The sequence below is a fragment of the Adelges cooleyi genome, unplaced genomic scaffold, assembly GCF_023614345.1.
Source record: "Adelges cooleyi isolate 19-005CV unplaced genomic scaffold, UGA_ACOO_1.1 ACOO_flye_CR_arks_rails_tigmint_CR_PRNA_9, whole genome shotgun sequence".
NCBI lineage: Eukaryota > Metazoa > Arthropoda > Insecta > Hemiptera > Adelgidae > Adelges > Adelges cooleyi.
The window spans coordinates 11,231,765-11,353,110 of record NW_026096579.1 but is presented as its reverse complement, the minus strand read 5'-3'; the positions used below and the strand labels follow the sequence as shown (position 1 = coordinate 11,353,110).

The following is a 121,346-nucleotide window of genomic DNA, read 5'->3' as shown; positions in this document are numbered from 1 at the left end:
ATACATAGTTAGCCCAACTAAATGTATAGTTGAAGCAACTATACATTTAGTTCGGATAGTATTACTTAGATTTGTATAAGTTTAATTAAAATTGGCGTTGTTACGATTTATAGAGTGAGACGTGGTTTTAGAATTTACAAAAGGCCTGTCGTAATATCTAAGGTAAATTTCAACTTAATGTACCAAAATATTTTATCAACGATGTGATGATAACAATAAAATTATGATAATAATATATATATATATATATTAATAATAACAATAATAAAGAGGGTTAAATATCATTAGTGCACCCCCCCGGTTTTGTGTCCGGCAGAGGTATTGTGATGTTCAAGTATTTTCAAATTTGGCTGTTCTCATCAGTTCGACTTTATATTTAACTAAAGTTTAACCTATATAATAGTCTATCTACAAATTGTCCTAAAGTTGTAATTCTGTTAAATTTTACTCAAATTTTATCTTTTAAGCAAAACTGTAGAAAAAAGTCGGCGTTAATTTAATTAAAAAAATGTTTTCGATTGTCTCAGGCTGTTTAATGAACTCATTGGTGACTACATAAATATTTCTTATTTGTAATCTTTTGGTATTTTGATTTGTTGCTTCAGCAAATGATTTTGTCTTTTGTCTACGCTTTTGACGTATTGACAAGCAAGTAGGCCAAAAGTGGTTAATCGGTAAGACTCTGCGTAATGAATCTATAAAATAACATATTAGCTAGCAAAGTTTGAAATCGGGCCTTAAGGCAGGTGGAGTTAAAATTAATTATAGTCCTACAGCAGAAATATCCCGAATGCGCCAAATCCGAGTCATTAACGATTGAGCGAGAAAAGCTTTTGTCCGACTTTTTTTAAATAGAGTTTGATGGCACTCGGGTACTGCCGTCGTCGATATAGTGCCTTTTTTAGGTATATAAATATAATACAGTAAAGTGTTTTCTTCGAATCGCTTTTCCACTACTCTTTTTTTATTAGTTTTGTTAAAAGGTTTGGGCCGTGAAAGTAATTTGTCTGATCAGCAAAAAAATGTTTATTTCATCATGTGAAATCCTAAAACATGAACCGTTTATAGGTTCGGTCGAACCGTCATGAAGTGATACAGACTGACGCACGAATAAAAAAAATCACTGCTAGTAAGTACCTCTATACTTGAATTGAAAGTTAAATGGATGGACGTGAACGATCCGCGACTATCAACCAACCTTTGCAAAAAAATAAACGCACGTATAAAACCACACAGTAAGCTAAACCGCAAACAAAAGTAACCACAAGAGATATAACATAATATGTTAAGTAATCATACAATTTGATAACTACTAGTTTGGTCGCTTTGGCATCGTCAGGTTACTTTACGTTTAAAATGTGGCATACTAATACTATCATAGAAAATAATTAAAAATGTAAAATTAACATGTAAAAAGTAACAAAACTTAACTCGAATCATTATATTTCTTTAGTTAATTCACATGTATCATAGTGATAATAAAGAAGAGATTTGAGTTACCTTTTACACACGAATTTTAAATTTTATATGGTTACTTGTTAATTATTTTGTTATGTGGGATTTTAGTTTGTATACATTTTATAGTAACCTGGCGATGCCCAAGCTGCGAAACTAGTAGTTAGTAGTAGTGCATTTTATAATATTCCTGCTCAGCTGTCATTTTTTTTGATAAGTACCTAATTAGTTATTTAATAAGAGTGTAAAAATTTATATTATATCAAATATGTGCTTAAAAAAAGATTGTCGTTTTCTTGAAGATTCAATAAGTAGATTTTTTGTACATTTTGTAAAGTATAACATTATATAATACTTTTCTAGTTTATATCACATATTACATATGTTAACAAAGATTTAAACATTTTTGTACATAATATGAGGACCATCGTATAAGGAGCCCAGATTATTTAAGCTTCCTCTAACTCTATTACATCTCATGAGGTTTCATTAATTTAAACTATCAATGTTACTCTAGTAAAATTAAAAATATATCTTACCTTTCCAACCTGTACTCTACAAAAAATATTTTCATTAGATCATAAGGGAGTATTATGTTAACTTTTTCGTTTTGTTCACGGCTCGAAGTGCATAAAATGTATCAATTAGATAATACGAATAGTAAAAATAACCAGAATGGGACAATTGGAGGGTGATTGAGAATAAAAGTGACAAATATAAAAGTAATTGTTTTGTTAAGAAATCCATTCGAATATTACTCTTATTCTTAATATGCATGGGTTAAGGTAAAGTTTGCTTATTACATGACTAGTTAAAATAAACTTTGACGGTTAAGAGTTTTTTTAGAGAATCACAGTACATCTTGTGACACAAGGCACATGATTAATTGTGTACTATTAGATAAAACAAACGATACTCAAATATTGGTCTATTGAGTAAAATAATTATAATAGTAAGAAGTTGTTTGAGTCTGTTATGATGATATTCCATGTGTTAAAAAACAAAACCAGGAAGAAACAGTTGATCATTGCAAATTAACCCAAGTTGCTGAACTTGGGTTAATTTGCTATAACTGAGAAAAGTCTCTTGCAATTTTCGAGTATTCTGGAATTCAATTTTAATTGTCTTTCTCGTTTGGAATACCCATAACCACTTATTATGAGAACTCAGAAGTGGTAAAGTGAGTTTTATTGGGCATTTTTTTTTTTTGCAAGTACGTGTATTTGCATAAAACACTTAACGTTCCAGAGGCGAAAACGATGCCGGGGGACAGGTGATCGCCGGTGGTGTCCACTACCCACGGCCGACAAGAGGCATTTCCTGTTGTTCAGTGGTGTGTTTTCGGAGCACGGTAAAATTAAGATAAAAAGTCGTGATATAGGGTGAAAAACAATGACAACATAAAAGGTAAATCGAGAGGATGTGTTCCAAAGAACATTTTAAGATTATTACCTGTCCCGTGTTACATGGTTCCCTTTGTCGGTCCCCGTCCGACGTGCAGTTGTCCAAGACACACACATCCCATCCATTGGTAGTTCTCATAAAATAAATAACCCGATGACGACACTACTCCCGCTGAGAGAAAAGAGGCGGCCTTTTTGGAAATGAAAGGACGATTACACGATTATCATCTCTTGGTATTATTATTATTATTATTATTTATATTATTATTGTTAGTAATAGTAGTAGTAGTAGTAGTATAGTAGGAGGTATATTGTTATTGTAATATGGCCATATTGCTGCACGTTGTACGCATTATAGTGAGAGTAAGGCTCTCAACTTAAGGAGTCGTACCGCATTGAAAGGTGTAATAAGTAAAACTAAGTAATCATTTGCCTGAATATATAAGAATCGTCTCAAAACATATCGAATTATTTTTAGGCCTAGATCGGCAACCAAACACTTTTATGCGTCGACTGCGGTGTCCGTTATAATAAATATGTTACACGAGAAAACCAACCGACAATGTACTTAAGAACAGTGCTCTGCGGCCGTTACACTAGTCTTTGTGTGCATTATTTAACGCACTACACTATGTAGTGTGTGCAAGGGCTGCTCCGCGTATCCATTGAACGCCATCGAGACATTCTTCGGGGAGAAATGATTATTGTTATTATTATTATCATCGTCAACATCGTGTTTAAGTACATTATATTGTAAACCGTGGGCGGCGGCATCTTGTGCAACGATTATGGGACCTAACCTGGCCACGACGACAAGGATATTTATTTACCGTTTATACGGCGGCGGCTAGAATTTCCAGATTTATGCTTTGAGATTTTTCCGAGTATATTCGTTTCCTTGAACCACTGTGATCGAGAACCCAGAGCCGCCCAGAAAGGATGAAACAATGCGCTCCAACACGTCGCAGTCCGATATCAAAGGACAAGCCGCAGGATAGTATAAAGCATTCGACCTCTTGCGTTTTTTATTTTGTCTTCGTATTAGCCTATTATCCGTAGTATAAAAAATTACATGTATAATATATATTGTTATTATATGAAGATATATATATTTATACAATCGCAAACGTTGCGCAATGGCTCTGTTTTGTTCGCGAAAACCGTTTTTAATTAATATCCGCTTACACAATAATAATGTCGTCTATTATTCATTAAAATTGTCCCCGAATTTTCCAAAAACATAATTGTCATACCGGTTTCTTCTAGTATACCGGCCGCGGTATATTATGATAACGAATTCGATGAATTTCCTAATTTTTCTAGCGAAGTTCGGTCATTATTTATTTTGCACAATTATTAAGAGATCTAGTACATGTTGTCGTTTTCTGGCAAAAGTACAGGTCAAATATAAAATCTAATGCCACAATTATATAATTGTGCAATAACACGTTGGTTTGAACTTCGATGAAAAGGACAACAATTCGACTTGCGATTCTTTACTAATCAAAACCATATTGGTTTTGATTAATTACACTATTATAAGGGGAATATGCTGTGTTTTATGTATGTATAGAGGTAATATGGTAAAAAACAATTTTTAGTGCGATATCTGTAGTATTGTACATAAGTATATTTTTATTTCTAATTATTTAAGTGCTGCGTACTTAATATATTTTAGTTCACGAATAAAGCAGAGAACTAAAATAAAATCATTCTAAATATTTGTGTTTATAATAGTATACTTATTGAAATAAATGCAAAAATATATATAATATGGAGGTAAGTTTTGTGCATTGAACTTATATTATTCTGTATTTTATAATAAACATTTCAAAAGTTATATACTCGTTTGTATGACAAAGGACCCACACAATTCTGCACTTGACGTGAAGAAGGCGTATAAAAAAATATTATTTTTAAAAAGTTACGGGCAGCGCTTTAATGACTGTCATGTATCCTATACTTTGTTTTTTTTAGAGTGAAAGACCAATATTTGAACGTACTTTGTTCGAAAAATAACGGTATATTCAATAAAAATGTAGCTTAATTTAATAAATATTTTATTATGCTATTGACCCCATAAATGTTTTATCGGCATAATAAATAAATAAAATAATAATACACTGTTGTTACAACAAACATTTTATTACGGCAATCGAAAAAAATATCAATAAATTTATCAAAAATTTGTTTGTTTATCAGTTTAATAAAACTGATATTAAAGTAATAATTTATTTTATCGTATTGTCTGTATTTTTTTCACACAAATGAAGGATTTTATTAAGGGTTGATAAATAATGTTTATTTAAACTGATTGTTATTTTTCGTTGAGTGTATAAGTGCCAAATATAGTAAGCTGCGTGCGTTGTTGGCTTAGAGAAAACAGTCGACAAAAATATGTTATGAAAATACATTTGAGCTTTTGTATATTTTTTGTCCATAATTCAATTCAACTTGTGTTCAATAAACGTGAACAGTATTATATCATTGTTGTTGAAAACTGAAAATAAGCGAAGCGACGGTGGTTTTGATTTATTAACGCGTCTCTAGATTTCCGTAGAATTGTAATGGAACGGTTTGTAGTTCTTGCGTTATTCAATAACCACTCGAGCACTTCGCATTTTCGGTAAAATATACAGTCTGTCCACTATTATCGCACTACCTTCTAAAAGCACTAAGGGAAAACATCCGAATATATCTACTCGGTGGTACATTATACGGTTCTCGATGATGAATGAATTCGTTGAACGCTTTTAAATTCCTATTTGTTTATTTCTCAAGAACTCTCAAGAGTAAATACATTTAAATAAATAATAAGAAACCGAGGACCTTTGTCCAAGTTCATCGATACTTCAACGTTCATTTCATTTAACCGAAGAATTTATTAATTAACAGCTTGAAATTACTTCTATACATTTGTAGTCAATATAGTTTAATTTGATGATATCAAATAAAAATAATACAATGTTCACTAGTAATTTATTCTTAGTATTATACATTGCATTTTACAATATAAACAACAAAACTTGCTTTTAAAGCCCGTTTTAAACTTTACATAATTCTAAAACTTCAAAACCACTACGAATACATATTAATAGTTTGGAACCGTTTTTGGGATTGCTACAAATAACGAGTCATAACATACATGCTTTTTGATTAATGACCAGTGCGGTGTTTTCAGAAATAAAAAAGTAGGTTATCGCGGAGACAAGAATTCAAAATGAAAAAAAGTACAAATATTAAAGACATTTGCCGCTATCATACATTTAAAAAATAATATTGTTCAGCCTGTCGTTAGCGCTAAAGATGTCAACATTGTTGCCGAAATGGTTAAGGGTGTTTTAAATATTATTTTATTAATATTGTAGAATTATTATTTTGTCAACGTTGTACGAATAATATTTGTTTAATTTAAGAAAATAATATGTTACATTGTTGGCTTTAAATATTGTACAGTTCATTGCCGAATTGTCCAAGTTATAGCTCAAACTATGATCATTTTGAAATTCGAATTAATTTTTGTTTTTACCACAAAAATAAATATATTATAGTGGTTATAATATAACATCACTTTATAAATTCTATTATAGCGTATTTTAAAAATGTATAACGGGTAATTATCATAAATACACATAACACACATATTTCTTATATAGACTTGGTAATAAAATAAAAATGCAGTTGTCAGTTGTCACCGTGTCCCTATAAATAATAATAGAAACCATTGCATTTTGTGTTTGCCGCGCTCTCGAACCTTTTGATCGTCGATTGATGGCCTAAATCCTAACGTCAAGTTCTGGGTGGTCCAATCGTTTACTCTATTATGTGTTTGTGCAACGCGATTTTCCAAGGAGAGAAAAAACAAGTAGGTATTGTGTTTGGCGGGTGGTAGCAAACGTACAAGGTATTTTTATTTGTTGTACAACGTCTAATCCGAAAATGCATTTTAGCGCGCTCAAAGGTATCCGGGAAGCCGCCAGAGTGTATTATATGGTTTAATAATAATAGTGTATAATATTGATGTGTTCCGGGGATCCGCGGGAGACATTTTTCTCCTCGTTCCGGTCCGGCCCGCGCGTCCGAAGGCTATTATCACACCATCTTCGCCGTCGTCATTATCATCATTGTTATTATTATTTTTTTTTTTTACTGAGAAACAGGAGGGCGGCTTAGCGAGTGCGTCGGTATACGCACCACCGCCGTTTAACTTCGGCAATAGGCCCTTCGGTAAAATATACAATATTCGTCATCCGGTCGGCCGCTTGCACGGTGAACCGTCTCGTTTGTGTGTTTAGTTCGGTTAAACGTCCCTTTGAAGTGAAATTTAGCGCAAATATTTGCACAAGTGTCACTTATGTACGCACAATGTCGATAATAACAAACGGTATTGACGACGACCAGACGTGTCCCCTGCTGCCGCCCTCAGACACCTCCTGGTAGGCTGCGGCACTCGTGTATTATGTTATTTTTTCTTTCTTGAAAAAACCACCCACGTCATCGTTGTGGCTTTTGTCACCTAACCGACAATAGAGAGAACAACGATGGCGCAGGGTTAAAGCGAACATTTCAGGTATGTTCCTTTTGGCTGGCAGGGTCGCATAATACAATTATTTAAACGAAACCGGAGAGTGTCGCGCGTCAGTGTGTGAGCAGTAGTAGGTATAGATAGGTATCCGGTAAATAGTATTATTCGACATGGATATTATGCCTATTGAAATAGTCTTTTTAATACACATCGTATGTTACTGGTTTTTTTTTGGCATTGTTGTGTCTATGCGTTATATTATCTCGAGACCGATTTGCTCGAGTAGCATATCAATCGATTAGAAATCATGTTCGGCAGATACTTAATTGCTTAAAAGTAGGAGGACAGATAATAATCACTTTTTCGATTTTAACGTAACTTTGGCAAATGTGGTCGAATCAAGTTAAAAACGTTATCGAATCTTAATTAAGCGTAACCCTGTCTTAAAATAACCAAACGAATGTTTTCTTCACAGGGAGAAAATTTTTTCCGCAATTTTAAAACTCCATGGAGATGAACATATGGTAATTTATTTTTCTTGGACTTCTGAAGTTTACAGATTTCGGGATTGGCGGATTATTAGGATTTTTGAATTAAATTTTCATTGTTTTGAATTCGAGTTAAGGATGTGCCTTTTTCGGGTTTAGGGGTGAAAGAGTGGACTTTTTAAACTTTCGACCCACCAAAATACCAATTGCATACGATTTCGGATCAATATTACAAAATAAACATGCTACTCGAAGAAATCAGTTCACGGGAAAAAAGTTATCAGTTACACACAGAAAGAGAAAAAAACATTATTATAAAACTAACAACTTCTCAGCTCCGCATCGAAGCTAAATATTAAAACTCCGGATAATTTATCAGGATAAATCGTCAAAACAGGATAACAGTCCTGTTTTGCTTATCTGGATTTCCTATCCAAAACTCATATAAAAAAGTATTGAACTGTGATCTAGTCACTCTACAATGGCTGGTTTCGCAAGCACGCGAAATGTATTTAAATGTAAAATGGAGAAGGGTTAGGGCACTGAACATTACGGATAGCATTGTTTACTAGTTCTATTTTTGAAAACATGAAATTTACTAAGTTGCCAGTATGCTAATCATACATTTGTTTTTATGTGTATTGTTTTTTTCTTGTTCTGACAAAAAATTGTGTTGACAATTTATAGCTTTATGAATTAATAACTTGATTTAGGGGCGAGTTCCTATATTGGAACGATTATCTCCACTACAGTAATGGGGCTGCCCTCCACCCTGCCAACTCCCTACTGTAGGTACTGCTTTAAAGTATACTTGTTTTTTTTATGTCACTATTTTAACGTTTTCGGTTTTTAATTATAACGATTGTACATAGTTTTTTATGTAAATTTTTAAAAAAATTTGGATTTATTATTCTGCTGTGAAGTTGCTACACAGTAGTATCCAATGAAACACCCCTTTTTTTTATCGGCTATTGTACCACCACAGACTCCCGATTGATTGCGTGTTAAGTAATCTCAAGTATTAATAATAATAATACCTTAATATCAAGGCGAGAAGGAGAATAAAGAATACCATAAAAGCGACACATGTGGATGGAAGAAGATAGCGTGACAACAATAAATACTAGCCGCCAACAACAAAGGCGCAAACCAACGGCCGCACCGTGTCGTGTGATCTGAAAATTTTTTTCTATTTTTTGTTTACATACAAAAAGATAAAAAAAAAAATAATAATTCGTACTCGATATGTTTCTCGCGTGTTCGCGTTTCGCCTCTCGTATCCACCTGGTTACCTAAGTATATTATAATATATCTGTGTACAAGAGTGACAGAATAACAATTTATTCATTTCAGACTTCAGTTCCTCCCAAAAAAAAAATTGTTATGCCCGTAGACCTACACAATAGTTATTATATTACTTCGACCGACGACCGCGTGATAACGGTTCCAACATTTGTATACCAAATAGTCACGTTGAAAATAAATTATTAAAAAACCGTACTACTTATTACGATCTCGAAGACACTCTTAATAGCGTTGTTGTTCGCCCTCGGGTGTTAAGATTTCAAAATACATAATTCAAATTTGTATTTTTAAAGAAGTTATGATAAAGAGCTGTGTAACGATAGGGATTCGAACTTCCCTGTACACCTTTAGTTACGCCATTGTCTACACAATGGTTTGGGGTGGTTTAGCCAAACCAAAACTCCATTATTTTTTAACTCTGAGGATAAATAGTGAACATTTTCAGTTTTCTACCTTATAAGTATCATCTGACTACGTCATCTAATTAATTGATGCGCATTCCAATAAATGGTTCCAGCGATTTTAGAAATGTTGCGGTTTGTATTCGTGGAAGAATTACAAACTTTTTACAGTACAAAGAAAATAGCTTGTGTAGGTAATAGCTTTTATTTTTATTTTCTGATAAGACATTCGTAAAAATTAATTTTTTTTCTTTTTTTAAAAATGGTTTTTATTAAAAATTAGTAATTATTGAATATTGATATAAAAAATAAATAAAAACGCTACTACATGGATAAAATCCTCTTCTGAGTGTCTATTGTAGAAATTTGGTAAATCAACTGCGAATCTGTGTCTAGCGCAAAGCAGGGTTGAGAAATTAAATCAATTGTAAATTTTTTTGTATAAAATACTGCGATAGTCTGATAGAAAACATCATATTACACAATCAGAGGTAATAACCAACAAATAATCCTGATTACTATAAGTACAGTAATGTTAATCAAACGCTATAGTTTAAAGCACTTAATTAAGATATTACGAAAAAATTGCCTATACCTTACTCCTTAATCAATGAGTCCATGACACTCATTCATCCATAAAACATAAAACTAAAATACATTATATCATTAATACAGTATTATATAAAAGAAATTAAATCAAATTAAAAACTTCTTAACTGTGCGTTGAAGTTAAAAACTTATATTGTTTCGTTTATACATTAAGAGTATATTGCCGCCCTATTTAGAGTTTGAAACTACTACAATTGATAGTAAGTCAGTAATGTAGTCTACTTCTACAAACAGTTGGGCGTTAAACATATTTAATCGGTACATGTACAATAGTTTTTACAAAGTTATTAATAATTCACTAAAATGATTATATATATTGCAAATATTCTTCCTTTTAAGAAATACAATACATTCCATATTATATTTATATTTCATTTAACTTTTGTGCTTTTGAAATGTCACGGTTACTACTAAGAAAATGTATATTTAACCATAGATGTTATAGTTTCAGATATTTTGATAGCATTGTTGTATTAAATTTAGAGTATTTTACATAACTCATAAGACATAGACGACCGACCTAAAATTTAATTATTATTCTAAAGCACCCTGCAAATTGCTCGCATTCAATTTTAAATTATTTTTCTTTTTTGTAATCCCACATTGGAGCATCTATTATGCATTTTTCTTTCTATAAAACATTATAGTATATACTCTCTGCTTATAATTTAAACTGTACAACAATATTTGAAGTTTTGTTTGCAAAGAGAACCAAATTAGATCTACATTATATGATTTGCTCACAAAATCCAATACCAAACATTAAGAGCTAATAACGAAGTATGAAAGAAAAAAACATAACTAAAATAATAGTTCTGCATTTTTATTATACAAACAATAGAATATTTTAACGGTAGTCGATAAAATTATATTAGGTTTATACCTATAATAGTATACTAACATTACAATAATAATATTGAATATTCTTAGCGAACGAAATTAATGCAAAATGCAATTACATTTTTTCGAGAAAAAAAAATAACAATCATTTTAGAAGCTATAACATTTTTCAATAATTATCATTATACATTTATACTAAAAATAATAAACTAAATACACTTATTTTTTTATAATAATAGATACCTACTTAACATATTCTCTTTGTTTTTACATAATACATATTTTCCATAAAATATTATACATTTTGCCATCTAACATTGAGTTAAAATTTGATTTTTCGTTTTACAGTACACAATATTTATAGCAATTTATAAATATTTAATAATAAATCCTATGCGATTTCGAATGACAATAAAAAGGCTGAGAGCCTTAAGGATCTGTTTAGAAATAAAAAGGGTTCATCGTGATTTATTTGTATCCGTCCTAGTAGTGTAGTGACTGCAATAGTAATATTAATAATAATAATAATAATATTTTACTTTCGCATTCATATATTATATTATACATTCAAATCCAAGACAATTTACAAGAATATCATATAATATTATTTATAATAATATATGTATATAATATATTATATAAAGTAAGTGTTGCAACGCTCGATGTTTTAATTTAAATTACTTAACAACACGCCTAAGTACGCAATTTTAATCCGATATCCTTCGTCGACATAATATTATTATAGTTATTGTTGTTAAAGTACAATTATTCTAATAAAACAAACGACCGAAACGATAAACCCCTCAGTATTTGTATGCTAAGGAAGACTGGTTTGCTCAAAAAATAAATAACACACAAAAGAGCATTCTAAAAATATGGCTTTCTCATATACTCCTGTTTTTATTGTCTTTTTTTTTTTTATACAACATTTTAGTATACCAAAAAGCCAGGGAGCGTTTTTTAAAGAAAATTCCCAAAATAACGTCGTGGAGGGGAAGAGGCGGTCGGCAGTATCACTTAGGCGTGCAAAAAAGAAATGTATATAACTTTACAGACAAATGATGAATTTAATGAAAGAGATATCGAACACCTAAAATGTTCGTGATTCTCCGTTGGGTTAATCCTAATATTATGCTTAATTGGTATATTGTGTATACCTAAATATTGTTAACCTAAACGCGATAATCGCACTATAATTAATAAGAATATTTATTAACCCCAACGATGTCATCAGTTATAACACAATTATAATAATAATAATAATAATAATAATAATTACAAAAAAAGTGTCAACATAACGATGCATAACCAGTGGATCTCATACTATATAATATCGTATATATATTCTTATAATACATTAAAATATTAATAATTTCATATCACATTATTTGGTAAGCAATTCATTGTCCCCGTTCGTTATTGTTTATGCTCGTTTCGCGCACAAAGCATAATTCTTAGTACCAGGGGCATAAAATGAGGGGGCTTGAACACCGAAAACATTTATAAAGCCCACATCCCGTGTAACTTAATATAAAAAATGTTAACCATTTTGGAGGGCTAGTTTTAAAAAGGGTGGTACTAGCCCACCTAAGCCCCCCGCAAATTGTGCATATACACATAATATGCTTACAACCGTTTCACACCAGACAAGATGGCTTTTGAAAAGGGTTGTCTGCCATTGTCGTTTATTTTGAAAAAGCAAATTTGTATTTTAACGTTTGGAACAAGCGCGAAAACAACAATAGACGAACGCGTACAATAACTTACCTTGTACACATAAGTTTTGTTAAAATTAAAAATTATAATTTTAAGAATCACTATAGGTATAACGTAAAACGATAGCAACTTAATAATACAACATGTATGTGAGTTTTGTTTGTTTGTATAGGTCAATGCGTTTAGAACAACAGTGAACAGTCCATATAATACAAATAATAATAATTAATTAATTAAGGCCTAAGAAGAAGTTTTAGTATGTAAAATTGTTAATGCGTATTGGATATTAGTGTTCGTAAAAATGTACATACATCCTAAGCTATACATAACGCCTATTATAAGCACAGGACGTCTCGATTGAAACAACAATTTATACACACATACATAAAAAAATATAATTGTAGACAAAACAAAACAAAAAATCATATTACTTAATGAAATATACTTATTATTTTGTATAATATTCAAGCAAGTTTCCTCCTCCTCCTCCTCTTCCTCTTCAAAAAACTATTTTTTTTAACAGTGTATCCTGTTTAATTTTAAAGGTAGTTTAGTACTACTTGAATATACAGAGAGAAGGGATGGGTATTTTTTTTGGCGAATTCATCTCGGAAAAGAGTTTGGTAGTGAGACGTGTAAAGCCAACGAACAACATTTATTGTTATTTTTTAGGCTTTGGACCATCAAAAAGGGTCCTACTAATATTCTTCAGTTTCCAAGCGTATAATATTATACATAATGTGTATAGTTTTATCGTTTATAATACTATTATAATAAGTAGAAGAAGAATTAATAAAATAAAATAAAAACTAGAAACAAGTCAAAAACATATTTTTTTTCAATATACGTTAAGGTTTGGTTATATATTCTATACTAGAATCTGTATTATTAGAATTAAAATTATCACATAATACAGTACTGCAAACTATCTTATATACTTTAAGGCACAAATCGCATCATACTTGATGAGTTTACTCCTCTACTCACACAAACACATTAATTATATTTTCAGTTTTTTAAAATTTCTTAAGACAGTAATTTTGTTTTTAAACGGTTTGTTTTTTTTTTTTTAGTTGAACCCGTGCCAAAGATTATCTTTAATATAATAATTGACTAAAATTAAACTTCGGCGATCAATTAAAAAAAATAACAACAAGCGACAGTTTTGGAGAGTAACTTCCTAAAAATACTTGAGTATTTACTTGATTCGCATATTAATTTAAAAGGTAGATCGTTAAACACTGTTTAACTTGAAAAATTTACCATCTAAAAAAATTAAACTAGTTTTGATCATATTATTTAACAATGATTTTATGCTCTTTAAATTCAATTAATTTACAGAAAAAAATTACTGATTCGTGATCATTTTAAATACTCTGTAAGTGATTGTAAAATTATATAAATTGCGCTCGAATACGCTCGCCAGGTTATTAATTTTATAGCATCTATTTTTTTTTTTTGTGAAAGAGAGACAGTGATGTACGTTAATTTTGTTTTATAATTATTTTAGATTATTTTACACATAATATTAATACAACCGTGTCTAGTTCTAACATGAGTTAATTTATACTAATTACCACGATAATAATTAGATATAATATAATAATACTACCTTATTCCTAAAACCACAGCCCGTTTTATGAATTTTCTTTATTTGTTATTATTATGTGTAACTTAACGTTATACACTTTCCGAGTACTACTTATCGTTTTAACCTACCTATAATTGTATAATAGTTTAAAAAGTATTGTTTTAAATATAACAGAAAAATATTCCTACTCAATAACGAACAACAAATATAAATATGTGTTTATATATATATATATAAATATTTTATAAGTACTAAATGTATCAATTTTCCCCTTTTTAACGGGAATAATTTAACGATAATAGGCGTCTATATTATATTATATTGTGGTATCTATACAATATTTACCAAAATACCAAAGGGAATTGTGTTCTGAAACCATGGCACCGGTATTCTGATATCATTTCAATATATTATAACTTAGGTAAAAGAAGAAAAAAAGACGTTGACCGCAAATTTAGTAATTTTTTGAAAAGCCAAATACCAACTGATCGTAGTTAGAAAATTATATTATTGTTATTATTAATATATTTTGGAAGAACGTTAAAGTTAGTTTTTTTTATGTACACAAATGACGTGTATGTGTATAATAATACGATAATAAGAGTGAGAAAACTGAGAAACGGCGGAAACCTCCTACAGCTGATACCAGCGTTTGTCCTTGTTCTTTAGCAGCAGCTCCCTGGCGTTACTAGAGAACTGATCTGCTTCAGTCATCATTCTGGCAGTCCTGTCTTCTAGATTGCTAAGTTTCTCTCCACGCTCTAAGGCCAACTGATGGGCTCGAGATATCTCGCTGGCCGCCGTGCTAGCTCGGCTTCCCATAGCGTCTAACTGCGCCGAAGGACCCGGAATGTGCTTGGCCACCAATTTCGGTGCTTTACCGCTGCTGGATTCACCAACTGTAAACGATGAAATAAGAAAAATATGCAATTAAATACAGAATAGAAAATATCAAATCGCTTTTTTTTTTAAGTTTAAACTGTAGAGTTTAGTTTTTTTTTTAACGGAAATAATCCCCAAGGTAAATATCATCATTAAGATAAATAGACCACATATTAAATACAATAGATTAATCATTTGATTGTCAATATGTATGTGTATATTCAATTACGTTTTCAGTAAATAATGAACCTTTCACTAATGAAAATCGTCACTACGGGCAGAATGGTGAAGTATCTACGCCAAAAATGAAAAAGCTGAATCGATGTAGAACGCAAGTATATGCGCTGGTCAAATGGTGCTGCTGCAATATTTGACAGAAGAGCAAACGAAAGGCCTAACCTAACCTAACAAAACACGGCTAAGCATATTAAAGCTCTAGGTTATCAAATAGCTTTCTCCCGGTATCATGGTTATTTTTAAAAATAAACAAAAGCCGTCTAATAAAATCTGCTGGCCTAAAAACTACAATAAGCCCGAGAAGTACCACCTAGTACACCCAACTATGGACAAATTTCTGGTTCCTGAATCAGGATTTGATAGATGTTACTGTGAAAAGACTGTTCAGTAGTTTTTAATAGGTTCAAGCGACTGCATTCAATTGACCCACGGTAAGAATATTACTAAATAACGTGTTTAAAACCATAAGTGTGCGTACATAGTTCTTCGCGGTCGATAGATCTTGATCCGCCGCCGAAGAGGCCGATAAAGAAACTTTGTTTCGGCGGTTCCGGCATCTCGTGCGGTTGGAAAAGTTCACCCATCATTTCCGGTAGACTTTGACTAGAACACACATACACCGCACACGTGAGTTCATTTAACTAGAACTTAAACGGTCTGGCACGTCATGTACTTACCAAAACTCTGCGGAAACCGAAAACCTTTGTAATTCCGACGGCGTGTTCAGGAACAACCCGTGTCCTCTGTTGCTAAAGCAAAACGTCTTGGCGATTCTATACGAAAACAAAAGTGTTAGGAATGTCACGATTGAGCAAAATATCGAGTAAAACAATCCAATAAATAATAACATGACATGACATGACAAAAAATAATAAATAAATAAAACTAAAAAGGGAAAACATAAAAAAATAAAAAATGTTGGGCGTATTCACACTATACATTTGTCAGTTGTGTATACAACGTACCTAATATAATATATATATATGTATAATATAATACGAATATTAAAACGGAAATCTACGGACGCTATATAGACTATAATCGATGTACAACTTAGTTTATAGACAATATACAGTCGTAAGCCCGTAGGCTATGGCCTTTGTATACGAACGTAGTGTTATAATATAATAACAACACAGTTAAACACGTTTAATGATACAACAACAATATACAACGGTATTAATCTAGTGTGTTAATTGCGACCAATCTCTAACACTCATACAACTTGTATCGTACACTATGTGACAGACCGGCCATTCTTATTTAGCACAATTTTGTATTACTTGTGCTTGATTTCGTCAGGAACTGGAAGGGAAGGAAAACAACTCCGTACACACATAGGAACGCTTCGACAATATTAGTCTGTATTGATATGTACATTTTTTTTGTGCTTTTTCTATAAGAAATTTCAAAAAAACATAGTTCGTGCGAATGACAGAGTGTCTCCGTCTGATTTCCAAGAACTCGTACGAATTTGGATTACAACCGAAGATTATTATTTATTTGACCGGTCAAAGTAGTAATTATGTAATAGTAACGAGTTTCCAGACGACGGAGACGTGCGTGACGTGGTTATAATCAAATAAAACACGCCGAAGGTATATTGTAGAGACAAAAACATAGTATAGATGGAAACAAAACACAAATATAAGGGTGTGTGTCGGACAGACGAAAGAAGAAGATCGCACTATGATCGGGGTTGTGAGTGAGATAAAAACAAAGTGTGAAATTATGGTAAAAAAAAAAATTGAAGGGTGTAAGGGTAATAATGGATTGCGTTGGAATGGCAACGCGATAACGTTCCCGTGTATTATATCAAACATTTTTTATCAAATTTACGTTTACTTATTTTACGGTGTAGGTACTGTTACAAAAACGAAATATCTATTATTTCTCACAGCCGTTGGATAACAACATAAAACGGTTAGGTTGGAAGGGCATGCAAAAAATAAAAATAAAAATAAATATTGAAAGCTCGGGGTAAGTAAACCACTCGCTGCACCGCGGTCATAGAACAACAAATAAAGAATAAAGCAAAATTGTATTGAAAAATGACACCGGTATCTGACATTTAAATTTTCTACTACCGGTTGATCTTTTGCATAATAATAAAAACTGTATATATATATTATTTTTTTTTCTTCTTTAAATAATTTAAATATTTCTGGAGACCGATGTGCAGCGTACGACGTGGTGCATTCAATAAACGTAGTGATAGGGTAAGGGGTACGGACGAGGAATAACACACAGGCAAGGGTGTAAAAGCTAAGCGTGTCATCACAATACAATAACACAATTATAGCGCGTTTACCACGAAGCAGGGTTTTCGTTACTGGGTAAGGTTTTCATGCCGAAGGATATAGGTAGGGCTAGGGTATATAATATACATACTTATATTAAAGTGTCCTTATTTAAACTTGTATTTTTATTTGTTTTGTACCGGAGACTCTCTCAATTTCTTTATTATCTTTAAAAACGCGAGTATGCCAAGTTTCCACGAAATTGAACGACGAGAACGCGTGCCCCAAAGTACTCGATATATACCTATATGTTTTATTCATAGTACTCCATTAGCTTAAGACCGAAAATATTAAAATCGATGAGTTTTATTAAAGTTTTGCCGAATACAATTTTATTGGAACCTAAATAAAAGTTGAATAAATTATTTCGCCGATGTCATTTAAACAAAAAATAATACGGTTATTAAAAAGTCTCATAAACATGAAAAATATACATTTATAAAAATATCTTTTATTATAAATGGAAATACAAATTGAGCAATTCTAACTAATAGTTCTTAATCGGGTAATACCATGATAATACTGTAGCAAATTCACCCTTAAATTGCATCTCTTGCACAAGATTTCCCCGAAAATTCAATGTCATTTATGACATTTATGTCGAAAACCTAGACGAACAACAGAATTCCCAATAGAATTATTATTCCTGTTTAACTCTCTTTGAGCTAACTAAGAATTATTAATTCCGTGGAAATTTGGCGTATTCGCGTTTTTGAAAAATAATAAAGAAACTGTACAAACAAAAATAAATAAAGAAAGGATCACCCTAACATATTATATACTATACGAATAAAGAAGATTAATCAAAACCGATTTAAGTGCAAATGTGTGACTGTACAGTTTGTGTTGTGTGTGTGTGTGTGTGTCGAGCGCCAACTGTTAGACAACCATCGTCGGATTACTTTAACACATACTATATGGTTTTAAGGGGATACGACGCGACCCAGATAAGGAGGATACGATTTAAAACTTTTGCGCTTGGCTGTCGGACGATCACACGCGACTTAATATCCGCGTACCCTGCACTTAAACTACCACTTGTCGGTGTATATGCAGTTTCTACCATACGCTGTTATATATTAGCTGAGGCGTACAGGCCGGGTTTGACATAAAACGTCAGAAAAGTTTTAACTCACAAAATTTCCCGCGATATTAATGAACAGGCGAAACAATAAGTATTAACAACGGGTTTTTTTTTATAATTTATTCATAAACAATATAATATAATATAATAGTACTCAATAGTAGTTCAAAATTGAAGATATAGATACCGAGTAGGTACGTCTGTCAATAAACGAAACAAAGCGGTAAGTCCACAAGATGGCGACAACACCAACAGGTCCGCCGAGTGGAAAATTTGAGGTTTACCGTCCTCGAGGGAAGAAAATAAAAATGCCGTGCTATTTTTGGCCAAATCGATTGAAAAGGAAATCCGATGTTCGGATGGAATACAATTTCCACCAGGTCTAACAGTTCACTCTCGTCGACAACTGTGTACACGGTATGTATATTATGTTTAGTGTGTGTGTTGTGTGTAGCGTTCCTTCGATTCGGTTCATGACTTACTGGTCAGTGTCTTCATTGACAAACATCTGTTGGCCCCATATGGATAACATTGGGTCAACTATGCCCTGTTTCTGGGTCTGAAAACTGGCCACAATACAAACCATAGAGATATTAAAAAACCAATAAACCTCGTCGTCTTCGCTGATAAGCTTCCGATATTTTATAAAATGTTATTTTGGCACCTAAACGGGTTTTTTTTAGGAGTTCAAAATAACAATAATGTATATTTTTTAATACTGAGTGTATACAAAACGTGTCGGCACAAGGAAAACACGTTTGGTATAATAATTGCAGTCGTTGACACAACAAAGCTTTGAACTGTGTCACTATTGGTCAAACTAAATCTGATTTCGGTAGTAGCCTCGACTGTAGATGGAATAACCAGCTGCATACCCAAAGATTTAGTAATGTCCTCTGTTTTTTTTTATGGAATTTGTCAATTATATTAGTTTAACTATTATTAACGCTATCTAACTGATGTGGTCTAGAACCGTAAGTTTTTTTTTAAACAACCAATACTTTATCTGAGTTCTTAACGTAATCGTTCAATCTACAGCCTTCCTTGACGTTGACCAATAAAACAAACACATTAAGTGTAGTTAACAAAGACAATAGATCATTGAAAATTATCTACTAACTGATTGTTGCAAACAACTTACACTCAACATAATAATTGTAATTTATGCAATATTTGCCTAATATACTTTGATAATCGAGTAGTTCGAAAAAACCGATTGACCTATATGGGTCGACTCAAAATTGCTTCAGAGGTCTGTTTGTCGACCAGGGAAAATTAAAAAAAATCTGATGCGTCGTATGTACACAATGTGTTCACCGTGTAAGTAATATGAAGGGATATTATTTCCAGTCGACTACGGTGTTATCTATGCACATTTGGCCGTATACAGTCGGGTGTGAAACAAGTAAGGTCGTTTTCATCGCGGTTGACATGGCGTAAAGCCATTTTAACGTGAACCGATAGAACCTCTATGTATACTACTATAACACAAGATGAAAAAAATATACTCATATCGATTGTTGTAAATTTTTCGCCCCGATTCCTATAGAGCGTGTTTCTTTCACGCTCCGACGACAATGTGAGGCTCATCTTCTTAACATTATCTTTATTTAATATTTATTGCCATACATCCGCCATAGGCCGTTGCCAATATTTTACATTTAAATGGAACTCACAAGCGTTGACAAAATACTAGGTAATTACCATTGTCCGAAAATATAATGTTAATTGATATTATGCATTTTCACTAAAATAATCATCGTCGTATTTGTCAAGTATAAACGAGTAAGGAGGAATGGGTGTACACAAAATATAAAAGTATAATAAGTAGAACACATAAAGCATACCTTAAGTCGGATAGAGCCAGGAAATCCACGTCTACTAGAAGCCTGAGACTAGGCAAACTGAAGATGTTTATATGGCCGTTAGATATGTAACACGCCAGGCACACACTATCTGTGAACATAATATTATTGCAATTTAAATAATTTATTACAAAAACGGATAGAGTATCGAGTTACAAGGGTAGTGTGATTTTGTGGCAAATATCTAGGTGCTAACATACCACATACTTAATACTACTATATTATACTTTGGCGTATAGCAAAAAAATATATCAGAGCGTGATGCTAAGATGTAAAGTGAAACTATTAACATTTTTTTTTCTTTATTAGTTTCTCCCGATGCGAATAATATGTTTTTTTATTAAATCATTTAAATAGGGGTTTATAAAAAGTATAATTTTTAGATTATGTTTACTCACGGTGTAGTACTTTAAAAAACGTAAGACTCTTTGTGATTAATAGTGTCAATTACTGTTGAATTCAGAACATCTCTTTCAGATGACGTTACACAAATTTATTTGGTAAAATAGAAATCAACATAAATTATTCAAGTATTAATAATACCAAACAGATCGAATACCTAGTAAAAGCGAAACAGCGAGGCATTTTTATTCACTCTTACCGTAGATGCAGTGCTAGTATGACAGTATTAATACCAATAAAGTTAACGTTGATTTTTCTTGCGAAACGGATAATAAAAATCCGTTTCGCTGTATTTATTATTAGTATTTACTTAAATTAACGTTCAACATTTTAAAGATGGCAAAAACTTAAAGCAAAATACACGAGCCAGCCTATACATTATTTCCAACGCATATTTACATTATGTATTTTGATAAAAAAAAAACCTCTTTGATTTTTGATCTTTTATTCAAATGGAACGGTATTGTATTTGTACAAAACACGCAGACGGGTGCAAGATGGATTACTGTACATAAAGAGTACATATACAAGTGTAACATGAAAGCAACGAAGGATGATTTAAAAAGTAACAAAGGAGCAAAACGTATATGAAGCTGTGGAAAACATGACAATTAAAATAAAAAGCTTTCGGCGCTATTACTATTCGTGTGCATATATGTATATACTATGTATACAAACAGTATTACTAATGACACTGGTTTCGACAAACTACGATCAGCTACGAAATAGGTTAGAGCCATTTTCACACGCTTACAGTTATTATGGTATCCCTAGCTCGGTAGCTTGTATACTAGCCTCGAGGTTTGTGTGAATTACAAAAAGTATACTAGTTTAAGGAATGGCACTGGCGAGCACACGGTTTTTGTTGATAGAACAAGTCCTATTTTTGGCACCATTCAACAAACGATATCAATGTTACCGTGACCAACTACCGAGTGGTCTGTAATTCATATTTGTTAAAAAAAAAAATGTTTTTTTTATTCAGTTTCTTTTTATAGTTATACGTCTTAGTGCAAGGAAAGAATCTAGTTAGTTGACAAAAGTTAAAAAATACGTTGGGGGTACTAATTTCAAAAGTAAGGGTGCTAAACACAATTAAGTCCCCCTCAAATTGCCCCCCCCCCTACGGTCGTGCCACGGCTATATCCGTATTGGAGCATATTACCTTTGACGGATACGACTTCGGACTTGACCACAAAGTCGGCGTCGGCTATTTGATGTTTGTAAACGCAGTTCTGTGAAGGTAAAGCCACGACTCTGGCCTGTTTCTCGCTGACAATGGTGACGAACTGCCGGTCGCACGACACTTGCGACTGTTGCTGTTGAGGCAAGCCGGCAGCAGCAGCTCCAGGGTTGCTGGACACGCTCTCCGAACTACCGGTGAGCGCGGGCGACATGCGACTGAGTCCGCCGGGGTTTTTCGTAGGCGTCTCTGATGGAGCGTTACACAAAAAAGGTTTTTCTTATTGTTATAAAATAATATCAAACAATGATAATCGGTTCGTTTTTAAACATCAAATTACACTATCGTTATTGATTCGTGTTCAAATTCAATTTAACAACTTGACTGCCAAGATACTCTTATTTGGGATCTCGCGAACTTTTACTTCCCGCCATGACATTTTTATACACCTAAACTTCCAAAAAAATGATAAGGTTTATTTTGTTGTTGTTTGATTCTAATGTTTTACACATATATCGATAGAATCCAAATGAAGAGTTTCCACATAGATTTTTCGATTTTTAAAAAGTGAGATCCCATTTTGGATCTCATGGGCAGGCAATTGAAGTTTAAAAAAATGCTTCGTAGTCAAGTTGTTAAAAACGAAATCGACGCAAAAGATATTTTTTACATGCATTCTTCTTATGTTTACTTTGTTTATCTCGGCCTTCGTCTCTCCACGCTTCGTACGCGTACGGTATCAAAGCGCCATTGCAGTCCAAGAACGACGTGGTAAGCACTCCGCCTTTTAGTCTGAAAATTGTACCTGCACACCACATACGAATACGGTAAACAGAATATAAATCATTTGAATGAATAATTAAAACCCCGTTGGTCACGGGTGAAAAGTTCAACTAGGCCCCAGACACTGATGAAAGTTAACACGGTGAAGATACTTATCACACAATAACACAGCGGCCATCTTCTTAAGGCTACACTACTATAATGTAACCGTGTTATATGCTATACATTATTATTAATTGTTGTTTACATTGAAAGTAACCCTTCTGCTTCCATTTACTCTGTGGTTCCTCGATATGAAAGAAGAAGGAAGAGGGCGCGCGTTTTTCGGTTTACGAAAAATACTTTTTGATTTTGTTCAAATAAAAGTGGACCCGCTTTTTAAATAATATTATAAATGAAGGTAAATCTACGGATTCAAAACGTTTCGCCGGTTATACATTTTAGTCATCGTCCGGTCACCGAGTTTAAAGTCGAATCGACAAATTATAACCCTAACGAGAATCGAGTGACCTAAATCGTTGCACGACCGCACAAAAAAATATATATTTAAAAAAAAAACCGGGAAGGACGTTTTCGACAGAACAAAAAAAGGTTAGCGTTTTTGTGAGCACGGAGTAATTTCGTACACGTATCAAACCAAAAAAAAAAAAGAAGAAATGTGTGTGTGTGTATATATATATATAAATATACTTATACTAACCACAAGGGGCAACGCTTACAGATTGCGGGGTTCTGGGCTCTCCGGAGGGTGGTAGATTGATCATTATTGTGAGCACTGAACCCACACTAGTGCCTATCCAAAGGGTCGGGAAGGTAGACGGATCTATAAAAAAAAAATAGTAAGTTAGTAAAACAAAAAACAACGAATGCTTTGGGGAAAATATTAAAAAGGAGGTAAAGAAAGAATGAAAAAAAAAAACTGACGGACGGCAAACTTGGATGTATAATGGGGTTTAGTACAGGTAAAATTAAAAAAAGGAGAAAATTCGTAAAACACATTAGATACCGGATTTCTTCGTGTAGGAATCGCCAAACGTCAAACACTGTATTGTCTCCGTGGTAATATTATCTAAACTCGACATACTTGAACTTCGAGATCTAGAAAACGAGCTGTCCAACTTGTCTGAAAACGCGTGAAAAAAATAGAAAAAAAAAAACAACCGTAAGTATACGTGAAAATATGTATTTTTATTTTGTTAATGAAAAAGAAATAGGTGATGTAGTATAAAATATATATTTGAAAGAAAAAAATTGATGTGATTTCATTATGCCAGTTAGAAATAAAAAGACGAGATAATAATATCTAATGTGCGACCCAGTAATGTATTTCAAGTATTTAATAGTAACATGCATGCACGTGCACAACGCCATATTAGATTATGTGATCAGTATTATTTAGATAAATTTACTACATTTTATATTATACATGTAACATGCGGTGCAAAGCATTAGAGAAAATATAGACAGCGAAAAAGGATTTGCATGCATATAAAAGAGTGTATGCATTCCAAGCATTATGTACATGTGACGGTAAAAAAATATATATTCGTTTTATTTCTCTTCGAGAATAATGCGAAAAAACGCAATATTCAACTATTTGTTTTTTACTTCTTATTATCTTATTAACGTTATTTGTACAGCGTTTGCAAAACGGATTTCATTTGCTTTTCTTTTATGAGTTATGTAATTCGAAAAGGTATCGATAATTTAAATTATAATATAGGTATATTGTTTTTGTACACTGTATATAATATGATACACATTGTTCAACGGATGATAAAAATATCGTATTACGCGGATAAAGGGTATTGATCGTTTTACAACAATATCGAGTTGTATAATGGACAGTATTTTACAGTAGTGTTCGGATAAAAAAAAAATCCTAGGCAAGCGCCTTTTATTATTATTATTATTACTAACGCATAGAGGTACATAAATGGGAATCTTCAAAGACGGACGTAGCTGGCACGACAGCGAGTCGGATCTTCTGCGACTTCTGATAGGTTTGTATTATTATTATTATTATTGTTAATATCGTAGAATGTAATATAAATACATGGAGCGCACACACGCGACAAAGAAGGAACTCGTGAGTACACATAATATAATAGAGTCTACGGTTACAGACGTATATAACACACTAGAAAGATTGATAGTGTAAAACATGTTATAGATAGAGATGGTCTGCGGCAAAGACATATAATAGTATAATATAATACATAGTGGTAAACAGTGATAGTGACGATGATGCTGATGCTGCTGATGATGATAATGGTTATGATGGCGATGGTAATTGTGTTTAACTCAAAGGGTGTGTAACACAATACTGTAGGTATACGGATGGACGTCCAGACGAAAGAAAGCAGTAAACGGTGTACACACAATTATTATTATAAGAAGAAGTCAAGAGGCGATAGTGTTGTGACCATAAAACTATAAAAATAATATGTTTCACATAGATAAGACAGCACAATTCTTGAGTTTTGGTAGTTACACATCACCGCGGCTATACTTAAAACACGGATATAGATAACAAAATAGGTTGCTAACTTGGTGTTGTCCATCAAGTTGATCGAATCCGCTTTTTCCACCAAAATAAGCTGTGGGCTTTTGGCGAGCTATCATTTGTTTTTTATGATAATATAGTTTCAACAGAAACATTTGAGTTAATTAACGATCCAGTATGATAACCCTATCGTGCATAAAGTGCCCGATACCCGACAGCTAAGATATGGCGTATTTCAGCTTCACCTGTTATCACTAGTTAGCAATCTAGTATGTTATCTGTACCCGTGACAGCAATCCTACTTAGTGTAATTATTGTTTAAAACTCGAGCAAGGATGTAACAATCGCCTTGTTCATTAAGTAACTTGTAAAAACGGTGGAAGTGAATGTGGGAGCAGCGCGGGGCCTGAGCAATGAGCATGAAGAAAGTTTTCAATTCATTCAACTTAACAATAATGACGATTATTGTCACACGACAAAATGATGGATACTTCGTCAAAAATAATAATATATGTTAATAAGATTAAGAGGAAAATACAAAATGTAATAAATTAATAAAACAGATTTGTTTAGTCGTGGGTTAGCCTTTAGCCAATATTAAACTTATCAAGTTTTATTTAATCCAACTCCCGCGTTACAATATTATAAATGGAGGACAATGTATTTATCGTGTAAGGTCGATGCGAAATGTATATATACTTTATAAGTTACATTAGGTATCGATAAATAGCGACACCACACAATTGTATTATAAATTACTATGTTATACCCCAGGTGGGCACAGTGCTTGGCAATAATACCGTTGTATTATGCGGAACGGTCGCACCGAGATGAGGATATACGCGATAACCATGTGCCCGTAAATTTCATTACCCAATGAATTCATTAATTAACGTTTAACCGAAATGGGCCATTAAAGCACCAGTGATTTCAAAAGAGGCGAAACATATATAAACAGTTAACGATTCCATCAGGAAAGTTTATACTGAAAAATACGAATCGGAGACATTTCAACCCTATTTAACATATTACTATACTTTGTTACGCACATGTAATTGAACACACTTTTAAAATAATTAATCATCGTAACGTGCGTTAGACAGCACAAGAAAAACATTTAAACACCCCCTTTCTTTATCAATCTAACCCGCCACGAGTTGTCTTAGTTGACAAATAAATAACTATCGTTTTGTTGTTTGGAATTTTAATATTGGTCTGTGCGAGGCCCTTTAGTCTCGAAATAACTCGCAAAGGACTTCAAAGCAGCGAAATTCGAGAATTTACTAGTAATATGTGTGTATGTGTGGTATTTGAGTACTATAATTAAAGCAAAAAGGGATTTGTGTGTACAGGCTAAGTTAACGACTATACAAAACTTTGGTCGAATAGTTTGCCCAACGGATGGACGCGATTCGAATTTGAAATGATTACTTCAATAACCCCCGTTGTAGTCCGGCTGCCTACATACAGTAATGTATACGTGTCCAGTAGTACCGTTGTGCATTGCGCTTTTTGGAAAACACAATTATTATTTATTGTCGTTGGGTAAACAACACACTAATAATACCGTGTGGCTACTCGACTGGTTGCTTTCAGGTAGTATAATTTAATTGTAATACTGGTAGAGAAAATTAGAGGTTCTATGAAATTGGTATAGGGTGTTCGTTAAAGCACAGCGACACGACGAAGGATGTACAATAGGGGGCAATGGAAACTGTCCTGACCGAGGGAGCTTTCTCTGGGATTGAGGGATCCACGGTTGCGTTACTGCTAAAGCGCGCGGCGAGTGAACGACTTCGGGTTTAAACCTAACGGGTCGACTATGGTGATAATAATATTATTAGGCGAGGGTACTAATAACAAAAAAAAAAAAAAATTATCAAAAATCAAAACAACAACAATTTTGAGATAAAATGAACAAAATATGTTGTTCTAATTAATAGTGTTCTATGATGTATACGCATATGATATTATTATTTAGAGAAGAAGTACATAAGTGTATATAAGTAGGTAGTATAATTACTCAACGTAACCAAGGATGACGTATAACGACAAAACACAAAAAATGGTTAAATACTAATAATATATTGGTGTCGGGTGGTGGTAGTGATGATAGTATAGGTTCAACAACATAGTACAGCAAAAAAAAAAAAAAAAAATAAGTTCAAAAAACCAATAAATTGAAAAATCGTGAAGTAGGTAGGTCACGTAACATACTTTTTTTTTGTCTTTAAAAAAATATAATATTATACTTTTTTCAGATATGGAAAATAAAATAAAGATAAAAAACAATCGGAAGACAAGATATTTTAAAAGTACACATATTATATTATATTTATAGGCGATTTGTACTACCAAAACTGCAATACTGTCTGGTGGCAAGTAGGTTGTGTCGGTGGTCGACAGCCGTGTAGAACGACCGCGGGTTGGACACGGCCAGACCGTCGTCCGAATAGGACACGGTGCTCAGGCACTTCTGCAGCTTGTTGCGTTGGCCGCCCTGCGACCGGGACCGCCTCACTGGCTCCGTGGTACGACCGCCGCCGCACCTTGCGCCACCACCGTAACCGCCACCGCCACCGCCGCTGCCGATGCCGCCGCCGCCGCCTCCACCGACGCCACCGTATGCCGCCGCCGACGTCGACGGCCCGAACGAGAAATGACTGGTCGACGACGTTTTGGTAACGAATGTCGGCGACAGACACATGCCGTTTATCTGAACCAACGGTTTTATTTGTTTTTGGTTTTTTTAATTTTTTGTATACTTTTCGTTCCATTCATATTCACACATTACGCAACCCCCTAACTGCAGGTCTGAGACGCTAAGACAATAAGTCACCGAGGATGGCGCGCGCGAAACGAGCTGATCTCAAAAAAATGTATACTGCACACAATTATTGTTAAATTATGATTTCGTTAATTTCTATTTTCGGTCGGTGGAATCCGATTTATAATATCTCTTTCGAGTTCCCCCCGATATCGTTTATTTATGACCTTTCCTCTCCCCCCAACCCGTCCCCCATCATGACACAATCGTCATATTATTATATAATACAATTCGGCTGTCGGCGTTGATTTTACGACGAATGCCGGAGGGTAGTTTAGCTGTCGTTTTATTGAAATAAAAAAATGATTTTTTTTTTATCGTCAATGGTATTGCCGTTGGTCGAAATTATTATATTTCATTTCAAAATGAAATTAACCCTGTCGACTTTCGATCCGTAAGTTAATGCCATTAAGGCACGAGGTCGACTGTTTGAGCGAGTATAAAGCAAATTGAAAGGTTCTGCACAAGAAGCCCGTAACGAGATTTTTACTTTTTATTCGTTTTTCTTTTCCGTGTAAAAAAATGTTTGGCGAAATGCCAGTTTACACTTTAACCAATATAAAACGGTTAATAAGGAATCGTCTACAGGGAACACGCCAAAGACTGAATGAAAAGTCTTTGAACATACTATGGAAAGCACGGATAAGCCATAACGCGACCCCCGACGGAAAAGGTCGTACCTCACTTTTTTTAAGATTCAGAGTGAATAAAATGAACATTCTAATATATATTCTTATTCGGTTTGTTAACATAAATCATCATACCCAACAAAAAAAGGCTGAATGTTAAAAGCTGAGAATAAAAGATAAGATTTTTTTATAGAAGGGTGTCGATAAAAGCTTTTTAAGCGTTCTAAATTAAAGAAAATTATTTTGCTATACAAAGATAACAGGTACTTGTTTGTAATACATTATATGGGCTCTCTAGGATTGCGGTTTTTTAATGTTAATACTAAATGGGCGACATATCTATTGTGATGGTAGACGGGAAATTTGAAAGCATTTTCTATATTGTTTTAACATATCTATTAGTTCATACGCGGCCCTGTCTACATATCAAACGAACATCATCATAACAAAATACTATAAGAAAAAACATAAGGATTTTCATGAATGAAAAAATTCTTTAAGAATCAAAACTCAAAAGGGATAAAATTTTGTTTTATACTGAAGAATAAAATGAAAATTATACCATGTACATATTATTATAGCGGTGTTAATTATTTTAAATGCCTAACAAATTTACGAAATAGTAATATTGCTAATATAGATAGAAAACTGTTTTATTGACAAAAACTTGTTTGAATACAGTCACTATTATGAGTTTTAGGCGTTCGTTACTTCAACTCAAATAGTAACAAATGCAGAATATTATTATTCTTTTCATCTAATACACCACCCACGAGTTTGTCAAATTTAGTAGTATCTGAAAAGTTTAAGAAAATCCTGTTGTCTGGTTTAAGCCATTTTCGAACAGGTGGTCTTAATATAATTATGTACGACACCGGCCGACATTTAAATAGACAATGTCAAAAGTATATTAAAAAAAAAACGATTATTTTTTTTTTCTATAGCAGTTCAATAGACGGAAAAAACATTCTCAATATTATATTCTAAACGGTGGTGCAATCCGGACAAATAACGCCAAACCATCCTATTATTGTTGTGATGGAGTTATAAAATAAACGGTACACGTATGTTTTTATTATTGATCAACTGTCGGTATCGCGTGTATGGATCTCCGCCATCTTGTTTAGTTATAATTTATTCACTGTTTTCTCATGTTTGTTTGTCTCGTTTAGGCTACAAAAGCGGCGATTCTTTGCCTACGTTACGGTTTAAGACTTATGTAAAAAAAAACTACTATTATTGTTATTGTTAAATTTCGAAACGCGAACTCTAAAATTCAAAACGATTCTGCACAAAACCCTACAATTTAACGTTATGCAGATTATTAAAAATAGTGAAATTTTTTATACTAGATATAAAAATATCCCACACAACAATAATAATTGGTTGATTATAAATGCTTTTGAATATATTATTTTATTTGAGCAATGCCATTTTAATATCATTAGTTTCTTATTGAAATATTTCAATAAACACAACATATTTGATAAAAAGAAACAAAAATAGTTATGAAATTATTAAAAACAATTTTTAAAAACTTATGGACAACATTTATTTTTATTTTTTATTTTTGTAACTCAATTTTAACGAGACGATTTATTTTGTTATTATGCCTTTTAAGCGACCAGCAAGTTTAACAGAAGGGCTAATTTCATTTTTTTGGGGAGTGGTCATATGGGGAATTATGGGGAATTTTAATGGGTGTACGCTTCTCTTCGACATCCGGTAAAGTAGTCTAGGGGTCAAGTTTTTTTACCTATATTGTTTTTTAACTACCGACAAAACGGGTGGGAATGAAGAAGCTATGATCAATATTTATGTTTGGCGTGTGTGGTAGTTAAATTATGATCGAAAACTATTTCTCGTCGTTTTGTGTGCATATTATGTAATTTTTTTGTTTTGAACATATTTATATTTTGTAGTATAATTTTGACCACACGATACTGGCACCAATACTCGTTCAGAAGACTTTTTTTTTTGGTGTGCTTTTTATAAAGTATACCGTAGCGTTTTTCTAGCGTTTTGTTTGCAACCGTTCTTTGCATGGTAAGGGTAAACTCTCTAAACTTACGTTTGCACGAAGAAAAACTTTTAAAACGCTTAGGATTCACCGAGTTTAAGTATATAAATTACTATAAAGGAAAAATGACTATATTTTAGATGGAAAACTTACATTATTCGCGTGTCAGGATATTTGAGAATGTCGGAAACAATAAACCTAAATTATACATTTTCTTTAAACGATATTTAAAATAATTAAATTTATTAAACGTATCCCTATGTAGAAAAATAATTTAATTATGTTAATTGTTAATACTGGCATTTGGGCGATCACCTGATTCGATAATTTTTTTACATTAACTTATTAATATAAACTTTTATATTATTTACACAAATCAATAACTGAACTAAAAACCAAGCTTAAAAACAAAATTAATTTTTTGCTGTTTTTGTTTTGTTTCGTACGTTAAGCCCAGCTTATAATATTATGTACATTCATTTTTAGTGAATTCAGGCAAATTTGAATAAAAAAAAACAGCTTTACAATATTCATTTGTATGGTTAGCAAGTGTTTGTACTGAATTTCTGAACTCTTGATGTTTTTAAAGCGATCAAATTTATACAGCGTGTAAACAAAATACTCTATTGTTAGTTCGATTAGTATCGATTGGAGAGTATTCAGAAATTCATCAAAACAAATTAAGTTAGTTAATATTATATTACATACATGAGTCAATCAAGTTTCCATTGTCATAGAACTTGTCATGTTGTTTATTAAAGCTGGCATACTTAATAGTTTTACGCTAACCAACAAATAAGTATATAAAACAACTTTCCATAACCCATGCGATTAATAATAATAATACATAAAAATTGTCATTGTATATGTATATATGTATTTAACGCATAAACGACAATCATTTTCCATAATGAATATTGTTAGTGGTTAAAAAAATGTTAAGGAAAAAAAAATTTCGTGATCCAAACACAGCAGAAAAATAAAAAATAAAAATGACATGAAATTTTAAAGACATATATACCAATTTTATGGTCGGGGCAGCTCTCTCGCGTCTCATTTATTTCCTTGAAACATTTACAGAGCACAATAATGTTATTTACAATGAAAACTACTTAGATAATAGTATAGATATTGTTCATATTATGTTATAAAAGAACATGGAAATTTAATTATTAAACATTTATTATTATAGTATATTATTATTATTATTCTTTCAAACCAATTTATTCAATTATTTATTGTTTTGTAAGAAAAACTAATTTTGAACACACCACACAGTAACATTTATCGTTAAAAATACAAAAGCGCATTATTTGCCAATTAAATAAAAATTGTATTATATCGAATACACAATGAATGTATTCGACACTAAAACGATAAATAAAATCAAAGAGTATCAAACATGAAAATATATACGGCCACGTCACGGAAAAGTATTGACAACCTTCTATACCCGTGTACCTATATTTGTATTATTCAATGTGTATAAAATAAATACTCTAAAATGGCAAAAAAAAAAAAATATATTAAAACGCACATTATTATAACATAGTATTTACAGTCATATCAATTATTTTGTTTAATTGAAATACACATTTGAAAACTGGGGTAGTGTACCATTTTTCATTCAACAAGTCATTACATAAAAATATTGTTTTATTTTATTTTAAACGACATCAATGCATCAATGTCTACTGGAGTTTTAAATGGAAGCGAATCTGAACAATGTATTTTTTGTTTGTTCAATTCCTACCCCTTTTTATTGCGGTTATTTGCCATTCTTTTTCAATCGATGTTTCATAAAAAATCAACGAAACAAAATTTCAAATATTTATTGATGGTGAAAAATGTTATTAATATTAATAAAACGAAACTTAATCCTTCGACTAATATAAAAATTTAAAAGCGTAACATAAAGTATATATATATTATATATTCAAAATACTAAGATGTTTAATTGAACAAAATAAAAATATAACAAAAAACTTTTTTCTAATTATTATTCTACTCAAGACCTAAAATAAAACAATATAAAACTTGCCGAATAAAGAAATATTATTTATATATTTTATAACAGACAAATTTCAATTGTACATGCTATATATGTTTACTCTAATTTTTGCAGGCCATCAAGTCCAATTGAATTATTGAAAAATATATAACTAAAACTAGGTATACACAGTATAATATTTGTTCGCAGTTACCCAAATATAATAATTTTTTGCTTTTAAAACCAATAAAAATATAAAACACTATGGTATGCATGTATGCAAAATAATACAGTTAAAACTACAGCGGATTTCCAACTGACTCCTAATATGCCTACTACTATTAAATATGATACATAAAAATCTGTTTATGTTTATTGTTTATCCTTAATAGAATACTCTTATATTCAGTTACATGTGTGTGTATATTAAATTATGCATTTTTAAATGATTTTGTTATTTAATATCGTCGGTATATATTATAAAACTAAGCGTAAACAAATATGCACAATAACGGGTTTACTCGAATGGTGGCAGTTGTAAACAACGCATAGCGATCTACTCTAACCCTTTTTTTAAAAAACATTAATTATTTAGAAATAATGAAAACCGAAATCCGAATGAAAGTTTGAATTAAATTTGATTCAAAACGATCAATATGAACAATTAATTTTAGTAATGCAATGGGATCAACTAGTTCATATTGGGATTACTTTTTTATAGAAAAACGGAAAGATGCACACGAATTTCACAAATGATATTATTGTTTAAAGATGTTTACGTTTTATAAAACAAGTGTGTGGATATAAACAATGTATTAGTATAGACGATATATAAAATGATGAAAGTATTAAATGTGAAATTATGCGTGTTAGTTTGATGATTATATAGGCACTTTTACCACCCAGCTATTATGATAATAAATAATTATAACGGTCAATAATACTATATAGAACAACATGGAATAATAATATTATGTTAAAATACAAAAAAATACATGCAGGGCTCTGTATTCCACCTCGATAAAGTACATTGCATAATATATTATAATGTTTATCATATTCTTGTGTGTGTACATTTATCACTGTCCGTTACTTTTGTTAATTGGATAATTTTGTACATTTGTTGTAGTCCGGTTTGGCAACAATGCTTTAATAGTGTTATTATTTTGGGAGACGACGATGAGTTTATGTGATGTATGTGTGTGTGTGTGTGTGTGTGTGTGTGTGTGTGTAACGAGTATATTAATGAGGAAGCTTAGTCAATCGACTAGTAAGCGTAAAAAATAACTTATCCTGTTATTTTTTTAGTACAAAACAAGTATCGACGTCTCCGCGGTGTGTATTATGTCATCGTTGTTATATTGTGTGGTTTTGACTGTTATTATCATTGACTTACTTAATCGTCTAAGGAGGTTGATGAAGGCTTGGTTATTGGACCGGTTGTGTCTTAGATCCCTGTGGCTGTACTTGATGTTCGGCACGGACAGCAAACGGGCGTCCCTGGCCGCCGTGGCGATGGCACACGCGCCCGCCTGTTTGTCGAGCGACGTCCGCTTCCGGTGCTCTTTGACCGGTCTCGGCGGTTTGATCGGCTTGCCGTCCCGGTCGAACAGCTTCAGCTCCGTCGGCCTGGTCACCGTGGCGGCCGTGGCCGACTCGGCCGAGGGCTCCGGTCCGGTTCCGTCAGCCCGGGGGGACGACATCTCTTGGACCTCGGACTCGGTTATTATTTGCGGTACCGCGGTCACGCCGGGCCCGGGTTCGTCGGTCGCGTCCGCCTGCTGCTCGGTCGTGTAAAACGTGGACGCTTTTTTGGCGGGAGCCGAGGCCGCGGTGAACGTGTTCTTCAGCTTGAGATCGACCCGGCTCAGTTGTTTCTTGAGTCCCCGCCACGAGTGACTGGTCCGCCGGCCGTTAGCCTTGGCCGCGGCGGTCGCCCCGGACGCGACCGGTGGCACAGCCAGTTGTTCTTCCGCTGGCGCTTCCGAGTCCGCCTGTTGTTCCTGGGGTTCCGGTATCAACACGAGCGCCTCTTCCGCCTTTTCAGTGGCGTCGTCCGGACATTCCGACGGGTTCGGCGATACCTGAGTCGAGTACACGCCCACCGGACTCAGCGCCAGTTTGCTCAACTCTTCCAATTCGTCCACTTCGTCTTCTAGACCCTTGAAACGCGCAACGTTCATGCGACTGCAACGCCGACCACGCCAACGCGATGGTCCGAGCGACAGTCATTAGAAGTAACCTAACCTTCGCTTGGCTAAAACTACAATGGCAAATCGTACACACGCCAGTTGGCCAGACAGTTGTCGGTGTAACATATTTTGTAATTATCGAAGCTGTGCATAATAACGTTATGTGATAAATAAAAAAAACAACGGCCACCAAAGTGCACCGAAAAAGCACGACGACAACAGCTATACAGTTACGTCGTCGCGTCGTCATAAAGTAAAAGTCTGCCCTAAAAACTTGCTGGTAAAAATGTGTAGTCACCGAAAGTGTCTTGAATGTTGTGTGAATAAATCATAAACCTATAGTCGAACGACAACGCAAAGCTCTGAGAAATACGCTGTAATGTAGTACACAGCAAGAGAGAAATACTGGTTTATATGTCTATTAATCATCCACAGTAACAGACTCACGGTACGACGAGCAAGCCGGACATAATAAAGTTTTTAAACCCAATTCGTACCGGCCGTAGACCCAATGACAAATCGGTCAGAGATTAACGGTTTGTAACGTCCCGGTCCCAGTATTATTTGTCCGGATATTGCGGGGTAACAGTGTTTTTGTAGTCGAAAAGTTGTATCGTTCCGTTCGAATGGATACGTTGCGTTCGTTTTCGCCACAACAACATAGTATATGATAAGCAAATTACTTTTGTCCCTGTCAAACAATTGCATCTTCTTTTCGCTCTACAGTTTGGTCGGGCGGGACTCGTCATTTTTCGCTCGAATCAAAACAACGGGGTGAAACGATTAACTAAAAAACTGTCGGCTGTCAGTATCGCTGTATATCAGCTGAATAGACAACCCCGCGAATAGAGAGCGTTTGAAAAAAAAAATAATAATAACCCCCCGTGTATTAATCAAAAGCGGTTGGTATCGACAAATTTCTTATCGTTATAATCTTAGTGCGTCTCGTCATCGTGTATTAAGTATATTATAATATAGGTAATAACCGCTGTAACCGCTCTCAAACGAATTGTTTTTATTTAAAAATTAATAGTCGTATGCGGATAATCGAAAATGTTCAATCATAATATTGACAGTTTTGACGCTAATGATGATGGATTAAAATACAAAAATTCGACAAAATTAAAACCAATAACAAAATAAAAGACTGTGTGTTGTGTTCATTATCAATATTATTATTATTATTATTATTCATAATTTTTATTATAAAAAAAAAAAAAAAAAATTGACCCTGCCTATAAGTAATTATAATAGGGCGTAAGACTGATATTGTCTATAGAAATATTACTGAAAACAAGAAATATTTCTCGATCCGTTTCCGCTATTGACATGTAGACAAATTATGTAATTGCATTATATAGTAACTTTTTATAGCTTGGAAAAAACCACCCAATACTGCAGTATTTGCAACCGTTTTACAGCTGACGAATGAAAATTATCTACAAAAAAAGTACGCGGCCTATTATGTATTAGGAGTTATTTTTGTAGTAATTAATAGAGTATACGGTAGAGAATATGAGAATAGTTGTAATGCTATGATGACCTTTTTGTATTCTTAGTATGGAATGGGGAAAAATGTATCGATGGTTTTTTTGTGTGCTAATATTTTTGATAGTTTTTATGTTTGTATAAAAATATGTATGTGCGAAGTAAACAATTATCATTGGTAAAATATGTATTATTTCATTTATAGGATATATAGAAATATGTTTGAAATATTTGTATTACCTGATCAATGCTGGGAGACCGGCATCGTTCGCCGTCACTGGTCTCGCTGAAAGCGGTCGTTCTTTTCGGCGACCTGGGAGCCCTTTGGTTTGGATCCGCACTACCGTACAGCTCAGCCGTGTTGATGTTTAAGAGAACATGTTTTTGTATAAAGTCTACTATCACAATACCGTTGTCTAGACCGTAGGCCAGCCTGCAAATGAGTGGGTCAGAAACAAAAACAAAATTTCTGTTGAAACCATGATACAAAAATAAAACGGGAACAAAAGAAGCTAAGTCACGTTTCGTTTTGAAAATGTTCAGCATTTGACAAAAGAAAATTGTATGAAGCATAGCAAGTCGGGGAGTTGAACAAGTGTGGAGATCGAAGTACCAATTATTAACAGGTTACAAAATGGAAACCAAGCACAAAAAGACCAAGAGGGACGTCCCATACAAGAGACTGTTGCAACTGTCTCTCAACGCGTTGCAAATGGGATTGCTAAAGTAAAGGAGCTAATTCATCTCGAATAATAGTTGAAAAAAGGAACGAATAACAACAAAATCAACGATTCAAGCTGACCGCACACTCGGTCGAAGGAAGATAACCGTTTCAGACTACAGCATTTTATATGAAACAGTTTTTATTTTTGAACTATAACACCGTAAGTGGTTATGGCCCTCGTTATACCTACGTGTGAAACAATTATTCGATGCTTAATGCGACCACCACTTTCAGGGAGTGTAAAAATATAGACATTATGAATAATGATAGGGTTTTCGTTCGTTTCAGAAGTCATACTTACAATCCGTACGAGGAGTTAATTGTTAGTGCGGTTATTTGGCCAGGCGGTTCGCCGTTCACCGATGGGGTGACACATGCCAGACAAGCCTGGAAACCGGGCGGCTTTTTCTGGGGACCGGTTCGCACTTTGACCGGAATGGTGCTGTCATCGGTAGTGGCTGGCTTTGAAGGCGTCTCTTCTGGTGAGCTTTCGGCTGCTTCGTCTAGACTCTCCGTATATATCGGTATTTCCAACGTCTGCAAAATTCCCAAATGTTTGATGTATCCTCTAGTGGTAATACGTCGTTATCAATCGCTTTTGTTACATATCTTAGACAATCTACAATCGATAAGATCGTTCTCTACCACACCCACACAAAAAAAAAAGTAGAAACTAACGTATCTGTAAAGTTTGTATTAAACGTATGCCAAACGACCGATTGTTGTTTTGAATTAAACGGGTTGTACAAAGCGGTATGTTTCAATATTTGTTTCTATTAACAAATTTTCCTACCGGATCTGACGTCCGATGCGACTAATGGAACTAAATGGATTTATTTTTGCCGTGGAAAATCAATTAGGGCAGAGGACACATAATATGGATTTATCCGTTAACAGGAGGGCTGCAGGTATTATTATAGCCGAGAGTGACGAATCACTCTCAAGTAAGAAGCTTCGATGCGAATCTGTAGATGGTACAAATATTAAATATTAATAATAATCATTGTAAAGACAATAATGTGCTTAAAGTTGTTATTTTAGTATAAGAGTGAATACGGTGGTATAAGTTCGTCATTTGTCTATCATAATTTGTTGTTGTTGTAATACCTATATATAGTAATTATCAATATAATTAAATATATTTTTGTTACTTGTTGACTGTTGATTCATTCAAACATAGCAACCTGGAAATGAAATATGGTCAAAGTATAATTTTCGTCTTTTTGTGGAATTTTGGTTAATCCAAAAAATAAAAAAGTCTGGGTACGGATTTTGAGAAAATGGTGTATGTTATAGCCTCACTCTAGATCTACCTTCAGTCTAATTTTCAGACTTTAAATCCCAAAATATTACTTCTTCCGGGGAATGTATTTTTGATATTTTTATGGTTTGTCAGCGTATACCGATAGTAAAGTACATTTTAGGAACATTTTCTGATTTATAGACTTGCTACATGATGAAATCTGTCTAAAAAGTATCGCTCAGCCACAAAAAAAAAACAAAAAATAAAACACATCATTGTACACAACACTTACTCAGTTCCGCATCGAAGCCAAAAGAGAAGCGCAGTTTGCAACCAGACAATTATATAAGTAGAGCTAATTTGTTTATATAAATTTCCAAACAAAGAAATACAGACATTTACACGCTTCCGTATTATGTCTTACGGATTTATCATTATTCTATATTCTAGGGTCGGAATAAAAATCGAGCGAAATTCAAGCTAACCTCCAACAACGGCGGTTTTTATTGAAATAATATTTTAGTATTGTTCACTAATCCTCCTCAAACTCGCCGAAATTGAAAATTGTCCATAGTTGGTTTACTACTAACAACTAATGTTTTTTGTTTAGTATAGTAAGCATCAATACAGTGCAGTTGTGTATGTTAATGTGCTGTGGGCGTTTATATTATTTCAAGCAAAACAAAATATGTTACCGTTGTCTCAAAAGTTGACTCCAGTTTACGAAACTTGAATAGCACCACGTACGACGATGAACCAGCCACGGCCAATTTTCTGCTCTCCGGGCAAAACGACAGCAGTTGCACCGAAAACTGATCATCTTCGGCTCCGTCGGGAGATTTTGAACGAGACTTTTCGAACACCTTGGCGGTTTTCAATTTGTACAGCACTTGCAGACTACCAGCGCTAGCGTCCCAAAACCTAACACTGCCGTCTGTGTGGCTGTTGGAGCAAAACAAAAAAGACACATCTTATATTATACTTCATAAGTGGGTCCATAAACAATTCGATGGTTCTACAAAATTCCCTACTTTATGTTAATTTTTTAAAAAGCCATCATATTGAATAAATACACATTTATATTAAACGTAATCGTGACATTAACTTGTAGTCTATATATGTAGGTAGGTATCTACTTTTAACATTAAGCTCTCAATAAATTAATATCAGAACGAGTATTATAAAAAAAAAAATTACAAATACAACCGCATGATGCATATTTTCATAAAACTACAAAAGTCAAATTTTGTAAAAAAGTATTACGTTTTTCTAATTTTATCAATGCGGTCATAAACATTTGTATTGGTTTTAAGAACACTTAATGTCAAATTATACTAATAATTATATCTTATAATTTTTGTTACTTAGTACGAAAAATGTTTTAATTTAATTTGGGTTGCTCTTGGAAATAGAAGTTTTTAAACTTAATTACCTAACTAATTATATGTCAATCACTTCGTGTTTTTTAGTGTCTTTTCTATGATTCAATCACTAAATAGTATTATTATATCTTATTAACCGAAATGAGCTTTACGCGGATTACGTTTGTGATTAAGATACATTAAAAGAAAATAAATGAAAGGCCCGATTCATATTATGATGCTATCAGTTTTAAGAATCTCAAGTATGCGTCTGCTTTTGAATGAGTAAACATAGGCGATAACGTCTACAAATTAAAATTAGTTTTGTTTGCGAATTGGCTTTAACATATATTCATCGATAATGCACTTGCATAAAATAACTACCCACGAAAGCTGCTCGTCAAAACCTTCATCAGCGCATATTATGTCAATAACGCATTCATTGGGATTACAATAGGAAAGTCTTAAATTAATTACCATTCTCAGTTAAGGCGATATTTTTTTCTTAAAGGAGGAAGTCTCATGGACCAAAACCACCCCACAAGTAGTACTTACCCGGTCAGGATGATTTCATTATAGCTGCACGACGTGGGGCTCCATTCGCCACCAGCAATAGGCCACTTGTTCTCGCTGTAGCCGGTCCGTTTGGAAGCTGACCTCGATCCGACCGAGTAGAACGCGGGTATCAAGTCGGACGGACAGTCGGCTATGTAATGCACGCAAGACACTGGCGACTCGTGTATGTCCATGGGGTGAGGGTTTTCGAAGCACGGGTATCCGGGACTGAGCAAGTCGACTAGCACAAGATCGTTTTGCATGAGCACTGCTATGGCGTAAGGCTCTTGCACGTCTAGAAAACACATTTCCAAAAAAAAAAAAAAAAAAAACAATACCAATTGTAATTATTATTATAAACCTCAATTGGAAAATCCGTTAGGGAATTAGAAAAATCATTGGGCTCTGAAATATTATAATATGATGATAGCTGATAAAATGATCAAGTGATTCATTGCCATGTACTGCAATGTGCGAATTACAACACTATGTATTAGACTGTTTGGTTGGTGCAAAATCTCAACAAAAAAAAAAAAAACCGTTCGCCATTACGGCCGTGTACTTACCGCTGTTGTAAGGGCTTTCGCATAGCGTAACAAAATCGACGATGTTGTGATCCATTTCGAGGACAGTAGTCGTTTTCCCGTGCATGATAGTTATGCTGGGCACGCGGCCAGCGGTATCGGCAGTCAGTCCTCCGGAAAATATTAAATAGGACTCGCTGGCAATAAAAAGCATAAAATAGAAAACCGCGAGAACGACACAGTAATATAGTAGTATAGGAATAATTTTCGTTAAGAAAGATATTATATACATATATATATATATATGTTATTATCGTACATGCGATCAAAAGTAAGGGATAAATTGTTATACGCATAGTGTATATAATATACACTATGCGTACACTGTATATTATTATTATTATTATTATAGGAACGGAGGAGGAATCCGATAATAATATCGAGTAAGAGTCAGCACTTTAACTTTATCGGAACACGAAGACGGCGAGGAAACGCCTACCGAAGGGTATTATTATTGTTTGCTCAAACCTCTAGAGAACTTACCCGGATTTCGAAGATTTCCATTCAACTTTCTGTATGGGTTTGCAAGTTTCCGTTTTGGTTTTAGCTAACAAAAAATAAATAAAACAACAAGATTAACTCGAGAGAATTTTGGTCTCGGTTGGGATGATTCAGTTGAGAAAAATATGTAATGTGTGTTTCAGACCAGACCGCAGTGGAAATTCCCCCATTATATCAATTAGGGAAGTATTCGATCGGAACAATTTTTTCCTAGCCGTAATAATCGTTAACTTCGTTGTACAACCAATATAAATCTCTATTGGTACCTATACATACACACACATAAAATGAAAAAATATTGTCAACGTGACTTCATTGCAGTAGACTATACTATAATGGTCAGTGGCCGTAAATTTATGAAACGAGGATGGATCTTTGATAAAAATAGCTCGAAAGAAAACCATTCTTTAGAAATGATTATTGTTATTTACCTGGGAAACATTACTAAAACGGGTCATTTGTATGAAAACACATTTAAGTAGGCTTTAAATGTACTAATTAATCAATAAATGTACTAAGTAACTGTTAAAAATTGAATTTGACTGCGGTATCACACATAAGTACTGGTACCATATTTGATATCATACATTCGGATCACGCTGGTATTTTTGACAAATAAAAGATCCATTAACTATCGGATCGCATCAATTAACAAAACTTAATTCCCATCGGAAACGACATTTAATCAATAACGATTAACATTGATCCCTTTCTTAACACCGAAATCTCTGGATTTGATCAAAACCCATCTATCCAGATTGAACAATGTGGATAAGCCGTTCGATATAAATTAACCCTCAATATAAACATTAACCTAATTAATATTCACCGTGGGGGTATATTATGTTTGCCGGTTTCGATGAAGGTTTGACATTCCAAGTCGTCAAACTTCCGTCGCTGTGGCTGCACGTGAACTGTTTCCCTTCAAAATGCCAATCAATGGACTTCAAGGAGTCGCCCCACTGCCAGCGGCATTCCGGTTTCTTAGTCTTTAAGTCCCACAACACCATCAGTCCGGTTTCAAATCCAATCAGCAACTAGTAAACATAAATTGTACTTTTTTAATTATTTTTTTAAACTTGCATCTAGACAAAATCCTAATGCTGTTAATTGTTGTACTGTTTTTAGGTCCAGAATAATTGCCTGGTGTCAGATACATTATGCACATCTAAGTTCTAAAAAATATTCACAAATAAATACTACAGTCAACTGGACAAAATAATAATTTTAGAATATGGTATTTTCATTTCATTACATAATCCGCCCATTGGCCGGACCCACAACTAATATTAAGCTTTTATGTTTAAAGCTTTTATGGATAATTGTATAACGGTATTGTACACATTTTTTAAAAACAATTTTGGATAAAACGCATAATAAAAAAACATGATTATGATAAACTTATTTATAAAGCGTCCTACTTAAACGAATTGTATAAAAATAATTTAATTTATTTCACTGCGTATAATAAAATAGTTATAAATTGAAGAAACAGATTACACAAACGTTTATACGCTCAGTAAATAAGAATTTTAAAAAAAACTAAGTGTCAAACTTTTTTTTTATATTCAGAAGAATATAAAATCTGTAAAGTTTAATAGCACAATAAGTGTATGTGAAGATATAATATGTGTACAATAACACTGTAGTACATTAATTGATAAATAAGTCCCCATTAGTGATACTTAAATTTTATTAAAGCGTCAAATTTAAAATAATTATAATTTTACATACATTGTTACGGTTACAATGTAAGTCATTTTCCGTTAGACAGATTAAAACGGAAAGCCTGGTTCAAAAACAAAACCAAAAATTGTGAATGATATTTTCAATTTGATCGAATACGATTCATAGTTTCTGACAACTTTTTGGGAGTTTATGTGTACTTACTAAGCATAAACTAGTGCTCGAAATAGCTAAGATAATTAATAAAACGATAATTTAGAGTTAGCACAGTTAGGTTGGGGCAAAGAGAAGAATAATATGGAGCATAATAGTCGGGCAAGTCACAGGTCTTAGCAGTATTAGAACTGAAAGTGGCAATAACATTTTTTAAACTTTATAATTACACACTAGATCTAGCATTATTCTAATTTTTAGACCTTAAGTCTAAAAACTACCCTAAAAAAAAAAGCTAAATAAAGAAAAACCTTCCACCCATTCATGGAGACACGGCGTCTAGTATTATTTTAGTTAAGACTGATATTATTTAGTGGATTATCTAAAAAAATACCCCAAAGTTGGAAATTATAGTCCAGCTATTAGCTAAGAAATATACAATGCTTGTAGATGTATCCAATTATTTTTTATTGTTTGCACTAAGGGCAAATACTAATCTTACAGAGCGTATGATATTAGCCATGCATCATCTGACTAGAGCTTTACATTTCTGAAGATTAAATTTTCAATTAGTACAAACAACTGGACAAGTTATACTGGAGATAATTTTTTAATCCACGAAAACTTTTAACATTCACATAAAAATACTTAGTTATACATCATAAAGTAAAATATCACAAGTGTCTTACTTTGAAATACCGTGCTGCCACTGTCAATTTATTATTTAAAAAAACTATTCTTTTATAAATAAAAAACATTGCTCCTATTTTTCATACTTAATGAACAAAAATAGTGGTGTTTGTATACTTTTAACAAAAATAACAAAACATTATAATATTATGTATTTCATAGTTGTAACGTTACATGCCTTTTTGAGTTAAATTGTATAAAATATAATTTTAAAAGTCGGCATGGTCTTTTTTTAACAAAATAAACTGGAAGAGTAAAGTATTATTTAAATTAAAACAAAATGAAATGCTGATATTTTGGTTCGGAACGAAGTCGAGAATACTGTTGTCCTATGACAGCGTTAATCTTACCCGACTGTCAAATGCACTACATTTTTCGGAAGGCGCATTATGTGCTCATTGTCTGAACCATATTAATGGTTTATTCGGAACAATACAATAATGTGGCATACTTATTATACAGTTATACAGTTATAATAGGTCTGTTATTGAAAGCCCATTAAAAACCGTGCGGCAGCTCTGTCTATCGCCGGAATATACCCGGAGCTGTTAGACATTCGCCACCGAGCCAATTATTACAGTGATTACGATTTTGGATACCGAAGTTAATAATCGCACGATCCATAGGTGATCTAATTAGTGCTGTTAATTTTATAATTAAGACTAAACTATATTATAACATTAGGTATTTACCTTGCTGGAATCCGCAGGATTATCGCTCAGGTGCACAATGGGTCCGGGATGGGTTGGTCTGGTCCTAAAACAACACAAATAAAATAAATGAGTCTTAAACGAACACAACCTTGAACTGGGAAGTCCCGGGTGTATACAACTTATTGTAGTATCGGTGGAGAGCAATGAGATGTGTGGGGGGGGGGGTGGCACGGGATCGAAATTAATTTTAAACATTCGGACTGCCGCGAAATTTATTGCCGGTGCACTTAAATCCGGGACATAATGGGATTATGCTCAGCCCTCGTTTTCCGGTCCTCGCGAATACCTACATTTTCGGGTCTAATACCAATATTATGAACGAGGAAAATTATTACCGAGGTACAAAAAAAAAAGTGGTAATAATAAAATATCCCGTCACCGTTAATGGTAAAGAATAGACAACGACGGGCGGTAGGCAGGACACCGTTAAGGCGCAGGGTAGGGTTTTTTGTTAACAAATACTTTATGTCTCGACGCGACACCGCCGTGTATGAAAAACAGTTTATCATTTCTACCGTCACAAATCACAGTCATATGAATCTCTTCACCTTCCCCTTAAAACAGCTGTTACAAAATCCTACGACTGTATTAATCGCCATCGTTTCGTACACACCCATCCGGACGCACTTTAAAGGAAAACTGTCTCGGCATCATTTCGCATCGCGATTCTCGTAGAAATCTTACTTAAGCGCCACAACATTTAATCAGACTTCTTCCTGTGGATTTTAGTAGGTACTTGGCACCACATGTTAGACACTAAGGCTATTCGTATCGGACCCTTGAGCTTTAATTATAATGTACAACTCAAAGACATCACTGACATTATCTTAAGCTGGGTTAACACGGTTCACTCTGGACGATCGTTTAGAATAAATCGTCATAGCAGATGTAAATAAACCCATAAAAGTCAGGAAACTAACGTCGGTGGTAAACATATACATATAACATATTATTATATTACACAATTTTTTTTTAGATCATAATTTATTCTGCCACTCTGTTTGCACGCATACATTAAATCCTAAGATTCAGTTCAGTATGGATCTCACTCTTTGTCTATTGCTATTAAAACCCGAACTTTAAGTAAATAAATACTCTAGATAGGATAAATACATGTATTGGCTTGTATAATGCCCGTATCGGAAGGTCGGATTGCTGTTTAAACATGCCAGTTAGTTTCAAACAAACTAAATGGTGTTTTAACAGTTTAAACCCTTGCATTATTTTCCGACATTCGGTGAACGAATAAAAAATAATTTCACGATAAACTTCAACACCACAAACAAGATTTAATTTATGATAGTTTACATTATGGCCAACGACAGATATTGCTTGGGGTGATGTTCATCAACGACTTTATGTTTTGCATACATTTTTCAACTATAAGATAAAATATTATTATTATATTTAAAATAAAAAAACTATATAATAGTCGTACGATTTTTCATATCAAATGTCGTTAACCCATTGTATTTTTTAGTAGATATTATACAGCTAAGCATGTGCTCGAGGGTGAAGTTTCCATTAGAGTGTATTAATTATTTCTCGCTGGAGTATCGTTCTGAAAAGTCTACTGTCCCGGTGAGTATTTAAAACGCTTGCCAAAGCGTTTGCCTAGCTATGTTAGCTAGTAGACTTCTTTATTACTATAATTTGTACTGTTATTCACTTATAACATTTAAACTTAAATCTCAAATATTATTAGCTATAGCCTATATACCTCCTAATAACAACTACTAAATAATCTTTCAATATTTTCTTACATTAAAATCATGGTAACGGCATCATATAATTATTATTAGTACCACTACACGTGTAATGTATAGAAGGTATTTAAATTTTAAAACCCTTAGCGATTTGATAGTAACTAAAGACAATTCCAGGTTCGCGCTGGGCCAGTATGTTTACTGTGCTACAAGTACAGTTTGCCGTGGATGGGAGATAGACCCACCTGTGAGTAATTCAAATTTGCAATGGTAAATTGCTATATATCTCCTTAGAGTTGTGTAATATCCGGATGTCAAGAATTTTGAAAATTTTGAACCAAAACGATTTTAAATATAATTAATTTTTAAGTTAAAAAAAAGTTGTTTATACGTATACTATTTTAAAAATTTTAAGTTGTAGGATTATTTAATTACGGATTTTGTCTAACCTGTAGATTTTCTAAAGTACACAATATTATGTGACTCATGCTGACCTAGAACAATAGACTAGAACCTTCCCAGTCCAGGTCTGGGCAGTACGCTATCAACATCTTACTGATAAAATACTCTGTTGGCAACACTCATCAACGACATCTTGAATGATAAAAACTGCTGATCGTATTAAATTGTACAGGAAAATGTGTTTGATGCGTACAAAACTTCTTAGATAATATATATGATATTGTTAAGCAGCGCGCCTCGGTAAACTCAATATCCGGAGGTTTGACGGTAGCTGGCACGAGATATCATTTATACATCATTATAATGTTAAATTCATTATAATAATAACTGTACTGCAGAGGGGAGGGATGCGGCATAAAAAACGAATTCCGAAAAAAAAAGGTCTTCGGTGTTAACAATGTACGCGTATACAGGTGATGTCGTACTCAAAATATTCAATTACATTGTAACGTTACGGGTGTTCGGCTCAATGGGGGAACGTCGCACGACGAGCACAATATTAAATTCCACGGTCTTGGATCGTTAGTAATTAGTCCTGCCTTTACACGAGACAAAATGTGCACGACACCGACGTCGGGTACGGGGGCTATACGGTAATAGCGGGAAATTATTTATGAAAAATAAGAAAATAAATTATAAACATGGCCCCGCTTTCATCCACCGTGAAATTGGGAAACGTGACGTCATATGATATTTTCCACGGAACAGAGCGCAGTCGACTGGTAACAAAAGAGAAGCAAGTTTTTTTTTTAATGTGAACATTTCAATTAAGCATCATTACAACGGCCATTACTGCGTCTCTGCCGGGTTAGCCTATCAAAAAACATACACTGCACATTTCATACTGCGGTAGAAAAAACCACTGCGGTGAAAACTTTTAATCATCGTGTTGTGTGCGAACCGGAAACGAGCGGACTCGGGTGGTTTGCGGGCGACGACAACGACAAAGACTTAGGTAATCTCGAATTGCACACACGTACTTAGCACGCGGGCGCCCATAAATTGTTATCAAACATCAAATAAACACAAAACGGCTACGGAAGCAAAACCCCGTAGCTGTTAGAACAGTAACGCGTGTACACCACCACCGTAATTGCTACTAACCAGCACACATCCCAAAGCAAGAGTACAAATTAATTATTAATTAAACGCAAAGCCTCGGCTTTGATCAAGGTCGACAAAGGTTTTTTTTTTATCTAGCTCATTCTCAAACGCAGTTGCAGAGAAATAATATGTAAGCAAATTTCTCAACAATACATTTAAAAAATAAACGATAAAAATATATAATTATACAGATTCGCTCGACCGTTTGCCAATCTACTATAAACTCTCTTCGTCTCAAACCTGGGCTTGAAAGATCCTTTGAATCCGCGTCCCGATAAGGGCCTATAAAAATATTTTAACGACTTTTCGCCAAGTTCTAACGTATTAACGTTAAACATTGAAAAATGTGTTATTTTTTTTACTTAAAGTTTTCCATAGTTTAAGAGAGAAGAAAATTACTTTTCAAATTTTGGCCTAACAAATTACCAATACTTAAAACAAAGAAATTAGTTAAACACAAACGAACAAATAAAAACTATTCTTTTGTATAACTTTTCAGTTCCGCATTGAAGTTAAAATTTTTTTTTTTCCAACAAAGGTATCATTTATATATATTGTATTGTTTTTTAAACGCGTAAACTACATGCAATTACGGCATCACTGTTATTCTTAACTTATATTTTAGAACAGCCTTAGCAGCAAATAAATTATATATTCTTTCTTCAAGAAAAACCAAACGTCTATTAGTACGAGTGTTATAAATAATAAGTAAATAGTGCTATAGTATATTAAATATTTCTTCCTTAATGTACCCGACTGGATTTCTGTTTCAACTTAAGCTGACGTACACACACTATTTGTAAAATAGTTACACAAAAATAATTAATTACCCCGAGCTGTAAACGGAAAAGAGACGCCGAATTCAATTGGCCTTTTACCAAAACAACGAACAATGAACACGGATTTAATTAGTTTTGCCTCGATTAGAATTTATGGAGTACCACCACCCTCGTTATTTTTCTTTGCATATCTATCGAACAAGATTTATAGCTTGTTGGATAAGAACTGACTGTTTCGATTTGGGGTGCATTCGATTTGATCGTTTCAAAAATCCCCGTATTTTTCCTAAAAAGATAAATCAACACGTTTGATTAGTAAGATGTAAAATCTAAAAATTCTAAAACAATTAGCACTGTTCAGAGTGATTTTTATATCGTGTAACACTTGTTTCCTGGAAAATCGTTTTTTTTAAGTTTATGCCTCCATAATACTACTTGTTTTATTTTTTTTAATTTTAAATCCTTCTTTTGTACAAATATACAATTTTTTATTTAGATTCTTAAATAGCAACATCAATATCCTTTACATTTTCAGGTAGCTTATAAAATTCCAAAAAAAAAAGTCATGTTAAAAGTGAAAATCGAACAGTGTAATAGTAATAACATTTAAAACTGTAGACTGGAGGAAAAGGATAGTGAAGTAGCATTTCGATTTATAAAAATTTTAGTGGAGTTGCTAAACTTACTAAGTTGACCTTAAGTAAGATGGCCTTTTGCTGTCAGCCGACGGGTGACTAAAACATAATGCTTTCAACTTCTTGTTACTTTGGACGATTTACCCCTACATTTATTTTGAATATAATCTTTACTTTATACTAAGTTGTTTTTAATTTGAAAACATCATCGACTCATTTAGACATTTAATGTGATCATTGGTTTGAAAATAACTTGAAGTTGAAATATATGACGGAAGTCATAATGAAGATACTAACGTTAGAAATGTATACAAAGGTCTTTGCGCAAAGACTTTGGGAAACTTTAACTAACACGAGGGATGTTATGAGTTACGTTGGCATATATATTGCAATTCAAATCCATTATTATACTTACCATTATAGAGTGGTTCTGAAATCTAAGAGAGTTCAAAGCCTACACAATTTCCAACATAGTAGGTACTTCAAGAGCAAGCTTTAACAATATCATACGGGTTAGCAATTGGTTCCGACTACATACATGTAACGTTCTAATGACAATCTGCACTCGAAGACCTATACAATTACGGTGATAATACATGAAAGTATTATATTAACAATGTAGGCATAAACTGCTTAATATAATATTCGGTATTTCATTATTAGTAATAATTTGATACCAATATTAGATAACAGCCGATGATGCGGTTAATGGTGATGATAATGATGAACGACGAATTTCACATAGTATTATTAAGATCATATTACACCGTCGTGACGGTTTTAATGCAGACTATAAGGTTGAAAATGAAAAAATACTTTACAGTTTGCAATAATTAATTATTATTAGCAGTCAAGAACGGGCGTGCTTCTTTTTTTTTAACGAAAACAACATTGCGTGACGTCAGCCCGGTGCAAAGTAATTACTAACGTTCAAGTTAATTTTCAATCATCCACACTGGTATCAATATAAATACAATATTTCTTTCTTTTTTTTTTGTTTTTATTCTATACCAAACTTTCTACAAAGCAGTAAAAAAAAAGTTGTTTTTTTTTCAAGTAAACAAGGCGAAGGAAACAAGATTATTCTAACAGACATAATGAAAGTTATAGAATTTCGTTAATTCACGATAAATGAATTGAACCGTTACTTTTATAAAAATTACTTCGAAAAGCTATATTTTGTTATGCAGTACGTAACGTTAATTATTATTCTGCTTGTAAACTTAAAAATAATTCACAAACGGCGTATCAATTACACGTTAAAACTTTTTATATATTTTCGACTTTAATTAAAGAAACAAATTTAACGCAAAGAAACTTTTCAAGCTATTTTAAGTTTTTTTTTTACACACATACAAAAAGGGGAATCAAGTCCGCTGGTATATATGTCAATATATATTATAAAACCAATGGCTTAATTAACAAATTACAATGAACAAAATTAATTTTAAAGGAGAACATTTGTTTAAAATATTTAACGCTTCCTTAGCGGTAAAAATATGAACTATTTTATTTAGCATCTTGTAAAAAAAAACCTTCTATTCTTTATCAGATTATTCAGAAAACACATATTGGCCAAAAATGTACTTATATAACATTTTTTAATTAAGCCATCGATAATAATATACTTAATTACTTGATTAATGCAGAGAAAATTCACTATAAACACGAATATGTTCCAAGGAGGAGTTTTGAAGAAATTTTTGGGGCTAAGTAAGTCGCTCTAAACCCTTTCCCTATCAACGTCACTGGTAGCCGCTGAATACCTATCCAGTTTTCAATACGTGTCGAATATACATGTATGAAAATCTATAAGGATCTGAGATGTATAACAGCATGTATCGACAATGAAATGCAAGTAAAAGCTATTACCTATTGTAATGTAATAATAGAACACCCTTCTGAAGTATCACAAATCGAGTTTTGTGTATAAAATGAACCACGCCGAAGAGAATAATACATATTTCGTCCAATTGTCATGGTTGGGTTAACCTATATATTTAACTGTAATTTATTGTTATAACATTCTCATCCCTCCGACTAGTTACAAATTTTATTTGGTGTGTATACACTAAAAATAATTTTACAAGTTATTTTTATTTGAATACATAAATATGAACATAAGTGATTGTCTTAGTAGCTAACTTCTCAGCATTTTTACCCTCAGTGTTACTCAGTATAACTTGGAAAATAGTTATATAAAACTAGTTAACGACAGTCATTGATTTATTAAGACATACTTTAAGTAATACGGTCGTACAACATGGATAAGTTTTAATTTGAAAATCAAACAATTATAGCGATATAATGAGTAAAAGTAATGAAATTAAAATGCTAATTATAAATAAAAACAAATACCAATTGGGTGGGTGATATTTAGCTAATCACTATGCGTTATGTGTGTACACGCACTTTGTATTTATCTTAATTTAATTCAGAAATTGTTATCGAGCGTACTTTAAACCAAACGGTTTAATTTCGACTTTCTAAGTTCAGGGCTCAACGACTCGTTATTTAACTAGCCTAACCCGAAAAGTGACTTTATATTTATACCAAAATTAGGAGTATTCAAAAGGCGCGAGAATTTCTGCCAAATTTGGCGGATTTATTCAATCGCCATGTCACATGAAACCGAATAAATTCGACTGTTATTTTCTTTAACTATAATATGCCCCATCCGTTATGGGTGTACACCGTTGGGGTTGATAGGTATTTTTTTTTTTTTTTACGAAAATCGTCTTGGTCTTTTATAATATTAAAATAATTAAAGGACGGATAAAACTAGAGCAAGAACAAACGAATAACGTTTCCATTCTTGGAAAAAATAATGTGACCGATTAAATAGAGAGAGAGAGAGTCAACTTAAATCGAACGGGTTATACGGTCACGCGAGAACGCACAAGAGAAAATATTATGGTGTGTGTTGGCTTAAAAGGTTTTAGGTTAGGAGGAACCGTATACGGTTTTTAATAACATTTGCCGATAAGTTTTGTCCGGTATGATGTAGTATTATACATCCCCGGCATTGCGACCTCCGATAAATTACACTTGGATGGACTTTTATTTATCTTACACGAGGAGTTTTTGCGCAAACGCCATTAACACAACCGTTTGCTATTTCCCGAACGTGCATGCCCTTTGAGGACGGTCCAACTATAGGCTCACGTCAGGCTTATGGGCTCTTCGCATCTTTCGGCTTAACTCGATCATTTCGGGGTTCTGTATGCGTGTCGCGAACGACCGTTGAAATTTCATTAAGAAAAACGCTACCATCCTTTGTTCGGTGTAAAAAATGCGATATATCCTTTCGGCTATTTTTTTACGGATTCGGTGGCAATATATTATACTGCTGACCAAAAGCGAATATAAATATAACTTATAATAAGACGAGCCACCGAACCATAATAAATTTTCCTTAAAAAAACTATAAGTACAATAAGAAACGGAAGAAAACCCTTTATATTAATATTTCCACAAACCGCAATGAGGCAAAGAATATAGCTCGAGTTTTAAAATAAAAAAAAAACTAAACAATCAGGGAGAAAAAATATTATAGTTCAATAACAAACAACAGAAAAAAAAAGATCGAATAGACTTTGCCGTGACAACTGACAGCAGTTTAATGAAATAATTGGATATTAAGGCGAAAACGAAAAAAAATTGATTTATTGCCAAGAAAAAGGCCGTAAAAATATTAAACGTCTAAAAATGATCAAAAACAAATCAGATTTAAGCTTTAATTGTTTAATATTTAAAATAAAATTACTTGGATTTATTACAGTTTACTTAAATATTTAAAAAAAAAACAAGAACTATGAAATTAATGTTTTTGTCAAATTATGCTTAATAAGACCCTGAGCTATGTAAGCTCATATTTTTTTTTATTAACAACTGATTTGTCTTATCTAATTTGGAACAATATTGTTTTTGGCGTGTTATTTAAAAATAATGTACTAATACATTTTGGAAACAAACTGCTTTTTAACTGCCAACTATATTATGTTTACTCTCTTACCATTATCAAAGTTATTATCAAAGTGATACTTAATTAAAAACAATTTCTGTTGGTACTATCGATTACCGAAAAACATATCAAAACTTCATAAAAACTGTCAGTATCATATTATTATTGTCCCAAGCTCGACGGTAATGCGAGCATCAAAGCACAATCACTTTATTAATTAAAATAGTAAGCGGCTACCAACTGAAACTTATTCACACTCTTATCGCAGTTTCGAATTATATTATACTTGCACTCATGTGAAACAAGATGTTTGTACTGTGCCAAAATACAGTTTGTCGTGATATCATTTTATGTGTATGAAAACACCCAAAAATGTACCGTATATTATATTTTATTGATAAAAACTATTTCCTAGTCATACATAAGTTTAATTATAAAAGCTTTCAACAGATGGAATAAGTTTTCAAGAATTTATTCGATTAGCTGTTGGCCATTTTGCGTACAAGAATGTCGTTCTTCGGGAAGCGCGCCAAAAAATGGCGTAATAGTTCCACATATCATTTAAATTTTCAACGGTCAATGTTATTTTAATTTTAAATTGTAGGTGCCGTGTGCGGTGTTAGACATTCCGGTAGCAACTAAAAAAGGATAATATAGCGATATTTCTAAAGTACAAACAGAGGAATCATAGAGTGACGCGATGTGAAGCCAAGACTAAGAAATGAGATGCGAAATTATTTAAATGAGTTTGACTTCAAACGAAGCATGCCATGTAGTGGAATAACTAAAATAGTTCGATCAACTAGTGGAACTACTCAAGACACCGTCAATCGAATACTTCTGTGTTGGCCTTAAGGGTAAAATACCGACCATCGTTACTAATTTTGCACGCAGATTCTTTGAAGTGGGTTTTTTTTTTGCAAAACTACCATTATTCATATAAATTTAAGAACTGTCAATTTGTTTTCTTAAAAAATACAAAGTCAGACTTCAAAAACATCTTTTTTATTTACTTACATACTTTTTTGTAGTGCATCAAATAAATGTCTCGGTTGATAAAAAAAAAATACTATATAGTGTAAAAGCAACTATACTACATATTAATTATCGTTAACAAGATATTATCTCTCTACTTTTTAGTTTTTCAGTTGACGCCAAAATTAAATTAGATAAGTTTAAAAGTGGTTCGCTAACGGTTTAACAATAATAATAAGGCTGATATCGCAGAAAGTTCCACCGGCCATTTGATAAATATTTCCTCTTGCATAGTTTCCGTATTCAGTTTTGGTAAAATATATCAAACTATTATCAAAACATGGTGCATATTACTCAAATATCATTAAAAACATTTAAGATAAATAATTATGCATATTGCAAAAAGAAGATTAAAAAGCTATAATATTAAAGGAACTAAATTAAAGGAAATACAATGATTTGTAGCTAAAAGTCAGACACTACAAATATTAGCATTTTCCTAATAATTATTATGAGTTTTATTATGCTGCCGAATTAATTAAATTAATGTACAAAATATACTTTTCGCTTTGTTTATAATTCCAACAAATGGTAAAAATGATAATATATTATTGTATTTGCTGGCTTACGAAAAGTTTTTATTAATAATATTCATATAATTATAAATATTTGTCTGTATGATCTATTCCTATTTTGCACTTAAGTTTTTTCCACAAAACAAAAATTACACATTCTTTATTAACCTGTGACAATTTTGCTTTTTCGTAAAATACCGAGATAAAAAAAACACATTTAGTATTGATGTATCTATTAAATCTCTGTATTATAACGCTATATCTATGGCTGTCACGCCGGAAATCGTTAAGGACAAACAAACAACCAAAATGACAGAACTAAAAAACGATAAAAACGTTTTCTCTTCGAAATAATAGATATGAGATACAAAATCAAGGAGCGACAACAAAAAAGAAACTAAGAGCCTATAAAAAAAATCTCTTTTTCCAGAAAACACGCCGAGGAAGGAGGGTAAAAAAAAGTAGATGGAAGTCCATCCCCGAGTACAAAACGACCATACGGTTTTTTTTCTTTTATTTATTTCTTTATTTTTTTTTTTTTTTGCACATACATGACAGAATAAATAATGAAATCCATCCGTCCCGCTGCGTTATCAAACCGCCATTTCTTACAAGTCTAAAATGAAGAAAAAGCTGGGTAGACATGACGTGTACTCTAGGATAGAGGAGTGAGAGAAATGGGAAGTTTTCGTGGAAGACAAATGATATCGTGAGAAATTTAACGCGTCGAGCGGGACCGTACAAAATTATGGTGACAGAAAAGGCTGCCAAAAAGGTGTCAAACGTTAAGTTGGGCCTACGATAGGCGCATATCATACATTTTTAAAAATATAAATATAATAAAATTGAGAACCTGTTTCTGGATGACATTTTTAATTGATGATTAATAATTGCAGCGCAGAACATCAATATTTAATAGAACACTTACATTTCAAATGACCCTTTTAAAAAAAAGGTAATTAACTTTGATTTTTTGCTGCACGTCTTTAAAAGTAATTAGGTTGGATCATAAAGAGACCGCATAATATAACAGCAATAAATATTATCAAAATAGAGAGATCCGTAAAATCGTACTAAAAATAACAATAACAATTTGTTTTAAGTGCATACAACGATTAAGAGCAAACAATTAATTTATTATAAACACTTAGAGCGAATGTACCGTAGTAAAAAACGGCTTACCTATTAACCCACATTAATTTCACCACAGTTGAAGTGGTACATTTTAGAGTGCCAAACAAGTTCAGAAAATGCTTTTAAAATCTAGCTATATTGTTTACAGATGCAAGTCGCACCTCGAGACTTATTTAATATAAAATGCGATTGTCGAATTCAATTTTATTAAATACCGCAAAATCGTGTATTATTATTATATTATTATTTATCGGTGAGTCCGTGCGCCAAATGCACTATTGTTGGCACGTCAATAAGAGTTATTGGGTACATGTCTATGACACTCAACCATGATAAACGCCGTTTCGTGGCGTTTTCAATGCGACCCCACCTAAGCGCTCTGTTCACCGTGCCAGAAAACTGATGACGTTTCAAATCCCCAAGAAAAGTCTATTATTTCTCCAAGACGAAAATTCGGCCATACCTTTTTACACGTTAATAAAACGCTTCGGTAGTTAAATATTTGTTTGAAATGTGGTCTGCGTGTAGGAGGAATGAAAATGGTCGGCGCTGCGAATCAATATTTCATCAAATGGCGCAGGATTCATATTTTTGTAGATTTAACATTAGATTCAGTTTCATTTTGGTTGCGCATAGGTCTGTTTAGGTCCGCGCTTTACCAAACCATTTTCAATGTGGTCGACGCTAATCGAGACTGGACCAATAACTGTCATAAACTATAATCAACGACTTGCGTACCGCAAAAATCAATTTCAAAAGCAAACGGTACAAAGCCAAGTGCAACTCGGATTCAGACTGAAGTAAACTACTATACACTTTTAGAGATAGAATGAGACCCGGCAATTTTTGAAAACCCTGCAATTTTTATATCAATTGAAACTAGAATCAATATATATTTGTTTTTTTGCTCGCCAAGAGCGGTAAAGAATACAGTTGAAGAAGAAGCCCAATTGATATAATACATGAAAGAGAACCTCGGATATTTCGCACTCTGGAAATAAGATATTGGGAAACTAGAAAAGGGGACGCCTTTGGGTTCTGCGGAATAAAAGGTTTCGTCCCTTGAGATGTACATAGAATGAAACAAGCGTGTAAAAATCATCGGTCCAACGGTTGACGGCAAAATCAAAATAAGCTTTTTGGACGGATCTCATACGAACCTTTCCGAATGTCTTATTCTGAACAAATGGCATCCGTATCGCTACTTGACGTTCAAGACGTACGAAAGTAGTATCGGCAAGTTTAGTACAACACTGTTTGAAAGAAAATCAGTGATTTTATACAAAGAGGTGACGAAAATATGAAAAAGAATAAGCTATCACTAATGTATCCCACGCTAATGATTTCTCTGGGGTCAAACATGGTTATATTATCACATTGTTGTTGTTCGGCCGATAAACACAGATGAAGAAAAAGAAAAAGAAATTACATTATAAAGTAGCCGCCCGGTCTAAAACTTAACTATAACGTGTACAGCACAAATAATTTAGAAACCGTGAAGATGTTGGTAAACTCGAATTATGCTGGGAGACGAAAAGCATTGCAACATTGCATAGTTAAAGCAACTATACATTTAGTTCGACCAACTAAATGTTTGATCAAAGCAACTGTTTATTGAGTTATTCCAACATTTGTGTCCCTATATTAACCATAATTTTTGTTTGTCCGACTATGTATTTTTTTCACGTATCATTAATAAGACCCATCGTCTCTGGAACTTGGGCTTTCTCGTTAATTTCAAAATACTTTGAATGCATTCGTTTCCAGCGCTAAACAATATGATTATAAAATTGAAAGCTACATCCAGAAAGACAATTTGCAACTTTAAGTTGCCGGACAATGGATCAGAATAAATAGAATGACTAAAAAAGTTTAAACATTAGTTTTATAATATGTTATTAAAATTTACCTTAATATACATTGGTTTACCTGCGATGGTCGCGTTCATTTTTTTTTTTAACAAGGTTGCTCTATTATATTTTTTTGACCCCGGTACCTATTAAAATACTTGGTTAAAATAGTTCACGGTTGCAATAGGTGCATATAATAATTTATATTTCTGTAAAATTACCAAGACAATGCTACGCAAAGGTCTATTATCTCTTTCGGCGACAGTAATTCCAACGACCCAACGATTTTACGGCATATCGGTTGATGATGGTGGTGTTCATCTCGACATGACGAGCAAATAAAATCCGACCATTCAGCCGTCGGCGATGACGACCATGCTAATAACGCAGATCCCGTAAAATGTCTTAAGTACGCCGCCTCGTGACGTAAACAAATTGATTGAGACTCACAGTTATTATATTTAAACACCGACCTAACCGTCTTCGGTATCAACAGATTTGGCGCGGTAAAATTTTTAGGGCGGCCAATAAAACACCGACAGCATAATGCGCACTAGCAACTACTCATGTTGTTAGACTCGAGGTACGAGGAAATTACATTAATTAGCGGACAGCGATAATGAAGATTGATTAACGTATATTGTGCTGCGGTAAGACCACCACGCTGTCCCGTCAACGTTACAATGAACCAGTAACAACTTTAAGCCGGCCAGGATTTTTTTTTTTCGATGAGACCCCGTCGCACAGCTACATTATTATTTCTGAGGGTGTTTTGAAGACACGGGATACAGACGGGATGGGCATACGCCATACGGGTTTAATGAATTACTTCTGCTAAGCAAGTAAACAGTATACACTATATAGGGCTCCGACTAATCCGGACTCTGCGGTAACTCTTTTTAAACGACTATTCAAAAAAATCACGTCCTCGTGAACTACGTTTCTACAACCAAATGTCGTTTGTTACGCGTTTGCCGGTGTTTGTGTGGCAATCGAAACAAAAAATTAATCACAAGCAAACGATGAAAATATATGTATTTACAATATTGTGATTTTTTAAAACTCTAAGCTCGGTTTTTGCTGCCAGCGCGCACGACAATTTATCTGTATGGATTCCGTCAACGTATCAAATAGGAACGCTTTTAGTAATACACACCAAAAGCATAGCGCGTTCGTTGTAAAAAAAAAAAAAAAATAACAACCCTATACAGCGATGTTAACATACAACTGCAAAATGTATATTCAACGGAAAAGCGTTGGCAAAATGTTCCAATAAAGGCTGCTGGATGCGAGTGTAACAGGCATCAATATAACGAACAACAGTGTGGTGTTTTTGGCGAGCGCATTTACTTTTCCAAAATTTGTTTATTCTAAAGAACCGAAAGTTCTCGTGTCAGCAGTATTACTGTCATGTTGTGCCACACGCGATGTGCAAACTGTCAGCTACGCCGCGGTTGAACAAAAATGGTGCATTATGTTTTTTTTTACAATCCATCCGACATAGAAAAACGAAACAAAACCGTAAAAGTGTTTACAGTTCAATAACAAAATTATTATATTACATTTCTACTTGTATTTTACGTTGCCATTTGTTGCTAGACTGTCAGTGTTAGCATAGTCTAAACACTCGACACGAATATAATTGGACTTGCAGAAAATGTCCATTGAAACATAAAGAATAAATCACTATTTTAAAAATATTTAAAAACAAATTAATCTTTTGACGTCATTCGTTCAAATTCATTTTTTTTTTTTTTTGATAAACTTTCCGGAAGCATCACGCGGTATAGAAGAAACAAAAAGTGGAACTCGTCCTTTTTGTATTTAACTATTTTTTAATTATAAAAGCGTTAATTATATTTTTTTTAAAGAGTTCTTTGCATATTTTTCATATAGAATAATATTATTCAAATTTCGAGCACAGATAAAGTAAGTATATTTTAACGTAATATCGTTGAGTACTAACAGTAAGTATTTTTCTCGAAAAACGAGATGGAAAAATAATAATGACTTTTGACCTGGTTTACCCCGGTGACATCTCACAGCAACCCAATAACACACAAAAAGTATTATACTTTTCGTGTAGTAAATATAAATGCAATGTGAGTAATTTTAGTCTTTGGGTCATTAGTTAAAGCATTGGATAAATTAATTTAAGTACTTTAAGTGAGAGGTAACATTATAGAGTAAATATTTGGCTTAAGTGTAAATTGAATTAAATAAAAGATTATTAAAGAAATTACAGCATGTTTATACTGTAAGTGACCTTAGAGTAATTTTTTTCATCCGATTTGAACTTTTGGCGCACATGTTAATGAAGTTTATGGTAGATCTATCAGAACTATGGGATGCATTAAGATATAACTTCGGAGCGTACTCTGTCATGCCTAGCGATGATATCATACATCATTCTTGAAAAATAGAAAATTTAATTTGGTTGAATTGTATGAAACCTTTGACAACTTGGCTTAATTAAAAAGTTCCTAGTCCGAAGTGCTACAACTGAGACTTTGTAAGTAATAAAATTATTTTGATTAAAATTAATTTCAATTATTTTTTAATTGTATATTTAATATCTTTGTATTTTTTATCCCTATAGGCTGTCACTATTTTACATCGATAACATTATTGTTTATTATGAAATTTAAATCGGTATCCGGGCATTAAATATACATTTATTAATAGGCATACATTATACCTTTTAATAATAGTATACCAAAATATGTTTGCACTTTATAGCTAAATGTTGAATCAAGTTACAAAGTTAAATTATTAACTGAGTTAACATAAGCTAAATGGTGTGGAGCTTGCGTATTCCTGGAAAAATTATTACATATTTATAAAGCACATTAAAATATTAATGGGGAAAATTTTCGCCACGCCGGGAATACATCTAAAAACACCTCTAAAACTTTGTCAGTAAAGATAATGCAAACCATCAAAGTTTGGTTACAGTATACAAAGACTATAGTCTATAGTCGAGGGCACATAAAATAAATAGAGGTATATGCCACGTCGGAGCGACATAGAGTGAGGCTATAGTTATTTTAAAGTGAAAACAATCAAAATACCATACCAAATACTTAATACATCAATTTAATGCGCCAAATCTAAATGTAGATTTATATGTACTGCAGTGCGTTTAATTTTTTTAAATAGTCTTCTTAAAATGAAAAAAAACATAGTTTTTTCCAATTGTTACTGAAATAAGGTTATTTTCATTTTCTTGCGATAAAATTCAACTTAATATGTTTTACAAACACAGAGAACGATTCAGTAAGTAACGCAAAAACTTTTAAAAAACCACTACCTCGTCCAAGTCAAGATTTAAATACAGTGAGAAAAAATCATTAACAGTAGTTTAGTACATTAAATGTATTTTGTTTCTTGCTGTAATTTTGTTTTGTATAGCGCAATTCACTTTACAGATTGTTTTAAATCAAAAACACTGATTAAAATTCCCGAGTGTTTTTACTTCCAAGGTCGTACTACAGGATATTAAATTATTGTGTTTTATAAAACATTTATTTAGATGCTAACTGCTCAATCATAAACGCTATATTATATTTGTATTGTGCTCAGACACAATATATTTTGTTCGTTCAGTCCCTTCATTGCGCAAGATGGTTCTTCTCTTTAATATTATTCGTCCTATTAAATCGTATCACGTCATTTTTGGCGGACCAAATCCAACGATATGACCTAAATACTACTAGAAGGTATATTGTTGTGTAATATAAACAACGGGGTCTAACTTTAAATCCTTAGAAGGTATGTGCGCCACGCCGATCATTTGAATACAAATTTATATTATATATATATATATATATACGCATTCGACTCGGCTCGTTGAAGACAATACAGCTTCGTTACCCTACTACTGTTAAACGTGTACTACTACTTACACTTCAATGGCTTTGTTCCAATTTATTATGTAACCAGAGAGGGTAAACAATTCGACGTTGACGAAATGCACGTTTCCTCTTTCCGAGCCCACGTACAGCCACTTGCTCCGGAGCGGTAGGTGCACCACAGTGATCCTGTATTGAAAACAAACAACGATTAGCTCTATTAGTGGATAACCTAAACAAAATTAATCATTTAAGCCCAAGGAAATTAGTTTCAAAACTGACAGTAACTATAAATAAGTAAGAAATATTGTTATATAATTGGATCTATAATCCGGTAAGGGTTTTCAAAAATAACTTTAAGACCTATATTTTATTTTTGGATAACCAGCAGAATAGTAATCGTGTTGAGGGTAAATTTTATGAACACCGTTTAAAACCATGTTGAAATCTTAAAAAAAAGATAAAAGGGAAAACTTTCACATGTAATTTAATTTAAAATCGTTTTACCACGATATACATTTTCATAGACCTCTGCTAGATTTAATGTCAAGCCAAAAAAAATAAGTAAATGTTTTAGTAAATGCTGAACCCTGGTCATGAGGCAATCTACTGGAGAAGGTTTTTAAGACTAACAGAACAGTTAGAAATTTGAATAACGCAGATATTAAAAAATAATTGTTTCGTCCTTCGTTTATATGCAAATATTTAAAAATAATAATAATAAAAAAAGAAATAACCGTACTTGTTACAGTATTTTTTATTTCTAGTACCGCCCAAGCATTTACTAAATTGTAACGGGATTCGCCAAATTAAACTGTGCCACGAGATTGCAATTATAATTTAGGATTATTACACAACCATTACCCTTTATTGTTGTTCTTTATTTTGGGTTCGCATTCGAGTTGGGTTCAATAAAATTGATGAAACACCGAGGCAACAAAAACGCATTTCCAAATGAGATGCCGCATTTATTATGCCGGCAAATCTGCCGCCATCGACGTATAATAAATGATTTTGTATTGTGTGATAAATTTAGGTCATCGAATATTTTACAGTGTAGTGAAGTCAAACAAATATCGCATAAATGTTTGTGTGTATTGCTTACCTTTCTCTTTGAAATTTTAGACTGTGGACGACGTCGGCTCGTTTCTGTCTGAAATTCCACAGGTGTAAACTATCATCAGCTGTTACAGTGATCAAAGCGCCTTCGTTCATCAAGAACTCCACTTGAACGACGGCGGCTTCCAATTCGTGTCTGACCTGTGCGTCCACTCCAGGTCGTCCAATACTGAATAACGTGCTCGTTAAAGAAAATTAACTAATATTTTGACATCATTGTTCACAATAACATATACATTAATAAAGATACATAATAATAAATAAGATACATCGTCATAAAATGATATACACACACACTACACGATGATTCTCAAAGTAGTTAAAATGTTTAGAATTATAGATATTTATTTAAAACGTCAAGGTGTTAAAAAAAGTATGCGTATTTGTATTATTAAAATTAGAATTGATTTATGAAGAAGTCTGGTGAGACGGGCTATGTTGGGCGGTAGACAGGAAAATAATCAGTATATTAAGAACGGTAACGAAAATAAACGTAGGAGAAAAGTTGGGAAGAGAATAATTATTTTGCCTAGAAACAATATCCTTTCCCTTAAATGTTTGAATACTAATTATAGGGTTGGTATTTATTATGTAATGCTACTTACCAATTTTTCCATATTTTTAGAAAATCGTTATTTTTATTTAGAACTAATTAAGGTAAAGAAAACAAGTTTCTACCAAACTAACAAAATTTACCTTCGTAAGATATTCTTGAAAATAATTATTTTGACTAAATAATGTTGAAATTAATTCTATAATTACCTTGTTTTGATTAATATTATAAAGTAGTTAAGATAATTTTAAAACAAAATGATAAAGTAGAGGATTTTTTTTTACCAAAAACAAACATTTAAGTCGAGTAATTAATATGTTGCGATACTAATTAGTTAATAAATTTAACGAAGTAGAGAATATTATACTGGTATAATTTTAATCGTAACACAACTTAAAAATAAAGTATGAATAGGATTAACAATAGTACCTATTACGTTCCATAATATATTGTTATACATTTGGCAGTAAAATTTAACTTAAAAAAAAAAATGTATACCATTTGAACAGCTAAACCAGCCTAACGTAATCTCGGCGATTACGATATATATATTTTATGAACGTCATTATTCGGATCGGCATCCCTCCCAAAGCTTGTTTAAGCACCACTTTTGGTTCGCATACAATTTATAATATTATACACTGTTGTTGATGAATGGCATATATAGTGTGTTTTTGCCATAGTGATATTTTCTCTCTCTCTCTCTCTCTCCCTGTTTCTCTCACAAAATAATAAACTATATACGCAATACGTATAACATAGTACAATAAGTGCTTTTTCGATTTAGAAGCACCTGAGCGCAAATCAAGAGCCCTTCAAAACGTATACATAAAATACATTCGTTCGTATCATTCTACTTATATAATGTAATATATACCATATTGTTATTGCTAAGTGCGAATACTTCTTTTTTCAGTATTTTCCCACCAAAAGTGAACACATCCACTATAGTAGCGGAAACATTTAAATCCAAAAACGTTCGTTTTCCCGCATACAACTCGGTTCTCGCGTAACCACTCAAAAACACCATCACATCAACCATCGCATATACATATAACTTGGGATCTCTCAGTACATCTCAGTGTACATTATTCATAAATAATGCCGTTTCGTTCCTAGAAAATTTTGTTGTAAGGGATTTGTATCGGTAGAACCTTATGTTGAAGATTCCAGGTTGTGCGGTTCAAAGTTGTAAGCTGTGTATAAAGCCATCTTAAGAGTCATTCCAATTATAATTCTTATCGCAATAGCGCAATCGAAGGGAAGCCTAAAGTCTAAGTTTCCTCTAAATCACCCAAAACTTCTTACAAAATTAAAAATACTTAAGCAACAAACAACATATAAACTTGGACTTTTTATGAGCTTGGCGAACTTTAAATCTAACGTTTAAATTATACTGGATGGACCATTTTTCGTACGAGTTTAATTTTCTCGGAAAATAATTACAATGTTGTAATTTTTCTTTTTGAAAACATTGTTACTTATGTTATTGTAGAATATTATAAAATTACCAAATATTTTTTTACATCTTTTTAGTATTTTCCATATAGTGCTATTAACTTTTTAAAACTTTGGGCTCGCACATACTTAATACATTTTTTTAAATAAGAATAATTTGCTGAAAATGTTGAATGGACGATAACGAGTTTTAAATATTTACTTTTGAAGTCATTTAATTTTATTGTTTTTACCTACGAGCATTAACCAACCGCATTCTACCTCCTGTCCTAAATATTAAACTCTAATAACTTTAAGAGTTACTATTCAAAACTGGTCATTGACCAGCCAATATTTTCAAAAGTGTCACATATAAATTTACACACAATAAAATATAAAAACTTACAAAATGATCAATGAAAATCTATAAGATATTTTCTGCGGGGGTACGTTATACTATCAATGTTTTAGTATAAAACCTGGACTATACAGAATGTGTTCAACGTATGTATATGGTCGTCAACGCGACGGCGAATAATTTTAATACATCCAGCGAGTTTTAGCAACCGCTCTGTATAGTATACAAATACATTAGAGCTGCTAGAAATCTAGGTATTTGTGTGATGTGTAAGTGTACGACCGAGTGTTCAAGAGTGGAACAAAAAAAGAAAAAATGCAAGTGGAAGGGCATGGGTGTAGTGGGGAGGATGGGAAATAAGGTTTGCTAGAAATTCGGTAGAAGCTTTTCAACGAAGGTTTTTAATGGATTTGTTGAATCGACAACCTCTTGTCCTTCGCCTATACAGTTGCTGTTGTTGTTATTACTCCGACGATTGCAATTTTTGCTTTCATATTTTAAAAAATAAAATATTCTCTCGTCATTATGTACAATAATAACTACCGTGTACTGGAAAAAGCCCGCTTGAGCCCAGTAAAAAATATAAATATTATATTAATGTTCCATACGATGGCCCCGGGGGGTTGGAAAAAAAATAACGCCAGGGAAACGAGTAATATAATTTAACTGCGCATATATTTGACCCGAACCGTCATGTTTCTTCCAACTATAAGTTTTGATTAGGCGAGCGACCCTGAATAATTTTACTTTTCAAACGAAAACCCAGCAGCTCATCTAATCATTAAACGGAGTACACAGACTCACAGACCTCGTGGTCAAAGCTTACACAATTATAACCCTTTTACAAACGAGATAAGACAATATATCAAGTGCACAACCATTGTACGCGAACCGCGGGTAACAATGCGTTCCGAACTTTAACGTCGTTTAATATTAATAAAGTCAATTTCTATACCAACTCTCATGAAAGCAATTCATTTAAGCAGATTAAAAAATTATTTAATTTTAAAAAACTGACCTCTTAACGGGGAATAATTTCATAACCAAAATAGTTTAATTTCAAAAATGACAACATAATTACTTATTTTGCAAAAACATTTTTAAAAACAATTTACATAAGTGTGAGCTGACGTTGTAAACACTTCCGAAATCTCCATTGAATTTGTACAGCGACAACTGCTATTGTTTAAAACTATATGTATACAACCGATCAAACTTTTCTACTCAGCTAACAACTAACAACCAAAATCGGTCATCGAATCTTATCATTCTGATTATATAATTATAACGACAGTTTTTAACAAAAGTTGCTCTGCTAAACTACACAGATTTAATAAATTACAAAATATTTTTGATTACAAAGTTTTAAGTTTTGATTACTAAGTTGTTTTAAAAACAACTTAGCTATATACAACGTTTAACATTTAACCAAAAATTGCATGATCTTAATTATATTTATATTAAATATTTATATTGAGTACTATGATACATTTTTGGACCCCTGTACGCGACCAGTCGCACTCCAAGCGGTTGCGATTCGCTTCGATTTGTCATTCTCAGCGGTTTCTTGTCTGTCTGTTGCTTAATTGGGTCACGCTTTACACAACGACTATATTTACTTTAAAAACGTGTAAACGCATATATGTAATATATGTATATATTTATGTCGCGTAACCAGATTTTGTAAGTATCAAAACAAATCGTTAGCGAAGTACTCGTTTATTCAAACGGCAACAATACGAATTTGTAGGGCACGAAGGCAATGAAAAACCCTTCACCATGTTTGCATAAAACCTTACAGATACAGAAGCCGGTATTGAACCGGGCTTATGCCACTTTACTCAAGTCAAAACTTTTGAAGATAAAGAGCACAGGACTAATACCGTTGGGCGAAAGACGTCAGTTGAACTCTAACGGACGAGAAGTATACTTCTCGTTATTCCAATAAGAGAAGTTAACTCTACAGGTTTTGGAAAACGCTTTTGCCGCTTGCCGACGGCGGCGCTATTGATTTTTGCCAACTGTTTGACCTCGAAATTATATTTTGTATAGTCTAAAGCCGATTCCTCCCAAATGAATCGCGGGAACTTAGACCCTGCCGGCTAAGAAGTCGATGACGTCCGTGCGATAGGATTCGTATGTAACTTTATATCTGTTAGAAACCCTCCTTCTCCTCTTATAACCGATAAAGCAGTTTAGATAAAACAATTTCTAAGACACGTTTTTTTATAATAAAAAAAAAAACTGAATGAATGTAAATCTTCTTATTCAACAGATCAATAGAAAAAAACGACAGCCCCGCACTACATAATAATGCGTTTGATATGAGAAAACACATATCACAGTCTCGCGCTCTATGTAAACACAAGCCGCTGATCAAACTATATGAAGACATAAATAAATATACAAACGTAATTAAAATAGGTCAGAGCGTTGTATTCAATGTGAGTATGTGTGCGTTAGAGATTCAGAGGGTAAGTGAGCGTAAAAGGTTCAACCGTGGTAGTCGTTGTCAACAAGCACCCGGTCAAGTAGTCGAGGGTCAATTGGGTATAGTTTTGAAGTCACTTCTGAATTTTTAATAACCCCTTATACTTAAGTTGGTCGACTGAACTTTTTTACCGATGACAACAAAAATATATTTTTTGTATTACCCGTTATATAAATACCCGTTAGTTAAAATATATTTAATTTAATTGCTACTCGTTGCAATATAATACCATCTAATCTTACCACTAAATCTAAAAATACTAAAAAACAAATTATAATGACTTTCAATACTTATTCACAGGTCAATGAATAAATCCAAAACCATAACAATTTTGTGATATTTAAACGAACTTACTTCAGACAATATCATAATACACAACCCCCCTTTTTTAATCCTTAAATGTTTTGATTACCTAATTTCTCTAGTGCGCGTATTTGAGATTAATTAATTAAATGTTAATTTACCGTTTAATCGTTTAAAATAACAACGCTATAAATAGCGGACTTAAGTCATAATACTTAAATAATAAGCATGCACTTTTACGTCCCTTTTAGTTAACTTAACTTTGCTAAGACTCATTAAGTGTCGGGTCAACGTCAAACTACGTTTATTTTGTAAGAGTGACTGAAAATAATTGTAATAGCTCTACTCAACTCTGAGAATATGACATGTGATTTTTAACTTAATTTTTTGCTTTGGTTTTTTTGAAACAATCCAAGATAATTATTTTAAAAAATAGGTCCTATATCTTTATAGTGCGTTTAATATTTCAGTAAAACATTTTGAAAATTTTGAGGTCTTTTTGGTGTGACCCATAAGCCAGAACCCAGAACTTATTATTTATTGCTTCAATTAGTAAACGCGTCAGCTCTTTAATTAAATATAAGTGCTCGATTTAAAGAATATGAAAATTAATAACACCATGTCTCGCGAGACATTTAAATTAATAAATCATACACGTGCGTTGCATAATGACCATTATACATTTTTACATTATATTAACGCATTTATATCAGATTGACTTGTTCAGAGAGTTAGTTGTCTTTAAAAACTAAATTTTCCCTCAACAATTGTAGTCTATACAGTAATTTACTAAACAAATTACACGCAAAACTTTCGCAGCAAATATACGCACGAAAAATACATTTAGTTACATTATCAAGAGCATCCTTAACAGCCAGTCTTTGTAGTTTTATTTATTGAAATATAATAACCATAAAATTGTGCAACGAAGTTAAAAAGGTTTCAACTAAATGTTTTTTTGATAGATATATTAATTGGTGAATATAATTACAAAATCTAGTCATCACGGGTGCAACTAAACTTTTTTTAATGCACCAATATTTTTTCCGTGTAAAACTAGAAATACTCTAATAAAAAGTTTGATCAACACCTGTGATCTGAAGCGAAGAAAGAAATACCCGCAAGAAGTCTAGCGTTGAAAAACACTATTATAATATATATAAAAGTTTATATGAGTTCGCAACAGAGAAGTGTAAGGTAAAACAAAATCCAACTATGCGAGAACAAACTTCATGAAAAACTTTAACATTGAATACTAATGTCTGGTATGTATAATGTGTGTTTATAATTTATGGTAATAATAATGTTAATTCACGTGGTACCCATAACCTTTTAACTCTCAACTTAGGAACAACACCTACTATGTAATAAGCTGTAATTATCATAAACATTTCATATTTAAGGGATGTAATTGATTTTAGGCTTATCTGTGATCAATATATCAGAATAACTTAACATAGCAAACAAGAGTGTAACTTAATTTCCATATAGCTTTTAGGTAAAATTGTACTAACTACCTGTATTTTATATTATTGTGTGACTAACAACGTTATTGGTTTATTAGTATTTTGTACAGCATTTCAAAATATAGTTTGCCTTTGTCTAAAACAAACCTAACCTAACCTAACCTAGAAAATATTTAGAATAGTTATATGATACTCATAATTCTGTGGTGCTCAAGTAAAAGGTCTTAAGTTCAAAAATTGCGAAAATGGGGTTAAATATATTATAAGAGATGATTTTTTTTTTTTTTTAATAAAAGTATTTTATACAACTATATAGTTACACATTTTTATGTTTATTATAAAAGTCATTTAAACACAAACATTTTTCTCAAGTTTTATTCAAAGTTAAAATTTTATTTTACCAAAATAAGTTATTTTGAACAAAAGCCCTTTTAACCGAATTTATTCAATATGTATTATTTGAATTAATTGTTTTATGATGTATACTTTTGGATGTTTTAACAGCAGTAACATTATCAATTTGAGGAATGTACGTAAATTATAACAAAAAGTATCCAACGTTTTGATTGATTTAAGAGAATAAGTTACAAAGATACTAGCACTGTAATTAAGGATTAATAAAAATCTAAAAAAAACTACTGAACGGATTATTTGGTCTAGGTAATACAGCGCACGAAGGAGAAAATATTGGTTAGTTAATAATTACATGTTTGAATATTTAATGGAAGCACACATCGATAATCAAGTAGCATATTAAGAACAAAAAAAAATATATTCTTATACCCGAATAAGGCTTTTAAAGGTTGTCGGAAAAACAATAATGGCGCTTAGCGCTATGACAACAATCGATACGGCCTGTCAGACTACACCGTCGGCGCACGCTATTATTTATATAAAATATAAGCTCCCCGTGACAAGTGTTGGCAATTTCATCTTTTAAGTGATCCCTGACAAGCGTGTACTCTCTTTGACAGTAAATTATAATAAGAATCAACCGGTTGAAACTTGAGTGTTAAAGAGTCGCCCATAAATAATTATAATTAATGATAACATCACAACAGACACCGGCAACATTATCAAAACTATGGTTTGATTCAATAATGAAATAACTTTTTTTTTCTTTGTTAAAATTACAAATAAGTGGCAAGTTTTATAAATGATTTGTGCCTTTTACTGTAACATTGCTGGAATTGACCGAATCCTTTAAAGGCCATCGTGTTCCGTCGACAAAAGCGATAGTCAACACGGAAAATTTAGTGTCACGACGGTTTGTTGTTAAAAGTTTTAAGCAAAAAAGTTAGAATATCATATTACACAATACACACATATATATTTACATATGTCATAAATGCACACCAATTCAAATAAGTTGCAATGTAAGCCCTTTTCAATGACGACGACAATTAATTACACCGTCACTTATATTTGACCTTGTTAGCTAAACCTAACTGCTAAAGGGTAATTAAAAACTCAACATTTAATAACACTGTAAAATATTATACGCGCGATCGCTAAACAATTAAACTTATTTTAAATAAAAACATTTGCCCAAAGATTAGCATGGACATTAGAAGATTAGCAAAGATTGTACATCAAGAATGTGTGCGAAATGTTATCCTACTCAAGTAGCCGCAACACGTGTAGACATCGAAATTGCCTACTCGGAGCGCCGTGTAACGCAAACAGTTGACGACGTTCTTGTGGAAAAAGAACAATTCGAGACGTTCGTTATTATTATACGGCAAAATCGAGATGTTAAATGGAGATTGCTTCACTGTTGAGACTTGACAATAGCTGTGTTGTGGTGGCGGCCAATTGTTTCCATCGCACAGAATTGCCTTGGCCGGAATGGCATTTACAAATTATATCCCAAGGGCTTTTGATTCATCTCCGACATTTTGCAAATAGCTTTTCCAGGGGTGAACATGCTATTTATCAAGAGTATGTAATGCCGCGAGAGACAACAAATATTTATTTTATTTTAAAAACAAAAACCCATGTAAAACTATTATTTTAGCCGTCCGTAAAATATCTGAGATAACAATAATTTAAAAACTCGTCAAATATTCATCGGCAACGGGGGGTGGTTAGGGCGTTTGTAAATTTTGCACAGCTCGAATAATTGATGCTCAAAGTCAACTCGACACACCTGCACACCAGTTGAACGCGGTTGTTCGCTTGGCGAGAAAAAAATGAACGATGCTGTGCGTGAACTCGATTCAGTTAAGTGTAATATATTGTTCGTCTTACGCAAAACGTGCGTGGCATAAAACGTTTTATTTTCGGTTAAACCTCCGGTTTTGGCTACGAACAAAAAGTTTCTTCTGAAAATTTAACTTTAACGCTCGCTTCCGGTTTGACAAAATGCATTTTTTTATTCAATAACCATATTAGGTAAACGACATTTTAGAAAGTTTACAAGTAACATAAACGCGCGTTTCCGGCAGATGAGCGAAGCCCGGTCCCGCTGTCCGACAGCAGTGGAGAGTGTCCCGGTATTTAGGGGGGGAAAAATCAATGTCCCGAAGGATATAATATTGAAAAGTCTTATTATACTCTGCGATCCCTCCAAAATCCATCCTCGCTAATTTCCTTTATTGTAAACATTTTTAAATGTAAAAACTCGTTATCCTCAATAACAATAAAAACCAATCAACAGACAAAACATAAGCTGTTGCAGGAGACGACCACGATAATACCCAAAGAACCTACCTACTATATCGTATTAAATGTTTTAATTTATTATTCCATACAAAATATTTTTAAATGATCCGTTTCGCTCAAAAGACAATTTCCTTACTAAATTAAAAAAGGTATGTTTTTTACATACAAATGAAATGATATTCAGAAGAAGTTTAAAAGACAAGACACTATCATTCTTTTATGTGCACAAGCGTAATCTACTTGTACTTCAAACCATAAAAAAAACCCTATAATTAAATAAAAATAAGTATAAAACAAATTAAAAAAACCGCTGTTAAATCATTGGCGCATAAATTCCTCAAAACCAAATTTATCACATTTAACTATATATTTCTATGAGTTAATATCCCAGAGTAACCTGGAAAAAATGTCGTCAAAATGACAAAATGTGGCTTCCTTTTTGAGGAAGCAAACCGTTTAAAATCATTAATTAGCCAAATTTATAGTTAATAATTGTACAGTTGAATATTGGCCCTGTGTAACGCACTATTATTTAAGGCCTTTTATTTGACGGAAAATCGAAATTGTCATAGAATGCACTAAAACGTGCATACAAATTGTTGTTTATGCAACTAAGTGATTCCGACGAGAATTAGTTCTGGGCAAACTAGACATTCAATGTACGTTTAGCGTAGTGTTTGTGGAGTTGATTCGCGAGCAAGTATTTTAAACAAATGTTGATTTAACGCCCTAGGCACTAGTAGATATTTTAACATGAATACGAACTGCAGTCCGTAGCCGTAAATTCACTTCCATTGGGTTCGACAATAAATCACCGACAAAAATAATATTATGTGTGTAGCATTTAGAAACACTGGTGCGCCCACTAATTTTGTTTTTTTGTTTTTTTTTGGCTTTTGTATTGTTGTCCCTTTGCGCATCTGCGGCTCGTTCGCTCGGGGTGTGTCTAAAATGTTAATTTCAAAGTTCTATAATCAATTGATTTGTTGCAATTTTGTTACTGGCGGCAGCGAGATAGGCGAGGCCGTCAAGCGAACCATTAATTCATACATTTCAATCAGGCCTTTTTTTTTTATTATTCTAATATCAACTTTCACACTCGGGCGACCCGAATAATTAAAAAAACGAAATACTTTGTTTTCGTTAGGATAAGCTTTGGCAGCAAAGCCATTACAGTATACATATTTTGTTTAAATTGAAAATATTAATTATGTTATTATAAAGTTATTGGACCATGTTTTAATTAAATATTTCATATACATGATTACATTTTTAAGTCTTGAGTAATCGCTAATTATTTTAAACAATTTTATACATAGTACTACTGTTATGTTTCAGCTGTAAGAAATATACAATTGTTTTTTTTAATTTACACATCCGCACAAAACGCGATAATACTAAACACATAATAATCATATTGTATCCAGTCAGAATTTTCATTTAAACGCCTTCATATTAGTTTTTACTAGACACAATTAGCCCACGTTAACGCCACCGTGTCGTTTCGGTTGTGCTAAAATGTAACCCACGCCGAATTATTATTCGCAAAAACTAGCTTGAACCGTTAAGGCAGCTTGAATGTATACATCTGGAATGTAATGTGTTTATTTATATTCGATTTACGCTGTATAAACGTACCAAAACCTATTTACTTCGAGGTCATTAACTCGGCAACAAACGTTTGCTGATAAAACGTGAAAGAAGCTGAAATAATCGTCGAGACACTTTTATTTTTTGGACTTTCTGCGTGTGTGTGTAAATGAAATCTTAGACAATTTTAAAGCGATGGTAGGCGAATGGTAACCTAAGAAAAAATAAAAGGCGACTAAGTTTATCTATGATGCGGCTAGTACTAATTAGTTTTTAATAACATTACATGTTGTTGCGAACCCAACGACTTTACCATATAGATAAAATATTTCAAACGAACGACCTATAGCCGACTAACTCCACACAAGATCCAACATGCAAACATGTGTATCCACGTATGGCTAACAAAACCGACAACGCGACATGTCGGTGAGTCGGGGGCGGTAATAGCCGCATAAACGAACGCATTCCACCTAAAGCGTTGTACATAATATGTGTAGAGTTTACACACAGTAACGTTATTCCCTCGATGCAAAATACCGGCGGATGTTAAATTGAGCGTAATTTAATGACGACCGAGCGGAGTCGACCGAAAAGTAGGGGACGGTAAGTATACGGTGCCGTTTAATCATATGCCGTCGCACGGTTTAGACTGTGCCATAACACAGTGACGGCCAATTAATGCGATTATATTAAAACGGGTACAAACTACATATGTATCGACGGCGGGATTTAATCGGGCGGGGATGGAGGTGCGGGCAGAGAGACCGAGAGATAAAAAGATAAAGGATCTAGATGTGCACGGAGGTGAGACATACGCAAAATTTACCATAATACGACCTAACACGTGTGTATATGTGTACGGTTAATTAAACAAGCACACGACATATGCATAGTATACACACGCTTATGCACTGTATACTTTGTGTGTTGCATGTAGAGTACACAAAAGCGGTTTAAACGTGGCAAGTTCTCCGCCGTGACTGTGGTCAAGATAGTAACTAATTTAGTTTAAATAACAATTAGACAGTTGTAGGTTAATCTCAAACTCATTTAAAATACCAAATCAAACATTTATTTTTTCTATTTTTCAATCGAAACGCAACTAGGACGCGAGCATCTTAGAAGATTGTATTTGGCAATCGACCGTCGATTCGCAGAGGTTAGCAAAATAAAATGTATTATTTTTTAACCTAACACTGCCTATACAAATAATATAAATATTTTTTAAATGTTTTTAAATATTTGTTTTAACTGAAAACAGTTAAATTCCATTTTCACTATACATATTGTACTGTATTGCTCGCGGAAAATTTGCAGATCGTTCTGGGTTTCCCGTCGGTCATAAACGGGGTGGAATAATTTCCAAGGTGATCTGTGATGAGACGAAAACTAAATCAACGATCGAGCAGCGCTAATATAAACGACACCGAAGAAACCCGTTTATCGGGTATCGTGCTATCGTTATGAGTTTATACGCGCCAGCAGAGACTTTATATTTTCTTTGCCTTGGTAAATTGTCAAGAACAAATTCTATCGACAAAATTATGTAATCCAGGCGACAATCAGACGGCAAAGGGCAATCATTTTAATTCCGTGCTGCCCTTTAATGAGTCGTGGTACAACATTGTTATGTGTTAAGACACGGTACGATAAACATTTTCCACAAAAACCGAGAAACATTTGTTGGCCTACATAATATTTCCGTTTGTCGTTGGTTATCGGACCCGGACAAAAGAATGGACGTCACGGGTTCAGTGGCATGAGCACCGAAAATGGCGGACGACCGCGTCGGTGACAATCTCTTGGGATTTATCTTCATCACATCTCGCCAATTCCCACTGTCAGCGGGACGCGAATAACATCTATACCGTCGACCCCTTCCGGCACAAACCGAGTTACAAACATTATTATATTTCGTAGTCGGCGTATAATAATAATTAAACCCCGCCCGAAAGGGTCGGCAAAAAAAAAATTAAAAATAACTATGGTCGAGGCACGAAGACAAAAGAGCTGGCGGACATACAGAACATTTCAATGCAAACCCGTGGCGAACCGAGATTCCGAGATTCGTAAAAGATTATAATTTTCTCACTTAATACTCGTTGCCGTTTTATCCTCGACGTGTAGCTGAGAAAACAATTGTTTTTACAATGATGTATTTATATTTGTTTGTTTATCTCCTAAACCGCTGTAACTTAAACCTCAAGTAGCAAGTCTATAAATCAGAAACAGCACCTGAATGTTGCTATAATGGGCCAAACATTTAAAAAGTTCATCCCTTTCTCTTTAAAAACGAAAAAGACACACAACAAATTTACATATTTTTCCACTTTACATAACGCAAGCTACATAACTTTTTTTTTTTTAACGATTTCTGTTTGTAAATCAAAATAATATTACATCCGAATTCGTATAGAATATTTTTTGGATAAACAACTCTCGATAAACTTTGGCAAAAACCAAAAATATAAAATAAACCTTTTTCGGCTGTTGTTTTGGAACTTAAGATCTAAATAAACGTAACATAAACTAGATCCCTCAACTAAATACGTACTATGTTTTACTTTACTGTTAAGCGGAAAAAATGGTTTAATTGAAAAATAATTGGAGTGCTGTCACTTTAAAATTCACAATGATATTTTGCTCCTAAAAATAGTATAACCTTAATTAGTATGCCGTCCTATGAAGCCATATTTACACTTTTAATTAAATAAATTATATAATAAGAAGACTTACAATAATAAGTTACAAGGATATGGGCTTCGATGAGTAGCTAAACAGAGATCAGTTAAACTTTCATAATGAAATTCTAGAACGCAACAAAAACCGGGTATCTCACGTCAAAATATAATATACAAGTAAACAACTTTGAGGTGACGAACAAAAACTATACCCAACGGTTTTGCCCTAGAGTAACATATACGTGTCACGCGTGTATTTGTTTGCTCTCTCGAAGACAATTTCCGTTAATGTACATTAAAAAAAAAACTCAAAGGGTAAAATATTATATTTAACCGCGTGATCCGGAACCAAGCCGACAACGAGAGAATCCCGTTTCAGGAAGAGGACAAGATAATAGTCACAAAGAAAACACGGTGGTGGAACAAAAAGTAAATAAAATAATGGAAGTGATAATTACTATACACTCTAACGCAGCCGGTATGTAATAAATCACGGCGCGGTACCTACACCGAGTATTGATGACCCAGTGGCAATCGGATGACAGTGTAACAGACAACGACGAAGCAGCCGATGACGGTGTCCTCTTCTCTCTTCCCTCTCCCGGAATGCTGACCATTATGAAAGTGCAACTAGGCTGTTGTGTATTCCGAAAATGTTTTTGACAGCTTTTGAAACGCATAATAACTATAACCCGCTGTCACCACCCCGTCAAAGACCTTGGAAATTAATTGTTTTGGCGACGAATAATACTGACAGCCACGTCTCTCCACCGTAACGCCGACACGAAGAGTATTAATTTTTTTTTAATTTCCGTATTCATACATAAACCGCTTCCGCAAAACGCTTTCGTATTTATAAGTAACGGTATTGATTGGGTTCGATAAAAAATAATAGTTATATCATCCGTTTATATTCACGAAGTAAACACTACAACACGATCGCCGTTTTTACAGTCGTTTCCAATGCTCTATTACAACGTGGCATTCATAAATCAATAGCATCAATAACGCGATTGTTCACAATAGAAAATGACCATATTACAAACAAAATCTAAGATATTAATTATTGCACGTAGGCTGACTAGTTTGAAAAAACAATCGCCGACGATATGTCAAATAAAAGGTCATCGTCTGATTAAAAGCAGTAGTATAAAATGTCTTGACGGTATAAAATAAATTGTAAAAGGTAAGCTAGACTGAACAAAAATTATACACTTTTCCATTATAAATAAAATACTCTATTGGCTGTACTATACTTAATGACTAATGTTCACGGAAACTGGGAACACTTGCTATAAACACTTTTTCTTTTTAAATTGTAAGTCTAGTACATTCCGTTTTATGAAAAGACAAATCATTTGTCACAAATGGTTATAGATTTCCTTATTCTTAAGACAACACAAAATTATGGAGATATTATAGTTTTTAAGGTGGCCATAATTGTATATTTTATTTTATTTTGTTTTAGAGATATGACATTAGACCACTAGGGCCCTAGATGTTATTTTTACTACACGCGCGCTTTACAGCCACTAGTATCCAATTTTTTAATTACCATAAAAAAACATAAATACACCGTGTCCATTTCCTAAAAATTGTAAACTTCTAAGCTTAACCTAACAAGGTAAAGTAAAACAATTCTTTGATACTATAGGAAAGAGAAAATTAAACATTAAACTCGTTACAATAGCTCGAAAAGTTAGTAGAGTATCATTTAAGTTCTAGCGCTATTATTGTGTAGCATTTCTGAAGTTCCCGTCGGATATGGTTTTATAGGATAATAACACTACTGGGTTGAACATTTAAGAATGGAAAACCTGAGAGAAGATACACGCACTAAGACTATATCGTCGAGGTTATCTCAAGGTACACCCTCGAGATAGTCTCGTTCGAAACGAAATATTATGAGAATAATATTAATAAACGCTTCCGTGTAAAGTTAAAATGCCGGGAAAAACGGCCAACACCCGTAAATTCTAAACAGTGGTAGCGTTAAATCGCCAACGCTAAAATATAGGTACATCGTAAAAAAAATAAAAACCCCACCTTTCCGCATGAAATTATGACCGTAGGATCAAATCTGTGACCTGAATTCTTCCTATTGTTTACCACTATTAAGGTTAAACACGAGAAAAGGGTCGTAAAAAATGCCGTGTATGACACTGCGACGAGGCCGTCCTTTCTTTCTTCCCGCCCACATGTTTTTCCTTCTATTATCCCGACGGTTGCCCCCGCTGCCGTTCCTATCGCACCAGTACGTTGCGTTTGGGTATTGCTAGTAATATGTTTAACGCGTTTAAAATTGTTTTTTTTATCGCACATGCTGACACTGATAAATGTGTGTCTTTACCTATCTTGATTTTTGTCTTAACTTATCCTATCCGCAGCTTACCACGCCCTGAATTCAAAAAAAGTGTCACGACACATAAAAAAATGTTTCTTATAATTTTGTCTTACTTGTGCAAAGTCTTCTTAGCTATTTTAGCTTCTACTATAAACTACATCATTTTTTTTTATTAAAATAATAATAGAAAATTAAAGAAATTTAATTTAAATAACCTTTAGTATTGAATTTGAAAGGTATAAAATATTAGAAAGTAAGAACTGTAGAAGCCTTCATTCTTTAGAGTACATACCCTATCGAAAGAGTAATGACGAGTCCCTATGGAACTGTGCATGTTTTGAGATTAAATTTCATCTTTAGGAGGGTATTATAGAGCTATAACCCTATTTATAGAAACAACGCTATTATATCCGTCAACTTCATAAAACATTTTTGATTAAAAATGAATTGGCTTATAGAAAAATTGCCTAGTAATTTTTTCAGTAAATCATATAAAATAATTTTGCTCTATTTATAACTTATTAACTTACAAAAATTAAATTTGAAATGGGTGCTGATAAAAATATTTATGATATTTATTATTTTTGAACATAACTGTATAAAAAAATGACACATTTACTTTATAGTATTAATTAAGTTGTCAAAAAACTTAAACTAGTATCGTGTGGTATGTATAGTGTTTATTATGAACTTATCAATTACGTTTGTCAATAAATTTTAAGTACATATATGATCAACTGATATTGTATTTGAAAAAAATTGAAAATGTCCCTAAAATTATTTAGCAGGTTCAATGTAGGGCAATATTTAAGGTTTTCACTCAGGTCTTAGAATGAATAGTGTAGGGTTCACATTGTAAACATGCTATAGAGCGTAGTATCTTCTTTCAAGACACTATTGTTCTGGTTGTTTCATCGACTGTATTAAATAACAGAAACGCAATAATATTCAATACAACAATATAGAATGAAATGAGTAAAATAACAAAAAAACATTTCATGCTAGACGTCGACACCATATGAAGTAATGTTCACGAAAAATGTATTACATACTTTATAGTTGGTTGAATACTTGGATTTTACCAGATTTGACTAAACCAGGTAAACACATTAGTACTTATTAACAAAATTTCCACACAAATTACCTTTATAACGTAACCTTCTCGTTTGCTCACTAAACAACAAAAATAATACACGGCCAGAATTGATGCTACGAAAAACCGAGAAGAATATTAGGAAAAATATGGAAACATATTTTAATGTATGCTAATATTGGAATATTCTTATGTATACAAGACAAAAACGTTCATTTTACAGAGCATAACCTCGTATCCGCGAGTTAAATGAACAATTTTGATCGAGCCAATAAACTCAGAATTAAGTTTCCGTAACAGGCTAAACGAAATTGGCTTGGAAGTAAAGTGGCAATAAATGGCTATACTGGATATTCGACCAATCGCCTTACACTCGAGCCTCAGCGACTCGGCACCTGATGGTGAATGTTGCTGTGCAATTTGTGCAAAACGGAAGACGCTTACATCCAATTTACACCTTTTGATAGTTTGGGTAAATTGAAAAAAAATAATAATAACACACGTATCAGTGAATATACCGAATAAACCTTCGCCCACCGAATCGTATACTTTTATATATATATTGTGTTCTTTCTGACTCGCTTGAATAGCACAACTGTTTATCGTTGTCGACAACTTATTTAGAATAATATCCGAAAGGATTACAAAATATAAAACAGTATTATTACGAGGAACGCCATTAATAAGAGCGACAAAAATCCTATCCGGTTACAAAGGCGCTGCTGCTGCTGTAGGTCTACGCGAAAAGTTTTTCATGGGACGACGAATAGGCAAATATCATAATCGCACAGCAGAGGCGGTTGAGCTACAACTATTGCCGGCAGGGTGTACCGAAATTTATCACAAGACCCCCGGCCGGCCGTTTTCTTGCTCGGGCATAATAATCTCGTAAATAAAGGCCCTTCGCTTGTTCTCCTCCGGCTATTCTGCGCCGTTCACCTCCCTTCGCTCCCCGAAAATAATACAACACGCGCATAACCCTACCACTTATCTTTATTATACAACTGATGTAGTAGAATAATAATATACAACATACCGCACCGACATAAATCTATTAATCACATTACACTGCACGCATATAATCAATCGTTCGTAGGGTAGCACCAGAGCTCCGTCGATAGGCTAAGATCAGTTATAATATATGGTTTGCGGTTGGCACAAAAGTCGTTTGACTTTTGAATCCATTAAGGTCGAAAATATAAAAACCATAGGGGATATTATGCTAAGTACTCTATCGGCAGTTCTGTGTGCGGATTAAATTAGCTGTGTAACGGCGTTGAAGTACAAAATATTGTGTTTAATGCTTCCAAGTAAGAATAGTTTAACAACATATTAATGTACCTACGATTAAACGCAAAGTATTCCGCATTATTTTTTATGTACTATGGTCGAGTTGCCAAGTCGTTGTGTACAATAGACTTGGCGAATCATAGTTTTATGATGGGCTCACCGAGTAGTACATTATAACGTGACATTCATTTTTTTTTTTTTGTAAATCTGGATTTTAAAAAGTTCCACCTCCAATAAATATACATTATACCCATATAATAAAGTACAAAAGAACAAATGGAATCAACGAGTAAAAATGACCGTTTGAGTTTAAAATGTAATTAACTTCTATGAACATGTAGGCTTTACTTTAGAGTTGTTCGTAGTATATGTGTAGTTGAGTACTTCATATAGAACTATTGTTATTTTAATGTAGATAATGAAAAAAAACATTGTTATTGTTTTAATAATATAACTCCACAGCGTGTCCTGTCAAAAAAACTGGAGCGAATAAATATATATATATATATTAGTATTGAATGATAATGATTTTGTAACACGATCGTTTAATACAGTTTGATCATCGTTATTTTTTTTTGCGGTGACCAGGTCTTCATAAAAATAGGTAAAACTAATTTCGTAATTTAATTTATAAAACTTGAAAACGGGACTGTTTAAATAACTATCTGCGAAGTTGTTGTGCTATTGAAAATCCTCGACCTAAGCAAGGGTCTCGATTGTATGGACTATAAGATTTCCATGAAACGACCGGCCATTTATAAACGTCTCATTAATTTTTTTCCTTTCATCACTTTTTGCGCGCATATTTTTTTTAAGAATTTCTCGTTTAGTTATTCGGTTACGCGATAATGGTTTTTTAAACTCGGGTGGGGGTTTTGGACCATGCATTAAACCGTAAAACTTAACGCGACCAGCTTGTAATATATAGAAACTCGTTATTTAAAATTATCATTTTAACCGCATATGCGTAACACGATAAACTAATTTGAATAAATTTCACTAAAAAAAAAAAACAAATACTCTTGACACGTATTCGGCAACTAGTATGAGAAAAAAACTGTTCCAGCAAATTACTTTATAAAGTTTAGAGGAATCCTATATGAATAGACCATAAGTGTACATAATGCGTATATGATGCTGGTAGTGACATATTGCAGTAAAATCTAGGGCGACATACATTTTGTACGAAATGAACTTGGCTATTTGTTAGGTATAGAGAAAAATATACATCATTTGATTTGATGTATTCAAAATATATTCAACCTAATAATGCAATTTAATTCACGTTTGAGCAGGCTATTCGACGCAATAGGTTCGGATAAGACGGCCAAAGTCTTCGTGATTTAAATTCCAAGTACAGCCTATAAGGCGAAAGAGGAAAAACCGAACAGTCTCTGTGCATATAATATTATGTAATATGGGGTTTACGTGAACGACAAAGGAAAAAAAACAGAAAAAAACGACCGTTTCTCAGCCGATGCATTCGAAATAGATTTGTTATTCAAGATGTAAGGCTTCGAGATAAATGATTCGCGTGCATGATACTTGCAAAAATACAAATTCTAAAGAAATACATAGCGAGCTATAAGTCACCTAAAATATTACAAACGGTACACAAGAAATACTACAGGGCATGATTAACACCTGAAGTTAAACATACAAATTAATGTACATTTCTGGTTAGCTTCCAACAAAGCTATGATAGTTATGTTAGACGTGTGTGACTTGAAAAAATCATTTATTCCGCTTATGAAATTAATAACCAGTCATTTCAGCGTGGCCATTTAGGCATGTCGTTTTAACATAGTATATGTATAGATAAATTGTCAAAAGTGAACAAATTGTTTTTGCGCTTATTTATCTACTATTTTTTTAAACCTTTACTAAAAAAAAAAATAACAACGGACAATCTCTGAATCATATCGTTAAAAACTTAATTCATCTAGTTTACCAACAAATGTGTGAAAATGACAGCGCCTAAAAAGTCCCATTCCTTTCTGACACAGGCGCTTCTTTACGCCGTATTTAGGCAAACAAAGGACTATACCATTCCCTTTAATTCCATTGTTTTAATTCTGGGTTAAATATCGATCTAATTCTAACGAAATTCGGAGAGAACACAAGCCTTTAATTCTCTAAACCTCGAGCATCGCCCCTGACAACTCGCAGACTATTAAGTATTAACAATAGTAATTAATGTCGTTTCTAAGTTTGATAAGTTAAGACTATTAACTACTAAAGTGCCAAGAGGATTTCAGTGTTTTGAGGACAGCAAATCTTATATTTATCTTATAATAGAACTACTTTTTAATAATATTATATGGTATAAAAAACATATACAATAGCAGTTGTTTATTTATTATTTAAAGCTCAGAAGAAATTATTAAAGTTTTTACGATATTTATCATTGTGTACTTTTATTGTTTATTCTGTTTAGCAGTCTCGTTAAAAGTTGAACCGATCGTTCTGACATCATAGATCACAAAATGTAAAGGTACATAAAAATAAAAAATCTCCTCCTAATCAAATAAAAACAAATCAATAAGAATCATGCCTATTATAAGATCACAAACTTAAATTCACCGTATGTATAGTGTAAATATAAAAAAAATTACAAACATACCTATGCATGCATATGATAATCGGTGAACAATTTTATATTTTAACACTAACCACCTAGTCAAAAAGTATTATTGACTATGTACCTAATGCAATACGTGTTCACTTTAAATTTCCAAATTGATATTATTTCTCGCTTTAAACCTATCACCAGCCTGACCCTGCTGAGCTGACATTCTTAGATGGTTTTGAGCATCGATTAATACTGACTAATATTTACAACACGGCCAAGGTAGTAAACATGTTTGACCTGCGATGAGCGTAGACTGCTTCTATCGATACAGAGACTAGCGACATCCGGCTAGGCTGCTTCCGGAGAATGTTTTTTCTAAGGAAACGGAAATTAAAACCTAATCGAACCCAACGAGGCGATTTGTTGTTTTATACACAAACCTTGAAATGCAACGTATAGTATAAAATCAAAATCAATTCTGCTATATTACAATGTTATATTTACGATCATGGTAGCCGGCCCTTATATGGATATTGCTGTTTTATTTATACCGTTTCGTGAACCTATAGTTGATTAAACTTAATTGAAATTCAGGATGATTGGTTTACTATGTCCCAGTATTAGAACATATTAGACTTTTTTAAATTATTCTTTTTTATACTTTTATAGTATAATATCTTTTAAGATGCTGCTGGGTCGAAGTTAACCAAACACCCTCCAAGGTATAACATATTAAAACAGGAAAATTATATAAGAAATAAAACGGTATCATGCTTCCATATACTTAATATACTACATATAAGTTCTTACAAACCGAAGTACTTATAAATTTAGCTTATTTCATCCGTATACATGCTTTTTGTCAATTAAAATGATAATAGTATGTATGTTTTGTACGTATCTTGCATCCATAAAACAAAATAACTAACGCAAAACCCTAAAATCCTTCTATAAGCTCCAATTAAAAAGAAATCCACCTGGATATTGAAACTCGACGTGAATTATTCATGCACTAATGTTGGGATTCTATAAGTTTGGTATTTTTAGATTAAACAAACGGTTTATTCATAACATAATTAATATTTAAATACCAATTCGTTGTAATAAATATATTTGTTACATTTGCGTTTCATTGTAGAATTGGTGTAGAGGTATAAATAGTAAGCAAACCGACGAACTTACAGTACACCAAGAAAATGTAATTTACCTATTCATTTAAAAAATGGAGTTTTGTATTGCAGATAACATTTTAACGTTATTTTAATGTATTGATCCAATCTTCGGTAGGTAACAACAAAACTAAAATTATTTTCATTTGTTAAATTATAAATAAAAAAGATGTTATGTATATATTTATCATTTATTAGTTAGGTTAGGTGGTTTTTATATTTATTTAAGTCAAACAAACTTGATATATAAAATTTAAAAAAAAAATCTAAAGTAATAATTCTATAGTGTCCATGATGACATATAAAACATTTACAATACAATTTATTTAATCACTCAATCAAACACAGCAGTTTTAGTAAAATATTCTTCTGCCCTTGGAACTTTTTTTTTTATATTCAATTTATATAAAATATTCATAATTTTACTACGGTGTTCAAAAATTATACTCTTACATTAATATTTGATTAAGCCATTACAGCAAATATTAAGCCTAACAAGTATTTCGATATTTATTTTACTATTTTGTTGAATTCTCATTAAACATTATTAAATATTAATCCCTATGTTTTTTTTATTTTAAATTTAGTGTTTTTAAAAGAAACAAATTCTTAACAAGTTCATTAAGTGAAAAATCGTTATTAACGGCCAAGTACGATATTGTAGTGTCGTTGTTACTGTTGTTATACACAAACACATTATACATTAATAAAACGCTTGTCAAACTTAAAAATACACACGGGAACGTAGTGAGATCTAAGAAGGAAGTGTGCAAGCAGCTCTGCTGAGTCGATTGTGGTCGAAAAATGAATATAAAAACAGTCCCAATAACAACAACGGTTGGTTTACGAGCATGTAAAATCGGCGCCGTCTAGTCCGAACAAATTATTTATTTCTGTAATATATTATATTATAACTTTTACTTATACAAATGGGTAAAGCAAAAAAGTTTTATCGTGACAGCTATTTTTTTTTTTTTTTTTACAGAAGTATAAAAAAAAAACAAAGTGACGTACCGTGCCTCTCAGATTAATAGCAGTTGAATTTTACTTTTTTTTATAAATACACAAGATGTCTTTCAGCAGCTATCAACAAATCATCTCAGAAAAACGTTTACCCGAAACCGCTGAAGTGTTTTTCGTCTAACCTTTAAAAGCTTTGGACTTACAAAAATGTCTAAAGTGCAGGGTTATTTTCTATGATTTATGGTGCTATTATATGTTGATTGTAAAAACTTAGGATACGATTTTAAGCTATAACTCGAGACCGATAAGGTATTGGTGTTAAAAATAATGTGATTTTTTGTTTATTATAGAGTAAGTCTACGATAACACTTAATGTTCAAATGACCTTTACTCTATAAAAGCTTTTTATAACCAGGATATTTTATCGGCAAGCAGTTCTAAATACCGCTATTTTCTTCCTTATCGAGACAATTTCAAAACAACCAAAAAAATGTCCAGATACACTTCATTTATGCACTTTAATCAACACAACAAAAACAATATGGACTTAAAGGTAGCATTATGCTGGAATGTTGTTTGTTTTTTTGTTTTATGTTAACAGTATCACAAAGTTGATATTATTATCGTTTATTACACAGTATTTGCGAATAAAAAGTAAAACATGTAAATTTAATTTTAACGTTCTAATGTTTTTTTAATAATACTCGTACATACAAGTCGTGTAAGAGTGTCGACCGTACTTGAAAATAATATCAACAATATACCGAGCTAAGAGCAGGGCGTTCTAATGAGAATATAACTACAATATAAGTTCTACATAACAAATATTGTGGGTAGCTTAAAAAATCGTCGTAACGCAGACGAGGAAAAGTGTTTTTGGATGAGAAATCGCATTAAGCTTCGGCCATAGATCTTCCTTTTCACTCTCTCTGTCTCTCTCACACAATGAGAGAGTAGAGATAGCCTCTCTAAGCTGTTATCCATTTTCCAAGTCCAGCAAATGAATAGTATATCGCTGCCGGATTGTTTTTCACAACTTAAAGCCGCGTTAATATTACATTATTTTTGATACATGGCCAAAGCTTTTGATGTAATATTGTTTTTCACGGTTCGCGTTCTAAATCGGCCGCTATTTTTTTTCACCCGCCTCCTCTACCCGTAGACTGAACTTTGCGCCCACTCTGCCGGTCTCCATCCGTTTCCTTATTTATTTTGTATTATACTCCCCGTAGAAAGCACTGCAATTATTATTACTGTACAACACACAAACGCATACATATAATACATTGTATTGTGTACACAAGAGATAGACGTTTCGCGAAATTTACTACCGACCCACTCTTGTCGCCGCGTTTCCCCCCAATAATGGTAGACTACCCGAGAACTGTGAGGCTCGAGAACAAAGAAATTCAAATAAAAATTATACCCGTGTACAAAGTACAAACTCGAATATGTTATGATAAAGTGACTACGTGCACAGTGTAGATAAATACTAAATCATGTAAAAATAAAAAAAAGCTAATGATAATAGCGTAACGTCGTTTATTTTTCTTAAGTGATAAACTTTGAGAGAACTGTTAGAAGTGCAAATAAATTAGACTCTTTTACACTATATAATATATTGTTGATGCATCACTTACCCGGCAGATAACGTTTTTCTTTTTACCAATACACTTTGCTTTTGTTAACTCAACAATGTAATTTAATACGTTCAAAAGGATACATTCGTAGAGATCCATTTTTAGTGCCGATGGCCAACAACCGTTGGATAGGGTCAAACGCTAGGGCAGTAGGCTGGTACGGAAATCCATGACGGAATGTCTGCAAAAATGTAAAAAAAAAATAATTAAAATCGTTAATCGACATTTCCTATTTAAAAGCTTAAAGTAAATAGGTTGAGTACTATAGGAATAGGTTATGAAAGTACAATACATTCGGATCCAAAGTTTAACTTCATAATTAATGTCTACAATCAAAACACGTTCAAAAAGCTGTACTACGACAAATGTACCATAAACTGTGCTAGTTTTGCTACCCTCAATAGTCATAGATACATATTATAATTATTTTTAAAACAATACAATACAATCGTAGATTTAAAAGTTCTATGATTACAGCACATCTGTCGAATACAAAATAAAATATAACTAAATAGAAAATATTTGTAAAAAGGTTGAATTTAAAATTGTATTTATCAGGAAAATAATAATTATTATATTTCCAAAGAACTTATGAAGTTACTGCATTCGTGTAATGTTTTTAATGGACCCGATGTCAATTAATATACCAAACAAGATAATTATATCAGATAGCAATCATTAAAAAATGATAAGCTACTTAATGAAAACTATGTCGCTTATAGAATAAAATGTTTGCGATTCGACAACGAAAAGTTATTGTTGAAGAAAATAGTATTATTTGAAACGATGAAAAAGACAAATACACGTCTTTATGTCATTCACACATTTATACTAATATGAGAAATTACCAACATTTTTTTTGCCGCAGCCGATTTGCGTATATGAGATAATCCAAAAGTGCATGTCGAGGCGATTTTTTATTTACAAGCCATTAATAACCTTTGAAGGAAAATGGCAATACCGCGTGGAAATCGTTAGGAAAAACTGTCAGAGAAGGCTCTTTATGAATAATCGACCAAAAAAAATAATAATAATGATAACCTGCGACCATAATATCGTGTGCATCGATTTCTATTCACTGAGGTAATTGAAGGAGGAAAAATACTACCTACAGCAATAATGAGATGGTAGAGTTCTGGAAAAATCTCAAAACGTAAAGCGCTATTGTATGTTTCCTCTCCTGTCTGGTTTCAGTTTTTAATCCGAGATAATTTGAAGAATATTACCCTTAATGCCACTTCAAGAAAGTAAACGGAAACGGTACGTCGAACGGCAGTCTAGGTACTTTACACAAGACAAAAGTCTGATTGATTTTCTCTTTTCTTACTTTACCCTATGCATAATAATCTATTTATGTTTTTTCCGTGCCACAATTTGACATATTATCGTCAAGCACCTATTACCACAAGAAATTGACACGGTACAAACTATCATTCAACGCCCATCCGATGATTAAACTTTATAGTCCTAGACCAATTATTAATAGGTATTTAAAAACCACACCACCGTAATAAAAAAATATGTAAAACTATTTTTTAACTGTCCCGTTTTGTTTGTAAAATTCTAAATTATTATTAAAAAACTACATGTTAAACACCGTACGCTGTCGGTTTATTTCAACCGTCTTAATTTGTATTAATTGCTTTTAAAAATTTACTTTTTCTGTTTTTAATTACGTTAGTAAAAACTTTTTTCATTACAGTATCACCCCTGCACGCCGTACAGTTTTTAAGAATCATACAAGTTTAAAGTTTCCACGACTAGCACAGACGAAAAAATATGGCTTATAGCTGACTAATAATTATAAAGGAAGATCGTGAAAAACGTATATAAACGACGCTATGATAGTCTGATAAAAATTTAACTATCCACAAAGGATCCTCGATACTGTACTTTTTTAAATTAAGATTTTATCAAAAGTTGTCTACACTAAAACCACCTAATACAATATTGTACTGTGTCCATAAATAAAAAACCGAAAAGTATTGAATATAAACCGTTGCTGTAGCCCGTTGACTATAGTCGCGTACGTCATACCTATTGAAAAGCGTTAAGTTAAAAATGTGCGTCTGAAAAATCATGGAAAACATAAGACCGTCTCCGTCGCCGGCGCCACGATATAATTTAGTAGAGAGGCCGCCGAATTGAAATTTGTTTTTTCTCCCCTTTAAAAGTTTGCATATGAGTTAAATAAAAGTTTACGTTGAAAAAGGCGGAGCTTTCTTGTTAAGAAATGGTAGAACTGACATCGGAGTCGAATCTCCGCGGCGCTCTAATGTAAGAGGGAGTGATCGATGGCTAGAAGTAGCCCATTGTCCTTACAGAAAAAAGAAACCGGGGGAGGAGTGAAAAAAGAGCCATACACATATACATGTATTAAAGTCATTTTACCCTCAGAACATTGTTTTTTTTTCCTATCGCAAACAATAATAATAAATCGAAAAGCAACCAACCGAACAGTTTGTAGATATCCCAAACCCGTTTGACCAAGGCGAGGGAGTCGTTGCGAAATGGGACCACCGTTCGAAAGGCAAACTTTGTTGAAATATATATATATTATGTATGTACATCTCCTTTTTGTATGGTAAATCACTGTAATATACTTAAGCCAAAAACCCCAGATTCAGTCACACGTACAACGGACCGATAAGGTTTGGGAAAAAAATGAATCATAGAAAGTAAAACGCGGCGATACATAAATAATATAATTATTTCAAATGCTTACCAGTGTCTTTTTCGATTAGAACAAACGAAAGCCAGCACAGTGGAGTGGGGCAAAGCATAGCGAGGTCATCAGAGTGATAATATCAATTTTAATTAATAAAACGCTTCGATGCTAATATGTAGATGGTACTAAATATATTTAATATCGATAAAAATCATTGGAAATCCAATAATATTCTAAAATTGTTAGCTTTAGTAGTGGATACATTTACGTTGAATATAATAAAAAGATTTGTCTAATATTTTTCTAATCTGTTGATTTATTTATACTTGAATACGGTCAATGTGTATTTTCTCCTTATTTAGGTTTTTTTCATGAATAAAAAACTGACTACAGTTTTTGAGTAAATTGTGTATGCTATAGCTCCAATCTGGATTTATGTTCAATCTAATTTTTAGCCCAATACTGAAACTACGGTCGAAAAATTAGAATAAAGTAAAAGTTACCACTCTTTTTAAGGAAAAGGGTTTATAATAGGTATTTTTTTGGTTCGTCAAAGTATATCGATATTACTCTATCTTTATATATCTTTAAGGATATTACATAGACATTTATAACTAATACGACGTTAAAAAAAAATTATAGCGTGCCGTAAGTTAAGAGGAACACGATGTGTACATTTTTAGGTTGTTCAAACAATTTTGTTAAAATATAAAAACTAAAATAATCAAAAGTTGTATGAATATTTTTACCGTTTATTTGATTTTTAAGTTAAAACCCATACTATCTGAGGATGAATTTTTACTCCCTACTGTAAAAAAAAACACGTACTCTACTTTGTATCTTCAGTTAAAAATACATTGTAAAGTTTTAACTATTTAAAAATAAGCAAGAAAGAAATGTCTAAAAACAACAGGGATCAATGAAGGTACCCGACTATTCCAACATTCAACTTTGATATTTTAGATTAATATTATGTTCTAAAGCATTTAATTTCTACAGTAGTATTAAACATTTTTTATTAATTTTATAATTTTTTAAAAGTTTGGTTATTTTTGTAGTTAATCACATATTTTTTTCCACTAATAACAACTTAAATATAATTTAAAAAACAAAATAAACGACAGCGTTGTAGATTTCACTAGATTTCTATATTGTGTAAAATAATCAAACGTAAACGGATAACTGGTTTGGCGCCTAATGAAAACATTTGATAAAGTAAGGGTAGCGTTTGTAAACACGGTTGGCACAATCATGGACGCAAAGGCAAGACATGAAAGAGAATGGGAGCTACTACTAAGCGGAAGAGCAGCCTATTATTAGAATAATAAATGCAAGTGTATACTGTATAGAGCTAGGTCAATGTGTCTATGTGTCGGCTAGGTCAGTGGAGCCCGCTCGTCCGCATGGGTAAAGAAGATTTTACAGAAAACGGTATTTATGTGTATGTAAATAAACGATGGCTAACGAGGTGGAAGTCACTTGCTAAACAATCCCACCTCATAGGTTCTGTTTGTAAAAGAAAAAGAAAAACGGTTAACTGGTATTCACGGTCATGGAAGTGCGTAAGGTGTCGTTAACGCAAGCCGCGAAAACCGCAAAAACTTTTTAACTACACGGTTTCACGGTCGACTGGCATCCAGTAATAATATTACTTGGTTATTATAGCGGTGAAAAATATCGTAAATACCTAACAACAAACGGCGGTCGTGTAATCACATGTGCAAAGTTTGACGGTATAGAAAAATATGATGATATTTAAAAATATACCACCATTACCGCCGCTTTAACGGATCGATGGGTTTTAAGTAATCTCTATAGGCGTGTGTGAGCGAACAAAGTTTAAAAAAAGACGAGTACTCGAAATACATATATACATACATATGTGTGTTTTTCCGTCAAATGGTCCGAATTTATCATCACGACATTCGTATCAGTGGGCTGACGTTTCGACAATTTATTGACAAATACTACATTCATATTATATTATATAGTTAACAACTAGAACAATACGTATACGTGATGATGAATATGAAATGATGTAATGAAATATTTACAATGTAGTAATACTTCTAGAATCTAGATAATAAATTTGTAAATATCAAACATTTTTTTTTTTAAACAGTACTTTTTAAGTTGGTCATGGAAAGTTATAATGTATAAAAAGGTATGTGTCTTTCTTGAAAAGGGGTAAATGATCTCTGCTCCAGCTTAGCATTAGAGCTTCCGAGGATATGGTATTTGCATAGGTTCGAAATTAGTGAATTTTTTTTGGTTTGGAAGTTTGGGAGTTAAATCGCAGGTAGCTTAGTTTTGCTTTGTTACTTACCATGGGGATGTTAACATCAGAGATAATAGTTTCGTCGAAGGCATGTTATAGCCCTCTATAGAAAGTTAGTAATTGTTCTTAGGACTTTAGACTGAAACATTTGAAATTGTTTGATATGTGTTATTTTCGCTACAGAATAATAGTTATATTTAGGTTGAGTGTTCGATGAAAAGAAAAAGATAGGAGTTTCATTTTAACATGGGGTCCCAACGTTAAACGTCAGTCAAGTGTTATTATTAAGAATTTAACAGTGTTATTAAATGGTACATAATATATTGATTCCGTTTAATGATATTATATAATATTAAGATCAGTATTTATTTCTAAGCCTGAGCGTATTTCGTCAATTAATGTTAAAAGCGGTTTATCACTTTTCCGAAGCGTTTGTGTGCATATCTCAAACGAAAGGTCTGCAAACAACAAAAAAAAAACGTTTCACCCTTAAGGTACGCCAACGATTTTTCCGCCGGTCGCCGTTTGAGAGGACGACGGATTTATCAGCAACAAGTACAAAAAAAAACCTCTTATCTCTATGCGAGTTCAAACAGTTTACCCAACAATAAAAAACAAATAGAGGGAAAATCTTAAAACAAAAACAACGTGATTGGTGTTCGAGTAACAAAACAACATATACGTTGTTACCCAAAGTTTTTTTTTTTTTTTTTACTATATTTTATTGTTTCACTAACTATAATAGAGTTTTTTATGAGTTAAAATTATAAATAAAAATGTGTTCATTTGTTAATATAATTAAATGTGTTAATCTGGTTTTAATCCGATCACTGTAGCCCAATAATGATAGCGATTCTCCCGATACGTGGTTTTAGGTCAAAACAATTGTGATTTTGTCTATAGAAATACTATAGATGCAATTACAAATGTGTAGTTAAGTATTAAATAAAATTGGACCGTATCGACTCGGTAGAAACCCGAGTATCAGTTCTAAAAAGTAATTTTAATAAACCGAAAGGCTAAAACGGTATTTAAACGTTACAGATCGTCTGGTTTTATTGGAAAATTTACTTTCAGAAGCATTTTCATTTCCATTTTTTTCTCTTTCTAGTGGAGAAACTAATGCTTTTGGTAATTAGAGTTCAATTTGATTGAAGTGCGATCGTTTAGAAATTGTAAATGCTCCAACAATGCGCGCCTAGTATTATTAAATTCTTCGATCGCGACGAGCTTGTCAATATGGACGTAAGAAATCATATAATTATAACAGCCATCTTAAAAAATCATGTCGAGTATACGGAAAATTCTTACGCTCTATTAATCAACCATAGATATCATCAACACACGAACGCGCATCTTTTCATTTAGGATAGTCAGTAGCATCAGTAGTTTATAAATAAAAGCATTGCCGATGGTATTATAATAGCATCTAACCCTAATCGGGTTGACAATATTTTACAGTTGTAATCTATCGGAAGTTGTGCTTTCGCCCACCATATTGGTTTGTCACGCATAATTTTATGGTCTTCGGAATTTGATTTAAAAGAGTATAATGTACCATATTACGGTTATATTATTACGTTGTATAGAACCCTCGACGCGTAAAATAATCGTTTAGAGTTTTTGTCTTCGACGCATCCTTACTTCGTAGGGGACCTCCCTTTGTCTTTTTTTCTCAATGTCCAAAAAAAAAAACACAGTGAAATTGATGGATAGACCGACACCGCCCATTTTGCGCACATCATGTAAAGCCATAAAAGTTGAGTGATGGTAGAAAAATAAAAAGTTATTACACAAAGCTAAGGATCGTAAACGCCGTTATTATGTTCGCTCTTTTAGAATCATCTTTTAAAGAAATAATCATCATACATCTTGCAAAAGGTACAGCTATTGCCGGAAATAAATTTTAAAAAGGCTAAAATACAGTTTTAAAAGTGCTTACGCAGCTTAATAATTGCCCATTAGGTATTATGTTTTACAATTATAAAACTGATTAGCCGAAACTGTAATGCTATTATAATTTTATATTGATTATATGGTTATATATTTTACACTTGGGTTCTTACGAAACTAATTATAACTGAAAGTGATAAAATCAATTTTAAATAGTCACTTCGATGCGAATCAGTAGATGGTAAATACTATAAATACAAAAATCGATACAATTATAATAAAAGCAATAATGTTCTTATTTTAAATTTTGAGTATTGGAGCGAATACGATTAGGGTTGATCGCCTGGCTATAATAATTTGTTACCGTTGTTATCGTAATTAACAATTTATAATGAAAATCTGTTTTTCAGATACCTGCAGTTGACTGTCGATTCTCTCACACATAGCAACCCAGAAATTTACAACGGACATAGTGCAATATTTCCTATTTTTACGGCTTTCCTTTATAAAAAAAAAAAAGTGTTTGACTACAGATTTAAGACAATCGTACATGTACATCCTCGTGTTAAATCTACCTTTAGTCTATTTATAAGACCTTAGGGCCTAAAACTTCGCTCGAAAAAGAGAAATAAAGAAAAAGTTTCCATCCCCTTCTAGGGGAATTGGTTTATGATACTTTCGATTGCACCTGAACTTAAGATTAGTTCATACAAATTTGGAGCTAATTCATTGGCTATTTTTCAAGAGCGCCGTAAATTTAAGTTGTAAAAAAATATTTTTTCTATTTTGGACGGGGAGGGGTGAAGTGATTTTTTTAATTTTTGGCCCAATGAAGTACATTTTGAGTACTATTTCTGATCAATAGAGTTGCTGCATGAACAAATCGGTTCGGCGGTTTAGAAGATATCGTGAGACACAAAAATAAGCACACAATATTATAATAAAAACAATACTTGCTCAGGTACGCACCGAATTATATATTTTGTGCCTATTTAAGTTTTGCCGAGACTTTTGCCTTCATAATCAGGTTGGAAGGTGAAGGTGTCCAATACTAACAATAGGCATCCGAGTTTCATAAATGAGTTTGGTAAATAGCACAAACGTGCTGATGATCTACCACCATGTACTTTTGTCTCACTCGCCTCTTTGTTTATTTTATTCTACGAGGACTTTAATAATATAAAAGTGCGTACACGCTTTTTTGTTCATAATACAAGCGAAAATATCATACTTCATTAGAGATTTTTCCAAGATTTAAGAGGGCGTCGCACCGGTGATTTTCAGTGGTAAAACATGTTTACGCCAACTGAAAATAACTCGTTTAATTTTGGTTTTAGAGTAAAAGCACCCATTATAAAATTAAAAGATAACAATATACCGGAGGGCAAGACGGTGCGTTTTTTTTAAAAAAAATTAATTTTTGAAAAGTTACAGTCATTTAAAAATGTTAAAACAGTCGTTATTTCTAAACTATGTATTGAGCGTTATACTTGGAATAATGAAAAAAACGCACCGTCTTGCCCTCCGGAATATTGTTCTCTTTTCATTTTATAATGGGTGCTTTTACTCTAAAACCAAAATTAAGCGAATTATTTTCAGTCTGCTTAAAAATGTTTTTACCACTGAAAATCACCGGTGCGACGCCCTCTTAATCTTTCCTTTCAAATAGAGAAAACTCGAACACGGTAAAGTGTAACTGTCCATATTACGCACTTCAAACCGTATTTCATCATTATTATCCAAAGCCGTTGACGAGTAAGGTAAAATGAGTGATATTGTATCCTTCTCCTATGTGAATCCGTAAAAAGGTTATTCTAGTTTAGCTTAAATACCGTTCGGTCGGGGTAAAATTGTATCAATCGTCACAAGAGTTTTCTGTTGGACAAACACACACACAGTGTTAAAATGCAGCCGAAAACCTTTATCGACAAATGCGCTTCCGTTGAAAACGAAAACGCGCTGCCATTAGAAATGTAAAAAATATACTCATTTGGTTTCTTTAAATAGATTAAAATCAATCAAAATAAACAACCTGAGCCGTAGGGCTATCGGTGTAAGCTGTTGACTAGGACTCTGATTTCCTTAGTAACAATTCTGACCACGAGATCGGATCCGCTATGACCAACAGGTTAATTTTTGCATTTTTTTACAATTTATTTTACATTTTTTTTTTTAATAGTAAACAATAAAGACAATAAAGTAGAGAAGAAAAAACATTTTTAAATCGCTTTCAAGGATGATGTGAAAGTCCAAAAACTAAATTAACTACCGAAATAGAGTCCTAGTTTTTGAACTAATAATTACACATCACGGTTTCACCTTTAAATTAAGATTTTGTAAAAAATTGCCTATACTTTACTCCTTAAAAATGGGCGGTGCAATAATATTATTATTATGGGCTATATTTAACCCGAAAGATGAATTCAAAATAAATAAATAACTTGGATTTCTGGGGAGTAATCTATTGAAACGAGAAACCAATCATTCATAACAAACTTTAATACTCGAGAATCAATTAAATGTAGTGTAAACAATACCTAATGACTAAAGCTCAGATGTTTATGACTTTGCATATTTTTTTTTAAATGTTATTTATATTATTTCAAGTCGACGAAAACTTTTTAGCCGATATCAATAAAGGCATAAAATTGCAAATTTTGATATTTTGAGATTTATACTTTAATACATTCGCGGTCATTAACATTCGAGCTCGACTAATGAAAAACCCAATTATACACTATAAAATGTTTATAGGCCTCAACGAAACAGTTTATTAAAGAGTAACAACCCAGCTCGCAACAGCTCGTTGTTTAAAACAAGGAAACCCCGAGAAAATGTTTTTATAAATAATAAATCGCGTGGCAAATGCAATCCAATTTAAAGACAAAAGCGAAAGAAAAAAAGAAAACCATACTTCAGTTTATGGTGTCCGCGTATATATATAATAATAACTGTTTCGCCTGTGTAAGAAAATCTCATTAATTTAACTAGAGACTTTTGCAGTCGACCGTTACAGTCGTCTTCTTCACTTGACAGTTATATCATTCCATATAAGTACTTTATTGTCAATACTGCACGCTAATAAAATACTCTCAACTGAGCTGAGCAAGCCATTTGAAAAGAAAAATATACTTGTTAGAGATATCTTGCGGGGTATAAATGTCGAGTTAGTTTGGAGGGCTATAAAAAAAAACTTAATAGAATTAGTAGTCTACACAATTTTACCATCAGATTTTAAGTGTTCTTGATGTATATTAAGTACATGTAGGTATACTGAATATCTAATGGATACTGTAGTATTAAATTTAATTCTACATTGACACATTTAGCCAATCAGACTGGGATCATTAAATTTGTTAGTAAGTCCAATTAGATTTTACCTAAACTGTCAAAGTAATAATATTATGTCCATCACAATGAGCTGCTTTTAAAACATAACCCGCTTAGCCGATTATCTGCACATGGTTGATACAGTATATGACAAACAACGCAAAATGCACAACCCTGTTTTGAGATATACCGACATAGCTCTCCCCTTTTACATAATCAGAGTTGATGCAATACTATTAAACCGCAAGCAATATCCAACACAACAAATACTCAATATTATTTTCTCTTAAGGCAACAAAATTGATTACTATTATTGGAATATTTGTTAAAATTCTCTATATAATCTAGAGTATAAACGCGAATAAATTAAAAACAAATACACACATTAATGTAGTTCAACTTAGTATTCATAATATTAATTCATGTGTATATTTAATAGCTATCAGTATTTTCTTTATATCAAGCAGGTAATTTTTTGAAAACCGCTTAAAATTAATAATTATTATATATCCTATTGTGACTGTATACATGTATATATTAGTTTATACGTTTATGATTTAATTAAAAAGTAAAATGATAAGTCAAAAATGATATTATACAATATACAGGGTTATTTTTTTATCATAACCCAATCAATATATCATAAGATTTAATAAGAAATTAAAATGTTTTTTTTCATAATGATTTATACAATGTGATCTCAGTTTTGGCAACTTTCTTTGTTTTTACTCCCTTTCCAACTTGGTTTTTTTTGATAGCAACTTTTGAATTTTGAACGGTAACGTATATAACTATTTTATTAACTTTTTAAATTGGGAATGATGTACTAAAAATTTTGAGATATTGAGTGGTAAAAAATCACCTTGTATATATATTTTACGAAAAGACAATACAAGGTGCCATATATTTTATTACAGTTGTAATTTACTAATTGTGTTTTTATAAATGACTTTAACTATGAGATTTTGCATTAAATTAACAAATCAAGGTATAAGACTGAATATGACATAACTGAAAGATACATAAATACAGAAAGATCTTCAGAGTTCAGCGCTAACGGTAGACTGTTCAGAGTGAGTCTGCTATAAATTCACATTAAAGTGAATATTTTTGTGGATAGAATTTGTATTCGATAATATTAAATATTCCCCCACTGGTTCAATATTTTATACCTGTATTCATTATTCATTTGACTTAAATTCTTCTTTTGTTTGACACCCTCATTCTGGCATCGATCTCGTGAAGAGAAACCCGTATACATTATGTATACGTTCAATTTAGAAAAAAAAAACCATTACACAAAGTAATCTCGGTAAAAGTTTTGAATAAACAAAACAAAATGTGTTTTTATAAACAATAACATGAGTTTCCTTTGAAATGATAACAGTTTCAAAAGAACAAACACGCGTATTCTCTTACCAGAAACACGGCCGTTAGTGACGTACATTACCGCCTTTACTTCTGCTGTTTTAAAATATTTGCGTCTCATTAATATGATAATCTAATGGCACCAGTAAGTTTAGTACGACTTAAGTAGTGTTACCCGGTGCCTTCTCGGTTGGAACTCCGTGCAATAAAACGTATTTGTTGTGAGCAAAGATAAAAGAGGAGAAAAGAAATTCCAAAGAATACAACAAGCGCGCGTGACTTGTGTCCGATTGGGTCAAGAACTTTTAAGAACACCGCAGCTTGTTTGGACCAAAGCCAATGATACCCACATGCACTCACTACTATCGTGCTTTTACTCTCGGAAAAGATGAATAGAAAAGGGGACACGATGTCCGAAGAAAGACTGGACACAGTCCAAAGGGCGTTTATTGCCGCCTTTTACGGCCACCGTCGCCATCGCCGCGCGAAAAGTGCAATTTTTTTTATCGAATTTAAATTAAAAAAACATTCAGTGTTTAGACGCTAAACCACTACTATACTGTCACGGCAACAACGTTTTGGATGCCCCTAATGTTTACATTATGATTATAACTTTTTGTTTTGTTTGACCCGCTATAACTTTAAAAGCAAACACAAGTCACAATACACAGTCTATACATATATATATATATATATATATATATATATATATATTTAGAAGGACCTGCAGAGCTTTACAAACTCAAAAAAAAAAACAGGTCACACATCCATACATACAGGCGTTGAAAACCATTTAACCATCAAAATAAGATAACAGTATAATCTGGAGCGGAGAAATAGACAAAAAAAATCATATAATATCAGCATACCAAAATGTTAATTTTTTTAAAAACTTTTAAGTATAAAATATGCAAATTAAAAAATAATGACTTCCAAAGTTATTTTTATTATACAAACGGAATTAAAATAATATTCATTCTTTCGAAAACTTTATTATTTTTTTTTTTATATCATGTATTTCTGACCGTTTTGTTATTTAATAAGGACAGCAACTAATTTAAATAGATTTAACGCAAATAATCGAATAAGTTTAATTATTTTATTTTATATAAAAAAAATACAATTTTTCCCATGCATTTACTTGTTATATGGGAATAGTACTAATGCAATTGTAAAAAGAAAAATTTAGATAAATATGTAGTGGCACTTTTTTCCCTTTTCGGAACATTATAATGAGGTCATTTTGTGGCGCGTTAAACATTATAATATTTACTTTAATGATAATAGTCGCAGTTCGTAAAAACGCTATGTGGAAAAGAAACAAAATTAAAAATGTTAAATGGCTATGAATTTAGTTTCCAACAAAAACATACAGAGCTTTTCTTTTAACATAGAAAATTGATAAATTGTTCATAAAAAAAACTGTACATAAAGCACGTAGTATTATGCACAATTGCGTTCATATGTATGAAAAGTTATAAAAACAATATATTAAAGCTCATATTTTTAACCTGGCTTAAAAGGGTTCTCGTTGGAAGGGAGTTTGGAGATCCTTGGGAGGCAACTCGGATACAGATATTGATTATTTGGCACGGATGTCAACTAGTAGTTTATGACCCTAAAAGTTATGAATTGGATACAACTCGTAGTTTCCTGGAGGAAATTGGTGTACGCCTAAGAAATCTAAACTTAATACACACAAATCGTCAAATAACACTATACGTTAAACTCGTACTAGCTTAAACTCCTTGGACAGCTGCAACTAATATTACATCTATTCATAATGATTTGCAAACGCGCTACATTACAAGTAGCCCACTACTTTGTCAACCGTTCGTCCTTTATCTTTTTACGATAATAATTGTTTGTTAGTTTATATTTTTATTAAATACCTACAAGCATGCATGAGTACCATAAACAACGTTAATAGCACTCAATGTGTCGATCACACAAACACCATAACAACATACATAAACATAATATATAAAAAATATTTTAAAATAATAGGTCACGTGTAGTCTTTTAATTTATTTTTAAGTACAAATAACAAATATATATTCTATAGTATAGTGAAATTTACAAACAATATCATGAACATACTGTAGTAAAAATGTATCATATAATATTAATTATTTGGAACAAGTCAGCATGATATGAACGGTCGAGTCATGTATATATTTAATATTTGATAATAATATGCGCATTACGCTAAACGATCAAACAATAACATAATAATAGTAACAATAAGCTAATCTACAAACAGCATGATTGTAAATAGAACAAATTCCATTTGGGTTTATACAGGATGAATCATTTATACATACCGAGATGCTAATTATCTTTAATCTATAATCTTTATAATCTAAAAAAAGGTAATACGATTATTTTACGTTTTACTCAATATTATTTTACATTGTCTATAATATTTTTACCTACTTCACAATTTTTATGTTTTCAGATCATACGGATTTCTGGTAAAGAATTTAAAACGAGTAACATAAAGAAGATCTCGCTCAAAGAAAATCATACTAATGAAACAAAGAGTATTAATCACACTTTTTACATAGGAAAGCAGTTGTAGTTATTTATAATTAAATTTCTTATTTTATGTTACCTAATATAACGTTATTTTACATTCAAACAACCTTGGTTTGCGTTAATATACATGTCAGTAAAAAGTAATAAGAATTCCCATTATCTATTAGAGTTTGTTATTAATATGCTAATTAAGTAAATATTTTTGTAAATACAATAATACGCAAAACAAAATGTTTTTAATAAACAATTTTTCTTGCATAAAATACAGAGAATATGTATAAAAAAAACTATAAAAAACTCTTTAAATTTTAAAGGGTGCTTTACAAATGTTAGTCAGCAAAATCTTCAAAAAATACATATATGCCATTTTAAAATGTTTTCTAAAAATAAAAAGTCTTGATAAAATAACAAAATGTGAACGAAGCATTAAAAACTTACTTCTACTGGAAAAAAATACAGAATAATAAGTTGTCAATTATTTATTATTATGGAATGCTTTTTAACATCATATCCAATGTCTTAGGTTTTACATATGTCATATATGTGTATTAGCTTCGATGCAGAGCAGAGAAGATATGTTTTTTTTCAATGACACCCACTCGATATCTCCAAAAAAGTTGGTTAATAGGCCAAAAAGTTCACCCTTTCTGTTTAAAAATGAGAAAAAACACCAAAAGAATTGTGATCTTCTGTCTCCTGTACTTCGACCCCCCTGTGCTGGCTTTTTTTAAAATTTATTCTAACATTAATAATAAATTGTTTATCCACAACATGTACGTACCGAATAAGCAAAACTGCCAAATGACAAGAAGAACATAAAATATTATATCATTTTATAATAGTGTAATGTAACTTATAAGAAATAGTGTGTACACATTTTGAATTCACCGTTGCGTTTGTTTTCGTTCCTACTGTAAAAGAGTCTCTACTTCAATATACATAAATTTATGTTGCACAGTATATCAAAACTAGTAGCGTAGCAATACTCCGTCGACATGAAGGACAATTATAGTCACGCCAACTTTTTGGTATACATCAATAATGTAAGGCAGACAAATATTTTTTTTTTAACAAACACTCAAATATTACAATAAATATTTCTACTTTTACTAAAGTATTATCTTCGGTCATCGACTAGACCAAATAAATTGCAATAATAGACCATAAAAATACAATTAGCAATACCGTTTAATACATAACAATTTTAACTTTCGATTTCTTTATGAAACGGAAAAATAAAACAGTCTAGAGGGAATATTGTGAGAATAGCTGTTTTAAACAAAGAAGCTCGTTTCGAGCGGTTCGTATTAGATTCATACATTTACTGTTCTTGGAGGCATTAAAAACATCACAGATTTACTCGCCAACCCATTAAATAGTGTAATCTCAACTACAAAAAAAAAAGTACTCTTCACAGAAGCATTAAAAATTTTACTGACTTACTCGCCAACCCATTAAACAGTGTAATCTTAAACACAAAAAAATAAGTTTACTTCATATGAACTCACTCACTTAACTAAACTAATAATATCAAAAATAAAACGCATCACAAGCCCAACCTCTGGTTTGCACACTGTATTGAAATATTTTAAGAGTAAGGCGTAAGTACTTGAAAACAAAATTTATATGAGAATACAGTTGTCCTTTCGGTGAAAATAGAACCGGCGAAATTATTATAAACGCATCCGTGATCAACAAAAAACGATGATCGAGCAAAAAGCGAACGCTAATATTTTTTTGCGTGTACAACAGTCGAGTCTGTGACGTTTTTTCACTCAATTCAGTTCACTGACCTACATAAAAAGAATAATACATTTTTGTGCGTGGGTCGAGCATTCATTCGATTTTTTTAAATATATTTTTTGTTCGCTACTTTAACGTATAAACGAAGAACCTGTGATTGTGACCGGAATCGACTAACCTAACCGATAACATGAAGATAATATAGTCAGGTGGTTGACACCAACGCCGAGAAACCATTCGAAACGCGTTAAACCCAAGTTTAATCAGTCGACATTCAAGCAAAGGGCTAACGATAATAGTCAATACTTCCAAATGTTCAGTAATTCCACAACACGATTCGTGGATAGATCGGACGAATAATTGACTATGATCATTTGTTTCCCGCAGTCCTTCGAGTCCATATCACTTCTTGGCACCGGTTCGATGCAGTCTAAACTATAATTTTAAACACACCAAATGCAACACGAGACGAAGGAATGAAATGCCGAAACCGATACTATATTATTTAGTGTTTACTCGCTTATAGAGAGTTTCGTCATGGGTCAACACGAAGTCCTTATTCTATAACCGGTTTTTTTCGATTCAAGGATGAGATCCATTCACGCGTAATGCGCCAAACGTTCACGCGCCAACTCTGTAATTTGTTTGTAAACAAAATTGCATAATAATATATTAAAATTAAAATAAACGTTATATAATATTATTTCAGGTCACATAAAAAAATAATACACTTAACGGATGGGCACTTAATTGGTTCACGCGCCCAGCACTGGTTTTTAAAAATAATTGTTTATCGTTTCATCGCCAACCTTGACTCTAAAACATTAATAATAATACGTAGGTAACATTATGCGAGCATTGAACAATAAACACTGTAATGTGACAACGAAAATAATACATATATATGTATATCGTTGTTTATGATTTCTAGATAAACGGCTAAGATCTATTCAAAATGGTTTTTTCTATCTACGGGTAGGTTCTGGTTACACCGAATTTCCAATTAAAGTTTTAACAGGGCCGATCCGGAGGTCCGTCGGCGAGTGGGAAATGTCCATAATTGTCACCACGGTATCCGACCAAACGCCATTCAGTGGCAGCATGGTGTTTAAATAATATTATCTGGAATATTGAAAACGAAACCGAGTTAACCTAGTTTTGAAAGGCCGACACAATAGACGACTATATCACCGATTACACAATGCACGTCAGTCGCAAACATTACACGAGTAAAAATGATCAAACCTGCTGATAAATTCCAACGCAGTTTGACGAGTATTGTTATGCTTATATTATTTTAATGAACGTTGAAATTTCGATTTCGACGAAAGCGTCGAAAACCAAGTTGAAACGACCGACCAACGTTCGAATTTCCATTAGTATTTCCATGATAATGATATTTTGCAATATAAAAGCCTATAACAATGTATTATTCTTGTAATTCTTATCAATTTCAACGAAACGGCTGACTGAGTTTTGTGACCGATCCGACTTTCTCGAATACAAAGCGCCAGGTACTACTACTGTTTAAACATTAATGACCTCGTTCGGGCCAATGGAAAGGCCAAGGACCACTTGACCTCGAAAAAAAAATCCGGGAAACGTGATAGAAATGGGTCAATGGAGAGTGCAACGCTTGTTTTTGCTCCTCTCCGGAATATTACTGCGCCAATCCGGGAACTCGATTTATGAATAAACGGGTTTCTTCGAAATATGCTTCGAATCCTTAAGGAGTTCATGAATAAAAGCGGGGGACTTATCTGTGCTCAGAGCGGATACGTCGTGTCATCTAAACAAGCGCGTTCGCCGAACAATTTCGATTACAATAGCCGAGAGGGGGACTCGACTGCCGTTAATTAGACCCGAAATAGTATATTACTGCTACGTAATATTTTATTTTATTAACACAGATATTATATACATACACATATATGTATGTATATATCTGTTCATTGTAAGTCTAAGCAATTGTAAACGCATGATTTTCACGGTCATAGGGACAAACAAGGAAAGGCAAGCGCTTGGTTATAAAATGTCCTCGTGTAAACGCCTGAGCAATTAACAGAAATCAACCATTTGACCCTTCTGCAGGTGCTGAACTCGGTCTCTTCTCCTCAACACATTATGAACAATCTTAATTAAAGTGAAAAAATGCGTTACAAATGTAATCCAAAGAGACCAATACATAACCTCTTCCGATAATAGTTAACCTTTTTAATAACAACAACATTATCAGCATCGACAAACAAAACATTAATATAATTTTACCGGGTTATCGAAAAAAATATATAATAGTCGGAGATGAATTTAAAAATAAAAAAATAATTCACTAATTGTGGATCAGTGAATGTGGGGAATAAAAAAACATATCTAAGAAAAATAGAGCATAGAAAAGTTATTGGAATGTCAAATGTCTGATTTCTTCAATACAGATTGCCTCTTTTAACTCTTTTATAACAAACTAAGAAAATAATATGAGTGGACAAAGGAATTTTCTCATCCACTTTGCAATATTCATTTAGGGTACTATCACTTCACTTAAATGTTATCTCATTATTATTATTATATCGCCGCCCCGATAGAACAATGACACAACTGCAATAATTGGAATTTTACAGGAGAACCAAAAAACCAAATTATTTTCACTTATGGGATGTAACTTTAAAAGAATGGGAATGCTGCGAATGCTTGGGAAATTATTACAACTACAGGTACGTCGTTTTTCTACCTTATGCGTTCGCTATGTCTAAACACATTGAAGCATTTAGTCCATTTTACCAGTGTCATTGTTCTACTGGGGCGGCAATAAGTGATATTAAAAACCTAGGCCATTGTTCTTTTCGACCTATGTAAAATGACTGTAACTGAGTACTAATTAATCGATTGCACGTAATTACCTGCAGGCCGCAATATTCGTGTTACGGCATGTGGTGTGTTACAATCTTATAGCTCAATAACCGACCAGTTGATTGTTTATTCAATGATTTAGTTGGTGAAGCGCGTCACTTTGGTTTGGTCGAATGCGATCGAAAGCTTCTAATATCCGGAACACGAAACAATTATTGTTATGCATAGAAGGGATTGCAGTTAATGCGCGGTGTCTATCTATTCCTACGCCCAGACCGGTATGATATGACGTCAAAGTCAATGGCCCTAACATACAGTGTCTGTAATAATGTATGTACCACCCTGTTTGGCCGTACAGTGAATATTTAAACTTGGTGTCTTAGATGACCGACACACGGCCGTGGCATGCGCTCGAATGGGGTTTTCGCAGCGGCGTTTAGCGGTAAATAATTTGAGAAACAGCCCCGTCGCTGCGGTTTCCGACAACATAATCCCCCGGGCAAGCATTACCTACTGCGATAAAGATAAAGGGTCCTGTGCAGTACGTGTAGGCTCTGTACACACCTCTTGCCCTCTGTCCTCGGGGATGAAACCCAGCGGTTCTCGCTTGACCGCGAGCCACGTTATATTATTATTATTATTATTATCGCTATTATTATAAACGACCGGAAACGGTGTCGGAGACTGCCCAACCTATGCGATACACCACATAATGTATTAATATATTACATTAATGGAGCACTAGCCCGTGGAAAATTCATCGTTGCTCCGCACGAGCCTTTTTAAAAAAAAAAAACGTCTGTGGTGTAATAATTTATAAACAAGCAAATTAATAACTGCAAAACATCCATGTAATGTCATATATATTATTAATATATTATATAAATAATACATAGGTTGTATGTATTATTTTACCTTCAGTCAGTGGCGGGTACTGCGCGCAATAAACATATTGAAAACGGGCACGCGCCCCATTGGGAATGGCCAAATCAAGCCCTGATACATTATATTCAGTATCAAACATAATAATTTAATGCCGAAAAAAAACAAAAGCAACGTCGTTTTACCTGTCAATAAATTGTACACGACGCGACAATGTATTATAGTTAAAACATTTTAACGTAATGTGTGTAAACAGTCAACACACAGCGCACATGTGAATCCTGGCGGGGAGGTCGATCGAGCTACTCCTCTAATTCCTGCTCGTTTTACCATTTTTTTTTTTTTAATTTTACACACAAAAAGCCAGAAAGGGTCATGTGGGATGTTATTTTACAGTTTTTTATACGAAGCGCATACTAATTGCTTTCTGACATGCACGTCATATTTCTGCGAAGGTTCATATATACATATATACACCTTCATACAATGTGTATAATATAAATGTATTATACATTACAGCCAGATATTTTCTTGCTCGCACGAGCCTTCAGTTTATTGCGTTTAATTCTTGCAGACGACTCACAAAACGATGTGACATTTGGTAACGCTCGAATTGATTTTTAAAAAAAATTAACATACTATTTCAGAATGAACGTTGCGCTGTTTATACTTCATAAACCGTTACAATCAATTTTTTATCAACTTTTGAATAATCCTTGAAAAATAATAAACTTTTTGTTGTAATCTGTTGAATTTCGGCTAAACTCAAACATATTACTTGGAATTTTAAAAACTGCAACATACAGCACAGTTATTCTGGGATATACAGTAAACATGTTAATCGTATTAATGCAAAAGTGGCAAATATAAAAACAAAATCAAAAAATATCACTAGCACATAATTGCGACTGGAAGAAAAATGGTAAGGTTTTTTAGATGCTTAAATAAGTACATATTACGTAGTTATTTATTTAACACATCGACATTGTTATTATTTACATTGAAAAATATATTATTATATTTATACACATTGCTTCCCGGTATAATGGAGTCCCTATACATACTGTTAAAATATAATAGCATTTCTATGCTGAAATGTCAAAAAAAAATGTTAAAAATACATTGTTGTTTTGTTGAAATTTGTAGCAAGTCGTACACTTAACAATTTAGTCAAATAATTATTTAGTTAAATAATTTATTGTTGCTCCGCCATTACTTAACACAAGTATTATATTTATTAGTTGATAAGATACCAGAAAGTGGGGAATAATAACTTAGGTATTTGGCCTTCTTGTGCAGAATACAGTTGTATGAAACTTAATATGCTCTGCATGTTAACTGCAAAGCCATTATAAAATAGTGTAGTGAGCCTTAGTTATAATATCTTACAAGTACACGGGAAATACTAGTCAACTGTACTTAGTTCTGCCACGTGGATTTTCGAGTATATTGTTCGAAATTAATAACTATGCTATAATGTAAAGTATAAACCACTGCCAGAATGACATGTCCAAGGCCCTTATCAAATTTTCCCTGATAACTACTAATATTTGACGTGGTGTTCGCCATTTGTTTTTATTTTTTAAAAAAACTTAAATAGATATATATTTTTTTTTCCTCCTTTATTTTACATATACGATCTATACAATTTTAGTATAATAAGTATATATGATTACAGGTAAATTACAGACATTGAAAGTATGAAAAGAGAAGCCATCCACTGACGACACTCTTATTAACTTCTTTTTAAATTAATTGATAGTGAGAAGGTCTCTGCGCCACTTCCTTTTAAGTCTCTTTGGTGGGTTGTTGGGCATTGAGGGTAATGTGAGATTATTTACAAGGGGATTTGGGTGATTTTGGAGAGAATTGTGGTATCGTCTGTAGTAGTCTTTGGCAACTTGTGTTATTGTTTTTTATGTAAATAAGAGTGTAGAGTATGGTTTGATATATAAGGTGGTGAATTAGTGATGAGACGGAGTATTTTATTTTGTGAGACTTGTATTTTGTTAAGGTTCGAATTCTTAGCTGATCCCCAGATTTGGAAAATAGATATATATTTAAACTTTAAAACTTTTATGATATAGCATTAACACATAATATATATTTATATTGTTTGGTAATAAAAATATCAAAAATATGTATCTGTATCAACTAATACCTAATTAAACAATTTTAATACTATAGGAAAATTGTTATTTTTATAATCCTGTACACACTAGTTATATTATGACATAATACGTCAACATTTGAACCCATTTTATTATTCTTTGTGAAATTAGATACGAGGCATAATTATTATTATTAATTAAGATTTAAAGGTAGATTTTTAACTTTAATATAATAAATAAAGTTTTTTTGAGTTTTATACTCCGTCGTATTTTAAGATAAAACCGGTTTTAAAGTATTTCTTACATCATTAATTTACTCAATTCTTCAATTACGCAGAGTATTTAAAAAATGCACTACCCGGTAATGGTTTTTTTTTTGTGAATAATAGTTTTAGTTAAAAACGTTTAATAGGCAATTTTTACTATAATAATGTTGAAATACTAATTAAATAATGTTACTTGCCAAACGCTTGGAGCTTGTAACTGTCGATATGACACACTGAACAAAGCCTTTAAATGGATGTTTTTGAAGTGTAGGTAGAGAGGATAGAATACATTTAAAATAAGAAATTAACTCAAACATCAATATGTGCAACAATAATATTTTTAAGTGATAGTTTTAGAGGGCAACTTGAAAAATATCGAAAAACTATTGGACATTTTTTATTAGTCCGTTGAAACCAGAATTATGTTATGAAAATAATGACCGGTCGATCGTCGGTTTTAAATAAACACTCCAGTTTTTTGAGCAGGGCAAAGTTACTGGCAGAGGAGGAGAAGTGCACGGGGACAAAAATAATATCTACCGCGTTTAGTGTTTACCTCTTACCCGCCCCATTGTTTTAAATTGCAAATAACCCTAGCAATAATTATTCAAAACCGGTTACGGTTTGTTTTCATAAAATCGTTCTCGTTTAAATAAACGAATACAATTATTTTTACTTTGTCATTTAAAATTCAAAAATAATTTTCCGACGCTACCATCAAAAATAATAATTGTCGTCATCATATTTTTAGCTTAAATATTAACCAAGAAAACCTATACATCTTAACCGCGTTTTTTTCTAAAACCCGGTAGAAAAAATTACTCTGATTACCCTGTGACCCGTGTACACCGCGAATTACGTTACTGCTAATAGAATCGGTACAAAAGGGTTTGTGCATTTGCGTGTTAACTGCATGCGACTCTTGTTTTTTTTTTTTAATTCTTTCCCACCTAAAACAGCATAGTCGGATTACCTGTGATCCGGGCAAATCGACGCATACATAATAATATGATAGTGTGACAACGTTGCACAGACACAATGAATAACAACAGTATATTATACTGCTTTAAAAATACACCATATTGTATATTTTGTGCGCATACATATATATATATATATATAATAAGTATATGTGTACCATATAATATATATATTGTTATTATGCCGCGTGTTGAAGGCTCTGCGACCTTCAAAACCAGCAGTGTTCCATTTCAAAGCGGATTGTTGTGATTGCGTTTGTGTTCGCACTATAAACGAATAGGAAGCGTCGTAGACCTCCGATAATCGTTACCAGTACCTACAACACTGCCTTTTTTTTTTGGTGGTTTTTGCAATCCCACTAGGCTTTTCTACACTCAATACACTATAGGTGTAGGGTTTATAAGCGATAACACACTAATGTTCTCGACAAACAAATGCACAATTTTGTAGATTTTCTTTTTGGAAACGCTTTGGTTTGTGTCGTTTTACCATACTGAAATTTTTATTTTTTATTCTGTCTTATCTAGACAACGAAAAAGTTAAATGGTAAACTGAAGTTAAACATTTAGGACAGAGTAGTGTGGCAGAGTTACACTCCACCCATCTTAAATTTAACTAAAATTAACTATCAAAAACTGGCTATCGACCGGTGAAAATTTTCGACAAATTATTTTTAATTTAATAAGTTAATAAAATATATATGGCGTTACTGTTTGAGTTTTAAGAGTTGATCGAGCTCTGTAAAATACTAAAACAACTTAATATTTGATAATTTCATGTAATACATAAAGGTAAAAACTAAAAAGAAACTAATAATAACAATAGCTACATTAATCTATTCATCTGTACTATTCATGAAAATGTATGTTTATATATTTTATAAATACAAGATGTATACCTACGTTTTATTATGTATGTTCATTCTAAATACATTTTCTGAGGTTCGACTTAAAAAAATCGCTTCAGTCGGTCTGCCGTGTACTTAGAAGTAGCTTTGAGCCCTTTTTGTACATTTTCCCGGTAACAAAAATTTAGCCCCCGTGATATATAGTGTTACGTTTGATTTTGTATGCAATACGGGAAATTAATGATATTTTTACCAGCTTAACCTAACCGAACGCCGGACACGTGACAAATACACAAAAAACGTGCGCCGACCTATAGATTTCCACAGACCTGCTGCATTTGAATTTGTGTCGGACAACGACTAAACAACACTGTCAATTAGACAACAACAATTTTTTCAAATACAAAATTATTTATGTAAATAAAAAAAACACCAAACAAAATGATTAATAAGTTTTTTTTTTAATACGAACAGGACGAACCAAGTATTTACTAAGATACTGCTTATGGATTTAAGCGCGACACGACACACCGCTTGCTTGGACTACTTGGAAAAATCATAACCGTTAACTTATGGGTAAATAGTGAAATGACAATAACGCATGCGGTAGATTACTACGTAATACAAATGTACACTCAATGAATGCAATTGAAATATTATCAATAATAGTTATTCAATCATTAATACCCAATAGATGAGATAAGACCCATAACTACCGGAAAATTATGGCATCTATAGTAACTTAAGTAGTTCGTTTACCAGCGTGTAGTAATGCAGTTCATAATCTATAATTGTGGCGGCAGCAGCCTTATAACTTGAATGGATTGTATATTATAATATATTGTGTGCTTTATCACTGACCTGGCATAACACTGCGAACGTTTGATAGACAAAACAATACAAAATTTGTGTACACCAATGCGGGTTACTTTACGAAATAAAAACATTATGATTTGATCCGTTTTTATGATACGCACTAATAAATGTTGAAAACAAATTGAAACACAATTTTAATTAAGCGGCTGACACAAATAGGCATTTTAAAAATGTCATACCAGTTGCTCAAAAATGTCATTATTTGTTTAATTTGAATAGTAAACTGAAATCACAAACGGCTTACTACTATAATATTACTTAAGATCGAAAACGTATGAATGTAATTAGTAGCTAATGAACTGAGCTACAATGAAAGTAGTGTACAAGTAGTTAAGTATACATAAAGACACGCAACACATATTTTGAGTGTATACTCGGTAACCGTGTAGGTACATATTACCGTTAATCATATATTTAAATCAGTTTACTCTTATTATTTTAGTCGTTATTAAACGTAGCTTATTCATATAATCTTTTACTTACTTCTAAACAACATTTTAGACACACGGTTCACGAGCTTATTAAGTTGAAATAATCGAATATTACAGAACACAAAACTTGTAAAAGTATATTTAATTAATTCCATATGTTTGTTTGATCTCTAGCCATTAATTTATACTTGCCTACTTTTTTTCCAGCTGGTCGTTAATTCTTTTTTTGTATATATAATTGCTTAATTATTTATTTGGTGTTTTTAACTGGCTATTTTAATACCGGTTTAAAAATTAATAAAAAAAACACAGTAAAAATATTTAACGGTAAAATACTTCAGTTTGATATCTGTGGGGGGGGGGGCTGTATGAATGTCAAAACACGTACCGCTGGGGCTTCCTCGGTCCTAACCGGAGCTACTACAACCCCACATAAGACCCATACGACATACTCGGTGCAACCAATAAAAACGCGTCGGTTTCATTATATTAATTTAATATAACACAAATAAAAACGGTAACATTTATTTGTCCGTGCGTTTACGGTGCATTACATAATAAAGCGGAATTTATGTTTACTTTTACTGTAGCCGTCTCGATGCACATTTTGTTTTTTGCTAGTCTTAACGGCCCACGGTCGTATAATAACATAATACATAAAACGCCAAAACATATATTGGCAAAACCATTTGCGTCAAAAACATATTATACTAACTAACGTCCGTCGTCCCCTTTCGACTTTACCTCGAACCGCAATCAACAGTATACAGGTGCTGAGGGTTAAAATATCATGTAGAATGTGGAAAGTTATAATTGAAATAAAGGGAACTTGCATAAAAAATATACATTTTATAAGTATAAGAATATAACATGATATTCCGTTAATTTAAATAATTTGGTTCATAAACATTTTATGTGATGGTAAAACACTGAAACTAGTAGTTACACGATATTTATTCAAATATTTGGGTCATGATAGGTTCAACTCTTATATTAACACGGATAAGTTTCACCGCTGGTTTTTCGATGCGAAATTTCTCTTAGAACTCTAGTAAGATGTATACATGACAATAATTGTGAGTACTGCCGTGGTTCACTCAAGTTTTTGGGATATTATTGAACTGTAAACATTCATTTTCATCGCGAAAAACAGATATACGACACAACGAATACTGAATGAAACCGAGTAAACGAACAAATAAATTTAGTAAAAGTAATAATATTATTATCGTCAAATTAATAATAATAATAACTAGGTTGCTTTGATTTGGTGACGCGAAAATGTCCACGAAAATTTTAGATCGACTCCTAGGCTAAAAACACATCATGTTAACACAGGAAACCTATATAGGAACACTTTGAAAAACTAAAATCATTGCTTTGAAGAATCCGAGGAAAGAAGGAAATGATGCTGCCCATTATCGCATTTGTATATAATATATATTTTATTTTCATTATTATTATGGTTTGCTAGGTATTATCAATGTAAAAACCATTAACCGTTACAACATTATTTACATTTTACAATGCGGCTTTACTGAGAATTTTAATCATTGACGTCGTTTTTAAAAAACTACTTCAAGTACACTAAAATGTGTGTAGTCTTTTTACTGGTCGTAAAACACATTTTATCACACAAAACGGACACGGTCACGTTGTTGCTTTTTCAGCGAGCACAGACCCCGCTCGACGAGAAGAAAAAAGCTCGAGGATTAACCGGTGCTCGACCGCCGCCTAGCCGGTTGTCGTCTAGCCCCCCCCCCCTCCCACTACTCATCTGAATGTAAACCACCTTGAGCCGTCGGTGTGCGAACAAGCTCATGCCTCGCGCCACATTTCGGCCGGGCGGCGAGGAGCGGGCGCATTGTTTGACTGACGTCCATATGGTCGCACATGTTGAACCGCTGTCGCCGACTGTGAACGACCAACGATTTTTGTAGGCCGCCGCGGTCCTGTAATCGGTCCGTCGCGCGACACCGCTCACCGCGAAACCGTATCGGAACAGTGACATAAAACCTAATTATAATGCTTACCTTGGCCACCTGGAAGTTGTCGGACCTGAGCGTTTCCACGATCTCCTGCTCGGGCTTTATCTGCGGCGCCACCGACGACCGTATGCCGTCCAAAACGCCTTTGAACGTGAACTTCTTCATTTTCTACGCTCGCTCACACATGTATACACATGCACTAACACACGCACACACACGTATGTCCGGATAGTGTTCACCACACTATCATCGTATTCAAATTATTTATTATCGTTTTCGCTGTTGTCGTAGTCGGTGGTGGCGTTATCGCGTTGTCCCTCGGCTGGGGAGACAAATCGACGCCAAAAAAAAAAACATACACCGTCGCGTTATAAAGCGATAATTTTGTATTTTTTTTTATTTTCTACTCATCGTCAACACATATACGATATCCCGCGCGTTTCCTTCCTACGGACGGCCTACGACGTACACGTACGCACGTACTAACGCGCCCATAAGCGCCGTACGGGTCGCAATAAAATAATTAATTATTTTTCCAATATTTTAACTGATGAACGTAGAACGCACTAAACGTTCCGAAACAACACTACAGGACGAACAAAATCGACAAAATAATACTAAAAAATAATGTATCATCAACGTCCACGGGCACCAGTCACCACTGACGCAGTGTGCGCGTCGACCGGAGCAACCGTAGTTATCTCTCCGTAACGTTATCTCGCGTAAATAACGTGTCGCGTACGGTAACGGAGTACACACGGGCACACGCGCAGCGTCGACGTTTCACTCGGCGGCACTGTGGACGCGCGTGCGCTCGGCCGGTGACCGAGTGCGGGTGCGTGACGCCGCCACCACCCCCCCCCCTCCCCGCTGCCCGACACGGAGCTAGCGGCTGATAAAAGTTTACTATACGTTACGGCGGCGGCGTAACTCCACGCGTCCACCGCCTCCGTTTACTATATTATAACATCCACGGAGGTGTACGGGGCTACGCGTGCATACGGCGATTGGCGAGAAAGGGGGTGGTGGGGAAAATTCTACTGCCGAGCGTGTAAAGGTACACAGTGGCGGAGGTGTGTGTGTGTGTGTGTGTGAGGGGAAAACTCGCTGCCGATCCCGGGCTGTCGCCAATCGTTAAACGGCGGCGGCACGGCGCGGCGGCCCAGCGGCAGAAACACCGCCGCCGACGACGCCGCTCTGGGACTCGCCGATCTCGCGCGCGATCCTGGCAGATATTAAAACCAACAATCGCCGCCGACGCAGCCGAATGAAGTTTGTCCGGAAAACGGACGCCGCCACCACGGCCTGGCCGGACGTTGGCCAATGACAAAAACGCCAACATCACGCTCCATCTTGTACATAAAACTATTCAAAAAAGTCAAAGAGAAACCGAGTACAATAATTAATATGTATAATAAAAATTATCATTATAATATAATATACAACATAATGTTACAAATCGTACATTGTTCAAGAATAAAGAGGAAAAAGATTATTACACAAACTCATATTTTCAACATTAATTACTGGTTTTAATGCGGAGCCAAGAAGGTATACACTTTGTACAGTGATCTATTTTTCTATACCTGGACAGAGGCATTTTTTCGGGAGAGTCCAAGGGTTCTGGACCTCCCTAGAACTCTAAAAAATAGGTACAAAAAAAATGTTAAAAAGCCTAGTGTAGTGGGGTCGGGGCATAGTGAACACGGAGCATATGGGGCGGCGAAGGTCAGTGGTCACTGGTCTACATAAACTAAAAATAACAAAATCACTTTCAAATAAACGTTTCGATGCGAATCTATAAATACAGTATGAGTAAAAAAATCGATAAAAGCACTTTATAAGCTATTATGTGCTTAAAATTATATTTAGAATATTAGTCAGGATACGATTAGGGTTGATTATAAGTAATTTGTATAATAATTTGTTGACTTTGTTATCCATATTATATCTAAATTAGCAATATAATACAAATGTTTCCAAATATCTGCTGTTATTTTCTCCTTTTTTATGTTATAAGCGCGATAATTTTAAGATGAAAAATATGTACATTTTTGGGTGGTTTTCTCAATTCTAAAGAGGAAGGCCGAAGAGGGTGAGCTTTTTAAATTTTTGGCATAATGTAGTAATAATATAATTGGTCATTTTTTTTTTTTTTGTCAGACTATTGCAGTAATTTCTATAGGAGAGTACCATTTTTCTTTCAAAATAGTTTTGCGTAAATCAAAACCAAAGTGTCTTGAAATTGTTATAAAACCATGAAATTTTTCAAGGAAAACTTCATCAGAGCTCAGGCGTTTTTTAATTTTAATAATTTATTGGAAATTACAAAAAAAATGTACAGAATAAAACTAATTTATCTATTTAACATTGCCATGTTTAAGCATAGATAATCTTCTCCTTTATTTTTTTAAGAAAATGTTGTAAGCTTAGTCCTATCACAGCATCTACAAGTATTCATTCGCGCAAACCACTACGAATTACGCGATGGGCCGTGGGACGTGGGTAAGAACTAATTATAGATAAAAAAACAATGCATAATTTTCTAAAGGAGATAAAGCGTGAAAAATATGGTACAATTCTTAAAAAAAAAATGTTCAATTTACCAAAAGTTCGTACTTTAAAAGTAGACCTTTGAGGTTATGAAAAAAATAATATAAGCCAACTCGACTTCAGTTAAGTTAACAGTCTTCTGTTAACTTAATATTTAAGTTAACCGATTATTTACAACTTTTAACTGATAACTTAGTTCGTTAACTTTTAACTCTCATGGCACACGAATTTTTCTTTAATATCAAATTTGACTTTAGACTGATGTCGTTATGGAGACGCTGAGGTTTTGGCAAATTATAAAAAATATTATTTGTATGAACAATTATTGATAACACTGCGAACGAATAAATTGTAGATGGCATAACACATTAAATCACCAGCAACGGCATTCGAACGGGTAATATTTCATAGGAATCGTCCAATTTAACATTTACACAAAATCATAAAACTCAATTAAACAAATTATACGTACGTAAGCTAGTTAAGAGTTATCGCGTAGAACACGCGAGTGTTAATCTTGCTGTAATTTATTATATATTATGTAATGTGTAATTACATAATATATAAATGGAAGCTAGAGTTGACATTCAAATAAATCACCATAAGGCGAAAAACAAAGATTCAACGCTCCGATATTATTAATCTACAACAATACAGCGCATGGTACACGTTGTAATTTCTAACAGATTTAGCTAATGAAAAATAAACACACTATAGTTCTCGCCTTTTTTTAATTCAGTAGACGTTCACATACCTTGCATATAATATCGTAATAATAACACTTGCATGCAACAGTTTCGTTTTATTAATAAATCCTTTATGAATAAAGTGAGAAATTAGGTTCCAGCGATGTAGGTATAAGTAAATTACCCGGCTTGTGCATTATCTAATATAATACACTAGTCACTACACCGTTTTGCACTTATATGTCAAACTTATAATACATACTACGTACATGATAAATAAATATATATATTTACATATGTATACATATACATACACATATTACTTGTTACTATACCTATGTTTGCAACAGTATGCCAAAAAATCATCTACCCAACGTTTAATACCTAATCGAACCACAAACCGCACCATAATTTGCTTTATCCGCTAACTGATATTATTATTGATATTGATGCTTAATATCTTAAAATCATAATAAGAAATAATAATATAGGGATGTTATACGCGTTATTTTTGTTAACTTCATTGTTTTTTATCTACTTCATATTGCTTATGAAAATATAATAGCCGATAGCATGATTTGAATCAGATAAAATAAATTAACTAATACCTATGATAAAACTTGCGCACTACTCTTCGCTTATATTTCAAAATAAACGCTTAAAAATACTTTAATAGAATTCACAACCACCGAATACGCCCTTGATAAAGCGTATGATATTTGGTATAATATAATAATGGGTACTTTATTTAAATAAGAAATCTAATACGCATAAAGTAAAACAAATAGTTCCCCTTTGCGTGCGCAGGCTGATATATTTAATATTTAAGTATGGATATTGAGACATGAGTGCACATTTCTAACAATTTAAAATGTGTTCACTGCTATTAAATATCGTGTTATAATTTCCAAACCTAATTTCCAAATAAACTGACTGATCATAATATTATTATTTATCTTACTACGGAACTCTGGATAATTAAATGTCATAAAAGAGAGATTAAATTGTAAACAAATACCCTATTGCCTTACATGCATTTTATAAGGCGACACAGATGAAGAAAAATTAACAATAAGTGTAATATACTATGTACGTTTTAATTTATCAAAGAGAACACGAGAGTAGTGACAATAAGTACGGATTGTCGAAAGTTTCTTATTTATATAGTAAGTAATACTATTTGTGTGGCAAAATATATAGAAAGACACTCCACCCAGTAATAAACTAAGAGAAATTAAAACAACAACCAAAAAATGGCTTTCAAACGTATCACTGACGAGAAGACAGGACATAATACTTACAAGAACCCAAATTGGACACAGCCACCTCACCCACGCACACCTACTCAACCACGAACCTCAGCCAATATGTCCTACCCTAATTAACCAATCTCCATGAAACACATCATTATAGAATGCAACAACTACAACAACGAACGTCACATACTCAATCAGCCAAACAACATTCAAAACGCACTAAAAGAAAACAACGAAGAAATCATTCTAAAATTCATTAAATTAATTAACTTATGTAATAAACTGTAAAATTCAATATTGTACTAAAAAATGTAAACGTAAACTAAAGGCTAATTATCTAGTAGTCGAAGCCATATTTAAATAAAAAAAAAAAAAAATACTATTTGTATATTGCATTAGTAATTTCATTAATAATTGGGTATCTAATTACTCTGTTAATGTCAGAAACTAATTTAGCACAACTTTGCCATAACATTCAAAAATTAATTTTTAACATTCTAAATATTACTTAAATCCTCTATAATTAGTTAATTAATTAATTTAATAATTTCAATTTATATGTTAGTTTGAGAATACAGACTTAAAAATATGTTTTTTGGTTAAATTGTGTATACAGCAAATACGTATACACTTTTTCAGCGTAGAAGAAACATTTTAAAATTACTTTTATAAATAAAAAAACATGCGTGTCGAGGAAACTATGAAAAAACATTTAACAATACTCATTTAATAACATCATTAATTATATTTTGTATATATGTGTTTATATTAATCAAGTTCATGCATTGATAAAGTTAAACAAATAAAACTTTCCATGAAAATGTATTTGAAAAGTTTTTATTTACTTGTAGGGTATGATTTATATAATCCATTGTAGTCGACTTGCCGCAATGTTTTAGAGAATCGTGGATATTTCGCTGAAAACACTGAAGCACCCTGTCCCATTTCCAAAGCATTCATAAAGTTCATATCATACATTATATAATAAAAAAAACTCCAACAAACTGTCCATCATAATATTTTTTTAATTTAATTATGTACCAAAAATTGTAACGAACAAAAACTTTGTTGAATAATTCAAATAAAAGTTATATTTTATTATTATTAAACCTACATATAAAATGTTTATTGTATTATGACACTGAATGGATAAAAAAATAATCACGGACCGCAAATTATGTTTAAAAAATTTCTAAACATCTATTGATTCAATGATTCTTTAAATATATTAATGATAGATGTTTAGCAGGTTAGGCGATGTTGGCCCATTTTCGTTCTTAGCCATATTATTACTGAAATGTTGAGGACATGTATACCTGCAAGTACAGTCAAGTATAGTGGAATACTGTATAATATGGCGGTTACAATCATAGCTGCATTTTTTTTTTTAATAAAAATATATTATGTTTACAATTTTTTCTGAATGAATACCAATTTAAAAAGTAAAACGACAAAATAGTTTGATGATAAAGTTTTTGGGGAGGGATGCGATTGCCTCTATCTCCTCTCCTCCCTTGAATATGCCACTGTTTGATGTGGGAAGGACAAAGCTTATAGGCTTATGTAACTTACGTAAGCCCATGTCAGATCATTCCTACCCCATACATCATTTTTAGAACCGCACCTGGATCTAACACTCTATCAAATTAAACTACTTTACTTATGGTACAAATTCAATCTGCAATAAATTGTGTTTTATTTCTACATTCCAGTAAGAATTAAGATAGTTCGTTTCTCCTTCCCAAAAATGTTAAATCTAATATAGAGGGTATATCTAATATATATGGGTGGTATATTAGGTACCTTTTTTATTTATAGCCCATACGATATAATTTAATTTATATTGGCATTTGGCAGGTACGACAGGATGTGGAGTTCGAGTGAGTAATCAACGCAGATAAAAAAAATACTAAACTACACTCTTTTTTCCGTCCTAAATTTTAAACTCTGGTTATCAACCAATCAACTTTTTCAGCAAAATACAAATTATTCTTAATTTTCAAAACGTATAAATGACGTATACCTTATCATTTAATTTTCAAAAGATACCCTCATAAAATCAGCTTGTGATTGAAAAAATAATAAAATAAAAACGTTATAAA

The 121,346-nt window shown here is 32.9% G+C and overlaps 1 protein-coding gene across 3 annotated transcripts; it reads right to left on the bottom strand.

Annotated features, from left to right (window-relative positions):
• Positions 1 to 12,217: 12,217 nt before the first annotated feature.
• LOC126847112 (syntaxin-binding protein 5) lies at positions 12,218 to 115,530 on the bottom strand. 3 transcript variants are annotated; one of them, XM_050587168.1, is made up of 22 exons: positions 114,795 to 115,530; positions 87,786 to 87,883; positions 63,072 to 63,254; positions 62,021 to 62,155; positions 44,911 to 44,974; positions 42,519 to 42,726; positions 41,672 to 41,735; positions 41,171 to 41,325; positions 40,605 to 40,899; positions 39,384 to 39,630; positions 37,747 to 37,982; positions 36,962 to 37,154; positions 34,438 to 35,203; positions 24,076 to 24,192; positions 23,770 to 23,892; positions 22,978 to 23,091; positions 22,269 to 22,535; positions 20,684 to 20,792; positions 19,319 to 19,402; positions 16,130 to 16,225; positions 15,931 to 16,055; positions 12,218 to 15,232 (listed from the first exon to the last, which is right to left on the bottom strand). In XM_050587168.1, the coding sequence occupies exons 1-22, from the start codon at positions 114,912 to 114,914 to the stop codon at positions 14,967 to 14,969; spliced, it is 4,065 nt and encodes a 1,354-aa protein (XP_050443125.1). In that variant the 5' UTR covers positions 114,915 to 115,530; the 3' UTR covers positions 12,218 to 14,966. The 3 variants fall into 3 exon arrangements, with proteins under 3 accessions (XP_050443125.1, XP_050443127.1, XP_050443126.1); XM_050587170.1 differs by lacking the exon at positions 34,438 to 35,203 and adding an exon at positions 32,073 to 32,115; XM_050587169.1 differs by lacking the exon at positions 19,319 to 19,402.
• Positions 115,531 to 121,346: the final 5,816 nt, after the last annotated feature.

Excerpts from the sequence above, each read along its gene's own strand:
- LOC126847112 (XM_050587168.1), bottom strand. The coding sequence starts at position 114,914 with ATGAAGAAGTTCACGTTCAAAGGCGTTTTGGACGGCATACGGTCGTCG. Across the intron at positions 42,727-44,910 it reads ATCCTGCGGATTCCAGCAAG|TTGCTGATTGGATTTGAAAC; the intron begins GTAAATACCTAA and ends TATGTTTACTAG. Across the intron at positions 39,631-40,604 it reads AATGAAATCATCCTGACCGG|CCACACAGACGGCAGTGTTA; the intron begins GTAAGTACTACT and ends TTGCTCCAACAG.